This window comes from Thunnus maccoyii, chromosome 19 (genome assembly GCF_910596095.1).
Source record: "Thunnus maccoyii chromosome 19, fThuMac1.1, whole genome shotgun sequence".
Taxonomy (NCBI): Eukaryota; Metazoa; Chordata; class Actinopteri; order Scombriformes; family Scombridae; genus Thunnus; species Thunnus maccoyii.
In genome coordinates this window covers 10,384,545-10,528,723 of record NC_056551.1, presented here as the reverse complement: position 1 = coordinate 10,528,723, position 144,179 = coordinate 10,384,545, and the positions used below count along the sequence as shown (strand labels likewise).

Sequence of the window (144,179 nt, the reverse complement as noted above, 5' to 3'; positions counted from 1 at the left end):
ATTTCCTTTTTCTAACAACCCTGCTTTGAAAATGACCCCACCTGTAGTGTGTTGTTTATTTCTCCCTTTCTTTTGTATCTATTGACGTGTCCTTCCATAAAGCATCAACTGGCAGACAAACTGGAAGTCCTCAACAAGCTCATGTGTAAAAATGTGGTTGCATTTTCATCCTTTCACATCTTAGTTTGAATTGAATGAATTGTTAACGTGATTTTACCTCATGCATTTGTATATTATAACCTCCTACATGCTCTGGTTGCATGTGCGTGACAAAGACTATGAACAGTAATGAATGAAGGATCAGATAATGAACACTTGAGCTTCCGCTTACTTCTAAATGAGCTGCATTTTGTCGTAATCAACGCATATGAAAGAAAAAAATGTACATACACCGCCTCTGCTCATCACATTCTTGAAATTCATTAGAACTGCATTCACAGGAGCAAATTCACTCAGCCATTGTTTGAGGGCACATGATCAGCTGATTTTTAAATTATGTTTTAAAATGTGAAGGGTGGACTATACAACGAAGCACACAGATCCCTGGAATGCAACAACTATGCCACATGAAATGCTGATCTATGTATCAAGTGACTTAAAGGTTTTTGCGTTGAATCTCTGCAACAGGCAATGCGTCTGGATGAAATCCATTTTTTATCTGTCAAATGTGCAGTAATAGAACATCAGTAGTTATAAGACCATGCATGCTTTAAAGGTTTTAAGCTTATGTTCTGCTTTACAGTGCATTCCCTTTGTTTCTGTACAGCTTGAAATTTGCAGAGTTTTGAAAGTGCCTTGAGAAAAGTCATTCATCACAGTGAATATTTAGCTGCCCTTTTTTTGGGTGAATGTACATTTTTGCCTTCTGGTAATGCAGACTTTTTAAATGCTCTCAGTAGGTGTGTTCATATGCACATAGGATATTCTGGAAACTAAGATTTGAGAGTCACCTTGATGACCTTGATCATGTTAAAAGTATCAAATTAATATTCCTTTCAGGTTTATCATGTTTGCTTATTGTCTGTCTTCTGCTTTTCTGCAGTTGACTCTTAAGTTTTACATATAAAAGCTTCCAAAAAGCACCAGATTGCATGCGAGAAGGAAGTTGCACTCAACCACAATATCATGATAATATATCTTTGACAAAAAACAAAACAGTTGATATAATATTCACTCATTCATTACAGATATCAAGACAGTTTCGATTCTCTTGCAAGAACATTTTCCACTCTACAGACTCAAAGCAGCTGCTGCCATAAAGGAATTCAATCTAAAGACTTATACTGTGCTTTGGAAGATAAATTGCATGAAAATATATGTGATTTGCAGATAATGAGCTGAAACAGAGGAAAAAAACAAAGGTAGAAGAGTGTGGTACTTCTAATGTTTAGTCTGTCGGTGTCCTCTAACATGTTTAAACAGGATTAGAAAGGTAAAACAGAATAAAGAGAACAATTAAATAGTTCTAAGAAGAAAATGACATGAAAAAGTGAAAAATAAATTAAACGACGGAGCCGTGTGTCCTTGTGCAAAAGAGGGCTCAGACTATGTCGCTCTGGCCTGTCGTAAATTGTTGTGATTCGGAGCAACAGCTAATGGGTGAAGTAGAGGGGCAGCAGTGAGTCATACCACTCTGTTCACAAGAACCCCATTTTCTGCCAGATCCAGTGTGATGTATGTCTGCAAGTGTGTGTGTGAGAGAGAGAAAAACAGAGAAAGCCAGACGGCTGAGTGAGACAAGTGAGAAATATTCATGTCTGCGGCATAATTCAGTGTGTATAGAAAGGAGTATAGTTGCGTGTGTGTGTGTGCGTGAGCAGAGCAGCGGAGACAACACAGTAGGATTGTTGAGTAGCTCACCGCAGGACAAAAGCATCTTTCTGAGACATGCATATGTAGCTGATTATGTAGACTGCAGACAGCATTAATGGCATAGCTCACATTGCGTACATGTTACACACTTCAGGCTTCATTCACACTGTAGCTGGATGGGTTCCAGTTCAGAATGAATTGATCTCATATAGTCTTGGTAAAAAATGCTGCTGAAATATGTATAAGACTATATAAAATACAGTTATAAGCATGAATAATGCTGCACTTTAAAGGATAGCTTCATAATTTTTCAAGTCTCTTAAAACAGTAGTCAGCTGTCCATATGAATGCTGAAACTGGTTTTGCTCGCTGTAATCATTCCTCCTGTTCGTACTGACCATTAGAAGATCCCCTCCAAATAGGCGACAAAATCCACAGTCCTCACTTTGGGCAAAAATGTATTTAAAAGTTTATATATAGTTTATATATATTACTTTATTGAAGATAATATGAAGCTTCAGCAGTCTGGGTTAGTCAAATAAAGTGGATATTTTACAGTCTTTTTAATAAAAAAAAATCCCCCTTAATGTCTCTACAAACAGTGAAGGATGGTAACAAAAAGAGGGAATTGGGTGCTAAAAAGTCAGTAACTTTGAAAGATTTGATTTGATTAATTTGGATGGCTAAAGTCTCATAATAACTTCAAATGAACTTTTAAATACATTTTTGCATTAAAGGTTGACTGTGGATTTTGTCCCCCATCACTTACATTGAAAACGCATTATGAAGGGATCTCTTACTGGCCAGTATGAACAGGAGGAATGATTACAACAAGAAAAACATGTCAATGTTCATTTGTTTCACCTGATTATTATTTTAGGACAAATTTGAAAAATTGTGAATCTATCCTTTAATTTCATTTGTTGTATTCTTCTTTTGTTATAACTCCATGTTTATTCTACTTAAACTGATTTTATTCTCCTTTTGGTTTTAATTTTAAAATGTTATAACGTAATTGTTTGCATCACGTAAACAGTTTGAAATGCCCTTGTCTGCTTGAAAAACAATACTGTGTTGTTATTTGCTAATAGATTTACAGTGTTTGGCAAGTAGCCATACGCTAAATCTTATAATTGTTTTTGATCTTCTGTTTTATAAACAATGTGCATAAAAGCAATTAGATAACGTGATATTTCAGATCAAAAATCTTAACAAACAACAAACTGAAAACAAGGCCAGAACAACTTTAGAACATACCAGCATTTAAAATGAGAAAATATTTCACCTGTAAATTTGACAAAAGAAAACAATGGAAGCAACAACAGAACATACATAAAACAAAGCACAAAGACTAAAATAACAATGTAATTGTGATAATTGAGAGTAATGTCTTATTGTCTCAAAACATGTATATTTGATTAACATTACATGAAGTTAGACTCTGTCTTGTACATCAAACCATTACGCATAATAAAGATTAATGGAAATATACATAATATGTAATATAATGCAAAGAATTCACCTGAATATGAATAAATAAGTAATTAAAACGTACTGTTTATTCACATTAAGTATCTGACGATTCATCTGAATACTTGGTTGATGATTCATGTGCTAAAAATCATTCAGGTCACTTGGGTTATTTCAAATTTAGCCATGTGCTATGAAGCACCTTCAGGCATCATTTACATGTGATTCAGATGGTGAGTGTATCACTGCCAACCGAACGCTTTCAAAAATAACCAGGTTAGTGTGTGTGTGTGTGTGTATGTGTGTGTGAGACTTGCATACTAAGAGGAAGCAAGTCAGTGTCGGTATGACGAACTGTTGCTAAGCAGTGGTGGTTGCTAGGTGGTGGAGGGGGGGGGAGGGGAAACAGGTTTGCAGTCAGTGATGGAATCTGAGGGCTTACCTCTGTGTTCCTGTGTGCACGTGTGTGCTCCCTTGGATTTAATAGTTTAAATATTGATAGTGAAGCATGAAGAAATTGCTACCTCTACTACATAAAAGCTGCAGTTTGGGGCGGTTATTTGTAGGTAATTAAGGTAAATTTCAATTCTACCTAGAACATCTGATGCATGAGACATTTTACTGTGATTTAAATCAATGAGCGTTTCACGTGGTGTGGTGAATCTTTTTAACCACCGTTTGATAAATGACTCATTTAAAGACGGACAAAAAAAATACTGTCTAGCAGTGTCAGATTCAACAATGGAAGTCTTATCATGAGTCATTCATTTTGTCTTCAATTGCAGATTTTTCAAGGAAAGCTGATGAATATCTGGCAGAAGAACACACAGAGTGAAACCAGCACACTCCTCGGCTTTCCCCACAATGATTACTGTATCATACGCAGCAGGGGAATGCCTCACAGTTTACTGGCTTCCCTCTCTGTGTTTCAGATATTTTACAGCTTTTTCTGCACATTCTAGACATATAAACATACATACATATACATATGTAATCCACAGCTGGTGTTTCTAGTAGGGATGTGCATCTCCATCACTGAGGCCGATGCAATACGCATCTCGATGCATTGCCAACGATCTGATACATTAAAGATACATATGAAGACACTGACAATGAGATTCAACACGATACGGTGCGATTCCATGCAAAGAATGATGCTATATGCAATTCAATATGGTACCGAGAGTTTATTTTATTTATTAAGCATATAGCAAATCATAAATTAACTAAAAAAAGTGCCATTTTTACTTCACATATTTGTTTCTCTAGTACTGCAACTCAGTACGCGTCTCATTTCTGCTGTTTCTTTTTGACCTTTAAAAAAAACACTTGGACGTTTCACAAACAGGCCTTTTCACAAGTCCTTCATAGTGTTGTATTCTCTGTCTCCTGTTTACATGCATATGACCCAAACAATTACTGTCAAAATAGTGTAATGAGCCATTTACTCCATCGTGTGGAACATTAAATCCAGAGCTGTGGCATGCCAGTCTGCTTGAGAAACAGTTTAGAGATGAAGAATCAATCTAAATGTTAAATTATTGGTCACATTTCTAAATAATAAAAGCATGACGCCTCTACACTGTACTAGTGATTATATATATCTATATGTATAAATCGGATTTTACTGATGCAAAGATATTAGAAACAATGCATCGTGACTTAATACCAAATTGTATCAGGTGCAAACTTTTTTAATCAGGGCAATTGCATCGTGAACATTTATGTTGGTGCACCGATGCGAGTCGGTGATTCTTCCCATCCTTAGTTTCTAGTGCTCGTATGGTTTTATAAGAAAATGTTGTACATCACTAAATGTACTGTGCTTTCCTATCTAGAGCTGCTACTGTCAGATCTGGTCGGATCCAGTTGGGTGAAGGAGATGGTGGGGGGGATGGCGGGGCGAGACACAGGCAGCCATTTGTACTCAAGATCCTGCGATGGAGGCTCCAAACACCAGTCGTAGTGCTTTAACAGGTACACGCACGCCTCCTGGCAGCAAAACACAAGAAAAAAAAACTGTTTTCTGGATGTGTTGTAACTTCAGTATCAGACATAAACAGAACTTCATTTCTGCCTGACAGATGATATTTAGAGTTAAGAGCAGCGGGGGCTGAGGTGGCGATTTCCTAAGCAAAAATAAAATGTTACTTGGCAGAGCTACAGCCTCCACCGACGCTGAATAAGCCTCCGACTTGCAAAGATACAGCCTCCTTAACACTTTTTGTTTGTTTGCATGTTATTTTATAGGTTTGGAAATAGCAACGCAACTCCTTCTAGCAGCCAAGCTGAAAGGGAACATTAGGTTCTTCAGACTTGGTTGGCTGCGGTAATGACTCATCAAACACAACTCCTACTTTTAGACAAACACTCTAAAAGTTAATTAATTTTTAACTGAATCATATGAAGCTTACCACTTTTTTTTGAAACTTTCTTTATATCAGTGCTCATTTGACCATCTGGCAAAGACTAGACAAAGACTTCTCTCACTATATACAATTGTCATTTTTCACCAAAATGTCACAATTACACTCATTCCATCTTCAGTCTGCTTTGTGTAAAGGCTGAACTATGGCACCACAAGACAGGGAAAACCTTATTTTCTAATCTGTTCTACATACTTAATGCACTCAGAGCTCCATGGCTGGTGATATCATAGCCAGCTCTCCCCATTGGCTGATACTCAGCCACGGAACCGACCTATCGCATCCTCCAGTAACACGCAGTTGCCCCGCCTCCCTCCACTTTATGAATGAAGATTATTCTGATGGAGGGGGAGGAGTGGGATGAATGAACGAAGAAGGAGGAAGGGAGGAAAGAAGTGAGGGAATGGGGTAAGGATGATGAGGGTGGGGGAGGGAGCAAGGGGTAGGGATGAAGCAAGGAGGCGATGAGTCACATCTCTGACCTAGATCCCTGCGGTCTACTTTTCACTCTGCTCACGCCCTCCTGGGTGTGTGCATGTGTGTGTGTGTGTGCGTGTGTGGTGGCATGTGCAAGTGGTCAGCCTGCTTAGAGCCAATCAGACATACTTTTAACAAGCAAATGGTCTTTTAGCCATAACAGAGCAGGTTACATTAAGAGATGAGGTTCAACGAGTGCATCATTGGTGCAAAATAAACCTGTTGGTATTTCTTGTGCATGATCACAAGCAGTGTTGGGTCAGTCGTTGTGTATGCTGCTCAATGCTGAAAAATAATAATGAACCCTCTATAAAGCACCTATCTAAAAGACAGGATCAACTACTTAAAAAAAATGGAAATTAGATAACAAGATATTATTTTAATACTGGAATAAAAACAAAATACAGTGAAAACATAGTGAAAAGGTGAAAAACCAAAGTCAATGGTAAAATTACAACCCAAACTGTCCATTGTAAACATCTATCAGCTTATGGACTTCCTGGTTCAATACTGACTCAACATGCTTGCCGTAACTGTGCTATTGTGCAATGAGGGATTATTAGCGAAATTACGTGTGCGCTTTTGCCATTTTGGACGTATTTTTACCGTTGGTGCTGCATTCCTACATCTAAGCAATTACTGTTGAGAGTGAAATGTTATAATAACCGATAAGGAGCAATAAAACGTACTGCTCCTTTAATTTTGACTTTCCAGACAGTTCCCTTTGAAATAAAGTATTAATACTTTTGCTCTGTTTTTATGTGTTTATTAATGTATTAATATCAAAGGCACTTAATGTATGGGCACGGATTATTTGGTGCTCTGTTACTGTCTTATGCTACTTTGGAGGGCCATATATCATAGTGCTCACCAGCTGACAAGTATTGTTAAATTGTATTTAAAGGGAGACAATGTAACTTTTGCTCAACAATGGCATCTGTGGTTACAAGTGGAAATGAATGAATAATATGAAGCAATATTTATCAAATATTTGCCAACATTAGTTACCATAATCTACTGGTCATAACAGACCACGTAAGGCTAGGTCAGCAAAATGTAGGATATTGAATTGAGTAAGGGTGTGATGCATTTCTTACGAATTTCAGTTTTCGTTTTGTAACAGGAAGAAGAGGAAAAATATGTAATTCCTTCTTTCAAAAGTTAGATATTCTCATTTTAACCTAAATAGCACAAACCCTTGTCGCTTTGATTTTGTGATAAATTTACATGACAGTTTCCCTGAGATGTTTACATTACTTTTCTTCCTCATCTCCGGTTGTTATTAGTTATGAGGCAGTATTAATACATATTTAAATGAATATGGTAGTGGTGTGGTGGATGCTGCTGGCCTGAGAATCAAATCCACCACATTCTTCTCTCATTTCTACAGTGTAATCCGCAAGAAGATGACTATTCATTATCCATTCAGAGAGTATAGAGCAATGCCCTGCCCACATTATCCCATTCATGCGACTTTCTTAAGCAATAAAAAACAAGCAGCCTCTGGTTATCTAGAATACGTAATCCAATAATTTTAAAAGAGATACGATTGTCCTGCTGAACAATGAGGAGAGCTGAATGAGAAGAGAGCAGATCATTAAGCTGCTGCGAACATTTCACCTGGGCTCCATTTAATCAGGCCCAACATTTACAATGACTCATGAGTGAATGTGTGCGTCTGTGTGTGTATGTGTGTGTACGTGTGTGTATGTGCGTCTGTGTGCGTGTGTAGGACTGAGTCATCCCTAGCTGTTGCATTTTGGATAACTTGCAGTAACACCCCAATCCATATTATGTCTGTACGTATGTGTTGCTGTTTTTGCACAAGGAAGAACGTAGATGATGTCTTAATGACTATTATCTACCAGCGTAGGTTAAATAACATACTCTACGTGTGTTAGTTAACAGTCTGGCTCAACTGATGTGGACTGCTGAGATAAGCCTCTCATTGGCTGACTAGTGCAATCTGCTTCCTTCCTCCTGCTCTCTCGTCTGGCCGTTGTTGCCATATTCATTGAGAAGTGAAAAGCAGTTGATCTGGCAATGAATGAAGTCATGAATACAAGACTGTGGTTCAAAATACAACATAGATATATCTTCTTTTGTACATTTCATGTGTTTGGCTGCTAAAAAGGCATCATGGTTGAATCAGTTAGGTGAATATTATGACATCCAACACATATGTTCTTAAAAATGTCTTAAAATATAGAATTTTTATGGTAAAAATCTGAAATCTGAGGGCTGTTATCATTGTTAACTGCATCTGTGCCTTACGAGAACAGAACAGCTTGACAGATAAGCGTAGCAACAGTAGCTAAGGGTGGCGGGGCTTAGCAAACAATAAATTAAGTTAAAAGATGTCACTTTATTGGTTGTAACATGATAAAGTTGTTGTTTTGAAGTTGGTGTCACCCTCTCACTCCCCAGAGTAAAGACTAACACACACATATACACACACACACACACACACACACACACACACACACAAACACACACCTGTTTCCAGAGGAAACACCCCCACATGGGAAGCAAATCTCTCTCCTTGCTGTTGTCACACCTGTAACACACCTGTCTTGTTCTGGAGCTCTCCATGGGCTATCTATGTGCGTGTGTGTGTGCGTGTGTGTCTATGTGTCTCCCGAGCATATACAGTATGTCCTGGTGGCTATGGTGAGTGCTGCCCTTGGGACTGGCAGGTGGTTTAAACAGGACAGTCTGTACCTGGGATCTCAGGCTCTCAGTCTGATATCACTGATGAACACACACACACACACACACACACACACACACACACACACACACACACACACACACACACACACACACACACACACACACAGCCAAGCATTTCATCATTCCCATGAGCAGTGCTCTATTTACTGAATGGTTGGGGGATGGTTCACCTCCCTCTCTGTCACTGTTGGTTCCTCTCTTGTTCCATTAAGTGGGTGTTAAGCTTCAAAACTTTGAATTAATTACACTAACTTTGTTCTTTGTTTATATGTCAAGTTATGTCAGTTCTTGACAGTACAGTATTGTTGTTCCTTTGTCATGTTGTAGGTCCCAATTTTCACTTCTCTAAAAGTGTCCTCTCAGGTTGAAAGATCCCTTTTTTCTCCCATTAGTAAACACATTCACTCAGACATAATCCAAAACGCACACCAGTGCAATTGTTATCTTTTAGGTCCTCTAAGTGAACCCAGAAGTTGAGGCTGGTCAACACAAATGTGTCAACATTTCAGCATTTTAACTTCTCCTTTGTGTCTGTCTCTCTGCCTAAAAGAACACTGAAATACAACACAAAGTCAAAAAGGAGGTTAAAGTCAAAGAGGACTTCCTTCAGTCATCCTTTCACCTCCTTTACTCATACGGTAAAGAAAATGTTATGGACAGCCTAAGAAATGGAAATAATGAAAGAGCTTTTTTGTGTGAACTTATGTGTTTCATTGATGTGAGTAAATAAAAGCAGTCACCTTGACGAAGACGTCTGTAAGTTTAAGTCCGATGCAGCTCCTGGGCCCACTGCCTAAGGAACAAAGGAAGTGCTCCTGGCCTGCATTCCTGCACATGCAAAAACATAATTGCATGGTTACACAATAATACTAAATGTGTGTTGAGAAAGATGCAAATGCTCAGAGATACAGAAATCAATATACTGAAAAAGCTTTGAAAGTTAAAAGAACACAAAACTTTGGTGAAAAAAACCCCCAAAAACCTCAAACTTTACTAGACATTTATTTGCCGTTTGCCATTTTTAAATGATTTTCTACAAACAACAGCACTCAAGTCAAATTTGAATTCCATTCATAGTTGGTCCTTCAGCAGAATAATGACCACTTCATACTTCATACTACTGTTTTGTGCGTCTAACAAAACCGTCAAAGAAGACGTTGTTATCCACAGGATGATTATCAGATGTGAGGTCATGTGACAGTCAGATGATGAACAGACATCATGTCTCTCAACCAATGATAAGACCCGTAGTCACTGATCATACAAGTAAACCTTGTTCATACAATACATACATTCTTTAGACATTAATGCAGATCAGATCAGCTTAGCTTTGTTTAAATATGTTAATAATCTAACTATAATTTAATATTATCTAGGTCTATTGTATGTCTCTTCATTTCTTGCATGATTTACAGTAGTCCTATATTATCAGTTTCGACATGTTCATATTCAGTCTGTATTGTTATTAGGTCATCATACCATTTAGTAATAGCTTACCTATAATGAGAACCGTTGTATTAACCAGCTCTAAAAAATTTATTTCACCATAGCCACAAAATAGTCTGTTTAGGTTGGTTGGGGTTTTACAGCTACATTGTCATTTTTTCAAATTAGCTGAATATATCAAAAAAATAAATCAAATTGGCTAAAAGTTTGGTAGTTGTGGAGGCGGAAACAATAGAAACTATATAAATGCAGCAGTAGTGGTGGGTTAGTGTGTAGCCTAAGTGAAATTGTGTTCCTTGGTAAGCTATGTTTAGGCAGGTGAAAGACAAATGGACAAACATAGGCATAAATGATTAACTAACAGTGTTAGCATCTACAGATATTTTTGCAAAAAATCTGTTATTAGTATCAAGAATTTTCATATCAGTGCATCCCTCACATTTTTGTCTGTTTGACTGCTGCATGTATGCAAATGATATACAGTAATTCATTGTGCCAACAGCAGTGATATGCAGCTGACGCATCTAGGTCGCCGAAGCCGTACTCAAAAAATTCATCCAGGGTTGGCGGGTCTGCAACTGACATGACTGACTGACTAGAACCACACCACTGGTATGGCTAAAAAAGACCTATACCCTAAATTTATTCTTTGAAAGGTTCTATAAGCAACAGTTCTACGGTTTCACAAAATAATCCTGACTTGATGTCTACTCACTGGCTTTTCTTAAAATAATTTTGTGTTTTATCCTGAACTTCAGTGACAACTCACTGAACTATAGATACATGTGAACATACTTGTTTAATACAACTATATCTGATTATGATCTAGCCAAAGAGTTCAAACTACTTATAAGGCATTTTTGAGGAACAACCAGGTTCCTTGCTGGTTCCATCTCACCCTGACCTCAGAGGTCAAGGTGAGCTCTTTTGGGGATCAAGAGAAATTCACCAGGATTCTGGAAAGGAGTGCACAAGTCTGAAGTTGCACGACAACAGAACATGGGCATGTATTAATCTATGTCACAATTTGACTCATGTTGACGGTCTGACTCTCTCTGCCATAACTGCAATAACTTTTCAATGGAACTTCTCTAAAAATATACTTTTAAATAAACAGATGATGGTTGCTTCCAGCCGGCAGGTTTGTCAACAACCTGCTGATGCAGACCATCTCCCCCCTCTCACCACTAATGCATCCTGCCTTCCTGAAACCTGAGCTCTGATTAAAGGGAAACAGGAAGCATTAGTGGTGTGTGTAGTCTGAGTCTAGTGTGTGTGTGAGTAGATTTGTGTGTGTGACAGTTAGAGACAGAGTGAGAATATTAGTGTTCTCTGCTGCATCTGTCTAATGGTTTAATGTAATGTACTATTAGACCCATCTTGAAACAGTAAGACGTGTAGCGTACAATGCAGTCCTGTAATACTGAGACACAGAGATGTCCAGCATAAGGCTTTAACAAGTATGTTGAGTGGATGGGAAGTGAATCAGAGACAGGCTGAGCTTATATGAGTAACTTGCTGAATGTGGATGCTCTTACATCACCCCGAGTTTTTTTTTTTTTTCAGTGGAGAAACATTTGACCAATGAGAGTGTAGACGGGATTAGGAACGGGGATATCTAAACTAAGAACTCAAATTGATGTCTTTGATGAAAACTGGTCAAAATGGTTTACCCATGTATCAACTATAAGGCCTGATTTTATATAACAGTAGGCCTAATATACAAATATACTTACTTTGAGGGCATATCTTCTCATTTAAAACAATCTTCTTTTGTTGTATTTTTTTCCCCTCCAAGTGCAGAATTGATACACACATGTGTGTGGGTGTAAATGTATGTGTGTGTGTGAGTGTGTATACATATATATGTATATATGTATATATATATAGTTGTTTATGGAACCTCCCCTTGTGTTTATTTTACTTTTTTGTGTTTTATGTCTGGTTATCACATATGTACCATTTTTGTTTAAATGTCTTCTTTAAAAGAAAAGCTTATAAAAATAAATTAAAAAAAAAAGAATGGAGATGTCATCTTTCTACATTAATGAAATGCATTAATACATGCGGACAATCGGATGAAATTAACGCAGCTGTTCAAGTTGTTGTAAGTTGACTTGACATAAATAATAAATCTTAAATCAACATATTTCCATATTTCCTCTGAATAATGTGAAAAACAATTCAATTTAACTGCTTCTCGCAAATGCAGCTTCCGTATCAACTGAAAATGACGTCACTCTCTACTGACTGGTTAGAGCAAAACAAAACAAAATAACCCCACCACCACTGCTAAGAAATAGACTAACATAAACACTATGCCAGGCTGAATGAATGAAGTGAAATGAAATGGGAATTCAATCTGAGACCACAGAGAATCTGAAGTGAAATTCTTCATGAACAGCTAGTTAGTCAGTGTCAGTTGAAAAAAAAAAAACTACAGCCAAACATACAATTCAGCGTATATGAAGAATAAAGTTGTCATTAATATATTAATTATGAATAAATATTTACAAGGGTTTAAATGGAGTCGTTCTTTCAACAAAATTCAATTGGGAATCAATTATAAACTCAACAAAACTGATTAAACTAACTAAAATAACTCTATGTTCCCTGGAATTAGTACTTAATTACATATTTATTTTCTGGAAGCTTCAAGTGAATTATTAGGAAATAACAGACCTGTAATATTAAGTATTACAAACCTATTATCAACACTGAATTTATGTTTAAGTTATCTTTAGGGAGTTGTTGACTTGTGTGATTTCTGAGAAAACGTACAGTGGTGATTTCTTGAAACAGAGAGCAGACTGAGCCAATTTAAAATACACATGCTTAAGACTGGCTAATAATTTCCACTTCAAATGAAAACAGATGTATGTCATTTTTTTTTCTGTAGAACAGGGGGAAAATCCCTGCTCTCAGATTTATCTAAGACTAGCGACACAACCCGCCACAGTAGCTTGGATTTTTATCTGTGTTTGGTAGCGTTTCCGTTTCCGATTCATTTATCTACAGCCAGCAGAGCCTGTGTGGGCGTACGGCTGATAGGATGTTAACTTGCCAGCTCTACTATTTGCTTCCAACTGGAAAAGCACACACACACACACACACACACACACACAAACAAGCTGATGATATATACTGGGACACACACAGCGGACGATATAGGCAACCATCGCACAGAAACACACACAAACGATGATGTGGTTGTGCTGTAGTTATTGTAGGTGGGCTTGTTATGTAACAGGACTGCAGTCATTAAATTAAACAGGCAGGTGGCAAGAGAAGGAGCAGCGAAACTATCAAGGCAGACAGGAAAATAGTCCCCCAGGACGGCTGACAGATGGACAAGTGGAGACAGAAGCAGGTAGGAGGAGAGAGAAATAGACCGGAAGATAAATGGAAGATTGGAAGAATACGTAGACAGATAGACAGATGGCTAACTTTTCAATCATGAGGAAAATTCACTAGTTTTAGTGAGACTTGAAACACATTACTAGTGTGGACATATAACACTGTCAGAATATAAAAACATGAACTTTTGTCACCTAATTATTAACTGGTTAATACACGATAAACCAAATACATATATGACCCATTAGCAACTTAAAACAACCAAAATCAACATCTCTCAATACCCTCCGACATCCTCAGCCTGTCTGTGACATTCTGTTAGTTCCTACTAAACAAATAAATCTTTAAAGCAAGAATAATACGTGTTCATTTTTTAGAAGGCTAAATAACTTCCTAAAACAGCTGGGGACTGTGAGTTTAAGCAAATGTTACTCAAATAGAAGTGAATTGTGTTTTTGTTGGGTACTACTTTCATCTGGCGTGGTTGTGAGTATTTATGGCAGCAGAACAGTTTATGTGGGATCGACTGTGTTGACTGGAACAAAGGAGCATGCCAGAACTGTTGATGTGTTTTTTAATAGCTTTTGAAAAACAATGGAGGTTTATGGCACAGAAGGATAAGCTATTTCCAGGTTTGGTTGCGATGACAACACTTGTTAGTAACATCATTTTGGTTTTGGCCTTTGATGGGATTGATGGACAATAAGAAAAAAAAGGAATATCATCAGACTTTAAGAATCGTCATATGCTTTAAGTCTAGATGTCTTAGCTGAGTTATGACCTGAATATAAAGTATGTACGTATATGCGTTCAACATTTTCTATGATGTTTTTTATATATTTTTATGACACGTTTGCTAGATTTTACATCATAGTGTCTAAAATAAAATCTCCTCTGACTCATTCCTTAACCCCATCCCGTACCGCAGAGCAGGGTGTACACACAACCCGCCCCCCCCATACACACACACACACACACACACACACACACACACACACACACAAACCGCACAGGGAATCCCCATTGGTAAAAACGGGTGTGAGGTGGCCAGTTACCATGGCAGCAGCTACCTATCTATTCATTCATAGATTTTTTTTTTTTTCTTCAGCTGAGGGCTCTGTTGCCTTTACGCACACTTCAGTAAATTCTAAATGTCATCCATTACCAAGTAAAGATTGTGTTCGGCATGAAAAGATCATCAAAAATATATTTGTGAACTGCTATTTTTTAAGTGTAATTTATTTGTTTGAACTCTAAATCACCTGGTGAACACTTATGCTGCAGCAAAAAGGAAATTACAACAAAATTGAAAACTAAAATAATAAATTCTCACACCCAGACAAAATATACTTAAGGCACTGAGTGTCTGTGAGTAAAAATTAAGTATGTCTTAACCTTGAAAAACTGCTTTTCCTGTTAAATTTCTTAAACTGATACTGTCACAGTTCTACTGAAAATGGTTTGATAATGGCGGTTATATTTAACTGATAAAGGGAAACCCTAAACTAAAAGACGACATTTCTTTTCAGAGGAATCACCCTCTTTTGTTCTGAGCCACGCGCACACACAAAAGAAAAAAAAGCAGGATAGGATCTTCTCTGACTCATTTTTCTGTATCCCATCCCATTCCACAGGGCATCATGGGAGAGAAAACAGCTTCTCCCCCACCCCGTGCACACACACACACACACAAAATAGGGGAATCCCTATTGGTAAAGACAGTGTCAGGTGACCAGTTTCCATGGCAGCAGCTACCTACATATATACATTCATAGATTTTTTCCCCCCTCTGCTCTGCTCCCTGAATGAACGAGTATGAATGAGAATAAATAGGTGAATGGAGGAAATGAATGAATAGAATAACGGTTGACTGAGAGGGTGAATTAGTGAAGGAATCAGATCAGGTTTCATTTTGTCGACAGCAGGTACCAGACAGAGAGCGAGAGAGGGATGCAAGTGGGGGATTTCTTTGTGTATCTCTAGTTGTGTTCAGGAGGGAGGAAAATCCCATTTGTTTTCCTCACATCTGATATTTATAGCAGTCTGTCTGCACTGAAAGTGATTGGGTCAAATTTGGGTGCTCAGGCGTTGTTAATCTATCTGCATTGGTTCCTATGGTAACGATGTAGGCGTATGTATGCTCGGTGCTTACCAGCATTTTCCAATACAGAATCATAAAGCAAGCTGCAGTCTAGACCCCAGATATACTGGATTATTATGCTGTGTACAGAAGCATTAATATGACAAAATGAATGAATGAATAAACAATGATATGTGATGATAATCTATCTACTACTATATAATATATATATTCTGATTGGCAAACGAGTGTACATAATGTAAGCAATATTACAAAAATGTCTTAATCTTTGCTTAGTCTGTTATTTTTGTATATCAGAACATCTCAGCATGCACAGTCACCAAAGAGGGAAACAAAGTTGTTTTTAAATCATCATTCATTTTTATAGGTTTGTTTGAGGTCAGTTTTATCCATCACAACAGGAGAAATGGATTGGATTGCACCAGTCGTAGCTACATCCATCTATAGATTTGCTAGTAAGTTCATAGTTCCTCAGTTCATAGTAACTAGCTACTGTGCTGACTAGCTTTCAAATTACTGACTTACTAAATCACGTGGTGCCTTTAAAAGAATTAAATGTGATGTAAATTGGTGGGAAACATCTGTAGCGCTATCCAATGAAAAATGTAAACAGGAAGCCACTGTTTTATGGGGCCAAACTGCATACTAAACCAACTTACAAATGTACATATGACTTTGTTTTATTCATAAGTGCATACATGGATAAATGTGTGTTTCAGAGTCAGTAGTATTCATGCAGCTGAGAATGGTTGGTAATTATCTGAATTCGCTAACCTGACCAATGTTGTTCAGTCGTTAGCATATTAGCATATTGTTTTGTAATTTGAGACTGTGCTTTTTTTCTTGAAGTCTGTTTACATCATTATTAATCAGCTTTTTGATCAAACGTCTGGTCAGAAATGTCAACCCTATTCCATTACACTCATTCCATATTAGCATACTAATGTTAGCTTGGCCACTTGGTCCAGTTAGCTAGGTAACTGTTAGACCTGGCAGTTAGAGTGTGAAAATATTTAGCAACAATTAATCTCTATGTAGGAACTAGTTTATGTGGTGAGTTAGTGATGTGCAAATCTTGATAAACACTTCCGTTTTAAGTGAGCTAAATTTAAACATCAGGACAGCTGAACACTTGCTGAATTATTAAATACAATGCTACGGAGAAAAAACTTATTCTTATGCTTGTAATAAGAAATGAAGAAACAGCACAGTGGCTATTAGGAAAGGCTTTTAGAGGAAACTGTTATAACCAAAACTATTTGGCAAGGTCTAGTAATTTCCTTTCTTCCTCATTTCCTCACCAACTCCTACAGAAATGATCCATCTTACAGAAATCTGTCCGTTACCTGGCTTGCCATCCGTCCATAAGCATCAGTATGAATTAATATTATATATCCATCATCCATTTGTTTATGCTTTTTCTCTGTTCTCTCCTCTCAGGCTTAATTCCACTTCTTTTTAAACATTATGTAGTGCTGTTAAACTAACCCTACACCCTGTAATAGATGCTAGATAGAAATGCTGGATTTTTCTTTGTTTTTTATGAAAATGGCTTTCTGTGACACATTTCCTCAATCCTATATGTGTCACAGCACTGAGAACTTCCTTCCTCTTACTCCTAATGGCCCTTGTGTTTGTGTGCATGTGTGTGTGTCAGTGTGTGATGCCAGTGGCAGGTACGGTGTGTGAACAGATACTGCAGATGTTTCTCTGTCAACTTTAAAGGACAAGCTACTCATAAAAAATGTCACAGGTTCAATTTCCAGAGACAGTAAATGAGAAAAAAAAACACAATTAGATACTCAATCTAATGTCACAGCAATTTTTTCTATTCATTTTAAGCTATGTTGTGATTTTCCTTCTTCTTTAGTTCATGATTCCCTATTTTATGAATGTCCTCCATTCAACTGTGGGTTTGATGTGTGGGTGAAGACAGCAAAGTCGAGAGTAAGAAAGCGAAACTTTTTTCCAAGTTTTAAGAAGTGAAAGTTTAATCACTTGCTCAAAAATCATCATTTCTTGAAACGCATTCTAGTCCATTTTCTGCTCCTTTGGGTGCAAAAATATATCCGTCTGCCTCTTTGTCTGATGAATTTCCCTCTGTGTGAGTGTTGATTATCTATGCAAAATGGCGGCTTTAGAAAGAAGCCATTGCTTGTTTATTTTGAAGGACTGATACAAAAACTTGATTGTTTTGCTGCAAAGTTTTTGAAAAGTTGTGTCTCCACTGAATGACCAGACAAATAAAAACCCCTGTACATAGTGACTGAGTCCAATACAGTCCTTTATTGTGAAACCCCCCATTTCCCCATTTAAGACATACTGACCACAGGTTGAAAAAATGTTAACCCACACACAGAGCCTGGATTCATGTTTTTTTCTGTCTGGGTCAGAGGGTTTATTCACTGTTAGAAATAGTGTTTATATGCAAAAGCCTTCCTCAAAGCCTTTGCATGAGTACATGAACACAGAGATAAAGAACATGCATATACTGTACATATATATGTAAGTACACCTTCACTATTTTTCTAAGTCGTTTGCTAAACTGAGCTTTTTTGGATTTTATTCTATACTTTGCTCAGTGCTTTAGAATGACTCCCTTTTTATGTGTTTTGTTCCAGTAGTCTTAAACCTCACCTTTTGTTGACAACTTGTGCATTTCCTGCTTTATGTTCATTTTATTTTATATAATATAACCCTAAATCCAAAACCTCTACACAGAACGTTTTTAAAACAAATTTAAGAACCTCACCTTCCGCTCCATCTCTCCGGCAGGAAGCTGTCCGGCTGCTGGAACACGTCCGGGTCACGGTGGACGGAGTGGCTGATATACATTGCACCATGACCCTTTGGGACATGAAACCCTGCGAGGGTGGAGTCCTACACACACACACACACACGCAGAATGGGAACATCACATTATAATATTTATTTAAATTCACTGACATTAAGTTATCTTTATCTGTATTTCCTCTCAATCGTTCAGAACTGTACATGACAAGAAAGTAACAGCCATTAGCCCTGATGGTCAAGATCATTTTTGTAATGATCTCTATTAATTCTTCTGTTGTCAACTCTCTGTTTTTTCATGCAGTTACTGAATCTAAAAGGCTTGCAAAACACAGAATACAGTAAAATTCAATTACTGTAGATGTTAAAATTGAAAATCTATAAATTTTCACACATTAAAATTTCACTAAAGTTACATAAAAACCTAAATGTTAGAAATTAGGTTGTATCCTTCTCAGAAACATCAATTTAACTATGCAAACATCTCCTGCACCTGATTGGATGAACATACTGCTCATTGGGCTGAACTTGCCAATAACACATTTGTATCAAGAATAAAAAAAACTGTTGATCTGGAGGTTCAGGATTTTAAAGCAGATTTTTAAGTAACACTACACAGCACCTACACAGAGAGTGAACCGGCAGTGAAAGAGCCTGCTATTAATACCCCATTAAACCAAAATGAACGGGAGACTTTTTAACACTCATGTTTGGCTCAGATGAAAATTGTATTTCCATTCTCAACAAAATTTCCTGAGCTGGTTTTTCACTCCGGTGAAAAGAGCCACCTTGGGGCAAAAAGACCACTTACCCAATTGTTGCCCTTTTAATTCACCTTTTCACTACATCCATTAGTAGCTGCACTAATGGACTGCCAGAGAACATAATCGCTGTTTCATTTTCTTCTACCCTCTTTCTCATTTTTCTCTCTGCCTCTCTCTGCTGGAGTGGAAAATCTTTTACAAATCTCTTTCTTTCTCCTTGTTCCCGCTGAGAGATGTCTCTGCCCTTGCTGAGCTCACTCACTCCCATGCTCTCAGACACACACACACACACACACACACCCTCAAACACATTCAAGTTGTAAAAACTACTGCATATCTTAGTTCCACCTGATGGAGCGTCTACTTTTTCCACCTCATAGTGAATACTAATAATCTCTCTCGCTCTTACACAACTACCTGCACACATAAACATCTCATCAACTCTTTTCACTTCAGACTCAGCCCTCCCCTGCTGCTTTTCTATTTATTGTTGGTGCGTTCAAGGTTATCCAAAGGTATTGGCAGGGGAAGGACTATCACTATTTCTGACTGTGTTGATTTCTTGTTAGATCACTCACTCACAAATCTAACTTTTTTTTCTTTTTTTTTGCATGAACTTTGAAGTGTTATGGAGGGGTTAATTATTAACTATGTATACCAGTATATACCCGCATTTGATTTAATATAACATCACTGTGGTGACATTTACAGTGGCAATACAATATGTAATTAATCACCTGTAAGTAATCATTAACAGCTACTTTTTAAACTTTTGCTTGAGTACTTTTCAACACAAATAATATCATGTCTACTTTAGTCACTGTAGATAATCTAGTACTCTTTCCATCCCCAATAATAACACATACTTCTTGTATTTTTGTTATAAATCATGACCTTAATAAACTTTATGGCTTTAAAAAGACTTTTATTCTATGGGTTCCAATATCTTTCTTCTCTACAATTCTCTAAATCTCCACACGTCATGAACCTGTGTCCCACAGAGGCCGCCAGGAATCAAAGTGTACTGGTGCATTTCCTAGAAGTGACAAATGACTTTCCACTCGGCTTCACAGCGTCACCAGCACACATCACCCCTACCGCCCAAACACCGACCCCCCTCTCCCCCCTCCCAAGCTCCCTTCCTTCCGGGGGGAGCTGAGCCAATCAATCACAGAGACGGATCAATGCCTCTGATTGGGTTGTTGCGTAAGCCTGCTTGATGAGGTCACAAAGATCAGTGACAGCCGGTGCGGGTGGAGGAGGAGCCACTGTGGAAAAACCCGTCCGTAAAGTAAGCAGCTGACCAATAGACGAGACGGGACGTCATGTAAAGGTTGGATTCTAGTGGTGCTGATGTAAAATCCTCACATAGAAAAGTAATTATTTTAATGATAGAAATCCATGTTGTAAGGTATACAGGACTTAAAGTAAGATGCTTACTGTATGTTTATGCACAGCGTAGAGATTAACGCAACAATATAGGTTACATGTGACAATCTATAATAAATAAGAGGTGTAGAAAATACCAAAAATACTTTCTAATAAAATAAAATAGCCCTGCAGTAAATACCAAAGCAGTGAGGCCTGGTACTGTCTGGCCTTTAGTGATGTGTCATGTCTCATGTTGATGAGAATAACAAAACAAATACAAATGCTTATAGAGTTGACACACAATGATAATGATAAAAAAAGTGTTCCTGTTATTTTGTCCAGCCCTTGCGACTCTTGATAATGTTGAGTACACACTAGAAAGAGCTCCTGACAGTGGAGGAGGCTTTCATCTATATATGTCGCCATCTAGAGGAAAGGAGTGCAACACACAACGCAAAGGCCTGTCTCACTTTATGAAGACCACAATAACTAAAAGTACGATATTAACCATCACAAGTCTTTCAAAAATATATCACTCACAATATTTACAAATGAGAGGCGTTCCATACAACAGCAGTAACACAAGGTCTGCACACTAATTATTGTGTGTTGCCCTACAAACGTTAACACCTGGTTAAAATTCTTTGTAGTTACAGTTTAATAAAAGTGACCATACTTACAGTAAGTATTTACAGTAAGTAGTTCAAACATACAAATAAAATAAACTAAATCCTCAGCTAAGTAACAGATAGGATGTCTTATTCATATTTCTTATTGTAATAGTTAACATATGGCAATATAAAATGGGTCATACTTACCTCAATTTGCTATTATCTTGCTCTTATGTTAATAATCCAGGGATTGGTATATAATAAATTCAACATTTACACTGATTGTTAAGATGCTCTGGAGAACTGAATCTACTATGTGTCAAATATGTGAAGCATAAAATGGATGGAGTCCAATTTTATTTGGGTTCGTACACAGACAAGCTCAGTGTTTTTCATGTGCTAGAAACACTTAAACATTTAACAAATCCTGCACTCAGCATCACACATTTAATGTCTTTTGCAGATCAGATTTGGCTAACCGTTCAAACTACAGGATAAGATTCATATTTGTCCAGATTCAAGTAGCAAAAATCACCATAAAAATCCAGAATCACTAAAGAGAGCAAAATCTGAATCCTTGACTCCCCCACACTTCATGGTAACGTTTGCTGACAGTGGTCAGCAGACGAAGGTGTCTCTATTCTCTACAGACCAGTGCAGGCTTCAAATGATCTTCAAAATCAGTCATCATGACCAAATCTGTGTTGCTTTAGACTGGATCTCTCAAATTCAGAACCAAAGATGAAAAATAAATCTTAATTCTTGCAATAGTCAGTGCAGCAGGGAAATCAGCAGGATGCCACGTGAGCAGTCCTACCTGATCAGCTATTCTGCGTCCACCAATGAAAGGAGGCCAGAGTCTCTGAACTTCCAGCAGCACTCCATGCAGGTAACCAGCGTCCGTCAAAGCTCGCCGACGGGTCTCCTCCTGAACACGGAGACAGAGAGAATTTTTGTTTGACCATTCTATTTGAGGCAGAAAGAGCTAGACATGTAAACAAGTTATCACATATGGTCATGGTTATCACATGGGCCTATTTCTTTTACTCAGTAAGAAAAGAAAACTTCATGTGGTACTGTATTTACACAGATTTTAATCTCTGTTTATCAGGACATTAAATGTAAGAGGAGAATGCAAAAAGTTGAGGCATAATAATGGATAAATAGTATATTTTTATTGAAGGGCATGACTTGATTTTTCTTTAGGTACTCTAGCTTCTCAACTTCTCACAATCTGAGAGGAACACTGAAACACCCAATATTTGGCAACATTTTACCATTTACAGGATCTCTGTGTATTTTCAGCCCCCTCTTGTTGTCATTTTGTCTCGTCGACATGCACAGTTTTGTCTGCGTTCGTGTACCTGTTCGTTTCCACTGAGTGCCAGTGTGAACGAGGTGAGCAGAGATGCCAGAGCTTTGGGGATCAGGGCTGAGATGAACAGCAGGAGATGCTGAGAGGCAGCACTGGAGTCGGGCAGTGGCAAAGACCCGAGAGAGCCGACAAAACTAGTGAGACAGCAACAGTGAGATTAAGATGCTACGTTCAACAGATCATTTGCTAATTAATAGTTTGGTTATTATAAACAAATCGGCATCACCAGAGATCAGCAGCCTTTACCAGCCTTCACTTTACAGCACAAAGGAAGAGAGCTAAAATGGTACTTCAATAAGCAAGAGCAATTGAGCAATGTTGTGGTGTTTTTGTCATGCTTGAGAAAACCCTGATGTGTTCCTGCTGGCTACTTCTTCTAGGAAAGTCTTTGAAAATAATGGCAAAATGAAAACTGAATGTGTGTCTGCATACCAGAGAAAGACGTAACAATGAAGACTGAGAGGGGAAAAGGAGAAGCAATGGTGCAGTTACTTCTGTTTTTTTCCTATGTGTGTGTGTGTGTGTGTGTGTGTGTGTGTGGCACTGTGTGTATGAGACAGAGCAAGACAGATGCAGACAAACTGAGAGACACATCAAGCCTTACCCCTGTGTGTCATTTTTAAGTTTGTCTTTGATGATTTCCATCAGTTTGTCTCTGGCCTCCAGAGCGGTGGAGAAACCTGACGACCACAGTGGAACCTTCACATTCACCGGAGCAGAGATCAGACCTGCGGGAGGTGTTTAAGTGGTCAAAGACACACAGAAAGAAATATTTATTACACTGAAATGAAAGAGGAAGTGGAAGATTTCGTAATTCTGTATTGCCAAACAATGAAACTGACGAAACATGTCAGCGGAAAAAAGAAAATTACAATACTACGGCTGCATAGGAAAGAAAAGCCCTGTACAAACACACACACACCCACACACATGCCCATACTTGCTTGTGTATTTGTAAAAAATAGGCACAAGTTGTTTGCATGTGTGTGTGTGTGTGTGTGTGTGTGTGTGTGCTAAACATCTGTGTGTTCCTACCATGCCAGTGCTGGGTGCAAAGTTGTGTGATTTCCTGGAAAAGCTCAGGCTGCTCTTCCGCTCGTACATTCAGAAAAAGGCCCAACACCAACTCCGTCCCCAGCCGCTTAAACACAGTGTACACACACTCTGGCTGGCCACTATACACACACACACAAGCACATAGGTCACGCATTGATTAGTGTCATATATTACCCCAAAACACTGAGTCAGTCATGAAAATATGAAGTGACTTGAATTGAATATTGCTGAAATTAAAAAAAAATACATGAGTGCCTGTTTCTAAGGTCAACAACTATGTATGTTTGACCTGCTGTGTAATAATTTATCATTTACTGATGTCGTAAGCAGGGTAAACTAGCAAGCAAAGGTTATATGGAAGCCATATGTCATTGTTTCATCTCCCCATTTGCAAATATACAAAAACAAAAAAAATTGTGCACACACACACAAACAGTGAAACACACCCTCTCCATGTCTCCAACCTTGTTTTCATGTCAAGTTATATCACTACTTTTTCTGTTGATCCAAAAGTTTGAGTTTTACCTCCTGTGAAACAATTTGTAATTCTGATTTGTATATCGCTTTGGACAAAAGTATCTGTTGGATGAATAAATGTAAAATATAAATTAACTGGAGGTTTGTGTTGAATGTTACCTGAGAGAGAGGTCCTTCAGACAGCGCTCACATACACTGTAGATAAAAAGAGGTAGAGAAACACACACACACACACACACACACGTAAATCTCCAACGAGATGCTGCCCTACAAAAACTATTTATATTTGCATTTTCCCGGCAATTACTTATCAGCTTCTCATTTCACAGTAACTGCCAAAGAAGTATTGTCTAAATTGTGTCCTGGCAGCACATTTTAATACATTTTGTACATAATATAATGACAATTACACTAGTAACAGTCACTTGTTATTACAGCACCCAAATGACCATATTACTGTCCAGATTCTTGCTTGAGAAACCTTTGACATGCATGGACACATTACAAACTGTTGCAGCAATAAAAGGCTTTGCAGTTGTGTCGTCAATGTTGTTGCAAGCATGTCTGGTCATCATGTCTGGTGCCACCCAGACATGATGACCAGACGTGCTTGCAACGCTTGCCTTCAAAATATGATTGTAATAATTTTACTTTCCCTACCTGGTGATATATTCACTTGATGATTGTAAACAACTTCCTGTAAACAGGCTGGTGAGAGACAGACGGAGAAGACATGCCTCCTCACCTGAAAGACACATATATTTATATTTGCAGAGCTGAATTAAACACATTTTAACAGTTACAATGTGTGTGTGTGTGTGTGTGTGCACTTGCATATGTTTACCATTAGTGGTTACAACAGTATCACCGTACATGTTGGTCATCAAATCAGTCGGATCTTTCAGAAACAAGTTGGACTTCTCTGAAACACAACACATATTATTACATGCACACACAAATATATATATATACACATACTGTTCACACACTCATTATACAATCAAACAGACAATATCAAAATATGGGTTTGATTCTGCCTGCAGGTGTGTGTGTGTGTGTATTTGTGCATGTGTGCTTAAAAGAAAGGAGGCTGACAGAAAGTAGCAGGATATTGAGGATGCTTCCCCAGAAGTGTGACAGTTATCCAGTTCCAACGAAAAAAGACAAAAGCAGGATTCAATAACATCTCTTATCCTCTTATCAAATCCACAGAAGGGTTAAACTTTACTTCAAAGTGACACAGAGAAAACAAATATTAACTCAGGTTGAAAATATTTGCAGTGTATGTAAGTGGACTGTAGACTGGTCTAGGAGCATATATTTCTCAATGTTTCATCATCTCTACTAGTTTATTATATTTTGTGACAATATCTTGTGTATGTGTAATTATTTAATCTTAATATTTATTTGTTATATATGCAGATCTTAACCTTAAACATGACATTTTCCTGTTCACTAATATTATAATATAAAATGAATTAACCTGGAGATGTTTCTTAATAGGTTTTAGACTATATTGTATTTAGGAAAAGTTGACAACGCACTGAGGAGTTTGTCCTATTTTGTCAAGTGAAAAAAAGGATAGAACATGTTTATATGCCTCATATGTATTTTTGCAGTTTTGGTACCAGAAGTCAGATACTGTATTAGCTTATAAGAACTTAAAATAAGTTACATTGTACTCTAAGAGCACTTTATATCAAATTTATAGCAACTTTTTAAAAATTTCGTTACATGCGTCACCTCATTGATCCCCTATTTTCCCTTTAAAACTCCTACATCCTCTTTTAAGTTTTGCCAGTTAACATATTTTTTTTCTATAGTTCTTCTGTAGCCTCTCTTAAAAACTTTTATTACTTGTGTTGACATTATAATTAGGAAAAGATTTAATTTGGCTTATATTTATTACATTTCGTAGTTATTAGTTCTATGTTATGTTGTATTTGATAATAGTGCATTATTTTGAAGTATAATAAGATAAAACGATAAAAAATTTCAGTTAAGCTTCATCCCCTTCCCCCTCTCCTGCAGCATCACGAGTCTCTCTCATGACCGATCAGACTAATCTCGGGGTGAATTTCACTCCATATGGAGAAAAAAAAACCCTTTGCTCTTTGGCCTTGAAACAAAATCTGATTCACTATGTTGACGAACGAGAAAGGTCACTATAACTCACTACAAACTACAGATACACTAATCTCCCAATAAATTAAAAAGGTGGCATAACATCCAATAAAGTAAAAAAAAAAACTACTAAATTTTCCCATATTTCTGAAAAATTGTACAATGCATTGAATGAAATATAATATGAATTTAAAACTGCTCTATGCCTGAAAGCAGACACGGTGCCTGAAAACTTTAACCCCTGTTTTCATCTTAAATAATATGCAGGTGCTCACCTGTGGCGTTGCACGCGCACACGCACGCACCCACATACACACAGCTGCGCAAAAGACAACGTACCACACAGCAGCTCTCTCATGCCCTGCACGGAGCAGATGAAGGCGGTCGGTCTGTTGAGCAGACGGCTCTGAAACACTCTGCTCCGGTGTTTCTCGATCCTCTGCCGGCAGAAGCTCACCGGGTCCTGGTAGAATTCCAGCGATTTGTCCCCAAGCAGCGACACACCTGCATTTCCCAGTAGTTTAGACATTGAGGTCAGAGACTCAATTTTTCGTCCAAAATTAGCGTATGGTGACACGGCTCCTTGCTCAAACAGCGGCAACTAAACGCAATTAAGACTCGGTTCAGCTTCACAGTAAATCCAGCTGTCATCGCCTGTTAATCCCTTTTAACACGATTGGCTTTGCAGAGGCGACCTGTGTATCAAATTACTGCTATCTCATTGTTGTCACGGTTTTCTCTGAGGTAACCGAAAGTACCCAGCTGCACCGGAGACTGATGCGTTCAGGTGCTGTCAGTAATTCAGGATTACCTGTTACTTATGCGTTACTGCTCGTCTGCTCTTTGTAATTACCACTGCAGTATTACTACTGCTGCTACTTCTGATACTGCACTACAACAGCTATATGCTATCACTATCATGACTGGATCGCCTACTTAATTGACCCTTGGATGTTTAGTTTGGCTTTTATTAGTTGGTTCGGTTCATTGGTTCAGCCAATAATAGAGAACATTAGGAGGATTTAAAATGCCTATATTAAAAAAAATCGAACAAAAAAATACAATACATATTGTGGTATGTACAGAATTACCTTTATATCCATTTGTTGTGTCAGAATTAAATTTAAAACATGTTTAAAGAGAATTTTTAGCTTTTTGTCTTTAACATCTGAATGAATAGTTTTTCATTGTGACATCAAATCACAGCACAAAGACAGTGAAGAGGTGTATTGCATCTCAGTGTATTGACATAGACCTCCATGCCAAACTGAAAAGCAATCAACTGTCCAATCACAGCTTGGGGGTTGAACCAAGAGCCATGACAGACAGCTTTTAACATTAAAACAGTATTATGTGGGCCAGCCGGCTGCAGGGACACTACCACTGACTGTTGATTTAGTTACATTTGTGATTGACTGTATACAGTTTTAAAGGATGGATTGTGCAGCAGGCTGTATAAAGAATAGGTACCTTGGAACAGCTTTGGTTTTCCAATTATGACACAGTAAATGCCTTCATAAAAAGTATAGGGGCATAGCAGCAGCAGGAACAGCTGGAACAGCCTGTCAGGGAGATGATGATGGTATCTGCTTGATGGTTAAATAATATAAAATAATAATTCATTACAATTAGCACACAGTTCCACTATACTTGAATGTATTGTCAGTACCTTTACAGACTGAAATCCACAGACACAACTGTGTGTTCCTCTAAACAGACATATCTGCCCTCCGTGACAAAGTAGACACTTCTCAGTCTGCAAGATATCAAACCTAACTAACAAACAGACCTAAATAACAAATTCATCTGAACTTGTCTGAAAGGGTATGCTACAACTGGACTTAAAGATAAATATTTTGCTTTTTCTTTTGATAAAGATCATGACATTTCTTCTGTCTTGGAGCTGGTCTGTTGCCATGTTCAGAGGACCAAATTCCTGTGATGGTAAACCTCCCTAGCTGGGCCATCCACTCATCAGCACCTATGGTGTAGTGCTGAATTGATGACAAGATTTCAAAAGTTTAGTGGCTAAGCTATCAAACTGGACCAGCAGTAAATGAACGGCATGAGTTTGTTCCTTACTGGAACACACTAGCCTGAAGCAGGTGACGGTTCACGGTGGTGGGTTGCGGAGCGGAGGATGTGATGGATTATCTTTATCTTGCAGCCACGTTGGCTGTTGTGTCTCCATACATATTAGAGCACATTATATGAGTGCTCCAGTGTCATATTTCAGGTATTATTTGACTTGCTACTTTGTGTTTAAATGCTGACATGATATGTTTTAATATCGTATTTAACATGCTGTTTATGATTTTAGTTGCAGATGCTAAGAAACTCTGGAAGAACCTCAGGGACACATATGTCAGGAAGAAAAGGGAGGAGAAAGAGACAAAGAGTAGCCAGGCAGGGAAACAAAAGAAGAGGTGGAAATACATGGATGCCATGTCCTTGAGATGTCAACAGCTTTCAGGAGGTAGCTATAGTCTTAGGTTTTCCAAGTTTATAAAGCTGTGGTCTACAGTTAAGGGAAAAGGATGATAATTTAGTGGATAACAAGTTAACAAATAAAACTGTTTCATCATTTTACTATAGCACATAACACCCCATAAGGGTGACATTGGTGTAGAGGGGGTCCATTAATTTGACATGGGATGACTTATCAGATATTTTTGGACAGGGTGTACAGCAATCTAGAGCATCCAGAGCAGGAGGAGAGTGAAGGAGAGACGACTGCAACTGCAACAGTCTACTGCACAAACAGCTGGTTGTGTCTTCTGAAACTTGCTGTCCTGTCCACATAACGCTCGCACAGGGCAAAAAGTATTCATCCTGCATTCCTCCACTGTTGCAAACGGTGGAGGGTGAAAAGCCCCAAGCTCGACTGTGGGGCACCTAAACACAGACTCCACCACCTTAGGTACAAAAGCCGGGTTAGGCCGTAAACATACTATAGAGAGCCCAGGAGCAAACTGCGTACAGGCCAGATGCGTTTACAGTGACTGTAAGTCACTCACTCACTTAGCCATAGTCAGAGCTAAGAGTAATGCAGTTTTGAGTGAGAGAAACTTTAATCCCATTCCCTCCAAAGGTTCAAACAGATGTTATGAGAGAGCATCTAACACAACTGACAAATCCCATATTGGTAACAGGGGCCTAGAAACTGGGAGTTTACGGCGCACCCCATTCATAAAGCAGCACACCAAAGGATGTTGGCTAGCTGGTTTTCCACCCGAGCCTATGTGGCGAACTGAAATAGCAGCCAGGTAAACCTTAATTGTGGAAAATGCTTTCCCTCTGTCCAACAGGGTTAAAAAAAGAACCCCTAATTTTCCTCTTCCTTATCAGAGCTGGAACACTACTGATTGGCATTTTCAAATCTTAGGATATCTTTTTATATCCTTTTCCTGATTTATAAAGTTCAACTATGTTTTCTCGCAGGTCCTTTGGCAGTTCTTTTGCTTTCCCCATGGCTTGGTATCCAGTAAAGTCAGAGCAGCCCTGGATGAATGTGCAGGGGTCTCTCAAGAGCTAAGAAACTCATTGACTGTTTATATACAAACACTAATTACAATCAAACAAGTCACAGGTGTGGAAACTTTTGATCAAGGCCATTTGGATGATTTCAGTTATCATTATGATTTAAAAAGGGCACACACAATTATGTGAAAATAAACGGCTTCACCTGTCCACTATCCCTAAATAAACGGAACGTTTTAAGCATAATCAGTCATATTTTCCAAAAAATAGCCAATATTTCTCAAATTCTGCCAGGGTATGTAAACTTATGAGCACAACCATATATTTGAGAAAATAGAATCACTACATTTACTTTAGCAACATGTCATTTTTGCAGTTGAAAGGCAACTTAGAAACTAGGTTTTAAATAAACACTTTAACAAACAAAGAAGAAAGCATTAGCCTTAATGTTATTTAACAATATGCATCTTCAAATACAATGTAAGGAACAGGTGCCTTAAAATGCCTTATATTGTATTTGAGGATGCATATTATTTACCTGTGCAGTTTGAGGTAACTCCTTTTATAATTTTTGCCAGCTGAGCTTACATTTTCCATACTGAACCCTAGATATTTAATCAATATCATGAACAAGACATTGGGTATATATATTGTATTTATTTGAAGCACTAAGAGTTAAATTTAATCTTGAATAATTTATTACAAATTATATACATGTACAACTTAAACATTAAAGACTATAGCTAAATCAATATTTACAAGTTTAGTTCATAACTTCATAAAGGATTGAAGGAGAAATCTACACAGTGGAGCAGTTAAGGGAGACTACAGTGCATATGGTCATATTGCCATGGGACTTGGCCAGCAGGAGAGGTGAAATACTGGTGGAACACATCCCAAACCCAGAGTGAATCAGCTGATTCTCTATTCCCCCAAATACTCCTAATGGCAACCCAACACGCTGCCGTCCACATCATCAGCACCGTCATCCTAAACATCAGCGCTGTGGTTCCCATCTGTACCACGGGGGTAGTTTGTCAGGATGCAGGCGGCTTTGATGATGCTGTCAGCTGTGTCAGCAGACACTTGCAGCCGGCGTTGATACACTCTCCACACACTGAGGTGGAAAATCAGTGGAGTTCACCTTTAATCAGTGGTAGAAGTATTGAGATATTTAACCTAAGTAAAAGTAGCAATAGCGAATGTGAAGGTACGTCACACCATGTTGCATGTTGGGACAGGGGCGCCATCATGGGAGGAACACGCTCTGTTACCTGCCTGTGCCTGCTATGGTGCTATGGTAGTTGTGTGCTGACCTTTTGTTTTGTATAGCTAGAAAGTTGGTTAAATCATTAAATAATTTAAAAGTTACAAATTCCTAGAAGCTCATGAACAGTTTTGCAGTGGCTGGGTGCAGCTGAGTGATCTGCTAATTCACAAGCAAGCAAACTGCAAGAGCACAGTTATACATGCAAAGGTAAGGTGGCACTCCTCTTTCTGGCTCAATTATTAAACCAAACAAAATACAAAACTTACTAGACAGTCAAAGAACAGACAGCAATGAAGTGTCTGTTCAGCGTGAAGAACAATAATTATCTTAACTTCAGCAAAGTTAATTTTGAAGTGACAATAATAATCATACTGAACGAAGGAGGAAAGTTAGTTATCATTTGTATTTCAGTGGTCACATAAACTTACCTTGAGCTCAAACTGATCTACAATTAATTTACCTGTGATTGTATTTACAAAAGCAGCCTGTGCCACAGCCTCTGTACAGTGCAGAAGATGAAGACACCTCCAGCCTTGACAGCAGACCCTCTGCTGTTCATGTGCACTCTGCTACAATCTTTGTAAGAAATGTAGAGATGGACAAAAGTTTGAACATTCACAGAAATCATAAACATTTATATTTTATTAATGTTCTTGTTACCTGAGCAGACCTGGCTGTGATTCCTCTCTTCTTTTTCTCAGTATTAATGTTAAAAGTTAACCCCATATTACACATCTGTAATGTAATACAAGGCCAGTAGAATTGTCATCATGGTTTATTATTACATTTTTGGTTGATGTGGACTGGACTGATGTGGACAAGACTGGACTGTCTCTACTGGCCGGGGAGACTGAAAGGATGATATTCATCTAAGGAACGGTTGGTGGATGTCCTGCAGCTTCTGCTTCAGTCCTGCATCAAGCTTTACTCTCTTCAGGCATCCCATGTTGCTGCTCTGATCTTCATCACTCACTGTAATGCTCTGCCCCTCCCTGCTGGCTGTATAAAACAAAATGTTCCGAAGTTTAAATGTTACATATTTGACACTTCTTCTTTTTTAGGAAGCTATAGTAATCTGATGGATTGTATAAAATTGATGGATGTGAATTGAGAGTAAACTGCTGGCCATAAAAAATGTAATGTTACTGTGAGACAAAAAGGCAGAAGTGTATGAGTTAATAACAAGCAGTTACTAACTATCAAACTTATAGCTGATCACTAACAGGGGATTAACTAACACTAAATCTTAGCCAGTTAGTTTGACATTCTCTATACCACAGCATAAAAATGCTCCAATTTACATATAAAAGTCCTGCATTAAAAATATTAAGTAAACATATAAAAGTATTAGTTGCAAAATTTACCTAACGTATTAAGTAAAAGTACTCATTATGCAAAATGGCCATACTCAGTGGCATATTTATTATATTGTATATACTGTTTACTGTGCTCATGTAAAGAGCAGTGTTGAAGGTACTCGGATCCTTTACTTGAGTAAAAGTACCAATACAGCAATGTAAAAAAAAAAACATTACAAATAATGGATGGATGAATGAAAAATCCTACATAAGTAAAAGTACAAAAGCAGCAAAACAAAGTTAAAGAATTAAAGTAAAAGCAGTGGTTTGGTCCCTCTGAGTGATATATTATATATGACATCATTAGATTATTAATACTGAATCATCAGTGTGTAAGTGAGAAGGGTCTAGCTGCAGTCTTGCAGACTCACCCTAAACCTACACAACTCACCCACTTTACTATATGACCCATTATTGATTTTCATTTCAATAATGAAACCATGTGAGAAGTTTAGTGGGAAAAATCATGATTTGGTGGAGCTGCTAACAACTCATAGACATCTGAAATGTGACCCTAACTACACACTGCTTTTTGTAAGATGACAAAAGCCAAAAGGGCTTGAAACCACTGGTTTCATCCTTAACAATGTGTTGTGTTTTAAAAGCATTGTGTCAAATCTTAATATGAAAAATAACTAACTAACTAACTGTCAAATAAATGTAGTGGAGTAGAAAGGACAATATTTCCTTCTGAAATGTATAAAGTATCATCAAATGGAAATACTCAAGTAAAGTACATGTACATCAAAATTGTACTTAAGTACAGTACATGAGTAAATGTAATTTGTTATTTTCCAGAGTAAAGTCTAATATTTGAGGAAGGGAGCTTTTGAAGGTAGATAAAAATGAATTGTGTGATAAAACTGAATATTTGAAACATACCTTAGCTTAAAGCCCCTAACCCTAACTTGTCTACCACCTATTTTGATGTGACACAAATGCAAAAGAACACAGAGTTTCCTAAGTATTTTCTACACAAGTTTGGCCTTAGTGAAACTGAATCAAATGATCAAATGCAAATGATAAGACAAGAGTGATTTCAAAGCAGATATTAGAATTTAGACATTTTTCAATCAATCAATCAATCAATTTTTATTTATATAGCGCCATATCACAACAGAAGTCATCTCAAGGCACTTTTCACATAGAGCAGGTCAAGACCGTACTCTTTAATATACAGAGACCCAACAATTCCCCCATGAGCAAGCACTTGGCGACAGCGGTAAGGAAAAACTCCCCTTTAACGGGTAGAAACCTCAAACAGACCCCGGCTCTTGGTGGGCGGCCATCTGCTTTGACCGGTTGGGTTGAGAGAGAGAAAGAGAGAGGGAAAGGGGGAGGGGGGACAGAAGAAAAAAAATCACAACAACAACAACAACAAGCACGAGCAGCAACAGCCAGGGAAGGATGCCATCAGGACTGTGAAGGGCCGCGAAGGTTCGGCCCGGGACTCAGCTTTTCCTGTGAGATGAGAAAGCACAAAAAACTCCGGGGAAGAAGCAAAGTTAGTGACATGCATTGATGTTACAGGAATGCATACAGATGGAGAGGAGGAGAGAGGAGCTCAGTGCATCATGGGAAGTCCCCCAGCAGTCTAGGCCTATAGCAGCATAACTAAGGGCTGATCCAAGGCGAGCCTGGTCGGCCCTAACTATAAGCTTTATCAAAAAGGAAAGTTTTAAGCCTACTCTTAAACATAGAGAGGGTGTCTGCACCCCGGACTGAATCCGGTAGATGGTTCCATAGAAGAGGAGCCTGATAGCTGAAGGCTCTGCCTCCCATTCTACTTTTAGAGACTGTAGGGACCACAAGTAAGCCTGCATACTGGGAGCGCAGTGTTCTAGTGGGATGATACGGTATTATGAGCTCTTCAAGATATGATGGTGCCTGACCATTAAGGGCTTTGTAAGTTAGGAGAAGGATTTTAAATTCTATTCTAAATTTAACAGGAAGCCAATGTAGTGAAGCTAAAATGGGAGAAATGTGGTCTCTTTTTCTAGTTTTAGTCAGAACACGTGCAGCTGCATTCTGGACCAGTTGGAGAGTCTTTAGAGACTTGTTAGGGCAGCCTGATAATAAGGAATTGCAATAATCCAGCCTAGAAGTAACAAATGCGTGAACTAGTTTTTCTGCATCTTTTAGGGACAGGATGTGCCTGATTTTTGTGATATTACGTAAGTGAAAAAAGGCAGTCCTTGAGATTTGATTTATGTGGGAGTTAAAGGACATATCCTGATCAAAGATAACTCCCAGATTCCTTACGGTGGTGCTGGAGGCCAGGGTAATGCCATCCAGAGTAGCTTTATCATTAGATAATGTGTTTCTAAGGTGTTTAGGGCCAAGCACAATAACTTCAGTTTTATCTGAATTTAGTAGTAGAAAATTGCAGGTCATCCAGGTCTTTATGTCGTTAAGGCATGTTTGGAGTTTGTTTAACTGATTGGGTTCATCTGGCTTCACTGATAAATATAATTGGGTGTCATCTGCGTAACAATGAAAATTTATGGAGTGTTTCCTAATAATATTACCTAAAGGAAGCATATACAAGGTGAATAGAATTGGTCCAAGTACAGAACCTTGTGGAACTCCGTGTCTAACTTTTGCCTTCACGGAGGATTCATCATTCACATGTACAAACTGAAATTGGTCTGATAAATAGGACTTAAACCAGCTTAATGCAGTTCCTTTAATGCCAATTAAATGTTCCAGTCTCTGCAAAAGGATTTGATGGTCAATTGTGTCGAATGCAGCACTAAGATCTAACAGGACAAGTATAGAGACAAATCCTTTGTCCGATGCAGTTAGGAGGTCATTTGTGACTTTCACCAGTGCTGTCTCTGTGCTATGATGCGCTCTAAATCCTGACTGAAAATCCTCAAATAAACTATTGTTATGTAGAAAGTCACATAACTGATTAGAGACTGCTTTCTCAAGGATCTTAGATAGGAATGGAAGGTTAGATATAGATCTATAATTGGCTAAAACACCTGAATCAAGAGTAGGCTTCTTAAGAAGAGGTTTAATTACAGCTACTTTAAAAGACTGTGGTACATAGCCTGTTACTAAAGACAGATTGATCATATCTAGTAAAGAAGTGCTCACTAAGGGTAAGGCTTCCTTAAGCAGCCTAGTTGGGATGGGATCTAAGAGACAGGTTGATGGTTTAGCTGAACAGATCATTGAAGTTAGTTCAGACAAGTCTACTGGAGAAAAACAGTCCAAATATATGTCAGGATTTACTGCCGTTACCAAGGTTCCTGTGTTTGGGGAGAGAACGGTGCCTGTTGAGGGCAGGAGGTGGTTAATTTTGTCTCTAATAGTTAGAATTTTATCATTAAAGAAGCTCATAAAGTCATTACTACTGAGAGCTATAGGAATACATTGATCAGTAGAGTTATGACTCTTTGTCAGCCTGGCCAAAGTGCTGAAAAGGAACCTAGGGCAGTTTTTATTCTCTTCTATTAATGCTGAGTAATAGGCGGCTCTGGCATTACAGAGGGCCTTCCTATATGTTTTAAGACTATCTTGCCAGACTAAGCGAGATTCTTCTACTTTGGTGGAACGCCAAATCCTTTCCAATTTTCGCGATGTTTGCTTTAATTTGCGGGTTTGGGAGTTATACCATGGAGCTAACCTCTTATGTTTTATTATCTTCTTTTTTAAGGGGGCGATGGAGTCGAGTGTTTGTCTTAGTGAGCCTGCAGCACTATCAATAAGATTATCAATTTGGGAGGGACTGAAGTTAACATAAGAGTCCTCTGTAGTATTGAGACATGGCAGTGAATTCAGTACTGACGGAATTGCTTCCTTAAATTTATCTACAACACTATCAGAGAGACATCTAGTGAGGACATTTTTGTCTAGTGGTGTATAATCCAGTAATAGGAATTCAAAAGTTATTAAAAAATGATCTGGTAAAATAGGATTTTGTGGAAAAATTATTAAATGTTCAATTTCAATCCCATAAGCCAGAACAAGGTCTAGGGTGTGGTTAAGACAGTGAGTGGGATTATTTACACACTGAGAGAAGCCAATTGAGTCTAATAATGAGATAAATGCAGTGCTGAGACTGTCATTATCAACGTCCACATGAATATTAAAATCACCTACTATAATTACTTTATCTGTACTAAGGACTAAATACGACAAAAACTCTGAGAATTCAGATAGGAATTCAGAGTACGGGCCAGGAGGACGATACACTATAACAAATAGAACTGGCTGTAAAGTTTTCCAGGTTGGCTGAGAGTGACTAAGAACAAGGCTTTCGAATGAGTTATAATTAAATTTAGATCTAGGGTTGACGACCAGGCTTGAGCTGAAAATGGCCGCAACTCCTCCTCCTCGGCCAGTGCCCCGAGGAATATGAGTATTAATATGACTGGGGGGAGTGGATTCATTTAGGCTGACATATTCTTCATGACACAGCCAGGTTTCAGTGAGACAAAATAAATCAATATGATGAACTGAAATTAAATCGTTTACTAAAACGGCTTTAGATGAAAGAGATCTAATGTTCAAGAGTCCACATTTAATTATCTTATTTTGTTGTACTATTGCAGTAGTGGTTTTAATTTTTACTAGATTTTCATGAATGACTCTTCTTTTGTTTACTTTGGATTTAATTGATTTATGTGGTCGGGGGACAGACACAGTCTCTATGTGGTTTTGGGTGGGTAACTGCTCTAATGGAAGCGCAGAGAAGCGTGTAGGACTGCAGCTCTGCCTCCTGGTCTCAACTCTGGGTTGTCATGGTTTTGGTTTACTAATAAACTGGGCCATATTTCTGGATATGAGAGCAGCTCCATCCAAAGTGGGATGTATGCCGTCTCTCCTAATCAGACCAGGTCTTCCCCAGAAAGTCTGCCAATTATCTATGAAGCCCACATCGTTTGCTGGACACCACCTCGACAACCAGCGGTTGAATTGTGACATGCGGCTATACATGTCATCACTGGTCAGATTAGGCAGCGGTCCAGAGAAAATTACGGAGTCCGACATAGTTTTTGCAAATGTACACACCGACTCAACATTAATCTTGGTGATCTCCGATTGGCGTAATCGGGAGTCATTACCGCCGACATGGATGACAATCGTACCATATTTACGTTTATTCTTAGCCAGCAGTTTTAAATTTGACTCAATGTCGCCCGCTCTGGCCCCAGGAATACATTTAACTATAGCTGCTGGTGTCGCTAACTTCACGTTTCTGACTATGGAGCTGCCAATAATCAGAGTTTGTTTCTCAGCGGGTGTGTTGCTGAGTGGGGAGAACCTGTTAGAAACATGAACTGGTTGGTGGTGAACCGTGGGCTTCTGCTTAGGGCTATGCTTCCTTCGGACAGTCACCCAGCCGCCCTGGCTTCCCGGCTGCTCGGGAGCTGCCGGGGGAGTGGGAGCTACGCCAGGTCGGCCCGCACCGGATACTAGGGGCTGGCTAACTATATTAGCAGCTGATTGTTTTTCCATGGTGCGGAGCCGCGCTTCCAATTCACTAAGCCTTGCCTCCAGTGCTGCAAATAAACTACACTTATTACACTTACCACTATCACTAAAGGAGGCAGAGGAATAACTAAACATTTGACACACCGAGCAAGAGAGGGCAGGAGAACGAGAGGGAGAGAGAGAAGCCATCGCTAACTACTTAGTTTAAGTTAGCTGCTAGTGCTAGCTGCAGAGCTAAAGTGACTAACAACTTGTGCGATTAGCGAGAAAAGTCGCTAAGAGAAAAGCGCTGAGAGTGCTTGTGTAAAACTAGCGAAAGTTTAAATATACAGCAGATATTAATCCACAATTAATCCACAGTAATGTGATATATATAGGAAAATCAACTGAGATGAGAGCAGCAACAACGCTATCAGTAGACACAGTCGGCCTTGAATGACTTTTTCCATTTTTATACTCATGAAACTAATTAGCTTTTTGGGGGCTATTTAGAGTGTCCAAATGATGAATTGTTTTGAAGAAAAGTGGGAGGAAACCGGAGCACCCGGGGTAGTTGTACATCTGAAGGAGAGTCCCTCAGATGTAGAACCAGTTAACCCCTGAGATGACCCTGAGAGCTCCAGTCCTACCTCACATGGAGGTAAGGCAGGACTGAAGCTCTTTACTGCATTCATGTTGAAGGAAAAAAGTAACCCCCAGCTCACTTTTTCCCTTCAACATGAAGGCTTAAATAACCCCCTAAACCCCCTAAAATAACCCTCCCTATATAAACCCGACCTTCACCCGTCTGAAGGGCTTGGAGAGGGCTTTTCCCAACGATGAGAAGAACTTAGAGATGGCACTCTGTTTCTTCTCAATAAAGCGGCGGCAGAAACAGTCGGTGATGAATTTTTCGATCACTGGCTCCTCTAAGTTGATCAAAGTCAGCACATTCGTTGGACAGCCGCACATCTTCACCAGGTCTTTGAACACTGCCTTGTCAAGGTCTTTCAAAGTTTCTGGGGTTATTCTTAATTTTGCTCTCTCGACTTTGGCCCATATCCTCTGGAAGAGACGCTGAATGATGACCCCTGGCTGTTTTGTAGTGTGCCTCAGCTTGGCCTTGTTGTACAGCCGATAAACCAGCTTGTCCACGAGGAACCTGACTGACAACTTGATGCTGTCCTGCTCTGCTGCAACTTCCTGTGCATTCTCCTCTGCATTGACCTCTGGTAAGGTACTCTGTGCCACCAACTCAGTGTCTTGTAAAGCCAGTGTGAGTTTGTCGGAGTGGCTGGCAGCCTGGGTTTTCTGCCACCAGTTGATCAGAGCCAGGAAGCAGCGCACTTTCTTCCGTATGTCATCATACATGGCAGCATCAACCCGAGGAACAGCCGCTGCCTTCCTCCTGATTGCTTCTGGGATGATCTCTGGCATCATGGCCCCATATGTGATGTAGCAGTACACCATTTCAGTGAGTTTTTTGGTGACCACCACAATGTTATTCCCAGAAAGATTTTTGTATCTGGGAAATACGCAAAGCTCATTCCCGCCTTTGTCTTTCTGCTTGCCCCCATCTTCCACCTTAAGCAGCGCGTCGAAACCATCCATGAGAGACTGCATCGACTGGCTGCTTTCAGCTTTGGACTTGTGGTGGAATTTGCTCTTTATTTGTGTCACAATGCGATGTAAAGACATTTTAGTGAGGAGCTTCACAAAGAAGGCCTTTATAATGCTGCCTACCCTTTTAAGAGACCATCTGGGCTTCTCTTTGGATCCTGGAGTTGAAGTCCTCTCCTCGCTGGTGATGAGTTCAGTGATGTCTTTTGACACAACCTCAATGTCAAAAGAGGATTCAGACTGCAGGAGCTCGTACTCTGAATCTGTTACATCCTGCAAAAGAGGCTCTGTGATCTCACGAACAGCTTTCTTAATTATTCCCTCGACTACTCTAGCTGTTTCAGCCACAAATGAGTCTTCCTTTGGGTCTTGTGGCTCATCCTCCATGGTTTGTGGTTCCTCCTCCATACTTTGTGGCTCTTCCCCGTGTAACTGACAGATGCTTTTGTAGTCTATGTCCTCCAGATCCTCTATTACCAGCTCTGAGCTGGTCGTCTTTTGGGAGGCAGTCTGGCTTGCTGTCTGCCGGTGTGCACAGGGTGTGCAAATTTCAATCTTAGCGGCAAACTTTTTAAGCATTTTGGAGGCATGTTTGAGCATGTTGTTCAGTCTGTGGGGGGTAGTGATGTGCTGGTTTATTCCAGGCTTAACGGTCTTCTGAGCAGAAAGGGCAGAGCTGACACTCTCTGCAACCTCTTTAGCCAGCAGGTTTGTCAGGTTTTGGGGGCTGACACACTCTTCTTGGTCCGCTATGTCCAGAGCATCAGCAAAGCTCTGAGCCAGTGTGTCACCCAGTTTGACCTGAACTTGCTCCTTGGAAATTGCCACAGATGTGTTCTTGAATTTGGCCAAAAAGGTGTTTGTCACTGCTTGTATAATTTCCAACAGCAGCTCAGCTAAGACGATTTTGGTGGCACTGTCAGGAGAACCAGATTTCAGCAGTGTCCACTGGTTCTCTGTAATCCTTTCAACAAAGTTTTGGATCAGCGGGCGAAAAGTGTCGACTGTGACCTCTGGCATCTCCGAGCACAAGCTTCCTGTTGTATTCATGGTGATTGTTATGATGTGGTCTTCTATGCTTGATACTTGATCTGTTGTTTGAACTGCACTGGGCTCCGTTTTCACGCACTAATGTCTGAGTTAAACACGAGTAGAAATGCAGGCAGTGATTGAGAGGTACTTACTTGTAATTATTAATTTAAGCGTCTTACAACATCAGCGCATCATAGGATTCAAGTATGTCACAGCAATCAAAGGAATCCCAAAATGTGATGTCAAAAGAACTGCCTTTTCCATAAATCCAAGCAATGACCATTGCTCAGCAACTGTTGCTCAGCAACCGTTGCTAGGCACAGGCAGCACCCTTTGACTGGTTGTATTCTAGTATTTAGCATTTTTTAAAATGTCAATGTGATTGTTTTACACTCAGAAATAACTGCAGACATTTTGGGAAGTAAATATTTTTCCTATTTAATCTTCATATTACGACATAAACCTGATTCTGGCAATGATCCACAAATAAATGAGGGTTTTTTGAATCACACGGTGATGAAAGAAGTACTCAGATTCTTTACTCAAGTAAAAGTACCAATAAAGTGATGTAAAAACACTCCATTACAAGTAAAGGCCCTTCATGAAAAATCTTGCTTAAGTAAAAGTATATAAGTAGGAAAAGGGAAGCAGGAAAATGTAGTTACAGTATGAAAATAAAAGTAGCGCTCTGGTCCCTCTGACCCCACTGACCTCTGATATATTATTATATATGACAGACTTGTTAGATTATTAATACTGAAGAATCAGTTTGTAAGCAGCATGTTACTGTTGTAGCTGCTGGAGATGGAGCTAGTCTGACCTACGTTATATACAGTTGTCTAGTTTAGTCCAGTGGTTCCCAACCTAGGGGTCGGCTCCCTCCAAAGGGTCACCATATAAATCTGTGGGGTTGTGAGATGATTAATGGGAGAGGAAAGAAGAAAAAACAAATTTCTGATACACAAATTTGTTTTCAGTTTTTGGACTTTTACTCTAATCTTTGATTTTTGGTGAAATATTGGATCATTATACATTTATTGAAATTAAACCATGTGAAAAGTTTAGAGGGAACAATCATGATTTGGTGGAGCTGTTAACAAATCATAAACATCTGAAATGTGTCTCCAACTACACACTGTTATTTGTAAGTCATCAAAGGCCAAAAATGTTGAAAACCACAGGTTGAATCTTTATCAGTGTTGCATTTTAAGAGGTTGTTATATTAAGCATTGTGTCAAATCTTCATCTGAAAAGTAACTAAACCTGTCAAATAAATGTAGCGAAGTAGAAAACACAATATTTCCCTCTGAAATGTAGGGGAGTGGAAGCATGAAGTATCATGAAATGGAAATGCTCAAGTAAAGTACAAGTACCTAAAAATTGTACTGAAGCACAGTATGTGAGTAAATTCCATTTCCACCACCACTGAAATCACAGACTTTTGTATGAAATGTAACGGGAACTTGTGATGGCTGCATTAATATGGAAACTGTGGATCACGTCTTTTTTCATCTTCTCAAATATACAACACAAAGACAGCTGTTAAATAATGAATTGGAACATAAAAGGGTTGAAGGTATGGACTTGAAAACACTCTTTACAAATGATTCTGGAAATTCTATCTTAAAACATGTCTTCACTTATCTACAAAGCACTGGTTTAATAACAAGGACTTAAGAGCTATGTAATTCAACAGTTGGTGGCGATAGTGCTCCGAAAGGTGGCAATTCGTCATTAAACGGGAAGAAGAAGAAGAAGAAGGAGAGCCCAACACTTCCGGGCAAAAACACAAACACATCGCACAAGGTAACATTTTAAATACCGTTTACTTTATTTCATATGAGGAAAGTCTATAAATCAATAACGTGCCGACCGGATTAATATTTTTTTCTAATCGGCTTTCTATTCACTAACATTCACTGCTATACAATCGTAAAAACTAAAGTAACGTGGTGTGATTTAACGTTAGCTCGCAGCTACTGAACCAAGCTGTGCCACATGTTAATGTAACATATAATAACAATATATAAAATACGTCAGTTAAGTTAGTTTGTTATGTGTGTATTATAATTTCTACGCACAATGTTGAAATTATAAACTAACCGGATTAAACACGAGAGGAATTTTCGTTTAACATAAGACTTTATTTCGATAAATTTAACATCCACAGTTATAAAAAAAAAAGCAAGTTTATTTATTGTTGTTCCTGAAATAACTGGACAATGAAATGGTAGACACTATAAACATCTGTAATACGAATATACTTTGATAGGAGACCTCTAACACTTGCTCTGTGTATCGGGGGATTGTATTAACCTCACAGTTATAATGCCCCCGTAAAGTTTCTTTTATATTGCAGATAATAGTGACAGCCTACACTCTGTGTTGTGTTGTAATGATGATAGAGGACTAACGACTCCAACGAAGACACACAGATGCTCCGATGTCGATTCAATGATGCCTGTTTATTGCTTTCAAGCACTTCGGGATCTGTGGGATTCAAGCCCGGTCTCAGTTAAACTATTTAATAAAGATAAAACCATAATTAAAGGAAACTTACGATACTGATAAATGATTTCTGTGACGAAGCTTAATAACCGTTAAATAACAAATTACAGGGCCAACGGCTTAACCTTGACCAAGATCAAAGACTTACTAGGCTATATTACAAATTGACTACTACTGATACCGATGAATCAGTACACGTAGATAATCACGCTGAATGTCAATATAGTTATAATTAGTAATTAATTTTCTCTCAGATCAGCTATACATTTATATTTACAGGTTTCCATTTAACAGTCACACACTCACCTGGGGGATACAAGCCTGGTCTGACTTGTTCCCCGGTGATGGGCTTTATAGCTGCATCGTTACCTTGGATACTGTGTAGCCAAGTATTAAATATGAAATATAAGATAACAGCATACAAATATGAAAATAACACAAATATGTACACCTTACAACTATTAAATAAAGGTAAAATTACTGACAAAATTATATTCTATATTATAAGATTTTGCTATTAGACATAGTGACCATTTAAAGCTCAAATGATGTATTTAATGTAACATGCAAGAGGCATATGTCACATCTGCAGTGATGGAAAGTCAGTAAAGCACTTTCAAGTTCAGTTTTAAAGTACTTTTACCTTACTGGTGTGGTTGAATGCTACTTTATGCTGCTGCTCCACTATATGTTATAGGGAAACTTTGTACTTTTTACCTCACTACATTTGTCTGACAACTTTAGTTTACTGTACAGGTTAACATTGTAAAGCTGCCTAGATTCATAAATCAATAATAACAGTCCAATAATAAGCTATGTTTTAATAATATAACACTCTGAACGGGGCCATTCTGCTGTAATACTTTACATCTAATACATTTTTCTGATTGTACCTGCAGTGTATTTTAACTAGAGTACAATTTAAATGTAGGACTTTTATTTTAACAGAGTATTTTCAGAGTGTGGTAGTTCTACTTTTATACAAGTAAAAGATCCAAAACCATTTTTTCCACCACTGTTGGTTTTACTCAGGTAAAGTTTTTGTTTTTTCCATCCTCACAGTGGAGCTCTTATTAATTATTTCTACTGAAAAAATAAACTTTATTAATTATGAAAGAGTGATATTTATTTAGGCTACCATATTCAGTAGTTAAGAACACATTTAGGTATTTGTTTGCTAAAACGGGAAATTGAGAGGAAAATATGGCTCAATTTAACATCTCTTTCAACAATCAAAATAAGTAATATTACAGATTGAATCACAGTTTTACTCTCAATATCCCATCAGTCAGATCTTTATCTTCATTTAATTGATTTTATCTTCATTTTGTCCTGTTCCGAGTTGACTGAAGACAAAGTGGTTGAATGAGGAGGACCGCATACAGACTTGCTCATTTCATCTACTTCTGTTTTAAACAGCATCATGCTGAATCAAAGCCCAACGTTTCAGCTTGCACCTTCATCATGGGCCAAACAGGAATAGTTGAAAACCAAATTTTATACATTTATACATCACACAAGTCATCCCATAGGATAATTACATTATTCAGTAATAAAGCCATTATCTGTGTCACCTGTATTGTCCTGTACCCAACACTTGAGTCTTTGTCTTCACTGGACACGTTTGGTTGATTACATCGCTTTGAACCGCAGGTGGACAGCCTGTGTGAAGGAATGAATTTATCAAACATATTGATATAACTAAATTTAGGTCAGTTAGAGTCATAATGTCGGTTTCGGTTACTCTAACTTAAATTTGAAGTGTTATGTTTTGCAGCCAGACTGTGCAGTCATGACGAGGTGGGCGAGAGCCAATAACGTCCACAAACACAAACCAGCAGAGGCCACTCCATGGAATAAGTTGAAAGGGGGAGGAGGAGGAGGGAGAGGAGGTCACCCGGGAGGCTCAGGTATTAAACACGGAGCTCAGAGGGATCATCTGAGAGGGACTCAGCCCGGCGGCTCCGCTGTGCATAAACCCAACCGTAAGAAAAAGGACTACGAGAATGAGGACGTGAACGGGTTCTTGGAGTATCTGCAGCAGAGCGGACAGTCGCTGCCTAGAACTGATAAAGGAGGGAGGGAGGGAGAGCAGCAGCTTAAGCAGGAGGTGCACATCGCTCTGAAGAAAGACCAGAGGAGAGAGGACAGACGGATAAAGAGGCAGAATGACAAGAAGAGCAACATGGTGAGTGATTTCACACCACGTTTACAGATATTCATGTTTGGTCATACTTTTAGTATGAGGAGTAAAAGATATTATTATTTTACCTTGTTATATGACACCTATCTGTGCTGATATTTAGGGGCGCTCCAGAGGAGTCCTGACCTTCTTGTTCTCTTCTCCCTAGCTGTGTTTTAACTGCAGGAAGCCGGGTCACGGTTTGGCCGACTGTCCAGAGGCGGAAAGAGACGAGGAGATGGGCCGAGGCATCTGCTACCGCTGCGGCTCCACCGAACATGAAATCCAGAAATGCAGAGCTAAAGTCGACCCTGCTCTTGGTGAGGACAACGTGGAGACATTTGTCAGAGATTTGAGTTTAATCCTGATGTAATCATGTTTAATGTTCTCTCCATCAGGTGAATACCCATATGCTAAATGCTTCATCTGTGGTCAGACCGGACACTTGTCACGCTCCTGCCCTGATAATCCTAAAGGAATGTATGCACAAGGTACACTCAGGCAGAAACTCACCACACTGTTTGCATAATAATTCACTTCGTAGCAGTTTGACTGAATATTTGTGTCTGCAGGAGGCTGCTGTCGTGTTTGTGGCTCAGTGGAACATTTTCAGAAGGATTGTCCAGAGCACCAGGCCTCAAGTGAGTCTCCTTTTCCTCTTTGGTCCTCAAACTATCGTATTAACCCGAAAATAAGACAAATGGAGCTGAAACAATTACGTGATTCATTGAAAGAAAATTTATCTGCAACTATTTTGGTAATAGATTAATAGTTTAAGGCGCTTTTTAAGCGTATATTTGCTGGTTCAAACTTCTCAAATGTAAGAATTTTCGTCTTTTCTTGGTCTTACACATTATAGAAGTAAGACGTATGTTTTTATAAGTCAGAGGTTCACTACAGTCAGTAAGATTCATCCTCTGGGGACCATGAATATCTGTGTAAAATTTCCTAGTAATTAGAACAGCAACTAATGATTATTTTCATTATCAATTAATCTATCGATTATTTTTTCGATTAATTGATTAGTCATTTGGTCAAAAATGGTGAAAAATGGCTGTCGCTGTTTCCCAAAGCCCAAGATGTCTTCAAATGTCTCGTTTTGTCCTGACCAACATTCCACAACCCAAAGATATTCAGTTTACTGTCACAGAGGACTAAAGAAACCAGAAAATATTCACATTTAAGAAGCTGGAATCAGATAATTTGGACCTTTTTTTCTTAATGAAAAAGATGCATTTTCTGTCAACTGACTAATCATTGCATCTCTAATAGTAATCCATCCAGTAGTTCTAGTAGGTCAGATGTTTTACCTCCTCAGGAGGATGCAGAGGGAGAGAAAACTTGTCAAAACTCATACTCCCTCTTTAAGTCTTAACTCAGTCAAATCTGAACAGATTCAGTGTGACTTACACTTCCTGAGGATATCATCATCTCTGATGCCCATTGCCAATAAACCTCCATAAATTCATCAAAAAGGGGTCTTCAAAATTTGCCTGAGAATCAACACATTTTTAAGTTTTCTTCCATATCAAAGTAATCCAGTGATAGTTGTCTGTACATCCATGGCTACACTGCAAACAGGGGCTGCTAATAGCTGATTCAGCAGACTTTTAATTAACGCTATTTGACTAAATGTGAACAAATGTAGACTAAAGAAACGGGACTTAAGTTTGTAGCCCACAGCAACATCCACCAAAGCATTTTGGGAGCTGCAGTTCCAAAACTGAGAGCATCCAAATCAAACTCAGACTAAGATCAAAGAATAATTGATGAATATGAGCTTTTTTCAATATTTTTATGACATCACTAATGACACTCTTGAAGCTCTCCCTTATCCTTCATATACCCACATTTGTCCTATATTGAAAACCAGCGGACATACAGACAAAACTCAATCATCACAACTTAAAATTGGTTCGGGAGACGGTAGATCGGAGGCATTGTCTCCATTTTTTCTGAGGAGGAGCCACAGAGTCAAGACTTTGAAAATTCATGGGTTATTTGGGCCAACAGACAGACATTGGCATCCTAAAAATACCATCTTATATTCAGTTTAATACCTGTGTGGCTGCTGTTGTGTCTGAGCTTTAACATTTCCCTCACGGTGTCCTTCCAGCAAACTCTGTGACTGTGGGCTGGTTGTCCAACAATATGAGTGCAGACCATGAGGAGGTGCATGTTCCAGTGAAGAAAGCCAAACCCAAGCAGACTAAAGTGGTGACATTCTGAGATCGTCTGCAACACTGTGACTCTGTTTTCTCTGACCAATGTCACCGTCTGGACTCTGATAAACGGATTATTTACTGTTCACATGTAGTGAACTGGACTTCGGATTTCTATTTCCCGTTTTGTATAACGGACATCCTTTCAATAAAGCATTGCTTCTGTGTATTTACAGCTTTCCTTTATTCTGGTGCTGGAACAATAATTGTGATTGATTATTAGTTTTATGGTTTTATGGCGGCACTTCACTATCAAGCTACTATGGGGTGCAGTAGAATATTGTGCAAACTGTGCCTGTTGAAAGCATGTGAATGAGTGAACCCTTTTGGAAGAAGCCACTATATGTATCAACCTAATCTTATTGAATAGAAAGTAGTAGCCAATATGTTAGCCAATAGGAAAAGGAAATGCAAATGGGAAAGGGAGCTGCCCTTTTAAATGCCCAATTAAAAGCTGTAATTCAGTTTGCAAATTCAGTTATTTATCTTTTTATCATGCAGTAACTGCATGTATCTAGGAGTTCATTCATGTATTTTTAAATGATGTGCTTATTGACTTTTTGTTTTTGTAAATCCCTTTTTAATTTGGACAATTTGTTGATGAATAATTATTTCATTTGTAAATTCTTTTTATAATTCTTTTTAATGCCCATTAAACTATCAAATAATGTGTAATTTAAAGTGTTATTTAAGAAAAACACTTAACTTTGTAATTTAGTGTGTTTCTTTATTAATTAATTAATTAATTTGTAAACCAATTGATTAATTCCTGTTTTTATTATACAATTACTTATTAATTAATGAAACACTTTATTACTATTTCTGTGACACTTGTGGTCCTCCATAATTTACTTACAAAATCTTGCTTCAGATATTAAAAGAGAATAACAAACGAATATCACCTGGCATCAGCAGCTGAATATGTTACTATACACGTAGCATCTAACTTTCCGTAAGAAAGCTTAAAATGATAAGAATTATTTTAAAATAATTGAAAAATAATAATTTCCCAAAGTGTATAACTATTCCTTTAATGTCAGTGCCGGTACTGTTTGATAGTTTTACATGTCTACTGGGCCCCTGCTTTGAATTGTTTCAGTTATCAGCGGTGTCTCGTCTCATCGCATTATAAGGCCACAAGATGGCAGCATCGATTACGTCTCTCTCTCTCTCTCTCTCTCTCTCTCTCTCTCCCTCTGTCTGTCTGTCTCTCTCTCTCTCTCTCTTTCATTGAATTGAGGCTTTATTGGCATGACTATATTGAGGTACTGTATTGCCAAAGCACATTGTACAAGGTAATAAGGTAGTACAAACAGGGAAAAGTTCAGTTTTTAACATACAAACAATAAAACATTATGTTAAGATCTATTAATCTCTCTCTCTCTCTCTCTCTCTCTCTCTCTCTCTCTCTCTCTCTCTCTCTCTCTCTCTCTCTCTCTCTCTCTCTCTCTCAGTTCAATTCAATTTAGTGAGGCTTTATTGGCATGACCATATTGAAGTACAGTATTGCCAAAGCACATTGTACAAAGTAGTACAAACTCTCTCTCTCTCTCTCTCTCTCTCTCTCTCTCTCTCTCTCTCTCTCTCCAACTCTCCATCTGTCTCTCTCAGAGAAGTGTAAACACTCCAGTCTGTGATTTATTATGAGACCTGTATGTTTTATTACTGTTTGATTGAAACCAAAAACCCTCCAGCTGCTCCTCTCTGCATCGCGTGCTCTCTCTCTTTCTTTCTCTCTCCCTCTGTCTAAGATTGTATCCTTTCTTTCTTTATTTTTTTTGTTGAAAATGTGTCTTATTGCTATAAGTAGTTACACCTCTTTCTCTCACCATCTCTAACCTGCTACTTGCATCTCTCTCTCTCTCTCTCCCTCTCTCTCTCCCTCTCTCTCTCTCTCTCTCTGTCTCATGCCAATGCTTTATTGGCATGAAAGTTACAAGAACTATTTTATTTTCCCAAAGCATCAAAGTACAAATTGACCAAATATTTGGATAATACACAAAAACAGTAATATTAGCAACAACGCAATATTAGATAAAGTACAGTATATCCATATCAATAATCAGTATTAAATTAAATCAATACAGTATTAACTGCTCTGCTCTGCTCTCTCTCTCTCTCTCTCTCTCTCTCTCTCTCTCTCTCTCTCTCTCTCTCTCTCTCTTTCTGCCTCTCCTCTCGATGGCACGAGGCAGACTGTCGCTCAGTGTCACTCATCTGCAGCTCGCGCTCTGTGGGCACGCGGCAGGTTTTCTTCCCCCATTTAAACCGGAATATGAGATCCTTTAACACCCACCGCAGCGTCTGGGTCGGAGGAACGGAGGCGAACAGCCCGGCACAGGTAAACGGGTTATGTTTTTTAAAAGTTCAACAGAGGTGAAAGGAAGGAAAAAGACATGTTTGCAAAGGATTTTCCGATTTGTAGGCTTTTACAGTTAAAGTTTCTTCTGTTAAGAGACATGTTTTGTTCATTGAGTGAAACTTAAAACACTTCAGTCCAGATGATAACGACAGTGCTGCCTAAGTCAAATAAAATGTAATGAATCGAAAAGTCGAATTAGAGTAGGTTATTTTATACTCTTTGCCTGCATGAGACAGTGATTTGTTCTACATTTTTTTAATCGCCACCAATTCATTGATTGACACAGACATCATCTCTCCATCAAGCTCCTTTATTAATCAGGCTGCAATCACCAGATATAACGCACATCATTTTAGGTGTTTATAATTTAATGTTACCCTTCACTATTTGACTCATTCACATGCTTAACTACAACTATTTACTTGGCATGTAGTTTCAAAAACACGTGTTATATTTATGATTTTTACAAATTATGTATTTATTGGACGAATTCTCTCTACTATATATGTTGCTCACTTTCAAACCAGAAATGATGATCTTTGAACTACATTCATGGTCACTTTAAGGTACTATATATATATATATCTTTTAACTTACTGCACATCAGTTTGGTACTATTCTACTCTATAAACTGTGTATTTACTTTTTAAAGGTTCATGATAACACATTGATCTGATTATCTGCCCCTTGCTCATGATTTAACCGGCTGTAGTGTGACTATTTGTTGTTTTCTTTCAATCACGAAAAGTCTCAGTGTAAAGGTACAAAGACTTGTTATTGACAGAAATATAGTGTGCAGGTATACTGTAGATATTTTATACAGGTAGACACATTAAGGTTAGCTTTTGAGAGGAAAACGTCAATTGGGGCACAGGAGAGTAAGTTAATGGGGCTTCAAGCAGAGAAAGTTTTTGTTTTATATTTAGTACACATTCAGAGAAACTTGTCCCCAGAATAAGTGCTTAAACTTTAGTTGAACCTCCTTTGGCTCAGCAAGTCTTATCACTTGTTTTATTATATGACTTCTATCATATGAGTCAGAGGTGTGCCCATCTGAGAGTATGGATGGATAAACATACAGTAGTTGTGCGTGATATGTGGAAAAAACTGGCATTTGTGAGGGGAAAAGAAGATAAGCGCGTCCTCTGGGTCTTTATTTTGGCTTGCTGAAAAATTTACAAAAAACATTCGTAGTTTTTTTCATGTCAGTATCTCAAAAAGCATTTGCTGGCTGTCAGGACACATGAAAAGGTTTGTTCTTGTTCAATTTCCGCCGAACACAGTTACCTGATCGCTGACATTTCATCACAGACATGCTGCAATTTCTCCTTCCTTATTACTTTATTATGGTTTGCCTATTAGAAACATGAACCACACACACACACACACATTATTGTATGCACACAGATGCTCATGTACACACACAAACACAGTTTATTGATATAGGTGATGCACTTCAGTAGGCAAGGCAGATACTGCTGCTGTGTATTTGGCTGCTTTCCAGTTGATTAAGCTTTTAATTGATTGTAAACAGTGAATACCGGGCAACAGTGAGATAACTGCTCTGATACACCGTAGATTGTAATGTTTACACTATGTGAGCACGTGCATGTGTTTGTGTGTGTTCAAGATAAAGAGAGGGATGAAAAAAAGGGAAGGACAGAGATGTTTTTTGTTGTGGAAAAGATTTGAAAAGCAAGTTTCTAATTTCATGAAGGGTTGTGAAAAGAGCTTAATGTTCAAGAAGGCACAGAAGGTGGACGGGGTATAAATAGTGACAGGGATCATAAGGAAAGGACTGCTTGGAGTCACAACCAGAAACAGGAGGTTGACATTTGAATAGTATTCTGGAAAGTAAGGAAGTGATGTGTGTTTGAACTTTTTTTTTTTTTAATTCTAACTTAAACCTATGGTAACTTTCTCTAAACCAGCCTAACACCAACTTGTGTGACCAAAGAGTGCAGCTGCATAAAGTTATCCTAACCTTTCCAGGTGACACTGGTTCCACTTCACACATTTACATGTCACATGATCCTGTACTAGTGAGCAGAGACATGCAGACAGACAAGCTGATGCACCGACACAGATTCACAAAGCAAAAAAACAAATACAAGTACATCATGTCATTTGTTATTGCCCTCCAGAACATCATATATAAGCATCTTCTGATCTTACATTTAAATGTAAACGTGTCATTTTTGGGTTAGCTGAAACAACTGCCATTTTTCTTGGGAGGACAGCATAACCTGTGTGTTTTTACTAGACATAATATTCTCACCCATTCATGTGAAAAAAATAGGTAACTGTTAAGGTTAGACTAAGGGACATTTTTTACATTTATTTCCTCTGTTTTCTCACGTTATGTTTTCCATTCTGTAAATCACAAACTGTTGCTTATTTGCTGCAATAGTTTAATGTCAAGCTAGTTCTAACATACTCTATTTTTATGTACCTTCTCACAGTAGGAAATGTATTTCTGCTTGTCAACAGAGTGTATTAATTGCATGTGAGTAATATTTTGTGAGATTTCATGAGACCAGCATATTGTTTTCATGAAGCTTGAGGCAAATTTAAAAAACGTGGACAGCAGATTTTAAGACTCATTCAATCACTTGAAATGTTTCCCATTTCAGTGATGTAATCAAACATAATAAAAAAAAATTAAATGGCAGCTTAACAAGACGACCATGAAAACCCACAGCCCACTCCTTCTGTTCTGATTGTTTCCTTGCAGTCTTTGCTAAAGTATTAAGTAAAGGGATGACTTATATTTAGTTGGACTGATGCAAGCCTAAACTATTACATGAGATGTAGAATTTTAAAAGAAAGGAAACAGTGGTGTCATTTAAAAGGTCATTGTTTAAATCCCCTCTCTGATTATAAATCACTTTAATTGCATTCCTGTGACGAGGCTCCTATTTTCAGGATATCTTGTCCAAACCAGCATTAGCTTGCCAACATCTTTTGGCACATCTACAAAACATATTACATGGAATTCACACTGTGTAATCACTTAAACACACAACATTTGCCCCAATAGAATAACCAACAACCAACCTCATCACTTATCTTCCCTTAGATTGTTTCCCAGGAATAAGTGGTCCCAGTTGTGTAACCTCTGGCAGCATCTGGGAAGAAGACAAAATAAATAAAAGGTAATTTGTGAAAGCAAGCAGTGATGGTGATTTACCGTTATTAAACAATTTATTGCTACAGAATTTGAATCTGGATCAAATGATTTGATTTCTATCATTTTAGAAGAAATAAGCACTCCTGCCTCATCCAAGTACAATTCCAACACTGGCCAGTAGCCATATGCAGGCTGATAGCCCTGGCCAGTTCCCAGATATGAGTATCTGTAAATGAATCAGGCAGGTGAAAGAAACTGGTGCTGAGAGACAGTGAGTGTACTCAAGTAACCTGTCACTGGCAAATGAAGGTAGTACAGTATTTTAGTCACAGAGAAAAGTGATTTTGTGGATCAGCCCTGCTCTCTGTCTTTACTAGAAACAGTTAATGTCTTGTCCTTGCTATCGCCTACTGCGCTGTCCTTATTAGCCTCTCTCTGTAGACTTGTAGGAGAAAGCCACCACCTTCAGGCTAATTTTAGGTTGTCTGTACCAACACCGACTTATTAGCCTGGTTCCTATAGCTAACCAGGCTTTATTCATTATCATTGTCACCCAACCTCATGCGTGGCACCACATCCGTTTTGACTCTTGGTTATCAACAGAGATAAGTTGTCAAATAGGCAATAGTGTAAATTCAACTCAGTGCTGTCAACACTGATATGAGCACTTTGACTTGGTCCTATTGCCTACTTAATGTTCCTTGTGGTTTGTCTGCACACAGTGAGCCTAGTTGTTATTCTTTTTTCACACAATAAGCCATTTACAGCTGCACAGAAGGAGATCAGTGCCATATGTTAACTAACACGGGACTGGTTCTGACCCCACCCACTGAGATACATGTAACTACACCTACACCTGAACAAGCATCTCAGAGAGCTCAGCAAGTTTCCGCAGGTCTAGGTGTAGAAAGAAGGAATGTGAGATTTCTGTTGGTATCAAGAGACAGTGATGGCAATACTTTTGCAACTTTATCAATTAATCATTCAAGTCATATATAAAGCAGACATGCCAAACATTCACCAGCTTCACAAAGATTTGCCATTTTTTCTGTTTTATATTCTTGTGGGTATTTTCTTGGACAGTTGGTAGAACAAAAGAAGCTATTTCAAGACACTGCCTTAGGGTCTGGGAAACTGTGATGGGCATTTTTCCCAAGATGTTATGGATACTAAACAAATAGATGAATATGAAAACTGCTCCACAAATCAATCAATAATGTGTAATAACCATTAGTTGCAGACCAAGTGCAAGGAAAACTTAAAAAGCACAGGTTTCCAAGCAAACTGATAATAAACAGTGCATTTTTGTGATTGATTTTGCAGGCAACCAATAATGTTTGAATATGCTCAAATTGCAGACTCTCTGAAGCTGAAACTGTGGTAGCATTTACTTAACCCATACAGTCAATAAAATCACTGAGTAACATCCTTGTCTGTTGATGTTCAGCCATCAGTCTCCAATTATTTGATGCTTTTTTGACATTTTCTGACATCCCTGTGTGGGAGCGCATGCAGGGTTTCCCTTAAACTGGGATCTGTGGTTTCAGTCATCTATTAATGCCTAAATGTATTTAAGCAGTGAACGTGGCAAAATTCAAGTACACACATAAAAAAGAACAAATACAAAACTCAGTTCCTCCTTAGCATCTGAAATAGATAATAATCAGCTGTTCTTCTTGTGCTGAAGTGAAACCTTAACTATCCCACCACAGTGATTTAGCTGTTCATACTATATGTTTATCTCTTAATGGAGTTAGGATTATATTTCAGGTTTACAGGTTAACAGGATGATAAAAGTTCTGATTGAGCTATTCCCGGACAACAAGTTGCATTTTGAAAGAAGCAGGTAATATTAGTACAGTAGAGGGTTTCTTTTTTAGTGCAACAAGTACAGCAAAATTTTTTGTCAAGTGCATGAGTTGAATGTGAGTGCATGAGTTTGTTCTGTGAGTTACGGTGAAGTTACTCATACACAGCATGTTGTACGTTCACTGGTGTGGGGAAAACTTTAAGATTACAATTTTTAGTTGAATATTATCACAGTAAAATAAGAATGTCATGTGGCCCTACACTGTAGAAACAAGTTTTATTTAAATAAATAGACTTACTGTATGCAGTATGAAAAGAGGGCCATGCAAAGCATCAAGTTAAACATCTTAAACATCATACATCTGTCAAATGAATTAATAAAGAGTGACTGACAGAATTATAAAGAGGTTTTTTTAATTATATTGTTTAATTTGGTGTAAAATCTTTATGAGAAGAAGCTTTTTGTTGTTATTTTTTTCCCTTCTTTATTGGTTGCCATGTAATTGTTTTCTTGTGCGTATTTTAAGCACAATTTCCCGGCAGAGCATGTGGATAAGGAGATATTGATGTGGACAGTGGTGCTATGAGAAAGTGGAAAACTGATCAGTCCTAACTAAACCCATGGGGAGGCACAGACTGGGTGATGACTGTGTAGATGCTTTTATTTCCACAGTCTGCTCACATTTGTGCATGTATGGCTTTGTGTGTGTGTGTGTGTGCTTGAGTGCACATGTTTGTGTGTTATTCTCTATATTCTGCAGTCATTCTCCTTTTACCCCCTCCATCCAGTGAGCTGGCACCCTCATTGTGATGAGCCTAGCACGCTCAATTACCCACTCACAACCCATTACCCTCACCCACACAGCTTTATTCAGAAGACATGCTCCATCCGCTGAGAGTTGCATCTTGCTCCAGTCACGCTAGCAGGCTAGTGTGTGATTTAGTGCATCCCTGTGAGCGCATGGAAAAGTCAGCGCCTCTACACTGAGGGAGAAAATGAGGGCCTTTTGATAGTAATTGTCCGTGACAGTGTTGATTTGAGGATATGTTTAAGGTTTTGTCTAACCTTGTTGAAGCAGCAGATTCATATTGCTACACAGTGGGTGTACAGATGATTTTTAGATATAATATTTAACTCATGGCTTTTTGAGAATATTGTTTATTCTTTATTTGGATCCCATTCAGTTGTTCCCTTGGCAACAACTACTCTTCCTGGGGTCCATATTAAGAAAATACAGTATAATGACATATTCATGTTCACATACAGAAGATGACTGTAGATGATTGAAAATACTTTTATCATTTTCTTTACATCATTCCCTCCAATGCTTAAAGCTATTAACAATTAGTAAGATTATCTTCAATCATATCAGTGGTATCAGAAAAAGTAAGATAGTGTCCTTCCTCAAATTAAATAATTTAATACAAGCAAGAGTGGAGGGTTTTCTCACAAATGGCACTTTTCAACTTCGGAGCTGAAACTCAAGAAAACTAAATCTGTTCTCCAGCCACACTGGTTTCCAAAATTTCACCAATCTCTTTATTTATTTTAGCTGCCAAATATGGTCTTTAAACTTGGCTAAGTGTCTCCAGATGCTGCCTGGTTGTTCAGCTATTTTTTACACAGGCTGGTAGTTTATAAAAACCCACCAGATTAACCGTCCTGTTTGCACATCACATCATATGCCACATCTACAGAGATTATGTGCAGAATCAAAAAGATACAATGCCAGCTAGTGGGGTGTGTATTTGATTTTTAATCTATTTTCTACCTAACATTAGACCCAGGTTTGAGATAATGACTTAATTCCCAGCAGACTTATCCAACAGGATCTGTCATAACTATTCTAGGCTAGTGGCCCACTTGTCAACAGAAGGTTGTGAGTTTGAGGTGCTGTCACTGCAGAACCAGGTATTCCATCTTTTTCCTCATCTGACAAATGTGCAGTTTTACTTACTGATATAACCCTTACCCTACTGTATAACAGTAAAGCTCTTTAATGTGCTTTACATTGAAGATCTGGGCATTAACGCATTACTTAATAGCATATTACAGTAATGTTATTATTTTTCTACAACATGAAGAGAGAGGATTACAATTTGAATTTCAGTAGTGTTCAGTTACTTCGAAAGTATGGGGGTCAGCTTGTTCATAGTCCTCCTGGGAGTTTGATGGATTGATATCAATTTTGGTCTTTATCCATCCAGACTAATGTGGAGGTGTGGGGAAGTAGTTAACCTCTACCAAATGTAATGTAACAGGTAGCCTAATGTACCTAATTACTTTTGCTGTTGAGCAATTGATAAAGTAATGCAAGTACTTTTCCAAGAGTATGTAATGAGTTGATCCACTTTCTAGTAACATACCAAACACTGGACCGGGGCTGCTGGCAGTGTTTGCCATCAGGGCTGTACTGACATAGAAAAGAGTGTTATCTATAAGTGTTACAAAGATTGCTGCTATGCAATTTCAAAAAAAAAAAAAAAAAAGAGACCTAAGAGTGACCAGGTAAGAAACCACTACACCAACTCTGAAGGCAGGTCTGAACATCAATTTTCTTTTGGGGACACAGTTATCGTCCGAGAATGTGGGTTGAAGTTCAGGCTTGCACACAAGGGCCCAGGGACACTGCAGGCTGGATTGGACTGGCCCTAGACACAGAGAGGTGGGTTAATCAAAGGAACAGGCCAAAGGTGCCTTTGACTGGACGTCATAGTCTGTATTTCTGAAAAGAAAAAAAAAAAATCCACCCACCCAGACGGGCCTTGGGTTATGGGGAAGCACTTCCACTTTAGCTCCTGGGAGTTCAAATCCTGGTGTTCTTTCTCTCCAGCTGTTCGCTGCTCCAGCCAGGTTTGCCACCTCCTGACTTGGCACAGTTGGGCTTCCTTCCTTGGGCTTCCCCTTACAGTGTTGGTCTCTCAGAAATAATTAGTCTATTGCACATTCCCATTGTATTCATGCACAAGTGAATCCCACTTGGTTAATTTTCTATTAAAAAATGTCCATCCTTCCATTAAAATTCTAATTACTTAAAAACATGCCAGGCCAGGCTCAAACTCTACCACCAGGGCTTACTTTCTTTTGCATGTGCGGTGCTCTTGATTCAGACCAGCTCCCTCAGCAATGCCCCTCTGCTTCCCTCTGCTTCATGTTGATCAGGGGTTTTTTTGCCTGTTGTTCTGGGCTGCCTTTATAGGGAAGGACACCAAGCAACACACCAATGAGATAATTTCAGTAATTGACTCCATATAGCTGGCAGCTGGGCAGGAAGGGTGATCTCCACTTCCATATCTCGTATGGGTGTGGTTTGTGTCACACACACACACAACTGTTCTCCTAATCAGGAAGCAAAAAAAGAAAAAAGAAAGAAAAACATGCACTTTCAAATACAGAGAAAAAAATAAAGCCAAACCTAGTGTGTGGTGTGGCAGTTCCTTCACTTGATCCTCTGTGTGTCACATTTCATGACACACTCCCCAACTTTTTAATGCCTGTACTGGGCAACTTTATGGGTAAAACCACAGCAACTATTCATATGGTGCCGTTGCTGCATCCCGGGTGGCTGTGGTATCTGCTTCCAGTGCACTACTTGTGTGTGAGCAGGTATCAGGATGAAAAAGGACATACTTGCAGCCTATTACGATGAACCGCTCGGACAGGACTGTGTTTACCCTTCAGCTGGATTTTACATGTCGGGTTAGTAGGGTCAGGCTAGCCAACTACAATCTGGATATGTTCTTCCCAGTGTACTGCCAATTTACCTTGCCCATTTTGTCACGTGGACTAGAATCCTCTCTCCTAGGAGCAATGGGGTAGCTTTGGCTGTAGCATCATACCTCTCCTTCATCTGGGTTGTGACTTTCTGGGTGGGTTCTTCTACCATATGGAAGGCCAGCATCAGCTGCTCATGATGCCTTCTGACCCACTCCTGGGTAGTTGTGCTCTCCGTAGCTCTTGCTGTACCCATGGACAGCTCGATTGGCAGGTGGGCATTCCATCCAAACATCAGATAGTGGGGGATGTATCCAGTGGATGCATGAACAGAGTTGTTATAGGCCTGAAGCAGTTCTGGTATGTATTGCACCTACCTGGTGTGTTTCTCTTCATCCAATGTTGCCAACATGTTCAATAATGTCCGACTGAAACTCTGACCGTGTTTTCTGACAGTGGCACCTTGATCTGAGTGTAGCTATTCTGGGCATCCCATTGGTTGAATAATATGTTTTAACACCTTCTTTGCTGTGGTTGAAGCTGTCTGGTCTCTGGTAGGTATTGCTCAAGCATATTTAGTGAACACATCAGTTGCAGCTAGGATATACTGGTAGAAGTCTGCTGGTCTACCTTGTGTCAGAAAGTCAACAGCAACAATTTGCAATGGTGCATGTGCATGGAAAGGGACAAGATGGACCTTACCATCACAGTGACCTTTATGGCGCACACATCGTTCACTGGAGTCTATCCAAACTGACACATCCTTGTAAAAACTCTGATGTAAAGTCAAAGGGGTCTTTGCTACACCCTGATGCCCATGGAAAGCCTTCCAGTGGTTGCTCCTATAGGGGAACAAGGATTTGGTGATATACCTCGTGAGCTAGGGTGTAGCATTTTTCTCACTGATACACCCTCCAGCAGCTGAAACCGGAGATTGTTGTATATAGCGCAGGACTGTGGTGGCTTCTTGATGCCTTCCCTCCTGAGATGGCCTACTTCCTCAAGCTAGCTTTTGAAGGGTGGAGTGCTCCTGTTGTTTCCAGTATCCTGAATCCCAGTCAACCTTCACAACCCTCAAATGTGCTGGTTCCAGTGTAGTCTGCAGGGGTGTTAGGTCTTGAGGTTGCACCTTTTCAGTCACTGGCCATTTCAAAGCCAGCAGTTCCAATTTGAAGGAGCTATAGTCAGAGTTATTCCACTCTGTGGGTGATAAACTTCTACTGGCATAGGCTATCACTCGTTCCTTCCTCTACTGTACTTGAGATAGCACTGCCCAGAGGCCCACAGTACTGGCATTGGTGTACAGCCGGAAGGGTAGTTTACAATCTGCAAGAGCTAGGATGGGTGCTTCTAACAGTTTCTGTTTCAGCAAGTTAAACAATTGTTGGCAGTTCTCATCCGATTTTATGGGGATATTCTGTTTTTTGTTCTTAGGTACTCCAATCAGTGGAGAGTAAATTGGCCTAGCAACACTTGCAAATCCAGCAATGAACCGGTGATAATATCCTGTAAAGCCAAGAAAAGGAGTGCACCTGATGGATTGTCTGTGGGGCTGGCCAATTCTGTTCACTGACAATCTTGTCTGGGACAGGGCCACACCATCACTGCTCACAAGGTGATGCAAGAACTTGACCTGTTTCTGAAATAAAACTCATTTGTCTGGGCGTTATTTCAATCAGTAGCTTTTCAGTCATTCAAACACTGATTCAAGGTGATGTAAATGGGTGTCAAAATCTGGTGAGTATACTATCACATCATCTAGATATATCAGGGCAGACTGTGATTTGACTCCCTAGGCAGCTTTGCATCAATCTTTGGATTGTTGCAGGAGCATTACAGAGGCCAAATGGCATCCTTTCAAATTTATACAGCCCAAAAGGGGTACAAAAAGCAGTTCTCTCTATCAACTTCAGAAACTCACTTGCCAATAGTCACTTGCCAATTCAAGTGTAGAGTAGTACTTAGCTTTTGTCAATGTTGTCAAAGTGTCTTCAGTTCTAGGAAGGTGGTGAGCATCTTCATGTATAACTGCATTTAGCTTCCAATAGACCACAAAATCTTAGTTCATCATTCTTTTTGCATACCAGGACAATTGGTGGCCCAGGTGCCTTAGGACTGGTGCTCTCCCTAACCAACCCAGATTGAATCATTTTATTCAATAGCTCTCGCACTTCCTGGTACATAGTAGAGGGGATAGGCCAGTAATGCTGTAATTGGGGGTGCCATACCTGTGGGGATGGAGGCCTTGATTACATCCGTCTGGCCATAGCCCTCTTCATGCACAACAAAAGCCATGTCCACACTTTGAGCAGGCTTCTCAATTTCTCCTGTTTGTCTGTGGACAGATCTTGGTTTCTGTATATCATGGCCTCTATATTTGCAAAGATTCTGGTTAGCTCCTGGCTCACCTTGTACACGCCAACTTCTACAATGCCTGGCCTGGTTTGTTCAAGGGTAATTTCAAGGAGTTTTTGGATTTGGATGCTTTCCATGGAAAAAATGCTGATAACGTAAGGTGACAGGAAAAGGGTTAAGGTTCCTCACCTTGATGGGGACTCTGCTCCTCCAGACCATTCCCAGTGATTGGGCAACTGCAACTGTACTAGGGCCCTCAAGTGGTTCCACCAAAATACGATGTTTTTTCTTCAATGTGGATGGAGCCCTGGCCCAAATTACTGGCTCAATCTGTCTAAAGATCCTCACTGGGTGGCAATAAGCTGTACAAAGAGTCCTGTCTGTCTGTTGTGCAGGAGTAGCAGCCTGAATTCTCTGGCAGTCTTCAAAAGCTGTTGCCCACACATGTTGAGTGTTAGCAGTAGCTTCAGGGGGCCATGCCTGCATCTGTACCTGTGGCTTAGAGAATATCCCAACATGGAACAATGACATTCATGCCCAGGATAGGTAATGCATTTGGGTTGTTTGGATCACTCTCCAAAATCACAATCCCCATGTCCGTCAAAACAATGTCCCCCACCTGTACTTCAGTTACTGCATAGCCCACATAAGGGATTGCCAACCCATTTGCTTACCGCAGCTTCAGCCAATCGAGGTTGCTTTCATCCCCCAGCTTCTGCTCTTCAAACAGTCTCTTAAAACAGGCTTCAGACATTAATATCACATTAGACCAAGTGTCCAGCAAAAATGTGATTTTTTTGCCCTTAGTTAACACCTTTACCTGATGACATGTCCCTATGAATCGTGAACGGTTTGTCTGGGTTGGACCATTGCCATCATTTCCAGCCACCAGGTCTGTAGTGGCTGGAATTACTTGTTGGGTGTTGTCACCCTACACTCCCTCGCCATATGTCTGCTAATGTCACACTTACTGAAGATAGGTCGCTCTTGTTGGTCCCTCTGGTGCCCTGGCCGGTTTTAGGTCCCCAAGGCCGTGTTCTAAGCCTGGTCTCCGGGGGCAGCTTGAAGTCTTCTGTGTGTCTTCTATGATGGTGGGACCTAGAGGGATGGGGCCTCTAGCCTCTGAAAAAAAAGAGTCCTAAGAGCGACCAGGTAAGAAACCACTACACCAACTCTGAAGGCAGGTCTGAACATCAGTTTATTTTCTTTTGGGGATACAGTTATAGTCAGAAAATGAGGGTTGAAGTTGTTCAGGCTTGCACTCAAGGGCCCAGGGACACTGCAGGCTGGACTGGACTGGCTCTAGACACAGAGAGGTGGGTTAATCAAAGGAACAGGCCACAGGTGCGTTTTTGTGCAGTCATGGTCTGTATTTCTGAAAAAAAAATCCACCCACCTAGACAGGCCTTGATTTATGGGTGAGGCACTTCCACTCAAGCTTCTGGGAGTTCAAATCCTGATGTCCTTTCTCTCCAGCTGTTGGCTGCTCCAGCCAGGTTTGCCACCTCCTGACTTGACACAGTTGGGCTTCCTTCCTTTGGCTTCCCCCTATAATGTTGGTCCCTCAAAAATAATTAGTCTATTGCACATTCCCAGTGTTTTCATCCAGAGGTTAATTCCTCTTGGTTAGTTTTCTATTAAAAAATGTTCATCCTTCCATTAAAAGACAAATTACTTAAAAACATGCCAGGCCAGGCTAAAACTCTCTACCACCAGGGCTCACCTTGCTTTGCACATGCTTTGCTCTTGATCCAGACCAGCTCCCTCAACAATAGCCCTCTGCTCCTCTCTGCTTCATGTTGATGAGGTTTTTTTCGCCTGTTCTTATGGGCTGCCGTTATAGTGAGGGACACCAAGTTACAAACCATTGAGATAATTTCAGTAATTGAGTCCAAATAGTTGGCAGCTGGGCAGGAAGGGTGATCTTCATTCCCATATCTCACATGGGTGTGGTTTGTGTTACACACACAATTGGTCTCCTAATCAGGAAGCAACAAAAAAATGCATTTTCAAATATAGAGAAAAAAATAAAACCAAACCCAGTGTGTGGTGTGGAGGTCACACTTCACCCTCTGTGGGTCACATTTCATAAAATAAGCTAAAACTTAATCAATAGAAATTGCAAAGGTAGAGGTCATTTATCTGATCGACAGGTGATCCCTGGGCATTACATTGAAGAATACAGCAACAAGTGCTGAGCAACAAAGATGGAGACAAAACATGGATCTGAGAGATCACCACTTAAATATGTTTTTCCACAAGGGTTTTAGTGACATCCAGTGCGCTCTTAATGTTCTTTCCACCGCAGATTTAAGAATTTAATGTGTACTGGTTACAGTCGAGAGTTTAGTGTTACATCCTTCTACTGTAGAAGCTTTTCCAACCCATAGAAAGTATGTGTGTGTGCTGTGTGTTGGTGTGCCGCCTGCTGCTGCTGCTTGTGAGTTATTTCATGGTTTTGATTGGCATCCCAAACCAATTTGTTCTTGAGCAAACAAAAATTGTCATTTCTCCAATTCCTCTGTTTCCTGCTGCTGCGGTCAGTTGTGTGTGTTTGTGTGTGTGCGAGACTGGATAGTGTTTTTTGCTGTTGGCTGATTATTGCTGAGTTAAACTGACAGGAGTTCTGCTTTCTGTTTTGTACTCTTTGAATTCTGCTGCAGTCAGAGACAGTGGCAAAAACATTAGTCATCTTCCCAGTGGTTCCATGTCAATTGAGCAGAAAGGGCTCTAGACTTGTGAAACTGTGTGTGATGTTGTAGCCTTCATTTATAGAGGGATATGACTTTAATACAGAGTGATTGGTCAGGTGTGAGGAAGTGAGAAAATAAGCAGGGTTTGAAGTTCTTTCTCAAGCTCTCTTTTTTCATTCTTAGTAGAACTATTGCTGTCACTTTTCATGTGTTCAAATGAGTGCAACACAATGAATGCCTTGATAGAGAGGCTGTCTAAAGATGTGTATCGTTGTCCCCATATTTAAACAATTATCGTAGCTTACCCCTCTCTGTGATGGCCAGATTTTCACCCTGCCTTTGAGTGTGGAACAGCCATAAACACTTTTTATCTTTTCATGTGGTGGAAGCATACCCCTGCCCTTAGGTACCTAAGGTACGACCCACTGTAACACCCATAAACACATTTTGGCTTCTGTATGAGGCTCAAAGTGCATTTATTTCAAAAAAGAAATTCAGCAAATGTTGTTTGCAGGTCTTAACATATGAGTAAATAACACCTCCACCACCTCCACCACTACTGAGTCCTCATCACCATACCAATCAGTAACATTTGGCAACTGTTTAAAGATACACTCCAAAAATATTGTCACAGTCACAGGTTTTGACTTTCTATGATGGGAAAGGTTTGATGTTAGTCCTAAAAGAAATGCCTCTTTTTAGGGCCGCCGTTTGCACTGATGCTTAGCAATTGTACAGCAAAAGAGTCATTGCAGAGGAGGCAGAAAGACCCATTTCTGTACTCAAAATAGCAGAAAAAATAAATATGCAAAGCAGCTACTCAGAGCAGTTTGAGGAGTGCTTATTTACTTGACTGGAAAACTCTTGCTCTTCCTGTGCTGTTGCTATCACTTTCTTCACCTACACAAACTATCTGCATGCAATACAAGATACGAATCATAAAATTAAGGTTCAGGGAAAGTGAAATAATAATAATAATAATAATAATAATAATAATAATAATAATAATAGTAATTTGGATTGAATGATACATGTAGTACTGTTTATATTTTCTCCTCAAGGATAAGACTGATGATATTCCTTACTTTTCTAATATTCAACAAATTACATTAAAAAAAAAACAAAATCAACATTGCTTATTCCTTCTCTCAATACTTACTTACTACCAACCTTGTCTTTGGCTCTCATCGAAAAGCCTATTGGATCCTAGTGAAGACTAAATATTAAAAAGAAGTCACAAATGTAGTTTTTTTAAAGGCTAAATCATTTCCTAAAACAGGTTGGGACTGTAGTTTTTAGCCAACATTACTCAAACCAGAGTAAATAGTGGATTTGTTGGGGATTATTTTCAGCTGCAGATTTGTTGAGCTATTGAGTATTTAAGTACAGCTTATGTGGGTTTTACTACAGTGCTCGTGTCACCCAGTACAACAGTGTGGCTCATTGATGTGTTTTTAATAGTTTTTGAACAATAGAGGAAGTCTATGGCATGGAAGAATATATCAGGCTTTAGCTAGAGAGACAATACTTGTTAGTAGGATTGATTAATTGTTGCATATGGTCTTTCATTCAATTTGTTGGTAATAAGAAGAATATAGAATATCAACAGTTTTATCCTATAACCCCGCCTTCCAAGGCTGAATGAGTAATTAGCAATGTTAAAGATTGAGAATTGAGAGAGTGCAATTTTCTCATTGCAAGAGCTTCGATTTTAATTATGATTTAATTAACAGTGTCTTGTTATCTGTGGACAGCTATAGAGCAGAGCTGTCCACAGCATTCGGTGTCGCCAGTCAGATATCAGAAATATCAACAGTTTGCATTTTTACCATAACTGGCTACTGGCATAACTACTATATGTAGCTGTTATCACTAAATTTAGCACCATTTGTGATGGCACAATTAAAATTGAAAATTATTTAGTAATGGCAAGTACATGCAAAATACAAAAAACAACTGCTTTATTTGATCTGACTCAAGATACTGTAAGTCTCAACATGACACTTTTGTGATAATGCTTGGAATCTTGCTTGAAAATCATATCTTGTTTAAAACTATGTAGACCACAACTACAAAACAATTGTAATATCAGTCAAAAATTGCAATTTGATATTTTCCACAACATTTTCAGCCCTACTGCCCTTTAATGTGTATCAACACTGATCAACAGCTACCTCACAGCTTCAGGTGAGAGCATCTGTTCTGGCAGTAGTTGGTTTAAAAGTCAGCCTTTCTTACTCAAACATTTAAAATTGCAGGAGGATAGACTGGAGAGCATGATACCTCTCAGTCTCCTGGCAACAGGACCAGAGTCTCCTCCACATACAAATCGACAAATGTGCGCACACACAAACATACACACGGTTCAGTCCTCTCACAGTCTGAGGTGTGAAATTATGTGAGAAGTATTTACTTCCCACCTGAAAAGAAAACAAGTGAGTGGAGAGTTAAAGTGCATTTAATTTGCTGCATTTGTTGTGTTCACAGCAATGCATTTGTCACAACACACTACTGTTTAATCAAATTAATATGATTTTCAACTTTTTGACCTTTGTTACAGTACAAATAATTTCAGCATCACTCCCGGGAACATTGTCAAGAAGAGCACATTGCAAATTATACTTGTTTAGATTTCAGTATAACACATGCTGGAAAATCTTTGTTTATATAGTGGAATATCTGTGTGTGTGTGCAAGTGTGTGTTTGTGTGGAGACATGATAAGGAAAAAAAGACACAGAGAGTGTTGGACACATCTCTTTTAACAAGACTTAAAGTAACTTTTCAAAGATTTGACATTTTGCTTGGGAGTGTGTAGGTTTGTGTGTGGCATAAAGTGCAATAACTGTTTTTTTGTAAAAACACATTTCTTATTGAATGCCAAAGGCAGTGCCAGACAGTTATTACAAATGTTGTTACAGAAAAAAAGAATAAAATTACACCACTTTACACCTTTTAACAACACCTGTTGTCACTGACTGTCAACAGAGAGTGAGTGCCATTGTAGCTGTTGAAGGGAAGGCAGATCTGATCCCAGCAGCTGCATCTTCCAATGTAAGACAGGATGAGATAGCATCAAGAGAAAACTACATCTTTCTAGGGATGTCTTGAATCAGTCAGGTTTTCAGACGTCTTTCAGCTACGCAGGTTGTGCAGCCCATGACTCAGTCCTACATCTGCTGTCTTGTTGTTTTTGTTTATCAATCAGTCCATATCTATCTGTCTGTCTATCTATCTATCTATCTATCTATCTATCTATCTATCTATCTATCTATCTATCTATCTGTCTGTCTGTCTGTCTGTCTGTCTGTCTGTCTGTCTGTCTGTCTGTCTGTCTGTCTGTCCATCTATCTATCTATCTATCTGTGAAATATAATAGATAATATATTCTGTTTAGGATTATTCTACAAGAAGTTATCGATATTGCATGTGATGAAATGTCTTGACTTGAACTGATCTCTTCTGTTAGCCTTTGCATGACTTACAGCATGCTTACAGTGAAAATGCTAGCAGGCAGTAGACATAATTGTTACCATGTTTACCATCTTAGTTCAATGTGTTAGCATGCTAGACCATTTAGCACTTAACACAAACTACAGCTGAGTCTGATGGGAATGCCATTAGTTCTGCAGGTATTTGTCATAAAACAAACTATTGGACAAATTTCAATTCTGATCTGGTGATATGATGACATGATGATGTGACATGAATATCTGCAACATATTTAACAGCAAGTAGTTGTTGAGACAATTCACTTAAAACCACAACCTCATGATGTAAGAGGAAAGGTAATCAGGATTCTTCCTCTTGACACCACAGATGTGTGTACCAAATTTGAATCCCTCCAATAGTTGACTCTAATTGATTTCCAGCCTCAGTAGGATTCATCTTCTGAGGACCATGAATGTCTCTACAAAATACATTGATATATTTCAGTCTGGACCAAAGTGGTGGACCGACTGACAGACAACTTTGGTATCTCTAGAGCTATGATGCTACAGTGTGGCAAAAAATTAAGGCAGCTGAGAAAAACTTAACGTAATGAATATAACGATGCGGTCAGAAAGTTGACTGCAGCACAGTTTTTGCACTTCCGTGTTCCTCTGACATAAAACAAAAGTGACTTTTTGCACATCAAATTGGTTTTTGGTTTACAAACCCAGTGAGGTTACTTCTACTTTCAGAGCTGTATTACCTATGAGAAACTCAACCTGCATGTCTGACTGTCTCTCTTTGACTTTTTTAATTTAGGGTAATGCATTTCGATTTAGTGTGGTATTTATTGCCAGAGTGTTGATCATAATCAATAACAACGACTAAGGATTATGATAAAAAAATAAAATAAAATCACTAGACACAGTTTGATCAGTAGTATAAACAATAACTAATAACAACTGTACTTCAGGCTGTGCAGGAAATATAAAAAACTGCCAAAATAGCAATCTATTCTCTCCTTTCCCTCTGCTCTCCAGAGTTCTTTCTGTACAGCTCAGCTCCGTGTCAGTCTCATGTGAAATGGACACAGTGAGCTGTGAAAACACGCCTCCCTGGACGCACATCACACAGGAGACCCCGCAGCAACTTGTCAGAAATAGGGCTCCTCTCTCCTCTCACTCCTTCTTTCTTTCCCTGTTCTTTTTTCTGATCGTTGAAATTCAGATTGAGCAAATATTTTCTCATTCCTTAGAGTCCGATGTGTGAGTAACTGAGTGAGCAACGAGTAGAGGAGTGGGTAGTGTTAGTTTTGTTGTCCAACGATGATTTCTGTGTGCTTGTGAGTGTGTGTGTGTGTGTGTGTGTGTGTGTGTGTGTGTGTGTGTGCACGCGTATGTGTTAGAGAGAGAGAGTGAGAGTATCATGCTGATTACAGTTTCCTCTATGCACCATTTAAGATGCAAACAGCAATCAGTAATTTTTTGTGTTATTGAAAATTGGGTGTTGTAACGGGAACGGAAATCTGAACACCGTCCAATCTGTGCACCATTGTTGAGCTGAATTATTTCATCAGTAACTTGACATTTGATTTTATTTACTGTCTATGCATAATTAGTGTTCTTGTATTCTGATCATGGATGGATTACAGAGCAGGTCTAGCAGGGACCAGCCCAGGGGCACAAGGGGTCAGAGCCCCCATAAAAAAGTCAGTATGCTTCAAATCAGTATGCTTATTGGAAAGTAGGCAGCGTTTGAACATAGACTGTATAAAAATATGGACGTAGTTACTGTGACGTCACTCGTTGGTTTCTGAAGAGCAGTTTTGAAGCTCAAAGTGAGCCGCTCCGGCCCTCGCCATCTTGGCAGTACGTGACTCTGCCTAATTCCCAGCCAATCAAAAATGGGCAAAGAGGCGGGCCGAATGGCTGATACAAACCACCGAGCGGCTGGTTGACCTGTCACTCAAAGCAGCCATGTCCTTCATTATGCATAACTTTACGGCTTAATAAAATTTAAACGGGTGAGTTATAAAAAAATTCACCCCCCGTACAGTTGTCATGAAAATAGCTATAGAGACCAAAACCATTTTTTGTACCAGGCTGTAAACATGTTTATTTCTACTGTAAAGTTGGGCATTTTACATCGCTTTTGGAGCCAGCCTCAAGTGGCCATTCAAGGAACTGCAGTTTTTGGCACTTCTGCATTGGCTTCATTTTTCAGTCCCGGAGGTTGCCGCTTGGATTTGAACTACTTACTCAAGATCTCTTTTTTCATACTTGATAAAAACTACTTCTGTCACTTTTCATGTATACCATTGAGTGTGACACCGTGAATGCCCTAAATAGACTGATCAAAATTGTGCACCATTATTCCTATTTGTACCATTCATCATATAACATGTGGCCATTCAGACCAAGTATTAACACTTGTATTTTGTCTTTAGATTTGGTCGGATGACACTTCATATAGACCAAATTTGATTAAAGTAGATTGAACCCTTAAGTCAGATTAAGACAGTGGTTCTAAACCTTCTTTGTCTGACAAACCCCCACAGTCCTGTCAGATGAGCTGAAATATCCCTTCGTCAACAAAATGTTAGGAAATTTTTACAGATCATGGTGTTGTTTATGTTTAGGCCTGGTCTCTTTTTTGTGTATATTTGGTCAAGTTTGAATTGGCATTGCTACCTCTTAGAGTTGCTGAAGCAGGTTTGAACAACCATTTATCATGATTTTTAACTTTCTGTTTCAACTTCTCTGCTTTCTTGCTAATTGGTTTTCACTCACTGTCAACAGCAGAGGGTGGTGTCAGGGTGTTACATATGGCTCAGGCTGGTGGTGGTGGTGGTGGTGGTGGGGTGTCCCATGCAGTCAGTTTGTCTACACAGAAAACATTTCAGCCACATTTTTCAGTGCTTCTATTCTAATCTTGTATTAGAATCAACACAGTTGTCTACACAGGCCTCGTGTAGGCTCACGTTTCACAACCCAAAGTGTTTTTTTAGTCTTCAAGTCTATTTTAACCATAGTAACAACAGTGATTGTTTATTGGGCTCTGAGCTCTGCCAAAGTATTGATGAGCTACACTCAACACTGTTCCTGAACGCATTCTGTGTTGGTAGACATGGACTGAGGACTGAGGCTGCCGCTCTTAAACATGAGTATGTTGGGATTTTTTGTTTTTTTTTAACTACAGTAGTACCCCTTGGGACACACATACCACTGTTTAGGAATCAAACTATAGGGATACTTGACCACCAAAGATGGTGGTGGCAGGGGAGCTTTACTGCAATTATGCCCAGGGGCCACATCATTTTGTAATCTGTCTTCATGGTCTTCACGTGTTCAGAAACAAGAACATAGTGTATTATTGGCCCTTGTAAGTACAGATGGCATGTATGCTCTTCAACAATGAGGCTTTGGTGTAATCTCTCTGGGTTGTGTTATCTCACTTCTCTCCTCAAGGAAGTGGAGCTATTGATAGAAAAGCAAACACACTCTGTCACACTCTTGTCACCCCTGCTCTCAATTATAATTTTCAGTGCTACTTTCAGTACACCCCTTGCAGATTCAAGGGGTGCAAAGTAAGGTCAAATGTAAGAAAATATATATATATCCACAATCCCATGAATTTTATTATGTATGTGTCTAAAACACAAACTCTGCACAAGTCAGAGCTGGAAAAGCTGTTGAATAGATCAGGGAATCTCAGCCCTTTTGGCTGGTTGGGACCAGCAAAAAAATCAAGACCAGTTTCACAGACCAATGCTGTAATTGTCTTCTGAACTGAGTCAGTCTTAAGTTCTCTGATTTCATGACAAGATTCAGTCTAGTAAACTATGCTTACATAAGAAACATGGACAGAATAAAAAAGTATAAATAGCCAATATTGCACTGATGGTACCAGGTCATAGAACTGAGAGTTATCAGATCACATATAGTAAATGATGTTCTGTCTACAGGAAGTAAGTGTTGTTGACAGGATTGCCGGCTGTCACAGTTTGCCAGGGATAATATTGACCCTCGATTGCGATAAGACAAGACAGTGGTCATAAAAAAGCAGAGACGCAGCAGATGTTGTAATAGGTGCTTAAAACTGATAAGGCATCTACAGCTATACTGATAAAAGGCCCTCTCCTGTTACTCAAGAACATAAATTAACCATAAAATGACTGAAACCTCAAACCTTTTTTGTCATATCCCTTAAAACTGATTTTGACCTGTCAACTACACCATGTTACCAGTGCCAGATAGATGCACAGAAATAGTAAAGCAAAATACATTTTAGTAGTAACAGGATAACAAAGGAAAATAAAAAACATGAATGTTACATGAGACGGACATTACAATTACTGACATTTTGAAGCCTGGAAGTAACTTCTTGTTATTTGGGCCCAGAACGACAGAAGTGATGGAGTCAAGGGAAGAAGAAGTGGGATGAGGCTGAACCATTGAACAATTACACCCCTAAGCAGTAACATTTTCTTAATAAAATAATTATTTTCAAAATTGCCACCAAGACATGCAATAGAAGATACTGACAACTTAGCTTCTTGTGGATACAGTGTGTTTGTTTTCTGCATTTTGTAGAATGATGTTTCATTTCCAGTCTTGGAATTCTTTGTTCTTTTAGGATTGATTTCCAGAGCATCCACTGATGCTCATGGACTTCATTAGAGAGCTGCAATTAGCCAAGCAGAAGAAAAAAGGCTCTATTGTGATCAGAATCAGAATTTATTGATTTGACTGAAAAAAGACAGTAAAGTAGAGTCCATGTGGAGAGTGAGATAGTGCTTTAACCCCCCTCATCTGTTTGTAAACTAATTGTCTTCTCATTACCTCAGGCTGTTGTTGGTAAAATCTATATGTTTATCTTATTTACCAGATTAAATAAGGGCCGTGGGGTCAGGCAGACTGTCTTTTCACAGGGAAAACCAGAATATGCTGAATCTCTACTAGTCCCAGAGGTACTGTTCAGGCAGTGATATTTGACCTTTAACCTCCCTTGACAGGGGAATAAGAAAGGAGAATTTCCCTTGTGGTACTCACTAAAGCATGGTATTAGTATTGCATTACAAAGACAAACTAACATCCTGATGGAATCTGGCAGAGACAGCTGCTGCCTGTTGCAGTCTATTTGCCTTATAAATATTACTCACTTTCAAGCTGTGATCCAGTTACTTATTTTAGGAGCAAATATCACATTTTTGGTGACTTAACGCAGCGGCAAGATCGACAAATAACTAGAAATCCAGCCTGTTTGTTCACACAAGCTAGCTACCATTTCCAGAAAAATGCAGACTTACTGCAAGAGACAGGACAATTACGTAGCGTGTGTGTGCATGTGTGTGTCAACAGGGCAAGAACATGGGGTGATGAGGACTCTCCTCTGCTGACCTCAATGCAGATTACCAGTGATGGCCACAGCATCACCTCGACTGTAAGTCATAAATACATTAAAGCTCATCCTAAATGATCAACTAAACATGTTTTTTCCAAACCCTGCTCTTTAAAACTGGGTTAATTTAAGCATCTTTAAACAGTAAATATGAATTTACTATAATCTCAGCCTAAATGTACAATGAACTTTGTAATTGGTCTCGTTTCATTTGAATTAATAATTGCTACTAATTGCTTATTAAGGTTTAAGGGTAATTTTGCAAACAAATTCAAACCTACAATCAGATTAAGTAGCAAAGTCTTAAGCCAACCACATGTGACAAGCGGTCATGGCTGAGCTCACCACACAGCATTGTGCAGACTCTGTGCCAACAGCTTAGCTCAACACTGATGTATCATTGTATGATTTATGAGAAAGTACAGTTAAATTCTTGCTGAAATAAAGCACACCTAATTTTAAGACTGTGATCGAATTTTCAGAAACCCAGAGACACAAGCTACCTAGCTTCTTAGTCAGCTGTAATCTCATTGGACATGCTGTGAATGGTCAGCAGAAATATGGTTAAATTGACATTTATTTGAACACAGGGCACAGGTAGTGTAATGGGTTGTTTTTTTTAAATTTAACATTTAGGTATGAGAGGACGATGAATATATGAAAGTTTCAGAATGCTAACTGACAAAGTTGTGGGTTTCTTTTTTTATTATTCTGCAGTTTGTTGGATGACATATTAACCACAGGTGATAAACAACAGGAGCAGCAGCAGGAATTCCTGAGTTTGCTAGAGACGATTGTTCTCAGCATCTTCCTCTCCATCATCATCATCATGACAGTGTTTGGAAACCTGCTGGTTATGGTGGCGCTCTGCAAGGATCGACACCTACGGTGAGCCTGTTGCCTTTTTCACCATTGGAAGCAGTAACAGTAGTCCAGTGTGGCTTAAACACTTCATGAAATAAGAAGAGTCAATCTGTAGTCGTCAGAATTCATACAAAACACACCCACCGTAAACTCAAATCGAGCCATGACCATTAATCACCTTTTAAAGGTTCCCACTCACAGCTGCACGATGATAACAATATTAATGTAACTTTGATTTTTTTTTTTTTTTAAATAAAGGCACCTACATGTTAACTGCCATGGATTACCTATCTCAATCAAACTTCTAGTCTGTCAGACTGATTATTATAGTGGACTAAAATAAATGGAAACCATTAACTGCCAGGTTAGAAACTGATCTAAAAAGGTAAGGAAAATGGTTGGCATTAAAGTCAAATGTGACTTTAATGAGACAAGCGCACCAAACACAAAGGGACAAAGCCAGAGTTAAAGCATTTCTTTCCTGTTATTTGTACTGAAAACAACATATTCATGTAAGGCATTCTGGGAAACAGCACACAGAAAATGCCACAGGCGGCAATATAAAATCAGCAAAGATGTCTGTCACACATAGTACTGGCAAATCTGGTTTGGCCTGATATTCAGTCAAACATTGGTAATACTTGTGCATGTTAAAATAGGGCTGGGTTACAACCCACACATAACAGCACAAACAGCTTTCTTCAGAGTGTAGCTCTCAGCACACAATTTCCCCTTTTGTAGATGCAAGATAATTGCAAACACCTGAACAGAAAGCCAATGAACTCACAGGTGACATATGCAAAGTGTGACCACTAGATGGCTCTATAAAATGTATAGAGCACAGACTGTAACAAACATGGACGTAGTCACGGTGACATTTTTGCGATTTGACCATCGCCATCTTGGATTATGGACATGTTTGATTTTTGGAGCCAAAAGTGACCGTATTTGGACGAGAGGGTTGAGCTGACCATAGCACTAATTGCTAGCTTGGTTAGCACGGTGCATTTACAATTTATGGTTAACAGTGATAATGCTAATGCTTACGCAAATTTTTCGCTAGCGAAAAACAGGCCTAAAACCGTTAAAACAAAATGTACTCACCAGAAAAACTGATCATCCGACTCATTGATGGGTCTTTTATTACAACTAAACGCTTAACAAGACTTTTTTTAGGTGACCACAATGTTACATTTAACTTCAGTGAACTGAAAACACAATATGAAATAGCAGCAGCTACGCCTGTACGCAATGGTTACATTACATAAGCAACGTTGTATGGTAGTGACTTGTCAATCACAACGTAGCCATGCCCTAAAGCATGCACTGCTTTATTGTCTATTTTACTCTAAATGGGGCCATAATTTACAAAATGAACATTATGCTGTATTGAAGAAGACTTGAAATTAGCGATTGAGGCCATAAACTCATTAGGAAACAGTTTACTGAGGTAATAAATCAAGAGAGAAGTAGGGTCATTTTCTCATAGACTTCTGTACAATCAGACTTTTTTTTTGCAGCCGGTGGAGTCGCCCCCTGATGGCCATTAGAAAGAATGCAGGTTTTTGGCACTTCCGCATTGGCTTCATTTTTCAGCCCCGGAGGTTGCCGCTTGGTATAGAAGGAAGAAAAGGATAATAAGAAAAAATAAAGAGAGCAAAATAGGAAAAAACAGATGTACAGACAAAAACAATAAGAATAATACCCATCTACAACGGCACAGGCACCAGACTACATGCATCAGAACAACTACGAGAAAGAAAATCAATTTCTTCATTTAGTCCTGGGTATGCTGTTTTTTGTAAGCATCCTCGAAAGTTTTTGTTCTATATTTCTGGCTTTGTTCACTTTAATACATCTCTTTCTTTTTTTCTTTCTTTTCGTATTCTGAATTTTAAATTTTTATCCTACCTCTGGTGTTTCCTAATTGCAAATTCAAGAGAATTGGGGGGTGGGGGGTATTGATTGTATTGTTTTTATTGTGTTAAGCTCTTTGTGTTACATTGTATTTGTATGAAAAGTGCTATACAAATAAAGTCTGATTGATTGATTGATTGATTGACTGATATAGCCTCTCAGTGCAAAACAGTCTGACAAGATTATAGCCTGCTTTTCAAACTCGGTTCGTGTCACAAATACGTCAAAGACATTGGAATTAGCCCAAAGGTACAGGTCCTTTTCCCATAAACCTAAAAAAGGGTTAGTATAATTAGGAACAAAACAAGCCCCCATAGCAGTACCCTGATCCTGAGTATACAGTTGGTCTTGGAAAAGAAATACATTATTTTAAGAGTCCATTCTGTAAGCCGAAGAATTAACTCAGAAGGAGGCAAAACATCTGTGGGCCTGCTCCGTAGGGAGGGTTGCAGAGCTTTCAATCCATTGTTATGGTCAATATTAGTGTATAAGGACTCCACATCCAAAGTTACCAAGAGACAATTAACAGGAATTCTAATTTCATGTAAGATCTTCGGAACATGAGTAGTGCACTATATGTATGAAGGCAGTTGTTGAGCCAAAGGTTTAAAAGCCCACAAATGGAGAGGCAGGCTCTGTAAGGGATCCATTAAATGATATAATAGGCCTCCACGGGGATTCAAGATTCTTATGAACGTTGGGAAGCTTGTAAAAAGTGGGTTTCCTAGGATGTGCACACCACAAGAAGTCATGCTCTTGTGTAGTTTATGATAATATTCTGGGCTATCCAATTGCTGTAAGGCTTCTTCAACATATTTGTCCTTATCCATTACCATCACTGCTCCTCCTTTGTCAGCTGGTTTTATGATAATTGACTCAGTCTTGGCTAAACAATCCAAGGCAATTTTTGGGAGATTTTCTTCAAATTCTCTCTAACAGTCTTATCAGGTGTAACAAATTCTCAATGTCAAAGTCAATCCATTTTGTGAAGGCAGTCAGAGTGGCATTTGATACTGGAGGAATAAAATGAGACTTAGGTCTGAAAAGAGAACTTGGGGCTGTGATGACATTTCTTTGGCGTGTTTTGGTGGTACTACACCTTCAGATGGAGGCTGTGTTAGATTCAAATAGATCCACCTTGGTATTAAACTCATTAGTGTGGTAGGTGGGGGAAAAAGAGAGTCCTTTTGACAACACACTGATACAATCTGGGGGAAGGGGTGTCTCCGATATATTAATTACCTTATTTTCTTGCTCTGATTCCTGAGGCTCCTCCGCTGCTTGTACATCTCCTGCCCCTCCTTGTTTTGTTCTTTTTATGATAGATCTTGTGGGTTTGGGCCACTCGTCCAAAAAATCAGATGTAGATGAGGCAGCTGGGGAGGATGCAGTGAGATTAGAGGTGGATTCTTCATCACTGCTGGTGAAGTTGAAAGACACAGATCTCCGCTGTTGTGTGTTCTGGTAAGTTGGTCTGGTCCACCTGTAAATCTTGCCCTCTTTGTAGTCATTTCCATCTCTCTTTGACTCAATTTGTAAGTTTCTCAATATCCTGTTTGAGTTTGTTTTCTAACGGCAATTTCTTCTGGTCATCATACATTTCAGAGAGTTGTGATTTTATCTCAGAAATTGATTTCAGTCTTTTCTTATAGTTGTTCTGATGCATGTAGTCTGGTGCCTATGATGCTGTAGATGGGTATATATTCTCATTGTTTTTTATCTACTTTTTTCTTATTTTGTTCTCATTATTTTTTCTTATTATCCTTTTCTTCCTTCTATACATTTTGTAGAGCCATCTAGTGGTCACATTTTGCACTTGTCACCTGTGAGTTCATTGGCTTTCTGTTCAGGTGTTTGCAATTATCTTGCATCAACAAAAGAGGAAACTGTGTGCTGAGAGCTACACCCTGAAGAAAGCTGTTTGTGCCGCTACATGTGGGTTGTAACCCAGCTCCATTTTAACATGTACAAGTATTGCCGATGTTTTTAAGAATTTCACCGTGAAATATCCATCTGAATAAAGGCTTTAAAATGTTTTGCCAGAAGAGTGCCTTGGACTTTTCTTCTTTTTTGACTTTTGTGTTCCCTACCAAAGAGCACCTTCATCACACTTGTTTGAACTTCTGAGCACTCCAGACCTTTTCTTTCTGAGGTATGCATTTATCTGGAAAACCAGTTTTCAAGGTATTTTTCACTCTCTTGTTAGTTTTATAAATTCAAAACTAGATAATGATAGAGAGATGATTTTAGGGATAATTTCTTGATTCTAACTTATTTCCTCTCCTCTCCCAGGAAGAAGAAGACTAACTACTTCATTGTATCACTGGCGTTTGCTGACTTGTTAGTTGCACTGGTGGTGATGCCCTTCGCTGCAATCGAGCTGACCACCGGCCAGTGGCGATACGGAGAGATCTTTTGCCTAGTTCGAACGTCTCTGGATGTCCTGTTGACTACAGCATCCATCCTGCACCTCTGTTGCATTGCACTGGACAGGTTTGTGTAGTTATGTGTATGTGTTAAGATGTGAGAGATGTGTATATCTAACTCTGAGACGTAGACCTGAAGCCTAAAAAGATGCAGTTTCATTCAGAGCACAAAAGACAAGTAATTATAAATGATTGCAATTAACACACAATCCTTGCAATCCTGGTGCAAACAACAATGAGGATCACTAGTGAAAAAACAATCACAATAAGAGTTTCAAGTCAAGTTTACTTGTGTACAGTGTCCTAGGCAGCATAGGGAAACTTATCAAAAAAAAAGATTTTATATAATGATAAAATAATGACAAAAAGTGGGGGTGCATTAGGGCCTGTGAGTGGGGAAAAAGGCAATAACAAAAGGGAAAAGAAAAATCAAAATATTTATGTACAGCAACTATTCCAACAACAAGACTATAGACTTAGAAAAACATTACTGTCCTCCAGGAAGTGATTTGTGGTACAGCACAAAACATATAGACACATTAAAAGCACATCAGATAAACAAAGACAACAATAGTCCGAGAAATTTTATAGCTGCCATCATAAATATTATCACAGTCTAGGCAGGCATTTAAAGTGCATGTCAATAACTATATACAAATAATTGTAATAGAAATAAATAGATAAAATTTGTTTTTATTTTTTATAAAATAAAATAATAGTATAATGCACATCCCCTATCTCTCTAGGGGATGTGCACTCCCCTAGTCCATGTATTTCCCCAGACTACAGCATCTTGTTTAATTGAGTTATTGCCATGGGAATAGTTTTTTTGCTCAGTTTGTTCAGATTTTGGAATATCTATACCTCTGACCAGACGGGAGTGGCTGGAACTCCACTGAAAGTGGATGGGATGTAACCATGCAGACCTTGTCTGCCTTCTCAGTCAACTTGGTCAGGTACAGGTGGTACAGGTCAGCCTGCTGCTCCCCCATGATTTTCCTACAGGACTATACAATTTTTCCTAATTTGGTAAGTGTTTTTAATAGAGGCAAATACTGTATTTTGGAAGGCCATCCAAATCAAATGAAGCCTATACAGTATAGGGGATAACTAAAATGACAAATAGAGATTGAAATGTAATTAATAAAACAGGATGCCAGATCTTTTATCATCTTGAATTAACAGTTAGGACAGCATTGCATTTCTTTATTTACAGTTTTTAGAAAAATGAGTATTACTCCTAATGTGTGTGAGTGTGTTATTTCAGGTATTACGCTATCTGCTGCCAGCCACTGGTCTACAGACACAAGATGACCCCGGCCCGAGTGGCAGTGATGCTCAGCGGCTGCTGGCTCATCCCTACGTTCATCTCCTTCCTACCCATCATGCAAAGCTGGAACGCCATCGGCATCGAGGACATAGTGAGTCCTCAGCAATGAAGATCAGAAACCAAGGATACAATAATGAACTCAGAGACAAATTATTATTAAAAAATGTATTACAATCCTGCATCAACCCAAATATAGCCAACATTATATTTTAACAAAGTATCACACTGAAGAGTTCATATACCTCCCTCAAAGGCTTAAAGAGAGAGATGTTCTTTCTGTGAGGGCAAATGCAGCATAAACCTTTCCAATATTCTCTGTTCTAATAACATTTCCAATCCCTTGAACAATGACACGGTAATGCAGTGATCACAAAACAATTTCAGTCCCTGTGGAGGCTCTTTTGCTGCAAGCAACGACATCACTTTAACAAGCATTTTCTGCTGGTTTAGATATGTTTTGGCGTGAGGTTATTTCAGAGCTGCCTTGAAATGAGCTGCAGGACTCCCAGAGGCAGACAGGGATAGATGAATTTATTCAGCCAGACTTAATGAAATACACGGCTCTTTTCTCTTTCTCTCAGTCAGGAGAGCATCCAAACAACAGTCCTTGTTTTTAAAAGCTGGCTGAATGTCCTGTGGTCAAATTTGTCTCAGAAATATTGCGAAGGATTTGACATGACTTATGTCTGCACATTCAGTCAGATTAATACATTTTCCTTAATTAAACACACAATTTTAGTTTGTCATTTTTCATGTTGTGTATATGTCTGCCTCTTTTTGGTCACTTGTCTCTCTCCAATAGGGGAAAAAATTCCAAAAATTTCCATTGCGCTCCTGTTCTGCCTCAAAAGGAATTGTTTGAAACTTCTTACTCGAGCTGTCACAAAGCCGCAAAAACTGATTTAATTATTGTGACACAAGTTAAACGATACAGTACATTATGTCTGTTTGGTATGAACTGGTGTCTGCTCAAGTTTTACAAAACAAAGAGAAAGACTTTACACTCCTGGTGGCATAGTGATTTAAAATACTGTGCACTCATACCCTTGAAATGTACTTAAAAACACAATATGTACTGTAGATTAGGATTCTACTACCACATCACACAAAATTACCAGTGTATTTTATCAGCACCAAAGTCCAACTACTTCACCAAGGGCTGCAATTTATGGGCATCAAAATTAGAGGTGCTTCTCTTTCTCTGATTTTCTCTGATTTTCAACCCCCATATTTTCAATTGAGAATAGAGATATGGGTAACTGGCCACTTAGGCTAAATATCTTTTTAGCAAAAAATAAAAATATACTTATTTCACAATGCAACAAAGTTGTATAGAAATCTTTGCTTAAAGGAATAGTTCAACATTTTGGGAAATATGCTTATTTGCTTTCTTAGTTAAATGAGAGGATTGATATCAGTCTGGTGTCTGTTCATAAAATAGGAAGCTGGAGCCAGGAGGTAATTAGCTTAGCTCAGCATAAATACTGGAAGCAAGGGAAACAGCTAGCTTGGCTAAGTTTCAAAAATAAGCATATTAACACCTCTGTAGCACACATTGTATCTCTTTTGGTTTTTCTGTACACAAACAGCTATGTAAAAACAACTTTTAAAGTTGGAAAGAGCCAGGCAGCTGTCTTGCCTTGCTTCCAGTCTTTATGCTAAGCAAGGTGAATCACCTCCTGACTAGCTCCAAACTTAATGCAGGTACATGACTCTAACTCTGGGAATTCAAGCAAAAAAGAGTATTTCCCAAAATGCTATTAACTTCTCTAACTCACTTCAGAATGTGATTCACAGTGATCAAATTCAGTTGCATACAGGTTGCTAATGCTGACCACTGTGTATTGTTTGAAACCTATTGAAGTTATTGCAATTCCTACTGGTCACCAGCAGAGGTCAATTAAAGTCACTGATTATTTACTGCTTATTCAGCATGTCACATCTTCGTTATTTTTGTGTCTGGGTCTTTTTCAGATAGAGGAGAGGCGAGCCTTGACTGGAGGTTCCAACGACACAAGCTGTGTGTTTCTGGTCAACCGACCCTACGCCCTGATCTGCTCTGCAGTGGCCTTCTATGTCCCGTTGGCCCTCATGGTCCTGGCTTACCAACGAATCTACGTCACCGCCATGACCCACGTACGGCAGATAGAGACGCTACAACGTGCTGGCTCAGCTCCCATGACCGGGACAGCTCCGATCATGACTGTGAGGTCCTCCACTTCCTCAGATCCGTCAGAGCACTACCGCTTTAGAACAACAATGGGCTCCTCCTCTTCAGAGAAGGCTCCCATGACAAATAGCCGCTTGCGTGTTGAGACAAAGGCGGCAAAGACACTGGCAGTTATAATGGGGTGTTTTTGCCTATGCTGGGCACCGTTCTTCATCACCAACGTGGTGGACCCCTTCATCCACTACTCAGTGCCCTGGCAGCTGTGGACAGCCTGGTTATGGCTCGGGTATATTAACTCAGGACTGAACCCTTTCCTGTACGCCTTCCTGAACCGGGCGTTTCGGAGGGCGTTTCTGGTGATTCTCTGCTGTGGGGATGAGCGGTACGTACGGCAGGGGAGCTACTCCTACGGACACACCCACAGAGTGTGCTCAGCTGCGTCAGTCAACGGGACATCTATGGCACTGAGGTAAACAAAAAGTAAAGAAACAGTCACATTCGCACCAGTTTCTGCTAACATTTCCTCCATATTTTATTCAATACATTTAGGCCAATGAGGCTGATGAATTCAACATTTACTTTCCTGTCCCGGTTCAAGTTCCAAAGGTTAACTTTGACAGCTCCTCTTGACAACAAGTGAATTTGCATGGTTGGCCAGTTGAAACGGTGCTGTGCAATATTATATATATTAATAACACTACAAAATATGTATTAACCTACGACGAATACAACCTTTAACATCTCATTTTCACATCACATCCTTTTTTCCCAGACTGCATGGCAATTTTGTTTCGAGAGTTAGTGAATGTTTGAGTGTGAGTAAATGGGTGATGGATCTGAGAGCGTGCTTGTGTGTTTATTGTCTTGCTGTCCTCACTGGTAAAAGTCATTTAAAGAAGAAATCAAGGCTTCAAGCAGGAACTAGGTTCATTTTTCTCTTGCTGCAAAGAGTGTCCTTGGACTATGGGAAAGTCTGTTTTATTTGCATTTGTGTATCTTTGTTGTGCTGTACAATTTAGCAGACGGTGCTAGATTGGACTCCTTTTTGTCCCTCTGTTCTTCTGTTTGACAACCAGATTTTAGCAACATTTTGTTTGCACCCTTTTGTTGCAGCAATTTCAAACGTTAGCCCAAAGATGCAGCACTGTTCCTTTCACATTATTTTCATTTAGGCCACGTGTCTTACACGAATGTGTAAATGATAGATGTTTAGCAACTGTAATGACCTGCAGATGGGACATTTAACCAGAAAAAGAAAATTATCTTAGACTGAGACATTTTGCCACATGAATTTAATAGTTGAATCAGTCCCTGACTTTAAATTTAATTTCCTTTTTATTTATTGCCTTTGTAAAGCCATCAGTTAAAAAAAAAACAACTGACAACTTGCTCTTACTAAATGCATGTTGGCTTTAAAGTAAACCTCATGTTTCCGTTAAAGATATGCATCATCTGAAGTTGTTTGTACATGGACCAGTACATTTTTGTAAGCCTTGACTCATCTGAGGTGTTGAGATAATGATCAACTTCAATTTTTCCAAATGTGTTTTTTTTTCTTTAGAATCTACAATTGAATGATCATGTATAATACCACAATGACAGCCTAACAGTGCTTTTTTTACAGCGGGGTTTCTGTTGACGTTAATGGTGGTGATTTAGTTGCATTGGTGCTCTCAGTTCCTTCGAGTGGAGAGAATGATGGAGGAGGTGACCTGCTTGTGTCTGCACTGTTTAACTTAAACACAAGCACTTCACCACTGCAGAGAAACAAAGACATACGCACTTAAACACACACATTCACAGATAGATACACCACACAGCTGATATATTAATTCATACAAAACATGTAAGAGCACAGACATGTGAGTGAAACCCTCCGATATTGACTAAAAGTCTTGTGAACATATGCAGACACACAGTGCACGTAAGTACACACTTTTATGCTAAATAAGTGTCATTTTGTTTGTCATTCTATGTGTGTGTGTGTTTCAATGTGTGTCTCCCCTATGCACACATGCATAGGGGGGAGACACATACTGACCTGATATCTCTGTTCCAGTCGTACAGTAGTGGTTTTAGTTGTAATGTGTGTACAGTGTGTGTGTATGTTTGGTGTCTGTGTGAATTTTTGTGCTTTCTGTCTGTGTGTGTAGGAAACAGTAAGGCAAACAGTGTTAACTCCAATCTCATGTCCTCTCTTAAAATGTGTCTTGGACAGAAAACAGACTCAGATAATCAGATTACCGCCGGCAGGATACTGGAAACTTACTGCTGAAATGACCGGAGGAGAAATCCTGTCGAATAATTTTGTCAGTGAGGTCTGGGCGTTAAGAAACAATCTGTGGGTGGATGGCTATGATGTGTGTGGCTGCTTCTCTTTTAGATTACAAAAAAGTGTCTTCATCTTTTCTTTGTCTCTGTGTGTACTGTATGTGTTTCTGTGCGCACATGCCAAAAAACGGTCGGTATGTTGGACTCTGAGTAAAAAAGAGGCCAGTTTGTTCTTTCGAGGATCACAATTGTGTTTTTTTGAATGTTTAAGGCATTAACTAAATTGCACACACTTTACATTGCTGTGGACCATCTTTGAAAGTATAGTATATGCTTATTATAATGATTTGCCCACTTTCAGTCAGCCATTGATTGTTTTCTTCGCTGCCCTTGAAATCGGTGGTGGATGGAGGCACGAATAGATTTTTTTGTCTTCTAAACACTGTAAACAGCCTTCAGCTTGCTGCAGCTTATAAAACAGTTGTCTACTTTATTTTGTGGTCAGAAATTCGTTTTCTAGTCTCAGTCTACTGAAGTCTTAGATTATAGAGTATAGTGACAAAGGAGGAAAATTGAATTAAAATACTGATATTATATTATATATAAAACAATTGCAAAACTGAAGTTAAAAACCTACATTGTTTACATCCAGGTTTACTCTCTTGCAATCTTCTTCCATGCCTTTTTTTTGGCGCATTACCACCACATATAGATCAGTGAAATAGTGAGAAATCATTTTTTGGAATGTGCATCCTTGTGTAGCAGCATGAGAACAAACAAAATGAGGATCCACTTGCAAAACGATTGCTCCATAGCGTTACTAGTGGTCACAAACTCCACCTCGATATGATCTTTTTCCACAATGAAAATCCTGAGGCCATTTTCCTGCGTGGTCCTATAACAAACAGACAAACGCACACACACTGCTGATAGTGGACACTTGTGTGTGATTAGAGTCATAACAAAGATCTTGTGTTGTGCCCACTAGTAGAGAGAGTGTAAAAGACATCTAGACCACCTGAAACAGGTTAAAGCTGTTGAGTAAATACAGTCTCACAGCCCCTCGTGTCCTTGTGTCACTCCAGTAAATACAGTATTTTAGCCTCTTCTTTTAACTGTTGTTTCTATAGTAGAGTAATTCGCATTGTCCTTAAGTTTTTTTGTCACATTTGATGAGTGTTCAAGCATTGTTTGTTCACTGTATGACACTGGAAGGTCAGACAATTTTGCTTTTATAAACCTTGGATGTGCAGGATGATGGAGGATGTGCAAATAACAGTAAATACCAGTTTACTGGAGCATTTTTACTGTAATGTTCAGTTGTAGTTGATTCAAATGGACGGATTTTTTTTAGGTAAAACACACCTGACTGTAAAGATGAGATACTCATCGCTGTGTAAAAGCCAGAACTCTTAATTGCACCTTTAATTACCTAATTAAGGGCAGTTGCATATTTGCCACAAATATATATATAAATGCAACACATTATGTAGTAATTTGTTATAGTCATGTGATTTCTGATATTTTTTTAAAGTAAAGAGTAGATTTGAAACTAATCCCTAATACCTTTAACTGCTTATTTTTCTACCATTGATTTGCAAGTAAATGCCATGTTCTTAATGTGATTTGCTTTTAAGATGAAACATCTTTTAACTTTGTCAAAATGGTGCTATATAAAGTTAATGATAAATATTGCAGCTGTGCTTTAAGCTGATAGTGACTCAAAACAAAAAAAATTGTATTAGAGACTAACACAGCTGCAAAATGATTGATTCTGTTAGTTAAAAATCTGGGCTGTAAACGCTGCATGTTTGCTTTTTCTACAGAAGTAACCCAATCAGTTTAATCTCATCTCTCCTCTGGCCCTATGTAGTTTCTCTATGCTCTGTCATTTTACCTCCCTCAAAGCAGCTGACATTAATACCTATAACAGTGTGGGCTGAATGTGCCAGCTTGAACTCAAGTATGGGAGTGAATGAAACAAGAATGAAAGCTGCAATATAAGAGAGTGATACAATTCAGACCCAGATTATAAACTACCTGTCAACCTTTTACAGTTAAAGCTGTGCAGGTAAGCTGAAAGAACTATATCATTAAACGTTTTTGGTAAGCCTAAGTACTATTATGAAAGCTTGTTTCCCGTAAATGTCAAGTGTCTGGTTGGAAAAATAACAAACTACAACTCAGAGTGTCAAACTCTTCCTGTAACAGTTACTCAAGTTCAGTGTGATCCGTCCTGAATTCGCCTCAAGCTCCACATGGAGACCACAAGTCCTGTTGACTTCTACAAACACAGCCGAGCAGCGGCCACCACTATCAGCTCTGTGTAATCACTTTTATATGATTGTTATATGATTCAACTATCTGGCAGCCAATGCCAAAGCAAAGCACAGCTGTTGAGTGATTTGAAAACAGTAGAATTTCAAATCTCTCTGGAATGAAGGTCATCTGGGTGATGAGTAAGATGACTCTTGGCTCAAGGCTGTGCTGTCACGCTCAATCAGTGTATGAATCTTTTCTGTTTTTCCTTCCTGAATGTGTCTGTGTTTTGATTATTAAGATAGGATGAAACATTCGGCTCCATGTAGGGAAATTAGGTCTATGCAGAGGAATTCAGCAGGGAGGAAGACAAATGAGCTATGAGGACAAAAATGCAGTGTAAAATAGTTATAAAAACTGTTGACATAATAAAATAAGGAAACCAGAAAGCTGTTAAACCAACAAATGATTGTTGGGTTATATTGAAAAAGGCAGTCAATCGATTTTGCACATCAAGGTTGATTTATTAGTCAGAAGGAGAACTACAAAACATATGTAGAATGTTTTCTGCAGCTCTGGAGGAGCTTGTCAAGTCGGATAAAATAGCTCTAGTGATGATGTCATAGTAATTTCATTGGCGGTTATGTTGAGACTACAAAATTGAAGTTACTGTACAAACTGGGGGTGTGGAGTTTGGAAAATGTGGGTATTCTCCAGGCAGACAGGGTCTAACTAGAAGATGCTATCAGTCTCTTGCAGGTAGCTCAACTTATTGTAAATACAACATACAAATCAGTGGATTACGCCTTTAATACACTGGTAACAACTGTACTGTAGCTCATGTGAGCTGTCAAAATCCAAATCAAGTCACAAGTCCTCATAAGCAAATTGCAAGTCAAGTGTGAGTATTTTAGGTCTCCAAGTATTGCTTTCTTGCTCATTTCTGTATTTGTTCTGTGATTTTACCAGCTCAAAACTTGAGACTTCACTGAACAGTCTTCAACACCCACTGCATGTGTGAAGGTGTGTAACTGTATGAGTGAGAAGCAGGTCACTGGTGAAAAGGAGCATGTTTTGTCGACTACAGTCTTGGTTTAGACAGACACGCCGGAGAAATGTAAACACTCCAGTCTGTGATTTATTATGCAACCTGTAGGATTTATTATTGTTTGATTGAAACCAAAAATCCTCCAGCTGCTCTTCTCTGCATCGCGTGCTCTTGCTCTCTCTGTCAAAGATTTTATCTTTTCTTTCTTTCCTTTTTTTGTTGAAAATGTGCGTCTGATGCTATAATTAGTTAAAATTCTTTCTCTCATCATTTCTAACCTGTCTCTCTCTCTCTCCACCAAGTTGATCTTTTTTTGATTATTTCAAAAAATTATGATCAAAAGATGAATTGAATCAATTTAAGATTTGTACATTTTGCCTTAAATTGAGAGTAGAGTGAAAGAATAAAGAGACCTTTCTCTTTAATATGCTGATTTTTGTTTTTTAAAAAAACAGAATTCATGTTGCTTATCTTTTTTACTTTACAATTCTAATAAAAGAGAGAAATGGGAGAGTAAAACATTAAAAACTGACGCATCTAAATTATCAAAAAATACACAGACCCAGTCTATCTTGAATGCTGCCCTTTCTGTTCCACTTTGTGCTGCTGTTGAGTCTCTTCTTCCCTGGTTTTGGACAGTTTTGATGCTCTGAACTCATTTGTGATTGTAAATGAAACTTATCTCTCCCTCAGTCTCTCCATTTGTCTCTGGCTGTGCTTTGTCCTCTGTGATAGAAACATAGTTTCCTTGGTGACAAATTTGACCATAGAATGGACCCACCTGGGCAAATCAGCTCTTTGAAATTCTATTAAGGCAGTCTATTTTCTGAGAGGAACAAAAGGGTTACTTTGTTTTTGTTTTTGAATATGATTTTGGGCTCCAACGACTTTTGTTTGGATGTTATTTCACTGACTGGAAACTCAGACTACATGTTTGCCAGCTATGAATGTCAGTTCAAAAATAAAAAACAATATTTGTACAACTACTATCTGTTCATGCCAGCAGATATAGTGAAGCTTAGTATGGTAAAATAAGGACATCAGTTTGGTTTCAGATTATTAGCAAATTATGATTGAATTGATTATCATGGTTTCCAAAATAATGGTAATGTACAAAAAAAGCCACATTAATCACTGTATTATAATGCGCTTACCCTAAAATCACCTATAATGTCTTAGATGAAGCCTTGATACTTAATGATAAATAATGTTATGATGTTATGTAATTCAAATTACTATCTCAAATGTCAACACTGAATCTTTAAACTCCATAAATAATGTTTTATTTCAATCTTTACTACAAAGAATCTTGTCTTTTACTGCATTATCTTTGATTAATGAGCCCCAACTACGTCTACCAAGAGGATAAGGCAGTGTGTATGTTGCGTGAGGTGAAACCCAAGCAAGAGAAGTCTGTAAATCACTGGCTACTGCTCTAAAAACTACTTTGATGCTGAGCAGGTAGAATGCAGTCAGTTTAACAGAGCTTTTTCACTGAAAACAGCTGCCTGCTACACCTGGAGACAAGGCTGATGAGAGCAGTGAGAGTGAACCAAAACAGTTCAGGTTCTTGAAAAGCAAAACAATGAGCTGAAAGAAGCTAAAACGCTCCATAGAGCTGAGGGGAACTGCATAGTGGTGTGATACCTCTCTGTTGACTCATCGCAATGAGCAACCCCTTTCACATACAAGTAGTCATGTGATCAGTTGTGATCAAATATTGATTATAGACACTTTAAAGTACAACAAATAAAAACAATATCGTCATATCATATCACTTAATTTTAAAGTGATAAAATCATAACTACATGACAGTGTTTCACCCACAATTGTTCCTATCATGCACATCTTAACTAAGCATATTCAAGCTTCCTGTAATCACAGTGTATTTCTTTTCAATTCTTTAAGCTAAAATTTTCATTTGGTTACAAAAATGCAAAATTTCTAACTGTCAGAATGTCAGTTGTGCACTTGCGAAAAACAAATAAGAAAAATGAAAGTAAGTAAGTTGATGAGAAAACCAACAGGGAGATGTGAAACACCCTGTCATGAGCACGCTACTTATAACTCAGTCAAAAGACACTGATCCGCGGCCAACATCTCCCAAAGGACTTCACTTCAGCTGACTGTCGGCCTGATAGAGATATACTGTGCTACAAACAACACTGAACAGGAAAATAAATCTTACTTTAACTTTATTTCAGGACGTTGAAAAGTTATGATTGAACTTTGCATCAGATCTCTTGCCAGACTTCTAATGGGGCTTCTGAGGACTTAGACTATCACAGTTTCCCATCGTTCTGTGAGCACGCTGAATTACTAAAGCTGGCATCTTTTCCAGCTGATGTCACCAACAACACAAGCAAGAAAAATATGTGAGGATGAGTAAGGATGTGATTACGCTTGCAAAAAGTCACTTTGCTGAGTTTTGGTGTCCTTAGGTGCCTTCGGCCTGAATTTGGGAAAAAATCACGACTCACAAGGGCTTTATTTACCGGACAGAGTTTGAACCTGTCGTCCTGCCAGGTCAGACACAAGTGAGTCTGATGATTCGCCTGCTGCCAATCACATGTCAGTCTGCTGCTATCCATAATCCCTTGTGTTTTTGGGGTTATTTCCTGTAATGGATGTGAGTTTTAGTTTTTGTTTACCTCGCGGTCATATATCTGCTAGGAACAAAATGACTCTTCAAAGAATCGCAGAGATAAACTGTGTGTTTTAGGGCTGCAAATAATGATTATTTTCGTTAATGTGTTGATTATTTTCTCAAATAACTAATTAGTTGTTTGGTCCGTAAAATGGTGAAAAATGTTGATCACTGTTTCCAAAAGCCCATGGTGACATCCTCAATTGTCTTGTTTTGTCCACAACCCAAAGATGTTCAGTTTACTGTCATAGAAGACTAACAAAACCAGAAAAAAACACATTTAAGAAGCTAGAAACAAGCAAGAAGAATTTGGACATTTTTTTCTTGAAAAATGAATCAAAACGATGAATCGATTATCAAAATAGTTGGTGCTTAATTTAATAGTTGGCAACTCATTGATTAATTGATTGATTATTGCAGCTCTAGTGTGTTTGTGTGTGTGTGTGTGTGTTCATATTTCAAGAGAAACAGTCTGGACTTGCATCAGACTCCCATTTTCAACTTCACAACAGTACAATTGAGCTTCAGTGATGTTGTGAGTGCCAGAAGTCTCTAGTCAATATTTAACTGCTGATCTTGTTTTGGCTTCAGGTGAATCACATACTTGACATCTCTCCGTCTGCTCAAAAGAGAGAAAAATAATGGCTTCGTGTCTGGTGCGGACGATATAAAGGCTCAGTTTAAATCTGAGTGAGCATGTGCGTTTTGCGTAAGTGAGTTCATATTAAATTTGGGGATTGTCAGGATTTGTTTGTTCATTTGTTTTCATTGTTCTGATCACGTGTTTTTACTTTAAAGTCCGTCTGCAGAGCAAATTTGCCTCAAAGGGGCAATGAAGATATAACTCAGTTCAATTCTGTCCAATTCAGTTTAGTTCAGTTTTCTAGGAAACAGTTTGGACGTTGTGTTCTCAGTCAGAGCTTTCCCTGCATGCCAAACCATAAATTGTTGCTTGATGAACCATAAACTGTTTCTATGTGTGTGTGTGTGTGTAAGGAACATCTGATAGCTGGTTAGCAGGTTGGTGCAAGTGTTTTATAGGTTGTAAAATGTACAGTTAGATGTATTTCATGAGTGTGGGAGTGATAGAAACTCAATTTAATGGGCACACAGCAGTACAACAAAAACCTATAAATAATGACACATAACAAAAAAAAGATAATAAATGATCTCTGTCAACCAAAGATGGCAGTTGTAACTGACTGCTGTTTACACGTCCAGTTCCCATTTTTGTGTGAAGAAGGGTTGAATGATCTCCTATTACATATGACACTTTTCCCGGGATTTCTTGCCATAAATGAAGTTTTTCTGAGTGGTTAATGAATGAACAATATGACTATCTGCACAGTGCTCACTTGAGGTTATCAGGGCAATGAGGGAATATCTGTTGCAGACTCCACCTGTTGAATGCTGCTCTGCACTGTGATTTGAGACCTTGAAGACGTTTGTTCAAGACATTTGTTGAACCACATACCTTTTTTTTTTTTTTTTAGATTTTGCACTGTGCTTTTTTCACATTTATTCTATGAAAATATTTTGCATCACAGAGGAACAGTAGACTAAGCAGATAAGTTGATCCAGTTATAGTACTTTAATCATGGTATTTCATGATCAAACTGCACTGTAGTGTTAATGAGGTTTCTGAGAATGCGTCTTTCTTTCTTTCTTTTACATACAATATACTGTAGGAGACAGTTTATTGACACACAAGCACACACTTGACAATATATGATAATCCTGGGTTCTCTGGAGTTAATTTGGTCAAGAATTAACAGTATGTACAGGGGTCTCCTGAGGACTGGAGATGCAGGTTGTGAAATGGATCAGAATTTATTCACTGTCAGAGAATTATAAACTTCTCTGTTTTTTTCTCCCGTATTTCATATTAACTTTAATTTGATTTTGGTAAAAGCCGCAGCTTATTACTGTATTTTGAGACTGACAGTGGCCAAAACATAAGGCAATAAAAGCATGGATGTCTTGGTCGAGGCCAAACAGGGTCACTTCTGTCCACAAATCTGATTAGCAGGTGTCATACTTCCTTCATTATGCTACCTCAGTGTCGGCACACACCGTAACTGATGTTCTCTAGGTTTTCTGTTTATCAGTTCAGAGAGGTTTGATGGTCTATTTTCTCAGTCACACACATTCACATAGTTCAGTTTAGCCCTTTGCTATTAGCCACTGAGCTTCTTCACACACTGTGCTAAAATGCATATCAGATTTCAGATTATCTCCCACTTTACTATGATTTACTGTGTGATGTAAGCCCTCCAATGAAATATACGTTTAAAGAGTTTTTCAAAAAACTTTTCCCCTGAGTGTTGAAAAAGATAAACAGTTTTTCTTAACTCACACATTAGTCATCCAAATGGGTCACAGCCTGATTTCACTCGGAATTTCATCCGTTGGTTTTGAATTCCAATAAAGCTACATGTTTTGGGGTAAAAGTTTCCATAAGCATTAAGCAAAAACAAAAACTGAGACTATCACAACATCTGAAATGTAAAGAGTTCTTTTTTCCAGACTAGATGATGGTGTTTTCAGATGATGGTTAACTTAATGTGTAATACAACCTAATTCAAGCAGTTATGGCTTGAGGAAGTTTTCAGTTTCAAAAACAACTCACTGCTCTCTGAATTGACACTTTGCAGGTTGCAGTCTCATATACAATATCTGTATTTATTTACTTTTTTCATTTTGCTTTTCCTTTCAGGTAATAGAAGGCGTACTGTATTATCTGGCATTTTGCAAAACTTTCCACATGACATTTTTCTGACTTTTTCTCCCATAGATAGAAGTCTTGGGAAATTGTGGGGTGAGAAAATTGCAGAAAATTGAAATCAGTAAGAGTGCGGTCCATCTGGTTAAGTTCTGGTGCATGGCCAGAAAATTTGACAGGACAAAGATTTTCTTTTTCCCTCACAATGACAGTGCTCTCCATTGGCATTTCATTTTGAACAATTTGTACTTAATGTGGCTGCAGCATTCTGAAGCAGATGCTCCAAGAAACCACGGGGTGTTCTGAAACACTGACCGTGATAAACTTGAATATATTTAGAAATTAGTGGCATGCTGTTGATGCATCCTAATTTGGGACAATGGAAGATGACGGACATCTTGAAACGAGGCGTCTCTTCCGCTGTCAGATCTGACATAATCCATCAGCGCTGATGTTCTTCTGCTGCTTTTAAGATACTGAAGGATTTTGCCTACAGACAGTTTCTGACTGCTTCGGCTTTTGCCAAAAGATTGAATCTGGACAGTCTTATTTTTCATACTTAATTTATGGTGACTGACAAGTCTGCGTGTGTTTGACTGACAGAAACATATTTAGACATGCATGTTTTTCGTCTGAGGTGTGCAGTAGTTATCAGCCAGGAGTTCTGCAGTCCTTGGAGCTCGGTCCCACGTTTCTGGTACAGCCAGATAAAACTCTGTGTTAGGCTACAAGTCGATCACTTAATTTTCCTTTAATTGGGTTTTATTAAATAAAAACAGTCTTCATTCTCGGGTATAGATAGATACAGTGACTGGCTATCAGAATGGGAAAAGCGGACTGAATTGCAGTTGGAGACGCATCATGGTTTAAACATCCAAAAAAGACAATTCAGTTGTTTTTGCATGTTTTGCCCATTAACTACAATTGCTGACCATTACCTAAGGCTTTTAGATCGTTTTCCTTTCTTCAAATTAGCCAATGGTTTCTGTTCATATCACTATTAAATGAACAAAAACTAGGACAAAAACATTTGCAGGGAACATTTATAGAAATATTTTGTTATTGCCGTTTGGTAAAGTAAACAGGCTCTAACACATTGGTCCAAATTTTCCTGCAGGCGTTCGTAGTGACCTGTCCTACCCTGTACAGGAACATCTGCATTTGGTATGTTTCTCCATTCAATGTATCAGGTTTTCTCCTTTAATTTGCCACTTGTCTGAATTAGCAATCCAACTTTTTTCTCCCAATTCTGATACCTAAGGTATCTGCCGATACTGAGTCCGATCCAATACAAGCGTTCTCTTTTCCCCAAATATAAAATTTGTAGTGTTTCCTCACTGCATGGAACTCACTGGGATCATTCTTATATAAGTTAACATGAGGCGCATCATGGTTTATACTGTAGGATTGCTTGCTAACAGCGCTGAGCTGCTGTGAGTCAACTGTGATCAGAGCCAATGCTGCAGTCACTCCAGTTTGTCCACAGAACAGCTGAGAGAAAAGGTGTCATACAGCTTCATTACATGCGACTGCTGATCTTTGTCTAACCAATTCAAATGTGCATGGCTTGGCTCAGTCTTTTTTTTAATCTTTTTCCTCTCAAACCAAACTGCCGAACTAATGCTACACAGCTCCTCTATGGTGGTTATGGACCATATTCACACCGTGGTCCCAAAAAGAAGTAAAACTACAACTGTTGGTCAGTGTAACGCTTATGCTAAACTGCTAAACTTCTGTTGTTAGTAAGATGTCACATCAATCCTCATTTTCTGACTGTTACTTTGTGCAGAAAATATACTTTTAGAAAAACTAAATAAATGAATGTATTGTTAATATTGTCAACACTTCCAGTTTTACAGTAAAGGACTATCTCTGTCTTCACATTACTGTGAAGCACATGCAGGAAGTGATGAAAAATTGGTTGTCCCTGAATGCACTAATCGTCCTGACAAGCAGATAAAGCCACATAATTTTCACTGTGATGGTTTGCCTAAATCAAGCAAGTTTTAAGTATCTGCAAATCTGCTTTTTAAGGTGATTTTATATTAGAAAAAAAACAGTCTATCCATTGATAGTAGACCTTTGAAAATAGTTCAAAGTGGAGTAAAATGTGGTATAAGTATCCAAAAGTGAGTGTCAGAAAAGGTTGAGAAATGCTGCTGTGTTATAATCACTGCATCATATTCATCAATGTTTTGCTATGAGTCACAAGAGATAAAGTTAGGTTTTAATGACTGGACAAGGTTTCAAACAGGACAAGTGAATATGTGAATAAAAATGCAAATGAGCGACAAATTAGATCATCTTCCATTTTGCTGCCCTCACACACACACACACACACACACACACACACACACACACACACATATGCAAATGCACACATATACAGTACAGGATTTAAAATTGAAGCAGCATCTCACTATCAGGTGGTTCATCTCTGAGCAGGAAGTGAGCTGGTTTTACTTCAATGGGACAAGGGGATCAGGTCCAAAACTTGGTCAGATGAAATCATTCTCATTCTTCTAACAAAACAAGCTCTGTTTTTAGAAAGGAGGGGATTGTCTTTGTTTTCTTATAGCTAGTGCTTGGTATATGACACGAGTCTGTACAGTTAATACGAGGACCATAGAAGGAAATTTAATTTTAAGCATCAGTATGCATGACTACTTTAAAGCAGATGTGTATTGCAGTTGTTGGCATCAAACTGTGGAAATTTCTACAGAATGAATTAAAGAGTTGTATAAATATCTTTCAGCTCAAGAAAATGTATAAAGAAAGAATAATCAGACTATATGAAGTTGTCAGGTAATGGGTTTCCTTAGTTGATGGTGAATTATTGTGTTTGGCTTTTGATTGTTGTTTTTCTCATGTTACTGTAAGTGTTGGTTGTTAAGTAACTGTAATTGACAGACCATCTACGTCTATTGTTTATTTATGTTTTGAGTAAAGAGCAGGCAAAATAAGATTTTCTTGTTTTCCTTTTCCGTCATGTATAAATTGAGTTGTGTTTTGCTCATGAATCTCTTATCATGCATTACCATGAGTGGAACAAATACATAATGAAAAGAAGTGAAATGAATGATCACATCCGTTGTAAGAAATTCAATATAGACATTTAACCAGAGTGATCAAATCAGAACACCCGCCAGTGTGAAAATAAAAATGACGTTATATATGTAATCAGGACTGCATTGCATTCATTTAGTAAAAGAGAGCCTGTTCTTTATAGGATCTGTTGAAAGATGTGGTGATGAAGTGTCAAGTCCTTGTAAGAGGAGGATTTTCTGTCCTAGAAACCCAGATCATGCTTATAAAAGGGCTGCAGGACACCAGTGTTGCTTAGTGCCAAAGCAGTTTGTGGTGCAGTCCATGTTGTTTTGGTCCACAACTTTATTTTTTTTAAAAAACATTTCTTTGCCCTTTAAATCTAGTTGTAGTGAGTAGTGTCTGATCAGTGTTTTTAATGTTTTTGAGAAACCTAGACACTCCAGTTGAGCGTCCCAGGTCTCCCAGAACATGTTTTGATGTTGGAATGTTGGAGGAATCAAATTTGACTCGGACCTTCATCAATCGTCTGTCACTTTCTCTCTCTCTTGAAATTTCTATTTAATTAGCCTCTGGAGAGGTTGACATGGTTGACCTTTTATTATTGTATGTTTATTTTAGGATTTTGTCGTGTGCGCTTGAAGATGCGTTTGGGTACTGTGTGAATGCTCAGTCTATTGGTCATGTATCTGTTTTAATTATCATGCTCTCTGTTTAAAGGTGATGTTCTGTTGTGCCCCTCGATGTTTCACTCTGTGGTGTTTTCAATCTGTTTGGTCTCAAGAAGAGAGACAAGACTCTTATTACTTGAGGTTTTTGAAAGAAACCAATGCCTCTGACGTTAGATGGACCTGGACGAGGTCAGCAGATACATGTATATCTTATGCATTTATCACCAGGTCAAAACAAATATCAAGGAGGAGGGAGTTATTTGTCTCTAAAAGCATGTAATGTGTTATTAATATGGTTGACTGTCCTGTATTACATCCATAATCTTACATGTCAAAACAAAAACAAATCCAACTAATACATGGCAGCGTGATACCTGGTAAAAAGCTCATATATCATAGCACAGAGGTTACACTTCAGCTTCCTGTTTCTGTGTTTCAGCCTTTGTTTTGTTTTTAGGATCACATCTCTTGTGAAATCAAAGCACAGTATAAAACCATTTTGTTCATGCATGTCAGTTCAGGTGCCAATCACAAACACTCACTGACCGAGGAATCTGAAGCGAGCAGCTGAAGTCCTACTTGGATTTCGGGTCCCAAGTTGCACCTTTCAATCACCCGTTCATCTGTCCAACATTTTTGTTGTACTGGAAATACTAAAACCATACTGGCCCAGATTCCAGGGTATCAGAGTGAATTCACACTGACAATTAGCCAGCGAAATCCTCCCGAGTGTTGGAGCTGTCCAAGCTATGCTTCAGTCTGTACTTGTTGTTCTATTTCTGCTCTCGTGTGGTACGACAGAAATAAGGACAGAGAAGTAAAAGTCTTAATTTATTATTTAAAGTTTCAACTATTTTGACTTTTTTTTCAATTAGTGTTTTAGTCATACATTTACATTTAGATAACAGTTGCATTATTACAATCACATGAACATACATACAGACATATAATATGTCTTTATTCAGGGTCTGTCCAGTCTTTTTGTTAACAACTATAAGAAAAAAAATCTGCAGTCCAGTGATAACATTCAAATCTAGCCAGACCACAAAACACAGAACACAAAAATGTACTCCATTAAATAAATCTTCTCCAGCCGCCCTGTAAGTATCCCACTCATAAGTTACCATAGTTCTTAATACCTCTATCCATTCTTTAAAAGTGGATAAGGTAGATGATTTCCGGTGGCACAGAGTTATCCTACACTCTGTTATCATAGCTAAACTGCACCATGATTTCTGGTTTGACATGGACATCGTCTGGTGTCTCAAAAGAGACATATTGTGCTTTTGATCAAGTGTATTCAAAGTTCTTATTCAAGAAAGAAATTATTTCATCTTACATGTTTGTCTGTTTTATCACAATCGTATAACATTTGCACCAGAGTTCCCAACTTTATATTATATCTCCAACATCTATCATTGTTTCTAAGTTTGCTATTTTGGCAGGAATCCAGTATGATCTATTTAACATCTTATAAAAATAAGTTGTGACGTGAGTAACAATACCATTTTGCAAAAGGTTTTTTCCAGTTATCTTCTGAAATCTCCTGATCTTGGTCCCTTACCCAGCATATTTTAGTTCATGTAATTTTCACAGTTGTGTACTTCTAATATATTCATAGAATTTTGATGCTTTTCTATTTATGTCCTATCTTAAGTGAAAATTTAATTCGCTTAACTGAATTCCAGTTGTACCGTGCAGAATGTGTTCTTTATTTGAGAGAATGCAATGTCTAATTTGTAGAAATCTCCAAAATTCGGAGTTATGAAAATTATATTACTTTTAATTTCGTCAGAGGATCTGAATCCATTTTCTCCCATCACATCATCAAGAGTATGAATACCAGACTTAATCCATTTATCACCAAAAAGACTCTTATCTGTAAACAGTTTCTTAGGTTCATGGCTTTTCTTCCTGCACAAATAAACTTCTCTATCGTCACATTACATGTTTTGAGTAATTAGTAATTATTTTTACCAAATTAAATCTACCAATCAAGGAAATATTCAATTCATTATCCTATTTTTTTTTAATAAAATTTGGGTTTTTGGAATGACTGATAATATGTTGGCTTCCATTATTTTTTTCAGACTTGGTGTTAATTTGATGCATCGATATTTTAAGCCTTCTGGCATCCCTTTAAAAGTTCCATTTTTTTCTGATATATGGAGGGCACATCTTTGATAGTGGCATGGCTTCTGATTTAAACCAGTTAACTGTATATCCAGATATCTCAGAAAATGAGTTTATAACTGAACACATTTCTGGTACTGCAGCTTCAAGGTCTCTAGATATCAATAAAACATCATCTGCATAAAGAAAAAGCTTGTGTTCTTCCTACCTTCTGTCAGGCTAAAGCTAAGGGTTCAAGAAATATGGCAAAAATGTAAGGTGACAAAGGCAATCTTTGACAAACACTACAGTTTAACTTGATTTGAGATGACATAATCCCATTGGTTAATACTGTGGCTGGATTATCATACATTAATTCCACCCACTTCCTAAATAATGGTCCAAATCCAAATTTTTCTAAATTATAAAACAAAAAAGGGATCTCCACTCTATCAAATGCTTTCTCAGCACCTCATGAGAAGGGAACTATTGGCATGTCATAATTTCTTGTCTTCCACATAATATGCAACAGTCTACAAAGATTTTCGGCAGAGCTCCTGCCTCACATAAACCTTACCTGATCCTGATGGATATGTAGCAGGATCTCTTCCAATCTAGTTGCTGAGACTTTGGTGACACATTAATTAGAGATATAGGGCGGTAATTAGCACATTGCTGTGGATCTCTTTCCTTTTTATGCAGTAGTGTAATAATCGCTGACCTCATGCTCTCAGGTAGCCTGACTCTTTGTAGAGCATCTCGATAAGCGACCAATAGCTTGGGGCAAGATCATCCATGAATTTCCAACTGAAATCTACTGAAAACCCATCATTCCCTGGGGCCTTTCCTATCCTGAGACTACCAACTGTTTTTTTGATTCCTTCTATGGAGATATCTTCCTCCAAAAGTGCTTTCTCATCCTGTCTGAGGTAGACAGTTCTTGGTAAAATGACCTCAGTGTGGTTATTTTGACATTTCTATATTAATGAGCAAATTGGAAATAATAACACTGTTATCAATAATAACTCTATTTGTCTGTCTGACTCCATGTGTTCAGGCTGAAATTCTCACAGTAGGCCTTTATGCTTCAGTAAATGGTCATACAGTAGTAAGTTAAAGTGGTCTGAGGTCAGAAACCTCAGATTTAAAGCAGTAAAACCTCCTCCAGTAACGTCTGCTCAACTGGTCAAGGGATTTAAAACTGCAACCTGACGGTCACAGGCTCACTTGTAACACCGATGCCATGATCCTCTGTGTTCCTGTGGAAAAACACACCTTATCTTCCTTCCTCATCAGCGCTCCAACCTCACTACTTAAGCTCCGAAAGTGAGGAGATAAGAGTGAAATTTGATTATTTAATGTCCCCGAAAGATATTAGCACAAAATCAAAGGAACACAAACCTCTCCTCTATCTCATGTTGATCTCACTTGAGGTGACGTCACACATCAGATGATGTTTTCATGCAAGTGACTCGGTGCCTGCTGTACGAGATTGTGGTTTTGTGTTGTGACTGAGAAGGAGACAGGGAATTTGGCAATTGGAGTGGTGTACAAAGTGGAAATGTATCCTATTTCACATGTGCTTCCAGTTGTAAAACTGTTAAGAGGGTTTTTTTTTTTATTATTTCTTGCAGACAGGAAGAAACTGCAGGAAACCCGTCTTTTTATAGCTTTTAAAAGCAACAAGAGGATTGTACCTGAGATTTTTACTCTCACAAAAGACATGGAAGCACAAAAGGCCAAGATTGATAAAGTTGTACAATATGTTCACATGTATTGTGTCTTTGCATGAAATGCTTGTTTTGCAGTGTTTAAATATATTTGAACCGCATCTTAATCAGATGACAGGTATTGAATGTGGCTTTGAAACTTTATTTTTTTAGATCAGAAATCAATTCAAATTAAAAACTGTGCATATATTATCATTGTGATGATAACACTGTCTACCTGGAAATGGTCATATAGTGACATTTCAGGGTCAGGATTTCACAATGCCTTGGGGAAAAGCATCCTTAAAGGTTTATAAAGTTGAAAGTGAACTTGCCTCTGTTAATTAGTAGCTTGTATTTTTTTTTTCTGTGATTTTCTTTTTTTCTATTTTATAAAAGCCAAAAGCCTTTTTTGTCTAATATCCAAATGTCATAGCAAGACCAGTAAGTGGGCCACCATGGGAAGTTTACTGGGAAGAAATGACACAGAACACAATCAACAGCCTGAAGCAGTAGAAACTGTTGACACCACACAGCTAGGAGTAGAGGAAACAGCCAACATAAACAAAATAAATAAATAAATATAGTTTTAAAAAGTCTCATCTGCAATGCTTGCTGTCAGTAAACCCCACCAACCACCACAAATGAATTAAATTCCTTTAAATCAGATCAAGGAAGTCAAATTTCCTGCTTTCTCAGGATCTTTTCCTAAGCATGTAGCCTTTTGAAGCGTGTTTTGATCCACAGCTTCAATTTGTCAGACTGGAATTCAGCCACAGATCAAACTAACTAACAGATAACAGCAAAGCTGGCAGCCTGCAGATGCCAGATGCAGTAATGAATAGTACTATAAGTTGAATATGACCTGCACTGAGCTGTTTATAACTTGCCTTTTTTTTCTGAGAGCTGCTACTAAGCAACAGATTCCCTCAGCTTAAAGATCTTCAGTTTGTGGATTAAAAAAATATACGCCTTATATGTATTTAAAACTTATTGGATGACATTTAAATTACAGCTTATTTTAAAGGCTTAGCTCTCTGTTTTTGGACCAGAGGAAAAACCTGAGGAAAAACCCTGTGATTGAGGTTTGTGTCGATACAGTTGCAGTTTTTTTCTCATAGGATTCAAATAAAAATCAGCTCAGAAACCCTTACCCAAGCTTCCAAAGATGCCAAATTAAAGAATTTGTGACTTAAGAGTTATTTGATTTCTTTGATTCTTTTGTGCAATCAGGATGAAAAAAATGTATTTAAATCCATGGACTACAGCTTGAAATGATTAAATCATTTTTAGCTCAGATGAATGTGGCAAACATGTTAGAAACAAGACAAAGAGACAACAGCCATGCTAGCGGCTCTGTGAGGCTGTACTTAAAGGTGCAGTGTGTAGAGTTTAGTGTCATCTAGCAGAACAGACTTGGCAGAAATGGAATATAATATTCATAAGTATGTTTTAATTAGTTATAATCACCTGAAAATAAGAAACATATTTTTCGTTAAGTTAGACTGAGCCCTTTGTATCTACATAGGTAGCGGGTCCTCTTCCACTGAGCCCTCCATGTTGCACCGCCATGTTTCTACTGTAGGCCAGAATGGACAAACCAAACACCGGCTCTAGAGATGGCCTTTTAGTTTTTTTAGTTAGATACCACTAAATTCTACTCATTGGTCCATTAAATAACATCAGCATGCTAACAAGGTCACAGTGACAATGCTAACACGCTGATATTAAACAGGTATAATGTTTACCATGTTTGCCATCTTCCTATTTGGTCAAAAACCAAAGTATTGGACACATTTAAATTTTGACCTGATAGTGACAGTAGATGAAAAGTTAAGGAATCACCAAAGTTTTTACAGTTCATCATGTGGGGAACATGAACGTGTGTACCAAATTTCATGGAAATTCATCCAATAGTTTCACTAAAACCCACAAATGTTAACGGTGGTGCTACAGAGGAAAAGTCAGGGGATCACCAGAGTCAGAAGGATTTATTGTTTGGGAGCCAGTCATGTCTGTGTGCCAAAACCTCTAGTAGATGTTGTTAAAAATGCTGACCTGTCGGTGGGTCCAGATGATAAATCAGGGGGATTTCATGGCAATTTCTCCAATAGTCGTTGAGATATTTCAGTCTAGACCAAAGTGGTAGACAGACTGACATGACCATTCCTAGAGCAATCCTGCCAGCATGACATGGCTAAAAAGGGAGCTAAACATTGTGCTGTATATCCACCAACAAACAGAGTTTGCTTCAGTGTATGTTAGTCCTGCTGTCCTCACCCCTGCAGTTCACTTCAGGTTCAGTTTATACTGCAGTAACAGAACAGAAACACACATTAGATATTTGAAGATTCCCATGAGAAAAATTAGTAAAACACCACATGACGTTTCTCTTCTCTGTCCTTGTGACCATGCAGGATGCTTTGGTGTTCCCTAAAAGTTTTTATTGTATCATACTTGACAGCTGACAGCTTCATAAAATGTTTCACTGCCCTCAAACTATACAAATCGACGGAAAATCACCAAAATGCACATGTATAGCAAGAGAAATCTTATTTATTTCCCTGTCACCTTTTTTTATCCTCTTTTTTCTCAAGCCGGTTAGTGAAAAAGCAGAAAGCGAGACAGATTAGTGGAAATCTCTGGAGGGACTGAACCACTAAACAGTGTTAGCCCTGTGGTTTCTTCATGAAACTGATGTTATAAGATTTGATTTAACTTGTGGGAAAGTTCCAACACTCCATTTCCCCATTTTTTTAAGTCTAGGAATGTTCAGTTATGAGGGGAAAAATAACTGTTTCAGGGGTTTTTTTAATGCTACAGATGAGACTCAACAAATTGAAGCCACACTGCCTCCAGTTAAAAGCTGCTACACTTAATGTCAGAGGCAAGATATATGCAGTATAGTGAACTAATATATTTAATGTGTATGTGTTTAAGTGTCATACATCATCTGATATGTAGTCAAAACATCTGCTTTGGCCTCACAGATAAGATTTAAGGATAACATGGCTGTGTTTTGCCTACAGTATGAACAATACCATATATGTAAGTACAGCAAAGTGACCTGTATCTCAACTGAATTAGTGAAGTGAATTAATTTGTGGTGATGAGAAGTATAAACAACATCTTTGCTGTACTATATCAGCGGTATATTAGTGCTTTTGGTCAAACTGTACATGATGAATTTGCAAATGTAAATCATTCTTAAGCTGCAGGATGAAGCCTAATCCAAAGCAGTATAAATTTAATGCTGCTACAGTTACAAAGGATGTGGTTTTGATCTTCATCCCCACAAAGATGTTGCATGTAGTTTTCACATAATGCCGATCTCAGGGTCAGATCTTACAGATAAGCAGGGTTTTCTTTTAACTCATAAAGAGCAATAGATGAAAAAAATTCAGCTGCAAGAGGGGCTATTTAAGGATTTCTGCATGACAATTCAATTAAAATAAACTCAATAAACTCCTCAAGGCAGTGGGGACAGCTGTTGTTGGCAGAGGTTTGTTGTTGACTTGGGACTTGTGGCTCCAAAGGGAAGCTGTTGGCTATCGATCAAGTTTTTCAGACTACTATGTTACTAAAGTTGAAGAATGCTTCAGCAGAGAATATGCTATAAATACTTTTGTTCTGCATGCTAATATTCTCATATTTTAGCCGCTGTTTTAATTTAACAGTCTTTTTCAGCATGACTATGTAATATCTGTCCAGGGACTGCAAATGAAAAACAGTCTTTTGGCTAACTGTGGCACAATTACAGCAATGTTTATTAATGTGCTCTGCTCCAGTTAAATAACCCATTAAATCAATAATAAATAACCCAACCACTGTATCAAATTTGTTTATCTGAAAAGCAGGATATGTGCATTTTAGTCTCAGATAAACTTTACTCTTCACCAGTGAGTGGTGTTAAATCAAAAGCAAAGACTGAACTCCAAACTGTCTTAAACATAAGTTACTGAGTTAAACTTTTGAAGAAAAATGTTTGGTGACGTTACATGCTTTTAATAAACGTAAACTCCTGGCGACTCAAGCTTGATTAATGTTTCTTTGATTATGTTTAGGGAACTAAAAGCACTTGGTTAGAGATAAGGAAAGACTGAGGTCTTGGTCCAGTAGCAGGCAGTAGAAGGCAACTTAAGTCGAGTCCAACTTGAAGCAAGAGATAGATCTTTTCCCATCAGTCTCTGATTTTTACACCCAACCATCCACCCCGAGCTCCTCCTCAGGACTTTTCACTAGGTATAAGAGGGTCACACTTCCCGCTTTGGAACAAAATGTTGCCAGTGAACCCTATCCAGGCCACAATTACATTACCTTCAAAATGTATTGCAAATACACATTAGTGATACGTAAATGTAATTGCGACAGCATTGGAGTTTTGAGGAGAAGTTTCTGACCTCAGACTCTCATTCCAAGTTTATTTGTAATCTGGCCTGTTTCCCTGAATTTCCTCCTCAGTATTTCAGGGTGGTGTCGTCTATTACTAATCCCTACCCCGGTGGCTGTTGGGGAAACTCGTCCACAACTATGTGAATGACTGACTGACTGACTGACTGACTGACTGACTGGCAGGCAGGCAAGAGAGAGACAGAGAGACAGAGCTGTTTGGACAGTAAACAGACTCCCAGTACAGAAAACACATAAAACAGAGGAGCAGAAGTTACAGAACATTTGTGTTTATCTTTCCCTCGTCGCCTCCTCACCCACCTTGGAGATGCCTCCACATAGAACTCTGTGTGTGTGTGGTGAATTATCTGATAACAACTCACTAAACATGAGGTCTTACCAGAAGGATTCAACCCGGACGTTTTCCAGTAGGTCCTTGCTCGTGAGGTCCTACAGTCTTCACACAGAAGGAAAAGTTTCCTCCAGAGCCACTTCAGGCTAGTGCAGGGTTTCTGAATTTTACTGAGATGTAAATTTAAATAAAGAGTAATTTATAGTTTAACCAAAGGCACACTGGTGGAAACACTCATTACTCTCCATTCTTTCAGTGGGACATTCAAATGTTTAGCATGTTCTAAACCACCAGCAAAATGGTCATCCCTGCAACTATGAGGAATTTGAGTCACAATATTTTGAGAGTTTTGTAAAGCTTCCATGCAACTTCGTAAAATGCATAATTGACTCTTGTCACTCTGATACTAATTTTTCTTCCTAATATATTACATTACTATCACTGAATATGAGTTTGGAAGAGGAAGTAATTATCAGTTCAAAAGTGAACATCTTCCCTCTATCCATAATAACCATGCAGTGCATTGTAGATTGCTTGTTTTCACTCATATAGGTTGGTCAAAATTGAAACATTATTTCACCTGTAGAGGGCAGAATAGTATGATTTGTGGTCAAGAAGATTTGCACAAAATTAGTGTTAATGAAATTTTAAAGTTAGTGAATATATATATATATATATATATATATATATATATATATATATATATATATATATATATATATATATATATATATATATATATATATATATATATATTTCAAATTATTCCAATGGCATGAATCTTTGTTTTTGGAAAAAAAGAGAGCAAGGTGGGAACTTCAGCCACTGAAGGTCAGCAAATACAAGATGTTCAACTAGTGTTAAGTTGCTCTTTAAGTAGACCAATAGAGGCTATAGAGGGTATTTACAGTGATATAAGACACCACAGAGTGTGTCTGCTAAACTAACTGATATGATTTTGTAGCTGTAAGGCACAGCTTTCAGGATTTTCATGTTTTTTCAAACTTCATTTTCAGTCTCACATTAGTGGTTTTAGATAACTGGGTTATACTGGACTTGTTTACAGTCAGCGTGACCACTGGTGGAAGAAAATCTAATTTTACCACTCCAATTGGAATACAAAACTAACAGGCCAATATCTGATCTTTAGTAAAAGGTCAGTATTAGCTCAATGTATTTCAAAATGTCAATATAATCAATATGTACTTACTGCTTTTTTGTCACAATTCCCATGTTTGTGTGTTTTCTTCCAGAACATCATGGATAAACATGTATTCAGATTATAAACAAATGCATTTTGCTTTTGTTTTCTTGAGCTCAATCCAGCTGCTTGTAAATAGACCAGTGAAAATATACAGTACACTGACTAAATCACCAATTATTATTCATTTTTGCCATGTTATGTATTTTTATATTGCTACTTTAAATAAACTGCTGCACTGCAAAAACAAATTCCATACCCTCTTTTTACCATTTTAAACTATTATTATCTGCTTGTATCCTATTTCTCATGTCTCCCTCCTCTTGCTCCCCCATGCAGAGGACTCTGGCACCTACTTTGAGAAGAATGTTGACAACGGTTCCCAGTCGCTCTTGTCTTATTTCCCATGCCTCTTAATCTTCTGTTCCCACTGACTCTGCCACAGAAACTTATTTCTGCCAGCAGACCTGTGTTGCAACTTTGACTGCCTTGACTGAAACCTTCCCTCCAAACCTTTTCTTACATTCAGACTATTTAATTTATTTTTTAATTTGATTGTTAAAGCAGAATTTTTGTTCAGGAATTGCCTGGTTTAACACTTAACTAAAATTCACTAAAGACATCTTTGTCTCTCTTTCAGATTGTCCTTCCTGCCAAACCGGAGCTACAGCGACAACGGACGCACGATACTGGCCAACGAGCAGGAGTCCCAGGACTCTCTAGGGACACTATGAGGATGACTTTGCAGTAGGAGGCCTGCGATGATGTCATCTAAGCAATGACAGAGGCAGGATGATGTCACCTTACTGATGACGGAGCTGTGATATATTCAGATGTGGAGGACCTTTGAGACTTCTCTGTGAACAGTCTGCTGTGATCAGACCTGACTCTTCCAATTATGAGGATGTTGTCTTACCAGGATATCCACTCTATGATTCAGCTTCATCATTACTTTTTTATATATGTTGATGCTGCGGGGTAATCCAGAGGTTAGTGGGACTATTGCTGGGTGCAGAAAGTCAAATCTGACTCTAAATTAGCAAAATTAAGCATATAGACTACGTGTGTCCATGGACAGACACACCACCAAGATGTTTCCAGGTGCACCCTCATTTTAAAATCCAAAGAACTGTTCTGGTCAGTCAAACATCTGGATCATGGGATGTAAAGATCAAGTCAGCAGTTTCAAATCAGAAAAAGGAGCTGACTACTAACCGAACTCTGGCTATCACAATGGGAGATGTCTCCTCTGCTTTTAAACCTCTTTGATGACATTCCATAACATCTTAAAGCTGGCATCTTTTTGTGCCATGTTTGTAAAGGAGAAACAAGTTAGAGCTTACTGCCAGCCGGTCTTACAGGTGACTGCAGGTCCTACTAGATTACAGTTCACTTTGTTGTAAAACTATTTGTATGCTTACATTTTATCAGCATCAATGATATTTAAAGGGGACCTATTATGCTCATTTCCAGCTCTATATTTTTGTTTTTGGACTCCACTAGAGTAACTTTGCATGATTCACAGTTCAAAAAACTCCTTATTTATCTTAAACTGGCCCTTTATGCAGCCCCTCAGTTTAGCCTCTGAGCCCTCTCTATTTTGCTTTCCAGAGGCTGCCGAGAGGCAGCCATATCAGAGTTGTGTTGAGTTACTGCCGATGAAAACTCAACATTTCCTGCTTTACTGCTTCATATTAAAAGCGTTTAAATGACTAAATAACAGGAAACTTTTATTGTGAAGAATTTGCAGGAAATTAAACGTGTTCATCACAGGTTGACACAACAAGATACAGAGATATTTGGAGCTATTTGTTCAGCAGATGAGAAATAATGCAGAGAGGAATAGTACAAGCAGAAACAGGTACAGTGATGATGATGTTTGATGATGAGCTGCAGAAGACCAGCATACCTCCAAGAGGGTAACAACTTATTTTACTTTGCTGTGCTGTGTAATGGAAAAACACTCACAGTATGCCAGCTCAACTCAAGTCATCACCCAGCGTGACTACCCCCAAAACAATGGAAAAATGCCATGTTAGTGGAGCGGAGCAGTGAACTTGTGTGCTGTGCGTCAATCAAATGACCATTTAAAGAAATCTGTCACAAGGTGACATCCACTAAGGCTGAAAATAGAAAAAAACGTTCAGCAGTCTGAAGCCTGTGCTTTTTGCTCACAGGGTTTACTTCTACATAAGTTTACCTCGTTATTTGACACTTTGACCATGTTTAATATGAACATCCGACATTGTAACATTATATATGCAGTGTTTCCCCTAGTTTGACTGCTTTGGGGGTTGGGGGGGTGCTGACCAAAACTCAGGAGAGACCCAGCAGCCAGACATTTTGTCCGTTTAGGAGTGGCTGAGACTGACACTAAAATGAGAATAGCTGGTCTGCCTAAAAGGTCAGTCCATATCAAGTGAACCTGGTCGGTTACACTAACCCATTGTCGCTAACTTCTGGGCTAACCTCCTTGACTTTTTCAGCAGTTGGGGAAACAACAGACGAGACTTTTCTTGGTCTGTTGAAGCTGCAGGGCTTAACTGACACACTGTAGCCTGTACTGTACATTTACTGCCAGATTGACAATTTACTGCTAATCTTTTCTTCTGCTCCACCCACATTCGACATCACTTTTCTGACGCTCGCTCTACTTGCTCAACCACACACTCGCTACGCACATACATTATGCACTGCCCTATTCCTTAACAGAGCTACAATACTCTTATAGCAGTACCTTTCACATAGATGTCCTTTAAAGAATGAGGAGAGGGAGGATTCTGGAATTTGATGCACTCGTGTATGACTCAAAGCAATCCCACGATAACATAGGGTGTTATCATGCTCGCACAGTGTGCGAGTGAAAATCATTAGTAGCCCATTGATATTAATGATCATGTGAAATTTTAGCAGCGGCGCTCAGAATGAATATAGGGGAAACACTAATATAAGACAAAAAATAAGGAAAAGCATAATAGGTCCCCTTAAATATGACTCGAAGACAGCACTCTGAAACTGCTGGATGCAACTTCACAAGTGGACGTTTTTATTCTTATCCACCATTTTATATTGTTTGGAAAAGCTGTAAACAAAATTCATGTACTGAGCAGAATTAGAAATGGACATCATGGTTTGTGATGAAATACAGCATCATAAAAACGTGGTAATGAAATACTTCCCTAAAACTTTCATGGTAAATAAGTTGAGTTTGAGTTCCAATCAGTGGCACCTGATTATGATGTCATGTTGGTTTTGTAAAAAACTAACTAACTTAAAGCTTGTGGCATGAATGTGTACTGTCCATGACAGAACTGTTCCCACCAGGAAAGGATCATACTATATGAAGGACACACAGCTTGAAACAGGAAGTAGTATTACACATAGTGAATAAACAAACATTTTTGCACACAGCCACAACATGACCACATGAAAACCTCAGAAGTAGTTTGGATTCCACCGACTAATAGCTACATGTGGCCTCTCATCAAATGTCAAATGTTTCTTGTTTTTCTTGGTCCCACACTGTGGAAACTGAACCTGCAGCTGGATGGAAGCAGCTGGAAATCACCATGACACGGTTGAATGAAATGGAAATGATCCTGTCACAGATTCATTTACCCAATTTGGCTTTAATCCTGAGACTAAACTTGTTAAAACCAATATGTTGTGCTGTAGAACATGTGATAACAGATCCACTGAAGGAAGAGTAAATTAATTTCACAACCTGTCTCGTCTGCTCTGAGAATGACTGAGCTATTTATTTTTCATTGTATCACCCTGTGACATGATTATAAATATTCAGCAACATTACAATTTATACATTTTGTTTTTTGTTCATTTTGTTCTTAAATGGGCAATTGTGTTTTTAAAGACTGAATTGTTTTTTTTAATCCTGATAAACTCATCACATCTTTGCAGATTTCTTTCATAAATACCTAAATGTCAGTTTACAATCACAATTTCACTCACTGTACATGGTAATAAATCAAAAAGGCACAATTTCTCAACTTTTTTTACATTGAAATTAATAAAGATAAAAAACAAATTAGAAATGAACATATAAAGCACCAATTAATGAAATAAATAACTTGATATCAGTTGTGGTCCTCAAATCCAATATTGTTTTTCCTGCTACATTATTAAATGTTCAGTTGAAACCATTGTTACAAATCCCTTCAGTAAAGGAATCTGCATTTCAGTTCATGCGCATTTCCCTATTATTTTAAAGGCTACAAAAAATAATTAAAACTGGTTAATTTTGCACTGACACACACGTTATGCAGCACTTTCTGTTGGTGTCTCCACAGTGAACTTTCCTCTACATGAGGAGAGTTACACTAAAGCAATGGCTGTATGTTTTCCTAAATAGAGATGATAAGCTCATTTACAACAAGGTGAATGTTGAGATCTAATGTCACTAAAAACAAAGAATAAAAACTTTGTCTGGGTGTTAAAGTTGATTGAGGGATAGGATGTGTTTTAAAGCTGCATTAAGTGATTTCGACCACTAGAGGGCAGAAAGACTCCAAAACAAATTTACAGAAGCACAGCCCAGATGTTGAATTGGAGTTATGTTTCTGGTCGATATTCAATCTTATTTTAGCTTTTATTTGGTCTCTACCTACTCCTAAGAAAATATCTGAGTGTTTTGATTGGCTACCTGCTCCATTTTCTTCACTAACCACACAGTTACAGTCATTTGCTCCAAAGGTAAATCAAAAATGCCTTTACAACACAGGCTTAACTCCCATTCAATGTTTGATACTCACACTCTTTGTGTATCGCAACATATTTTGGAGATCAACATACAGAGGTGTTAAATCAACTCGACCGTCTGCTTTTTTTTGTCACTGATACCTGCATTTTAATTTCTCAAAAAACAGCAGTTAACTCATCATCTTTCCATTTATTTTATTTTCAAAGCACAACTGCAATGTCCAGCTTCAAAGATAAAATGATGTCTTGCTACTATGTGACAACATTTGATAGTCCACTGTGCCCTGTATTTCATGTTTATTGTGTGAGATGGAGGTTACAAATAAACAGAGAATATGACAATGTTTTGATTCATTTCTCAGCAAATAGTGGCTTTTTCACACATTCAGCAGACATAGAGCAGCATTAGCATTCATTTGGCGTTCTGTTTCTGGCCACCTGAAATGCAAGTCCAATACTGACTCTTCTTTTTTCTCTGTTTTGCTCCACACCAATTCCCAAAAGGAAGTATCTGGCTTTTTAAATGCAGCACTATGTTCATCAGCTAGTTGCTAACTTTGTCCATCTGTTTTTTTTTTTTTGTGGCATGTACAGTGGGTTTATCAGAACTTTTTCGCTGAAAACAGCTGCCCGCTTCTGCTGGAAATATTGTTGATTCAAGCAGTGGCGGTGAACCAAAATAGTAAAGTTGTGGCCCCTAAAAGTAAAACAATAAACTGAAAGAAATACTCCGTATAGCTGAGAGTGATAATTCCCTGTGGGCTTGTACTACGAGCAACACCTCTCACATGTAACATAGTAATTTTGATCCATTGTTAGTATAAAATATGGAGTAGTGCAGCTTCAAGGTTTCTCTTCATTTTAAAGTTCATCCAGTTCAACCAAAAACACAATGAAACTTGAGCTTGAATTTTCATTCGATCTTGGAAAAAGCAGACAGAGATAAAAAATTTTATCACAAGGCCCACTTGTTTTTTCCAGAGCTTTCAGCACATCGCGTTGCCTTCATCAGCACATAACGTGATGGTTAAAACCATTTCATACATCAAACCATCATGACTGCTAAAACCAAGCTATAACTAAAGTCTAAAACCAAATAAGTGGACTTTTCTTTCAGTCAAACAACACTTGTTTCAGTGTATTTTGCTTTGTTTTATGGAGCCAAAAGTGCCCAAAAACCTTATATTTCAAATATGTATGTATACAAATGTAATGACAGACTATAATTCAAAGAATTCTGTATGAACAGTGTCTTTTTTTCTACATGGAGATAGTTACTGAACTACTGAGACCTAGAGTGGTCATAGAGAAAAAAAAATATTTATCGAGAACATGTTTTTCTACACTCCAGGGATCCATAGTGGACATACTTTGGTATGGTAGGTTTTTTTAGCTGTTCACACTTACAGTAGATCTGTGGATTAGTATATATTCTGAAAAATAAGAGAAAAGTGACTAATCATAACAGTCCAGTCCTGCAGGTTACATTTAAAATGCTAAAAATCGTAAAAGCAACACACACATCAATACATTTGCACAGTAATAACACTGTGTCCTTTCGTGCTTATCATATCCTCCAAAATTCATTTTGTGATCACCTGGAGGGGCCCAACTTCCATTTTGAGAATGACTTCACCCATCAAATATGGTGAATACTCACATTTCTTTATTTACGCAGATACATTTTCCCCATTTTAGGAAGGTGGAAGACTATTTTAGTCTTTGTACAGTTCTGTTGATGATTATCACATCATAACTTGAGCTGCGTGAAGTGCTCCTGTCTTCAAAAGAAAACAAAAGTATCTCTAATATTGCTCTGTGTGGGCCTGAAACATATTTTTAACAAGACTTTATTATTGTTGGTGGTGGCGGGCGGTGATTATACACAAAGCCCCCCATTAGTAACGGCAAACACGATTATCCCAAATCATTCCCTCCGCCGCCGAGAACAATCTTTGAGCTGATTTGCTGGGTTGATTGGCGCTGACCCCAAATCTGCTGGCCATTAACCAATTAGGGAAAATCCAGAGGAGGAATTCATTATTCTGTGAGCCCTCTCAAAAGTCCTGGCTTACATGGATTCACCGTTAGAAGCATGAAGATCTCAAGGCTTTGTCTCATCGCACAGCAGTGCCAAAACTGGACTTGGGTTTTCTAAAAGCATCTTGACTAAGACTAAGATCAACACAAAATTATTTTGAACCCCATGCGCAACAGATCCAATATTTTATCCTTCTATGGGCCGCAAGAAATTATTCATCTGAGTTGCAACAAGAGATGTTTTTTGTTCCTGTGTGACGCCAGCCTAATCTGCCTCTCCATCTGAGGTGTCCATTGAAAAAACAATTTGCTCAAGGATTTAAAATGTGATTTTTTTTAAAAAAAAATAAAGCCTTCCAGGGGTTTTATTGCTTATCTTCTGCCATGTGGAGGTAAGAGGTCAGCCTGAAGACCAAAGCAGAAACCCTGAGGCTGGTTAAGTTCCTAGCTCTAGGACAGTTTAGAAGAGCAGACACAATACTGATTTTATTTTTGTGAAATTGACATGCAAGGGTGTTTGATGACCTGGTGAAAAGCGTGAAAACACAGTCCTTCTTTGAAGGCCATACAGACAAAAAGCCCAACAAAATGGGCTGTTATCACACCATCTACAGGTCAGTATTTTATCCAGACTATACCTACCTAAAGCTACAACTGAGTAGCATGTGAAGGACCATACCATACCTTACGATTGAGACTGTTCATCGATCCTATGCCTACTTGGATAAGTGAAAAAAAGTCCCCCTGCACTCAAAAATGTTCCTACAGTTGGATGTTTGAGCTTCACGGTGCAGAATAATCTATGTGCTAAAGTTTGACGTTAGAAGACTGTTTTCACATTCATCTGCTGAAAGTGGAAAGTTTCTCTGTGCTCATCTTAAATCTGATTTTCAGGCATGTACTTAATGAGAATCACAACTAGTTTGAGCCAATCGTGGTCCAGTATTCAACTTACACAAGTGCACATACACTGAGAATGGACTCAACAGTGAAGTGGGAGACATCTTGTGTCCAGCAGTTAAATTTTTGAAACTAAAAATATTTGCATATTCATAGAGTCTTGATTTTTCAGTGAGGGAGAAGGAGTACGTCACTTTAAGAATTTTTAGTTGACTAAACTTTTTTTGTGGGAAACCCCTATCAGGCACAATTATTCATAAATTATTTAAGTTTTTTTATATGTCTTAAAACATGTATGGAGGGGCTCTTTAAATAAAAATCCCACCTATATCCATTAGAGCATCAACATGTTGACAAGGTACATCACAGCTGTGACCCACATCCTGCTTGCAAATACTGTGGAACCACCTTGACAGTGAATAATGCAATAACACACAGCATAGATACTGACTGTGTGTGTGTGTATGTGCGTGTTCAGTTATTAGATTGCAGAAAGAAAGCAGCATCAGTTGCTGTAATAGCAGTTCCAACATTATCATCTCTTTACTATACCACCACTAGATGTAGCTGCAACACTAGAAACTCAAATTGGCTTTTGTTGTTGAAAGTGTTCAGGTTGACAGTGACTTCATATTGTGGAGACAAAGTTGCAGCAGAAGGTCTTTTTCACAGAAGTCAGTTTCAGGGTCCTGGTATTGTACATACTAGCTCACTGTCACACTGTCCTGACTAACTCGGACACCTAAATAAAAGAGAGCCATCGTTATCAGTAACAACTTTGCTTTTCTTACTATGACAAGTCCAAATGTCTGCTGTGAAAATGTTACATTTATATTCCCCCTACATTGGACTATACCATAATCTTACTGCACATCTGCGGAAATGACCCGAGTCACTATGAGTCAGTCACCCAGAGCCTGCTGAATCCGCCAGGGGTGAACCATTGATGGTATATAAATATTTTTGTACACTCAATGGGGTGAACGAACACTCGTCTACTGATTACAGCCTAATCAGTAAACACCCTGACTAGTACAAATAAATTCATCTGATATTTCTCTTGGAGAATGTTGGTGATTTGAATATGTGTTTGATGGCTCAATACTTGAATTAATAGGCTGATTTGATGCTCATGTTCGGACATTAATTTAAGCATCCTTACTAATTAGCTAGCTAGCTAGCTGATTAACAATGTTTTATGTAAACAAGTGAAGCAAACTAGCTGATGTGGTGTTGTCAGGTTTGATGGAAGTTGATGCAGTGGGATACAGCGTGCATGTGATTTTTGGCTTAAGAAACTAAAACGTTGCATGTTCATCTCGTTATAAAGACCTGACACACGACTCTTTTGTTTAACACACACTAGCTGCATTGACTGCCAACAGACTGATAAAAAAAAGAGGAAGCGGGAAGAAAGCAGAAAGTTTTTAGCAAAATTGCCAAAGGTAACAACCTTTTCCTACTGAGGATACTAACATCACTAAAGTGCTGTGTTCATTCTCCATGATAACTATGACTATGATGAAGATGGCGATACGGATAATCAAAAACTACTGAGTAGCAATCACCCTAAGATTCCCTCCATATATTCCCCACCCACTAAAGCTGAGTTGATTATTGGAGAGAAAGCAAGAACTCAACCAATGTAAATGAAAAAATACATTCAAGGTAGGGTAAGAGAAAGACAAAGAGAAAATTTCAAACAATATTATGTTTATTATTTTTGTGTCTCCATAATTGACCTCTTATTGTCTTGTGTGTTTTTTTCTCAATTTAATAGCACAAGATAGAAGACAGAAGGCCATAAACAATTCAATTTGGGGAACAGCAATCAGGTCCAGTAAGGAGATTCTATCAGAAAACCAAGGTAAATGATGACAACCAATACAGGTCTCCCATATGAATGAACAATAAAGTACAATATTATCGTACAGAGATCATACTGTTTATGAAAATAAGATTTTACAGTGGGTGCATTTGTCAAACTGAATATGTTTGTTGTGGGGTTTTTTTTACAGATGCAATTCCCGATGTCTGGACATTATTATCGTGTGAAGACTGGTAAAGAGAAGAAGTTATAAATAGGTCTTACTGAAGGATTGATAAAGGGGGAGAACAAGGGATGTGGAGGGCCCCATGCCTGTGTTTGCCTTAGGCCCCAAAATGACTAAATCCACCCCTGAACCATAACTGTCCTTTATTTTTTTGGATTTATGTTGCTTTGTTTTATGATTTCTACACATTTTATACTTATTGTGCTCTATACTGCCCTCTTCACCACTGAATCATTTTATTGTTAAAACTTAAATGGTTTATCTGCACAAAAACAGCCTAAAAAATAGTAAAAATATTTTTCCTTACAACTTCTCTGCATAGCACAAAAAGTGCAAATCAATCAACAGTAAACGCTTCAGTCCTTCAGACTTTCAATAGTTCTTACAGATTCCTGGTTTCGGCTCAGTTAAATATCCAGGCACAGGTGCCATCAATGACCCATCAGGTCAGTTGGAGTGTACATGGAGAAACTGGAAAGAAAGAAAGAAAAAAACTATTTCCAACACTTTCTTTTAGTGTGTTATATAAATGATCTTTTTCCTTACTCCAATGATTGTTCATTGCGGATAAGCTGTTAAAATATTTGTTAAAAGCATGCTACATCCTGCACATCCTGCAATATATAGCATGAGAAGAGCAACCAACTTAAAGTTAATGATTAAAGATTTTTTGTCTGTGAAACCAACCTTGTATTTTTTTGTTTTTTGTACGCAGTTGTTACATATGGATATTTTTTCTGCTTAACTAACAAACCGCAGTAGTTACTATTTTTTTCTTTTTGCTGGTGACATTTTAACTAAAACATAATTATTTTGTTAGTCTATTAAGTCTACAAGGGAGATGTTCTGTAATAATTACACTCCAGATAGGAACACCTCAAAAAACAGGCTGCATTGACACTCCTGCAAACCCACATGTGGGTGATGTTCCCTGAATGAAAAAAACAAACAAGACTTCAGTCAACACTTTCACAATCTCCCATAGAATCAATTGGACAAAATGTGTCTGAATAAAGATGCTGTGTGTGTATTTGATACCATTCGCAATTTCACAGTTCAAGTTAGGTTTGGGTTGCAATTAAGATATTATAACATGATCAATAAAGGTCACAGGTTGTGTCTGAAAATGAAAATGTGTGATTTCCTGTAGTAGATTTTTTTTCCCCTCGCTGTTTTGGTTCTATTATTTAACCATCATGAAGCACAATGGAAAGACAGAGGTTTATGGCACCGGTGAGTATGACTCATGTGTGAAGTGTGCTCTACTGAGTCAACAGAATGCCTTTTTAACCTTCTTCTAAGACTCAAACTGAGTCTTTAACTTTCAGTGAGCAAAGACTCAACAGCAGGTATTTCATGTGCGTGACTTTTCCTTTGTTACAGCTAATCCTCCTTAAACATTTACATTCCTGACAGGTAAGCCATTGACTCTCAACTCAAGGAGTTAATAAGTAGAAGAGGGGCCCCTTGAATAAACTCTTGTGCACTGTGTTCTTGTAATCCTTGAGGAGGATGATGTCACGGTGTTATATTAGGACACAACTTTGGATTTCAAAGTTCCTATCTGTGCTCAGAGAAGGTCAGACACATTAGTTTTCCCAACATACGAAGCCAAGACCTGAAGGATAATTTTCTTTAATAGCTCAACACCTGTGAAACACACAGACAGGCCTACTTGAAATGTGAAATGTCACTATGCAAGGTGCAAGGTGTTGCCTCACCAGCTGCATCTGTGAACCCTTTTCTCTTATATCTGATAACAACATTTTTCTACAGTCACATGAGAAGGATGTTTTTTGTTTCTTGGTTGGAATCCATTGCAGAAAAATGACTTTTTTGTGCAAGACACACATTTTAAAACCAAAGCACCGAAGAAGCATTATCAAATGGCCTTGCTCCAAATTACATCAAGGACTTATTGACCCCCTATGTGCCTGGCTGTTCACTTAGATTGGTGGATGGGGCTCTGCTGGTTATTCCTAGGTCTCAGCTAGTGACCAAAGGTGACTGGGCCTTTGCTGTTAGAACACGCAAACTGTGGAACAGTCTGCCTATAGAGATCAGACAGCCAACATATTTAGTGTCTCTTAAATCTCTTCTTAAAACAGCAATACAACAATATGTTGCTGTTTTATTATCTGGAAAGCTTTTATGAATGTTTGATATGTCGCTGTTTGTAATCCCACTTCTGAGAGTCTATATCTTTGTGTAAATTCATTTTATTCTCCTCTGTTATATGATGAGTGTTTTTCTTTTGTTTTTAAATTGCTGTTTTTTAATTTTGTTTATTATATTAAGTTTATTATTATAATATTATTGTGTAGTATTATTGTATAATTTGTTGTTGCTGTACCTTTGAAATACTGTATCATATCCTATTATCTTATAAAGTAAGATTTATGATGTCGTTATCACGCTTGATTGAAAGCATTGCACCAGTCACTTTAAACCCTTGACCTTTCTCTTTGACTCCATCATATTCACACCCTATTGATCAATTCTGGCTGTGAATTTGCTAAATTGCTTCACACTAGATTTGTTTGAATTCTGCCTGCCTGAGTTCAGCTCTTTAGGAAAATCAACACTCTGAATATCAACTTAAAATGTGCCCAAAGTTTACTAGACACAGACCAAAAATAAAGATATGCACAATATTACAGAGACAGTGTCAGCATGTTAAAAAAGACAGTTATAAGGAGAGTTTAAGTGCTTTTGTGTACTATGTAAACTTAATGTATTTAAATAAACCAGTAAAGCCTGTTCTATGTAACAGTAATGGTTACCTGTGCATGTGCAAAATAAATAGATAAATTAACAGATAAATAAATCTGTTTACAAAAATAAACAGACATCAGGCTACAGTTAAACTGATAAAACGATATATATACAGTTAACGTTATTCGGTGTTATTGTTGGGGGGGGGGGGGGTCTGGAGCTTTATGCATTACAGTTATGCATTACGTTGATGAAAACAAGTCACACAAGTTCTAGATGAGAGCCAATCAGCTTCTTATATGTTAATATTTGAATTGCAGTGTTTGCTTAATACACAAACCAGTAGCATTGTTCAGAGCTGTTTTACCTGCCAAAAAGTTGTGTTTGTTTAAGCCGGAGTTGGAAGTGCTCCATGTTTACCACTCATCAAGTCCTCTAAAGGTAAAACAGTGTCACTCTTTTAAGTGATAAGCTTAAGTCCATCAAAACTGAACATGTAAACAAAACACCACGTTTAATTTTGATGGACTTGCGTAGGTGGAGCTCTTCTCTATCTTTGTTGATATGAATATTCAAACCCTCTCCTGTCAACCACTCCAACATCAGGAGGGAGAAAGCATCTTTGAGTACTATTAATGTGTCGCTTTTTGTGTTTTATGATACACCACTATGTAAACAGATATAACAATATATTACTGAGACATTATGGATACCTCTAAATGCATCAATTCCTGTGCACAAGTAGATTTTCAAGGGAAGGGTCTGAACACACTCCTGATCAAAGCTTTTATTAAACAGATATGTGCAGTTTTTTGTTAAGAAACATCCTTTTGACCCACTATTACCATCAATTAATCATGAAACATATACATATTCATCTCTTTTTGTACATATTAATCTTTTTTTCTTTTTTTTTACTTAAACTGAGCGGATGTCATCTATACACACACGCATCAGCAGGGGCTTAATCACCATGGTAACCATCATCCACAGCCCTCCCTCCTGCATCTCGCTCCCCTCCCCCTGCACTCGGCTCCAGTCAGCGTGCAGGGAGAGGGGGGGGGGGAGTGCCACTCCCATCATGCTTTGCAAAAGGAAGCAGGAAGAAGCCTGAAGCAGTCACTGAGCAGCAGAGTAGACGTTGGTATACAGGAAAACAGACTGATGTTGGATGAGGAGGCACCAGTCAGGGAGGTATGGCCAATGTTGCCTCCAGGACTCATTCAAGCGGCTCCTTCTCTCTGGGTGAGTCTTCTCTTATCTGACTTGTTTCTTACAATAGAAAAGAAAAGCAGAAATGACATCCTGATATCATAATAGACGGGTGATGCAGCTCGTAGACGGTGGAGCAGACATGCAGACAGATGGATGCTGCCGGTGGATTTAAAGGGGCAGTGCAGTAATCCCCTCAGACGGGATGGGATGAGAGGTTTTTGCAGTATGGTGAGGGGTCAACAAAGATGACAAGACAGGCAGAAACTCCTAACATCTTGTGATTGTTGCTTGCAAGCTTTTTGTCAGCAAGAGGTCTTGTTGTGGTCTTGTTTCAGGCTTGTTGCGCAGGGATGTGGTCATGTTACAGAACCAAACACACACACAAACACACACACATACACACACACACACACACACATACCAAAAACAGACACACAAACCTCTACATTGATGTTTCTGTGGTGTGCTACAAATTTGACTCCAGTCCTCATTGTGACGGAAGTAAACGTCTTTACGCCAACACTGACAATGATGCCATTCAGTCGTGGATATAATGCAGACAGGAATACACCCACCCATGCATACACACAGACCTACTTTTGTCTCAGACACTAAATTCGAGCCCCATTATCACTGTTTGAGAGATGTTTTATGACCAATTTTATTTAATTCTGAAACTCTTATTTTGTTATTAGAGATAAACAAATTATTAGTTTTGTTGATGTCATGTTCACATTTACTTTATCCCCACACACATTACAAGTGTTTATCTTTTAAATGTTACATATAAACCCTGAATTACAACAGCGGCAGATACAAAAATATACCATAGAATAACAAAATATAACAGATGACATTTTTGGTTTCCTGCCCGGTCATAAGTGACCGTACACACCATGTCCCCAACAAGGCCTAAAACCAAAGTGTGTCAAAAAGATTCCACACACCCCCATATGCTGAAAGGACGGGACAAACAGTACCAGTGTTCATGTACATTTATCCCACTTACTACAAACTGTGCAAAACTTGTATTGCTGCCAAGTTTAGACTGTAGATTGTTTTCCTACACCAAGCAGTCATTGCAGTTCTTTATTTTTTATGAAGCACAAAAATAAACATGCTGAGACTTGTTTGAAGCTACCTTGAAGCAGATAATCCCCAGTGGACATCACTGATGCCTTTATTTTTGTCAGTGTTGTGCAATTCTTGTGTGGTAATATTAGATTAGGCAGACTTTTTAAATCAGTCTGAACTTGCAACTGTATTATTTTGCAATGATAACTTCACTGTGACCATGAGAACTGCACAAGTTTTGACTCGATTGATTTTGATTGATTTTCATACAAGAGAAAAATTATTAGTCAGGAAAACTTGCAAAACCCAAATTCCTACGTATGTAATGCTCTGCAAAATGGTTAGCAGTTATATAAAACAGAAAGTAAGATTTAGCTAGGTTATCATTATAATCATCAACAAATTGTGCTAGTATGAGAATACAACAAAAAGTAATTGAATTACTTTTATTTATGTTAAAACTTACTGTGCAGGTCACATTTTAATACATGCATGCTTAACCTACATGATAAATAAGATATAATCTAACATATAGATGTAGAACAGGATCATAACATTAAAGAAAACAACAATTTTGCTTATGTGTTATTTTTAACCTGCATGTGTGTTAGGTTTCATTGAACCCGGCAGGTACACAACATTGTTTGTTCCACTTTTTAAACACACACAACGCTTAACCCATTTGACATGAGTGTACTTAAGAGAAAATACAGTTATAGGTTGTTTCCCACGCAGGTCATACTGTTGCACCTCAGGTGAGCCTTATCTCATGTTTGCTGTGTAATTCATGCTGTCTGTAGGATGTATTTAAACAGTATGCTGACATACGAGTCTGTGCTCATTTTCACTTTGCAAACACAGCAGGACAGATAAACACTGTGATCCAGTAAAAAATTGACTTGATTTAACCTGTTGCCCAGAACTGCCCTCTTCACACCCACAAATTTACTTTTCAGTTAATGCAAATGATGACAAGACCCACCCACTCTCAGTGATCAAGCCAATAGGGAACAGTTTGAGGGTGAGCAAAGGGCTGCTCTTATCTCACTATTTATCCAGCAGAGATCACACTCACATCTCCTGCTGTGGGACATCAGAGAGAGAGAGAGAGAGAGAGAGAGAGAGAGAGAGAGAGAGAGAGAGACATAGAGAGCAGAAAAGAGAGAGAGCGACACAGGCAGAAAGTGAGAAGAAGTTTAGACAGTCAGCAGACAGCTGGTTTAAATACGACACATCAGACCTCTGGTCTTGTTTGGCAGTGACTCTGCAGGTGAGTACATAATCATAACTTTACTAACTGGAACAGCATGTTCTTAAAATTTGGATTTTGGAAGCAGAGGAGCTTTAGATGTGCAAAAAATGATGCTTTCAATATTTGTTTTTTTTTCCTATTCTATCCGGAAATTTAGGAAAGCATCTGGATAATAGCTCTGTAATATCGCCAGAGGTGGGAAATAATTAGTGATGCTATGTTGCTTCTGAGTCAGCACAGTTTTAATTATCTGATAACCTGCAAGTGAAATGATGTGCACATACAGTATACACATTGTTTCAAAAGTAATTTAAAGAATATATTTGAATGTCAGGTAAGTCTTTTAATGAAATATTTGGAGCGTATCTACAATACTGATTCTCCTTTGCATGAGTATTATATTAACAATTTCTGGACAGGAATTCCCTCTTACAATTCGAAAGAGGTGTTGCCTGGTCCACATGAGACCTTTCACAATTAAGAACATGGAACTAAGTAACTATTTCTCATAGTATGGTCTTCCAAAGAGCAACTTCTGTCTATGTAAATCATTTTCAACGTTTTCAAATTGGTCACTTGACTAGCTCTGCAAGTCCAGTTAAACTTGGAGATTCTGATAATGATTTGCATCTTCTCAAAACCAACCTGTTATCTAAATCATTGTCACCTGCAAAGCAAAGTTGATGTTGGAAGAATCAGGCTCTTGTTGACTGCTGTACAAATTTAGTAGCCTTTTCTTTCATCATGGAGTGGTGAAACTATTACTGTTCACAGTTACATCATGTTGTGTCTTTATTAGTGTCTTTTACAACTGAAACTCTACTGGGGACAATAGACTGTTTCAGTAGTGTAGCATTTATTGAACACTCTGCATGTGAATGAGTCACAAATTTAGTCATAAAATCATCAAGGCACTTAAATACTGTATGTTTCAGGATTAAAAAAATTTAATTATATATATTTTGATAGTTTTGATTTTTACATATCTGCGAATCCCTATAAAACACAATAATTTTCCTGTTAATTGTCCTTTATAGACATTGTCACCGCAGGGATAAATTTGACAAAATCAAGGAAAATTACTGATTCTGATGCAGTGATCTAGGGAAAAAAAGATTCTGTTGATGTGACATTGAAGACCTTAAATTACTTGATGTAAATTGGTGAAAAAAATACATGAAATATCAGCTAGATGTTGTCTCAAAAGCTCAGTATCAGTCACTCATCTACCTTCTGTCATTTTGCTGTGATGTCAGTATCCTAATAAGTTATTTCCACCTCTTCTAGACTTTTAACGACTAGTTGGAAAAGACTTCAATATACATGAAAGGCGAGCTCCACCCTCAAAGGAAGCTTTCAGGTCATTTCTAAGCACTGGCGGGGCGCTTTTATACCACATGATTAAAGGCGGAGCGGATTGATTTGAAACAGTCACAGCAACAGATTTAATCAATTGTTTTCAGCGCTGATGAAGGTTGACACTGAAGTAAATTTAATCTTTTGCTTCCAAGAGGTCCTCAGTGTGACTCCTCTCATGCTCAGCAATTTATCAGGTGTCTGTGTTTCTCCACTCGAAAGAAAACCTTGTTTCATTGGACAGTTTTTATCTGTTGGCGGGACTGTTGAACACAAATGCGAGATAGTTCTTGCTCTCTTTTTGTAAGATGTTTTTCCTTTTTATGTGTTGAGCCTCAAAGCTATATAGGCTCATAATTTGTCTCCTTCATCTTCTATCTGTTAAAGACATCAGGAGACATTCATGTAAACACAAACCAGGCTCTGTATTAGTTTGTTTTAAAGGGACATTTTCATGCAAAAGTAACATTTATTGTTCTGCAAAGTTATGCTACTAAGAAGCATCGTCAGTGCATAACTAGTTATATTTCTGTCTCAAGAAGTGTAAATAAACTTAAATATGGTTGTTATGTTCATGTAAATAATCATATAATCATAATAATAATATTTATCTGCTCATTATCCCTCTGCCATATCAGTCTGTGAGAGTTGCCAGCGCTGCCACAGGAAGTCTAAATCACAGCACATACCAGTGTTGTGGTGATGGCAGATGCAGATTACACGTCATTTGTGTTTTAGGGTTTCTTTGACAGGGTTATCTCAGCTGAAAACAACTACTGTAACCTTGTGAGAAAGGCTTTCTGTGAACCCTGTGATAACATGCGTCATTCATGAGTGTCATAAATATGTTTCATGAAGTGTAATCTAAACAGGTAGTGTCAGTTATGGCTTTTAAAGCCCAATTGCTGTAATTTCCTGTGGAAACCCATTAAAACATAATTTAGACCATCATGTAATGCTACAAACGTAGGATACATCACAGCCCTATAATTTAATCTACAGAAAAAAAAATCTTGGCTACTTTAAAGCAGCTGTAATTTATGTTTTTTTATATTAACAATGTATCAAATATCAATGTGTAATGTCAGAGGTGTCATTTGTAGTGATGAATCTACAGAGAAGTATCACCCGACTCTGCAGTTCCCTTCGGCTTTGCGGAGCTTTAATGAGTTTCAGTTCATCATTTCGCTGCAACTTTACTGTTCTAGTTCACTATCACCGCTCTCATAGTATTCAGCCACAGTGGGCAGCTGTGTTCAGGGAAAAAAAACCCTCTAAAAACAACCATTGTACACTACCTTCTCAGCACCAAACGGCAAACAGACACAATTAGCTGTAGACTAGCTGGTAGTGAAGCATTTAGCAGCTAAAGAGCCAGATATTTCCCACAGGAGTTGATAGTATTGAGATTTTATGTCAATTAATTTTGACAATTTCAGTATGCAAAGATAAGTAATTAATAGCAGAGCACATTTTGAGAGAAGTTGCAATGGCCACTTACTGTACTTGCAAGGTAACAATGCCAGGAGTCCTATGCCATGCTAGTGGCTCTGTGAGGCTGTATTTAGGCACCGCAATGCTTTGAGCTAAATGTGGTTTATGACCAAATTTCTGTAAAACTAACGACATTCCCATCAGCCTCAGCTGTACTTTGTTTTGTGTTAATAAGAAAATGTTAGCATGCTAACATGTTAAACTAAAATGGTAAAAATGATATCTGCTATATATTAGCATGTTAGCACACTGTCAGGGTGGTGTGAGAGGAAAAGTCAGGGGAACACCAAAGTCATTAGGACTTATCATCTGGGAACCATGAATATTTGTGTAAAATGTTGTTCTTATCTATTAAGTAGGTTTTTATATAATTCTTAACATAAATGAAAACTTTGACCTGCTGGTGGCACTAGATGGAAATCTATTCTCTGGGAATTATGAATTTTTATACAAAATTTCATGGTAATCAATCCAATAGTTGTTAAGTGGTGGAGTAGCGTTGCCATTCCTACAGCCCCGCTGCTAGTGTGGCTAAAATGTTGCAAAGTCAGCATGCTTTTCCATTTTTAGAGATTTCTCTTTCCTGTAAGCAGCACTAATATTACTAAGGTCTATACATGGACATTTTCTTAGCTCTCCAATCGCTCTGGCATACCTTTATAATGACCTTGTCCTTTCTCAACCTCAGCCCACATATCAGACCACTACATAAACACATTGGTATAGATAACTAACAAGAGGTGCTGCACACAGTCAATATTATGAATGGTGCAAATATCAATACATGAAATATCAGTTCAGGTGAAGGACTGGCTTGAGAACTTAAAAGACAAAAGAATCTGAGGCATTCATCTTTTAAACCAGAGCTAACTGAATTTTTAAGGACATGGCTGATAAACCTTTTAGCGCACTAACTTTATAGTCTGTATCTCTTATCTATACTGTATTCAAATCTGCGTATATGATGAAATTTGTATGAGACAGGCCATAATCATGAGCCAAGCCCAAATGGCCTAACAATTATAAAAAATGTACATTTACAGCATAGATGATTGCAGTGGATTACATTCCTACGAGTAGCAGGATCTGTTCCAAATTGTCTTAGTCACTGACTAACCGGTGTTCTGTGAAAAGGAGCTAATTAACCCCAGGCCAACTCTTAGTCCTTTACCAAGAAAGACTGCACATCCTTCATTGTTGCATAACCGTTCATTGAAGTTTAACACAATGGTTGTGTTGTGTTTTATTTGTACATTGGGTTAGATAGCCATTCACCGTACCACTCCTTTATTCTGTAATCCTTATCATTCACTGATTCAAGAATGAGTTACTAAGCAACCAATGGTCTGTGTAAAGGAGATCACAATATCTCATCATAAAGCAAAGAGTCCGTTAATGTCAGCAAAATTTATTTTTCACTAGATCTGTGAGGAATCCATAAAAGATTGAACTGTAAATTTTGACCCTGTATTTTCAGTGGGAAGGTTGACCTTTTTTCACTTTTTGTGCTAGAATTTTTAACAGAATTCAGTCAACCTGTAGACCTGCCAGGTTAGACAGAATTAGAATTAGTTAAATTCAAATTAAAGTAATTTTAGTTAGGCAGAAAAATAGTTTAACGGTCCACTGTGGAGTTTTTGAAAACTAGTAGCACTATGAAGCAATATTTGTAGGAGTGGGTCTCCATTTTGTTTGTATTGCACGAGGATGCACATTCTCATGCAAGCACATGGGTGACTCGATACACATTGCTGCCCACGGTTTCGCACTATTTCATTGATCCAACAGTTGGTGGTGGTAACACGCAAAGAAGCATCGCAATACACACTTGCAAAGGCAGGGAAGAAGACTGCAAGCTAGTGAACATGGATGTAAACAATGTAGAATTGAAAATATTTATTGATTTTCAAAGTGATATTCAAAGTTTAAGGAAGGAAATACATTCAACACATTTGTTAGATCTAAAGGATGCACACAATGCCTTTTGATAAGAAACACTGAATGTAAACATAACTTTTGTTTGTTTACAAAAAACACTTTACGGTACCTGTAATGTGGACAGTCAAGACTTAATTTATTCTGCTATTTTACACTTTCACGTTAGCATCAGTCTCTTCATAGCCATACAGTAGCCAGTTTCCATAGCCGATTTCAAATAGACCACAGTTAACATAAGTGTCAAAGTGACTTTACTATACAGTATCTCATCTATTGACTGAAATCATCTCCACTGATATTCACTGTATGCATCTGTCTGTCACTGTGTGTCTCCCTCTCCCCTTTCCCACTTTATTTCCCCTTTATGATGACCAAGGAGCACAGCTGACCATCTTATCCTCCACCCCTCCCTCTTCATATCACCGTGCTGCTTCCTCCACCTTCCTGAGACCATGGAGGAGGTTACCAAGGTCACAGAAACCACCCCACAACCTCTCCTGGAACGGCGGGTTCGCCAGCGACAGCCCACAGTATCAGTCCTCAAATCCAAGCTGAAGCAGAGTGTGACTTGCTCTGTGCCCAGAGTCCGATCCACCCTGTCTGGGTTCTTCCCTGTGGTGCGCTGGCTACCTAAATACAAGCTCAGAGAGTATGTCTGGGGTGATGTGATGTCCGGAGTCATTGTGGGTATCATCTTGGTACCGCAGGCCATAGCCTACTGCCTGCTGGCTGGAGTTGAGCCCATCTATGGCTTATACACCTCATTTTACGCCAACATCATCTACTTCATCATGGGGACGTCCAGGCATGTTTCTGTGGGGATCTTTAGCCTCATGAGCCTCATGGTTGGACAGGTAATGAATGAATCATAAGTTGGAAATGAAATACTCAAGTCCAAGCAGATCAGTGTCTTTTATTCTGGTAAATAAAAAATAACAGTTTAAATAAAAAAAATATTTTATTCATAATTTATAAAGATTTATTAAATGTATCATTAATGATTATTATAAAATGAGAATTACGCATTATTAACCATGCATAAGACAAGAGGATAAACAAAGAAAAAGTATATTTTTAAAACAGTTTTAACCAGTAATACTTTATAACAACCTGGAGCTCTGTAATTCTTAGGTTTTACTATTTCTGCGTACCTGCAGGTGGTGGATAGGGAGGTGTTCCTGGCTGGTTTTGACCTCAGTGAAGATGTGTCAGCTTCTGGTCCTGATGTGTTAAATGGTTCATTGGGCATCAACCTCACAGAAGGTAAACTGCATAGTGTGGAGCTAATGGGCCTGCAGTGCGGGAAGGAGTGTTACGCCATCAGCATCGCTGCTGCCATTACATTCTTGGCTGGTATCTATCAGGTAAAGGAACAGTTGCTACTGGACAACTTTATATTTGAATGAATGTGGTGCTGTTAAATTGATAGACGAATTTCATAGTTATTGATGGTTCAATTATTATTCGGTCAAGTTCTCAGATTTCTGGCTACCTAAACTCACTTTCCAGTTGCCACCAATGCACCTGAAACCAGACTCAGCCAGTATCAGCCAACTGCAGTGAAAGAAAAGTCAGCCAAAGCAGTTTATGATGAAGCCTTACCGCTACAGTTTCTGTGGTACAGCAGGATGAAGATGATGATGATGATTGCATGATAAAGTCATGAAAACATGTCTCCCCAGAGTTACATATGTAACACAAGTGGCTCTATGAGGTTGCACATACAGCAGGCACAGTAATTCAGTGAGCTAAATGCTAATGTCAGCATGCTAACATGCTCATAATGACAATACTAGCAGATAATTACCATGATCACTATCTTAGTATAGTGTGTTAGCACGCTGACATTTGCTAAATTAGCACTTAACAAAAGGTAAAGGTTGTGCTGATGGGTAGGCTATTACTTATTGGACAAAGTGAAATTTTTAACTGATGATGGCACTAGATGAAAATTCATTGTATGGGAACATGAATATCTGTACCAAATGTCATGGCAATCCATCCAATAATTATTGAGACATTTCATTCTGAATCAAAAATGTCGATTAGCTGGTGGCAGTAGAAGAAAAGAATGTCTGTACAAAACTTTATGCCAATCTGTTAGATGTTGAGATTATTTAATTTGATAAGTGACTCACTTTTTCATCCATCTTCTCCCTCCCTTCTTCACCCTCTTCCTCTCCCTGCCCTCCTCTGCCTCCCAATTACCTCACCAGGTCATGATGGCCCTGTTTCAGCTAGGCTTCGTCTCTGTGTACCTTTCATCTCCCATGCTGGATGGTTTTGCCACGGGAGCCTCTTTCACCATCCTGACCGTGCAGGCTAAATACTTGCTGGGTCTAAAGATTCCTCGTCACCAGGGCTATGGCACAGTTGTCGTCACCTGGTTCAACATCTTCGCCAACATTCAAAATACCAACCTTTGTGACCTCATCACTAGCACTATCTGTATCTCTGTTTTAGGTAAATAAGATAAGATAATAAGATAAGACATACTTTATTGTACCTGAGGGGAAATTTGACTTGGGCAATAGTGCTACATACAGCTGCAATCAACCCTTAATACAATATGTAACCAACAAACAGTACAGTGGTACATCAAAGACACAATAATAATTTACATACAACAAAAGAGAAAAGATATGTAAAATATTGCACATGGCCAGAGAGGTAAAAGATATAAATACCTAAACATTATGAAATGAAATGAGGAATGAAATCATGGAAACCATAAAACCATAAATGCATTAATAAAGGCATTTCTACTTTGGATTCCAAAATGTATTCAATTAACCATATTTATGATTCTGCATTCCATAAATACAAGACATTTGCTGTGTTTAATGATTCCCTTGAGTATGATGTACAGTACTCTGAGACAACTCTTACTTTAATATGGAATAACACTCATTTTGAATTATAGTGGCAGGGAAAGAGATCCAAGAGCGCTACAAGGATCGTCTAAAGATTCCTCTGCCAACTGAGCTGATCGTAGTGGCCGGATCTACACTGGCCAGCCATTATGGGATGCTGAACAGCCGTTACAGCTCCAGTGTTTCCGGTCATATCCCCACAGGATTCATCCCTCCCCAGGTGCCAAACTTTAGTCTGATGTCACGAGTGGCACTGGATGCCATCCCTCTAGCTGTCATTAGGTAATGTACAACCAATTTCACACTCAATTTGCTTGCTTACACATGTCTCTTATCTGGGATGTTACAGATGCAATTTAGTCGCTGGATTACTGGGCGGCAGGAATAAATGCCCTCGTTGTCCAGACAGATCTGATCATCTTGCCAAAATACACAAAACTTCGGACACTGTCCTCCTTATTGTTTTCTTGCAAATAAAAGCAAAGTGGATCATTTGATTGATGGTAACCACTCTTCAAATTTCACCATATATAGCTTTGTTGAAACACGTGAATTTGTCCATGCAAGAGAACAATTGAGTCTGATCACCCAAAATGCACATTCACATCAGCTCTGAAAAGGTCTGCACATGTTTTTATGAGGGCAAAGGTTAATTCACAATCTCAACTGATCAACAAAATGTCATCTTATCTTTATCTATCTAGTTTTGCCTTCACGGTGTCGCTATCTGAGATGTTTGCTAAGAAAAATGGCTACACAGTTCGTCCCAACCAGGAGATGCTAGCCATCGGCTTCTGTAACATCATCCCCTCCTTCTTCCACTGTTTCACCACCAGTGCAGCTCTGGCAAAAACCATGGTGAAGGACTCAACTGGTTGCCAGACACAGGTGAATTTCTAACTTTAGAAAATGGTCAAAACCATTTTTTAACTATTGGTCCAATAATTTTCTTGGTTTTGACTATTTAGACAGATGGTGCTTTTGAAGCATCAATGTGACCTTTTTGTTGAAACCACCTACCATTTCCTATGAAGTTATGTAATTTACTATAGATCTTTGTTACTCCCAGTTTGCAATAGACTTATGAGTTGACAACACTGTCTCATGCTTACAAAGATCTGGAGAAATGCTCTTACTACCTTCATTTGCTGAATGATTAATCATATGGTTAATATGCCAATGACAACAAATGGGAAGCGCCACGCATTGTGCTTCTACGAAGTTTGTCCTGTCAAAAGCAGGTGGAAAAGGTTCTGAATGAGGCAAATACTGATTTCATATTCTTGAAGTTGCAAGTTATAACTTCCTTTGTGCAAAAACAGTTTCTAGAAACAGCACTTAAGTCTGTCTTGAGGTCACATGCAAGGCCTCAGCATTCAGAGCAATGAAACAAAGTATTTTATCAATTCATGTTAACTTTGTAGACAGTGTTCACTAAAGTCTCTCTCTTTCATCCTGTGTTTCTGTTTTTCTTCATTTCTCTGCTCCTCCATCAGGTATCGAGTCTGATCAGCGCCCTGGTTGTCCTTCTCGTCCTCCTCTTCTTCGCACCTTTCTTCCACGCTCTCCAGAAGTGTGTTCTTGCTTGTATCATCATTGTCAGCCTTCGCGGGGCACTGAGGAAGTTCATGGACATCCCGGCTAAGTGGCGCGCCAGCCGGAATGACGCTATTGTTTGGCTGGTGGCCATGTCAGCCACAGCTCTGATCAGTGTGGAGCTGGGCCTCCTGGTCGGAATCGTCTTCTCCATGATCTGCATTATCTTCAAGACCCAGAACCCTAAGGTGAGTGACTTGATGCTGATAATGGAATGAAAGCTGATACAAATGACAATATTTTGAAATTTAAAAAAAGGACATTTTGTGCTAATCCCATTTTTAAATGTGACCAAATTTTCTGAATGCCCACCATTTCATTGCTGTTAGGGTAGAAAATCATGAAAATTTGCAGATTTTGCAAACCAGAACCTCCACCATATCAACCATACTGACTTGCTGATATCTAATATGTCATGAAAGGCTAACACGTTCTACTTTAGTGACCTCATCATCTCATCTAATCTGATGTCAGGTTTCTCTCCTCGGCCGGGCCAGTGACACTGATCTTTATGAGGACATGGAGGAGTACAAGAACCTCATGCCACCACCTAGGGTTCAGGTTTTCCGCTTCCAGGCTCCTCTCTACTACGCCAACAAGGAGTCCTTCCTCAAATCCCTCTACAAAACTGTGGGAGTTGAACCTTTCTTGGAGATGACTAAGAGGAGAAAGGCAGAGAAGAAGGCCAAAGAGATGTCCGCACAGCAGGCCAAGGCAAACGGGGATAAAACCAACGGAGAGGTTGTTGTAGGACTCGTTCCAAGAGAACTTGATTTCCACACGATTGTTTTAGACTGCTCTGCCATCCCTTTCATAGACTCTACAGGCATGGCCACGTTTAAGGGGCTGGTCAATGAATATAAAGAGATCGGGGTAAGCGTGCTCTTCGCCAGCTGTAACACCTCAGTTATTGATACCCTGCAGAAGGGACAGTTCTTTGGGAAGAACGACAAAGACATGAGCAGCCTACTGTTTCATACAGTTCATGCTGCAGTTCTTCATGCAAACAGTATGCCTTCAGCAGCAGAGAGCAAGTCAGAAGACTCCATGGTGTAGAGCAGCTGGAAGAAGGGAATAGAGAAAATATTGTGATGTGTTCCATTTCTTCTTGTCCTTTCTTATGTAATCCTAAAGGAAATTTGGGTACAGTATGCTATCTTGCCAGCTGTAACAATGCTGCATCAGGTAGCATTGAGGTTGCCTTTTAGGAAGCTTTGTTCAAGAAAATACAGGGTACCAAAAGTGTCCCATTAGGAAGAGTATCTTGAGAATTTTTGTAATGTTTTGTATTAAATACCCAAACCAGAAAAAAACCTGATCTACCCAAAAAGCCTTCTTGAAAGCTGTTTAAAATTTAAAGAGCAATTCCACTACTGCAAAGAGTGTCATTTCATAAGACTGTGCTATCTATGTAGTAGAAAGCTGCATTTATTTTTATAATTTGTGCCCTACCGGAGAATAAAAGGCTGTGGCGTTCCCTATTGCTCTCAAGGGGGAAATCCTACAACAAACAGGATCTATTGCATGCAACGCCTTCCAAGGCTTCTCTCAGGCCAATCATTTTATCTGTACATAAACTGCAGCTGCCCTTTCCTCCTCCATACGTCCTCAAACTCCAACTAGATTCATTTAAGCTGCTCAGATTATCTGATTTCATAATAATATAACTAGTTTTTTAGTACTCATATCAGTTTTTCACTCATCACTAGCGTGAAAACACTATTGCGGACTGCTTTTTTCAAGACACCCTTCTACCCTTCCTCAGAGGTAGGCCTATAAAAAAATAAGGAAGCACAATACCCATAAAAGTCAAACATTTTAATTTATGGCCTATATATACCTATATACCCCATATTTCTTGGTCGACTCAGTTTTCATATTTGTTACACCTTTTGTTGCTATGTAGTTCAGTTTCAATGTCAGATAATAATAAAGGAAAGGAGAGATGATTGTTTTAAGTTGGTTGCATTATAAACTTGTTTGCTTAGCAGTTGGACTGAAGTTTATATTAGGGCTGCTCCATCTCTAATTGACCGTGCCAGTTGTGGTCACTTCTCCCACCTCCTCTCAACATCTTTCCTCTCTTCCTTTCCTCATTTCCTCTAACTAACATCCTGGCTGAACACAAGTCCTAGTGAGGAAGGAAAGGGATTTAGCAGGAGGAAAGACTAAAGGAACGCACACATAACTCTATACCCCGGAGAGCTATTGTGGCTTATTTTTAATCACTAAATCTGAAGGTTTCACAGAGTCTGATATTAAGTGACCCTGAAGACTTTTCAGGGGGAACTGCCCATGATCTTTAGCATGAGTAACATCAGTAAATGAGGTCCAATAAATGTAAATACAGGAGGCATTTTCATATGCATTTAATCTGTACATGCTTGCTAATTTAGTGCTTTATTGCACAGTTGTTTTGTATGAATGTTATTAGTCACAAATGTGTTTTCTTTCATTTCCAAATTAGTTTGTGTTCAGACAATTAAAGCTGTTTATATCTGGGTTTCTCATATAACACAATATCAAAAGCAGAGCGTAATGTGATGAAAGTTGTTTCAACATCAATCCTTTAGACAAAATCCAGAATGGCTCTACTCCAGGAGTCCAGAGTCCAGACATCGAGACTATTACCTTGGACCTGAAAATCATTTCTCAAAGGAAAGTTAAACGTTTCCTGACTTACAGAGAAAGTGCTTGTGCGTGGCGGGGAGAAACACTTTATGTGTCCTCACGAGAACAGTGTGCTTTTTCAGTCTCAATCTGAAAGCAGGGTTCATTACAACATACTTGTACTCTTGCCCTGTACTCTAGTCACCTAACAGGAACAGATTTATGATCTGTTCTCATAAAAATAAAGGATTTACACATCTGAAATCTCTTCTCGGGTGCAGGATGAAAGCAAGACATCATTTGGTGCTTCTGAAATTTATATTTTTATTGAAAAAACTGAAGGCAGCAGGTGATGCCACATATTCGATTAAATGCATCACTGCCATTGGTTTTTTAAATCAAATATTTTGTGACTGGCAAGAATAAGAGCAGACGTAGCCTCTTTGTTAAATCACGCTTTTCTTTATGTATTGTGCAAAATGTGAAATCTAGACTGAAATAATTTAACTTTTGTTACTAATATATGTAATCTTTCAAAAAGGATGTATTTTTACTTCCATGTGAACATGTTCATGTCAAGACATGTCTCATTTGTCAATTTAAAAAATGGCCATTTTGTATTTTCATATACTTGTCATTTTTCCATGCATTAATTTAACTGGAATTGTGATAGTCATTACTGAGCATTAACTTTTTTAGAGGAAGTCTGTCTGACATTCATTTTTGACATAGTGTTGACATTCAACATCCATATATATACACTGCCTTAATGCCAACTACTTGAATTAAATTAAAGTTTTTAGTGAAAAGATCGTGTCTGTGACTGTATTATTGCCTTTAGAAAGAGACATTTATCATGGGAACACCCATTAATGACAACTCTTACTTATTTTGCTAAAAGTATATTAAAGCTGCACTAATCAATATTTTTATAATAACAAAATATCAAATAACTATCTGTGATATGAAAAGGGTCGCTCATAGTGACCAACTATAAATTAATTATCACCTGACTCTGCAATTCCCTTCACCTTTATGGTGCATTTTAGTGTCTTTCAGCTCATTGTTTTGGTTTTATGACCAACAACTTTACTGTTTTAGTTTCAAATGACATGAAAAATACAGCAACAATCTGTTTTTCCAGAAATAATAATAATGAAAATAATTTTAAAAAATGTCTTTATAATTTGTCCATGAGCAGCAAATACAAATTTCCTTTCACCTTCATTGTACTGGAGGGTGCAGCAGAAGTCTCAGAAGCAGATATCTCTGAACATCAGCATATAAAATCAAAATATTTGCATGTTTAGATACCACACAAATGTTTTTGGGGTTTTTTTTTTTGTGATTTGAGTGGACTGACCCTTTAAATTAAAAAAAAAAAGCATTTAAAAATAAAACAATCAATGGCAAAAAGCAAAGACACGGCTACATTCGTATATTAATTTGTAAAAGATAAGCAGGATATTGAACAGTTTTCCAGTCAACTACATTTTAAAAATGAAGTCCTCAAAATGAAAAGTTGATTGTTTCCCAAAATGATGATTAAACAGCTTTACCAGGTACCACTGTGCTGCTGTGTCAGACATTATGCTGTACACAAATATCCATTATTCCACAAGGTAATATACTCATGGCTATTATTTTCTAAGATAATAATTATACTTACTGACACTTACAGTATGTCTTGTTCTATGCTCAGTCATTCTGAATGACAGCACTGCAACAGGATTTAATGTGACATCCTCTCCCAAAAACAGGCAGACACATGCTTACACTGACTTCATGTAATTATTCATAGAACAGTTAGACATTCAAGTATATTTTAGGGGCCTTTCTTTTACTTATTAACTGTAAACATGCTAAGAGTAAGCGGTTTGTCTGGACAAAGATTGTCAATGATTAAATGTGTTTACATGTATGAGCCATGCACGTGTCACAGCTACCATTTGATCTACAGTATATACACATATTCTTACTGCAACAAAACTAGCAACAGTGAAAAACAAATAGTGGTTTACAAAATTACAATCATGTACAATGAATTCGGTTAAAACGTGGGCTCACATTTATTTTAACTATGTACACGTGTATCTATCCCAAACCTGATTAAAAGCTTACTAAGCTCATAAAGTTTCATACCACAAGTACAAACTGACCTTTGTGACACCACCCTAAGTTTCAAAATGTTCAAATGGTATCTTTGCAACAGGTATTGCAAAATTTAACAACAATAATCATGTTGATCATATATAAACCCTTAAAGGATTTATTTTATGATGACAGTTCGTGTTTCAGAAGGCTCATCTCTTTATCTTTATGGTTCTTGAAACAGAATACCTCAGAACTTGGCATCGGTTCCACATGTAGAAATTTCCAGTTATGCTATCGTAGTTAAAACAGTCATACAGCATTTCAGCTCCAACAGTCCAGTTCTTAGTTACTTTTTCAAATGTTTACATGCTTAAACCTGCAATAGCTGATTTTTTGGCCACATGGAGGCAGTAAAAGCAGTCTGTAAACACAACACTGATGATACCAACTTTTAATTGAAAAAAATAGAAAAGCTGTGGGACGTAAAACAAAAACAATGAATTAAAAGATGCTATAAAGCTCATCAGAGCTGCAGGGGGACTGCAGAGTCAGTTGATAAACTCTTTACAGATTCATCACTACCCAAGACACCTTGTCATGTGATCCATTCTTAATATTCAAATATTGATTATAGCCACTTTAAATTTCCTTGTAAACCCAATTCTAAGCCAACTGCAAATTCCTTTGTCAGACATCTTTTGCACAAATATTAATTACTGCACAGGGTGATGCAGTGATTGAATATATGTTTCAAACACAATTATATTTATAAAGCCACAGGGCAAAATCCAGTCATTTTGGATGACAGCACTGCCATCAGAAAGGACTGAAATCACAAGATGAGGAACATTTTGGGCACTTTTTTCTACATAAATATGAAGAAACTGAAGAAACTGAGATGTGCAGACTGGCACTTCAGGCCCCTGAGACTGACAGCGTGAACACACAATATGACCTGTGACCCACTGAGTCATCAGAGGGCCTTTGTATTTAACAAGCATGTAATTTTCAAACAGCTAATTGAAGTGATCCACTTGAGTGAACAGAAAAACCCCACTCTTTCTTGTAAATGGGCAACTTCTGAAGCAACGCTGCCCTCTATCATTCACTAATGTGAATAGCAGAAAATAAGACACCTGCCAGGCACATAATGCTCCCCCTCAGTAACCAACATGAGATTATGGTAATTAGGTAACCCAACCGTAATCAATTCCCCTCCAAGTGGTCAGACTTGTCCTCTGAATGAGCATGAAAACACGAAATTGTCAGATGTTAATGTGATCCTGCTATTAAAAGTAAAATACAAACAAAAACAGGAGTTATTCTGAGCTACTGAAACACAAAGACTCAATTTATTTTACAGCATTCTTTATTCATTCAAAATGTTTAAAAATATATTTGCAGAGGCACTGAAATAAATATACATCTCATAAGTCAGCGCCAGTGCTTTATCATACAAATGATATTCAAGGGAAAAAAAGCAAACACACAGGATAAAATAATCATGAGATCATTCAAAAAAAGGATCAAGCAGTTTATAATAATCTGAGGGTTCATGTTCAAAAACAAACTCAAAAAGGCAACAGAAAGTCACTTCTTCTAGCACCTGTACAGTGCATTCTCCAGCTCTGCAGCCTGCAGCAGTAAGTGCTCAACATTAATGTGTAACTTGTTCTGAACATCAAACTGTACTATAAAAAAGAATAAACATACTGGCCTTGTGGTGCAACAGAAAAGATAATACCAAGATGATAACTGTCTGAATTTAACCCTTTTGTTCTGGTTTATGTTCACCTCTTGACCAAAAATAGATTGTAACAGTAGGTGTATATACAGTACAAATACTCAAAGATAATAAGGCAAATGAAGTACAAACACAATTTATGTAAAACACACCAAAAATTAAAATGTGCAATTGTCCCAATGTGTACTGAGGAACTAGACTGTTAAAAAGGTACCTGAAGCACTTTACACTGGCCTGATTTAAGCAATATTTTTATAAACCCAGTCTTTATTTGCCATGTATGAGAGGAGTGAGAAAAGGGCCACAGGGGTGACAACTGATAACCTCTTCTGCTGATAACTGATGACCCCTGGGGCTGGTATGGCAGGTGGTTGACCCATCAGTGCGACCTAACAAGGGTCAGTTCACCCAACTTTCCAGAAAAAAACAAATATTCACATATCTGGTGATATTTAACCATGCACACCGTGTGTTCTGTAGATTATTCCACAATAAAGAGGACATCGTTTCTGGAAAAAAAAAGTGTTGCGGTTGACTTTTTAAAATGTCATTTTTTCATTCTCCACAAACTCAAATCACCTCCACTGTATTGGAGTAGTGGCATACATCTCAGAGCTCATGAAAGTGCTGTGTGGCAAGTGAAAAAATATGTTTTGTTGCTAACCCTAAAAAAAACACAGCATTATTGGTATTGTTGTAAACCTCAGGCAATTTAGTACTTGCCTACTGGCCAAGATTGCATTCTGATTAGTCATATTTAAGTAAATATCCCCTTAATATTGTTGTGTTTTCACAGTACTTTTCTATATGTTAAAGCTGCAATAGGCAAGTCAGTAAAGTCTTAGCAGTGAACCCTAACTGGACCCCAAAACCAATCAACAGTATGTCAGGAGACAGATGATCAAAGATTATGGTGATTGTACAACATTTTGATTGTTTCTGTTGCTCTGGGATTTGGGCTGATGTGACATCTTGCCCAGTGCAGCTTTAACATAATGGCTTTGGCCATTGCAAAGAGTTATCAAAGTATTTTTCAAAAACCGACTCCCTATTTGTTCCAAAGACAAAACATGACGGACAAGACGAAAATAAAACAACAAAAATCAAGTAATACTAACAAACCAATGCACTGTAGAATAAATATGGTTCCTACATTGTTTCCTTGTTCAGTTCCCGACCTCATTAGATATTTCAGATTGCTCATTGATTGACTCTGACTACTTTTTTGTTCGAAAGCTTTGAATATTTGAGGCAGCGACACATAGTTTTCCCCAGAGACTAGCAATTCACAGTGTCCAAATGTTGAATTTCCAGTTGTTTCTTTGACGTCATCATTATTTTTTTCTGTGCTTTCCGACATCAAGATATTTTCATACAATTGAGTCTTGTAGAAACCAACAGTAGAGGCAAAAAAAAGGCATTGTTCACACTGGCTACTATGTTTGATTCAAAAGAATCGTGGCTATTTTTTTCAAAACCTCTGTACAAACAAAAAGAAGAAGATCAAACTCTAAACCAACCATGAGAAGATGTGATTATCATTTAAAAACACCAAAGCTTAGTCTGTTTCTACAAATAAACTAAAATTCCTGTTTCATGCATTGATCTAATGGTTATGATGCAAGGCCACATGCCTTATTTTTTTGACATCAGATCACAGTCTCTGAAGACTGACCTTACTATCTGGTAGATTTTCTGACTCCTAGCCAGCAGTCCCAAAGTACTAACTAATACAGGCTCTGGTCTACTGCCCTTTTGTTCAGAGAATTAAAAATTCACAGTAGTTCCAAGCCACTGTTAGCTGCTGTCTACTGTTGAATAAAGTAGACTTTAAGAAAGGATACTGGCCTTTAATAGCTGGCCTGGGCACAAGCAGCTAATCAGTTAATAGTCAGGTGCTTCTGTTAGTGAGTGGTTGACCAACCTTTAGGTAGCAGCTTCTAACCAGCAGCTAACTGGTGAGAAGGTTTTGAGTGTTAATGTAATGAGTTTAGTTGGTTATTACAATCTACAATCAATTGCCTTTTAAATGATTTGATCTGTTTCACTTAGCTGCTGCTGGTCCGGGTCGGGCAGGACTGGCTGTGCCTGAAGTGCATGATGTGTACAGCAGTCTGGTGCCACCAGTAAAACATCACAACCACCAGTATGTGCCACAGCTGGTGACTGGCGCCCAGGTAGTTCATCTGGCCTAGGAGAGGAGAGGAAAATATTAGCTCTAGATACTGTATGTATTGTTTATAGTAATTCTTGTGCTTTTTTCAGGAGTCACAGAAATACAAATACATTTCAGGAGGAAATGGTGCTCTGAAGAAAATGGAAATCTCAACAATTCCATGACAACTGGCAAACTCAGCTTGTAATGGGAAGGAACTCCTGGCACATATGAATGGGATTAGATGATTATGATGTCAGTGGTGGTCATTTTGCCATCTATGTTCCTCATTTCCTTCTCGTGGGTATTTGCATGAGGAAAGGTCAAGTCCTTTGTCAAAATGTCACAGATAAAATTAAAGGGAGCTGTGATTCCAGTGTCCTTGTATTGTAATTGTATTGATTTTTTTTTATCCAGCACCTTTCCCACAGTGGTTTTGTGGATGTGCACACAATACTTATATGGTGGAACTGTTACCAAGAGAATTTTCATACAAAACAAACATTCGTTATTTAAAATTTAAATGCTCAGTATAAGACCTAATTCTTTTATCCCTCTTCTCTCTCATCTCACTCTTTCTGTAAATAAAAACAGACTTGACAGCACTGATATGCCTACAATTAGAAACTAAAGCCCTCGCTGTGTGTCGCTTAGCATCTGACTAGTTTGCTGCTTTTCAACTAAACCGGAACTTGGCAGAGGTTTAAACGCAGCTGTGTGCTAAATTGGACCTGATTGCTGTGTCAAAACAGGCCTTTTTTTCACAGAAGACATTTTAGTAGGTAGGAAAAGCATGTTTGGATAATAAGATTAATGATGGCTGAGTCATGTTTAGCTGCTTCGGTTTAAGGGTCCTGGTATTGTGAATGCTGGCTCACTGATATACTGTCACGGCTTACTGGGACTCTCGAATACAACAGAGCCATTGTTTACGTTATTAGTAACACTTGTGCTTTTCCTACCATGACAAATCAAAAATGTGAAGAAGCGATGTGTGTGTTCTCTCGTTAAGTGGTAATTAAGAGAATCCATTTCAGCTGTCTGATTTCCCAGCTGACCATATCACTCACTACTGAGAAAAGAATTTAGAAATACTACTGGAACAATATACAGTGTGTGTTATTATTTCTAGTCTACTTGCACCACTGATTATCACAAAAACAAAAATTTATCAGTCTAATACAAATGTAAATGATATCATACAACCCAGTACGCAGTGATCTGTAAAATATTTTAGCGAGGGAATCAGTCTTACAGTTCATCTGTGTTTATTTTTCCTGTGACTAAAAGCCTCCGCTGACAATTAATGTGTCTCACCTACCTACATCACTGACAAACTTACTGTATGTCTACCTTACAGATATTGGACCTGTGGTGGTGCAGTTACATTTTTGTCAGACTTATGATATTGCTGCCGTCATAAGCTCATACAAGGTGAAAGATTTAAACTTTTACAATATAGCAAAATGGTTTGAGCTGTAGAAATCTGCCATTATACTGTATTTTATGACCTTAAAATTCTGTTAAACCGTGTCTAAACCTCAGATACAATGACCTCTAGTGGCGTTTAGGTGTAGGACACAGCAACTGGGTTTAGACTAAACGGCTGTAATTTTGTTTTAAATTCATCTAAAAGCTTAAACTCCTTAACTTAATTTTCACTTCACTTTTTAATAATCATACAGTAACTTCAATTAATCAAGTCATCTTGTTCAGTTCAGCGGCTGTCTCAGTGTCACAGCTGGTTGGTTAAATGCTACTGCCCTCCACTTCAGGTTTGTACTCATACAGGGAGACAAAGAAGAAACAAAACAGAGACTCACCAGGGAAATAGCGCTCGGGGATCTTAGTGACGTAGAACAGGAAGGCAGATCCAGCTATCAAGTACATCACCATCACACGGGGCAGGAAGAGCTGCACATACAACAAAAACTAAAGTTTGCATGACTCAACATTTAACAGTCAGAAGAAGAAGAGAGGGCTGAGATTCATGAGTGAATCACTTTGCTTGTTTTCTAACATGTCAGGCTGCTATTGACAACTAAAAATTAAATCATGCAAATAGGATCTGCCAGATGTCACAGCAACAACATAAATGCAACAAAGCAGCAAGACTGAAGCTAAATGAGCAGATAACGTCCTGACCTGAACGACATCAGTGGTGAACCCTCCATTGAGCCAGACCCAGTGGCACGCTGGGATCACACTGATGCCCGCCACACAGCAGAAGATGGCCATCCGCAGCCGCCGCCAGTCGTTGCTGAGGTAACGAGGGTGGACCTGAGCGCAGAACACTGCCAGGATCAGTGACAGCACAGTCAGCAGGTACACCTGCCGCCAAAACTGCAAGACAAGAGAGCGACAAATCAGATTAGATACAGTCCAATCAAAGCTGAAAGACATTTGTTTTTGGAGACATCAGTTTTTTTATTATCGTGATAGTTTGTTAAATTTATTGCACAGATCACACCTGGCCCAGAGGTCATATTGTGATGGTTATCTGGATCTAGAATTACCACCATTATGTAATTTTTCTTTTTATCTGTAACTCTTTTACTGTGTTCTTGAGCTAGAGGTCCCGACATCTCCTCCAAGTCGCATCACAATAACATGTTGTGTATTTATGACAGAGGGTGATGTAGATCTTGCTTCTTTTGCCTCCTTAGATCATATTAAAGATGCAAATGCACTTCTACAATAGCCTTTTTTCAGCCAACAAAATCAAACTGGTTGATCAAACACACATTCTTACTATGTGCTTTGCCTAAACATGTTCAGACAGTGCGCATGCATTGTTAACTGCTCAACAAAAGCCACAGCACTCTTAAGGGCCAACATGCTAACAGCGTCATCCTTGCATCTTCGTTCACACTTACAGCATTACAGTAGAAAGCGTAGAAGATCCCAGGCACATAACAGCCCAAGATGCCAACTGAGATGCCTGCATAGTCCAACGCCAGCCAGCGACGGCAAGTCTTCTCTGATCGGTGGCACGAGAACAGGTGATACCCCACTGAACACAACATGCACACCTGGGATGAACATATATATATACACACACACACAGTACCATTACATGCTGAAAGATGATGTAAAAGTCATCTTTTTCTATTCAGAAACATGGAAGTTATGTCATAATAAAGTAATTATAATACAACAACTTACCTCCAGATATAATGATTTATAATGACATTCCAGATACCCACAACATGAGGATTAGGAGGCACAGAAAGGGGTTTCAAGATGGGGAGTGGGGGTGTAACATATACTACAATAAGTGGGAATCATACTGACTTGTCGTTTATACATCAACAAGTTTCCAATCACATTATCAGCAGTTACACAACCTACAACACAAACACAGCTAACACACCAATAATTGAACAGTTCACCAGCTGCCAGCAGGGACTCTGAACTACACTAACATTCCTATTTTAGCTCTTTATGGTGCAACGATACACTGTGTCCCACCTTTACAACTGTTACACTTATAACACAGCTTACACACCTGAGCAGGTAGAGGTGAACTGAATGAACCTGCAGCAGGAAACGTAAACCTACACAAATCAGTTTGTTAAGCCACACGAATATATGATAATACAAGAAACTGCGTACATTATTATTCAGATAATATATATATAAGATAATTATTCAGAAAAATGAACAAGCCAGCAGGAATTGCTGTTTAAGTAATAAATTACACACACACACAGAGCTATATGATTGAGATCATTCTTTTTCAGAGCATGGATGCTGTGAGGGCTAAGGATGTGTCATTTTATTCAGCCTGGAGCACACTGTTTGACTGTCAAAAACCTTGTAAAACATCTTTGCATCTTGTTTCCTGTCTAACCAAGAAGGATGGGATTTATAAACTTCTCCAGGTTTAAATCCAAGTTTTTGCCATGCAGCGTCCACCAACCTTTGATTTACGCCAGTATGAGCAAACCATGATAGCATGAGGTGTGCAGCTGTAACTTTTACCTGGAAGCAGAACAGTCCTATAGCGTAGATGACATAGTCCTCTCTGTTAGCTCCGGAGGCTGGCAGTACTGTGGAGAGGTCATTGACCCCCAGAGAGAAGAAGAGCAGGAAGCCCAGCAGGTGGCTCCAGATATTCACCGTCTCATTAGATAGAATAAAAATACTGAAAGAGAAAAGAGGAGACAAAATATATGAGCAAAAGCACAAGTGTGTACACACAGCAAAGCAAATCTGACATATTTTTTGAAGAAAAACCATATCAGACACAAATTATTATTCAAAGTAAAGTATTTTATATACATCTTAAAACATGTCTGGAGTGGATCTTTTAAATGCAGCTCAAAACACTCAAAAAGCTCAAACATCCAACTGTTGGAACAAAAGAAAAACATATTTTTGAGTGGAGGGGGACTTTAAATCTGTTTCCAATGTACTCCCACCTCCTCAGGCAGAGTTTGGAGGGCAGGTGAGCCCTGTAGCCATCTGTGATGTAGGGGTTTTCTTTGAGGAAGAGGGGGATTTGTTCATAGGTGTAGAGTCTTATCCTCTGAGGTATCAGCACCGGCCAGTGCTGGTAGCTGCCCAGCTCTATGTAGTGGGCAGTCTTCAGCAGCTTCTGGGGCATCTTCAGCAGCATCTTGATCTCGGCTCCTCGGGTACAAGGCAAACTAGGTAGGTGAAGACTGCGTTAAGAGAGAGGATAGAGGAAAGGAAACACATGTGGTCAGTAAGAAGCGACAGCTCCGTTCAGTTCCGTTTAATTCCATTCATATCTACAGTGCATGTAACTAAATGTTAATAATACGATGAGAAGCACAAACTGGGGCCGGGTAAAACTAACTAGCAGAAATTCAAG

General features: G+C 38.4%; 6 protein-coding genes and 3 long non-coding RNA genes across 17 annotated transcripts in view; 6 read left to right on the top strand and 3 right to left on the bottom strand.

The window, feature by feature from the left end:
- Window positions 1–4,454: 4,454 nt before the first annotated feature.
- Window positions 4,455–27,164, bottom strand: LOC121885723 (cytochrome P450 26B1-like). Its single transcript, XM_042395432.1, has 11 exons — window positions 26,730–27,164; window positions 25,111–25,188; window positions 24,927–25,011; window positions 24,426–24,461; window positions 23,769–23,908; window positions 23,338–23,461; window positions 22,723–22,867; window positions 22,176–22,286; window positions 18,575–18,702; window positions 9,659–9,746; window positions 4,455–5,274 (listed from the first exon to the last, which is right to left on the bottom strand). Exons 1-11 carry the CDS (start codon window positions 26,917–26,919, stop codon window positions 5,113–5,115), a joined length of 1,287 nt encoding a protein of 428 aa, XP_042251366.1. The 5' UTR covers window positions 26,920–27,164; the 3' UTR covers window positions 4,455–5,112.
- On the top strand, window positions 26,854–29,219 carry LOC121885724. Its single transcript, XR_006092605.1, has 3 exons — window positions 26,854–26,923; window positions 28,711–28,866; window positions 29,071–29,219. It is a non-coding gene; the product is annotated as an uncharacterized LOC121885724 (long non-coding RNA).
- Window positions 29,220–42,269: 13,050 nt separating this feature from the next.
- zcchc9 (zinc finger, CCHC domain containing 9) lies at window positions 42,270–47,655 on the top strand. Of its 2 annotated transcripts, none has more exons than XM_042395232.1 (6): window positions 42,270–42,380; window positions 44,860–45,270; window positions 45,434–45,584; window positions 45,663–45,755; window positions 45,837–45,905; window positions 47,381–47,655. In XM_042395232.1, the coding sequence occupies exons 2-6, from the start codon at window positions 44,875–44,877 to the stop codon at window positions 47,491–47,493; spliced, it is 822 nt and encodes a 273-aa protein (XP_042251166.1). In that variant the 5' UTR covers window positions 42,270–42,380; window positions 44,860–44,874; the 3' UTR covers window positions 47,494–47,655. The 2 variants fall into 2 exon arrangements, with proteins under 2 accessions (XP_042251166.1, XP_042251167.1); XM_042395233.1 differs by having other exon boundaries at window positions 42,336–42,380; window positions 44,845–45,270.
- A 2,126-nt stretch (window positions 47,656–49,781) lies between these two features.
- On the top strand, window positions 49,782–107,663 carry si:dkey-247m21.3 (5-hydroxytryptamine receptor 4). 6 transcript variants are annotated; one of them, XM_042395231.1, is made up of 6 exons: window positions 49,782–49,827; window positions 72,341–72,422; window positions 73,098–73,268; window positions 77,454–77,654; window positions 78,855–79,008; window positions 80,892–81,729. In XM_042395231.1, exons 2-6 carry the CDS (start codon window positions 72,400–72,402, stop codon window positions 81,558–81,560), a joined length of 1,218 nt encoding a protein of 405 aa, XP_042251165.1. In that variant the 5' UTR covers window positions 49,782–49,827; window positions 72,341–72,399; the 3' UTR covers window positions 81,561–81,729. The 6 variants fall into 6 exon arrangements, with proteins under 6 accessions (XP_042251165.1, XP_042251160.1, XP_042251159.1 ...); XM_042395226.1 differs by lacking the exons at window positions 49,782–49,827; window positions 72,341–72,422; window positions 73,098–73,268 and adding exons at window positions 77,018–77,345; window positions 83,306–84,064 and having other exon boundaries at window positions 80,892–81,556; XM_042395225.1 differs by lacking the exons at window positions 49,782–49,827; window positions 72,341–72,422; window positions 73,098–73,268 and adding exons at window positions 77,025–77,313; window positions 83,306–84,062 and having other exon boundaries at window positions 80,892–81,556.
- Window positions 57,119–62,816, bottom strand: LOC121885604. Its single transcript, XR_006092586.1, has 5 exons — window positions 62,581–62,816; window positions 62,254–62,405; window positions 61,829–62,157; window positions 57,543–57,979; window positions 57,119–57,439 (listed from the first exon to the last, which is right to left on the bottom strand). It is a non-coding gene; the product is annotated as an uncharacterized LOC121885604 (long non-coding RNA).
- Window positions 107,664–114,910: 7,247 nt separating the features above from the next.
- LOC121886170 lies at window positions 114,911–115,909 on the top strand. Its single transcript, XR_006092681.1, has 2 exons — window positions 114,911–115,036; window positions 115,188–115,909. It is a non-coding gene; the product is annotated as an uncharacterized LOC121886170 (long non-coding RNA).
- A 2,838-nt stretch (window positions 115,910–118,747) lies between these two features.
- Window positions 118,748–134,449, top strand: slc26a1 (solute carrier family 26 member 1). Its single transcript, XM_042396213.1, has 8 exons — window positions 118,748–119,183; window positions 126,644–127,121; window positions 127,425–127,631; window positions 128,484–128,730; window positions 129,191–129,422; window positions 129,845–130,028; window positions 130,637–130,924; window positions 131,211–134,449. The coding sequence occupies exons 1-8, from the start codon at window positions 119,110–119,112 to the stop codon at window positions 131,790–131,792; spliced, it is 2,292 nt and encodes a 763-aa protein (XP_042252147.1). The 5' UTR covers window positions 118,748–119,109; the 3' UTR covers window positions 131,793–134,449.
- Window positions 134,450–136,791: 2,342 nt separating this feature from the next.
- Window positions 136,792–144,179, bottom strand: part of LOC121886252 (progestin and adipoQ receptor family member 3-like) — a 7,906-nt gene continuing 518 nt past the window's right edge. The window contains exons 2-7 of the mRNA XM_042396223.1: window positions 143,764–144,006; window positions 143,324–143,486; window positions 142,216–142,371; window positions 141,485–141,682; window positions 141,163–141,253; window positions 136,792–139,375 (exon numbers count right to left, since the gene is read on the bottom strand). Of these exons, the coding sequence (XP_042252157.1) occupies window positions 139,233–139,375; window positions 141,163–141,253; window positions 141,485–141,682; window positions 142,216–142,371; window positions 143,324–143,486; window positions 143,764–143,960 (948 nt within the window). The 5' untranslated portion in view covers window positions 143,961–144,006 and the 3' untranslated portion in view covers window positions 136,792–139,232. The remainder of the gene's footprint in view (window positions 139,376–141,162; window positions 141,254–141,484; window positions 141,683–142,215; window positions 142,372–143,323; window positions 143,487–143,763; window positions 144,007–144,179) is intronic.
- antxr2b (ANTXR cell adhesion molecule 2b) overlaps window positions 143,958–144,179 on the top strand; it is a 15,732-nt gene continuing 15,510 nt past the window's right edge. For all 3 annotated transcript variants that reach the window (XM_042396218.1, XM_042396219.1, XM_042396221.1), the window contains exon 1: window positions 143,958–144,046. In XM_042396218.1, the coding sequence (XP_042252152.1) occupies window positions 144,042–144,046 (5 nt within the window). In that variant the 5' untranslated portion in view covers window positions 143,958–144,041. The remainder of the gene's footprint in view (window positions 144,047–144,179) is intronic.

Coding starts and splice junctions, on each gene's coding strand:
- LOC121885723 (XM_042395432.1), bottom strand. CDS start 26,919: ATGTCTAAACTACTGGGAAATGCAGGTGTGTCGCTGCTTGGGGACAAA. Junction 25,012..25,110: donor TACTGTTGTAACCACTAATG/GTAAACATATGC, acceptor TGTGTCTTTCAG/GTGAGGAGGCATGTCTTCTC. Junction 24,462..24,926: donor TCAAGTGAATATATCACCAG/GTAGGGAAAGTA, acceptor TTTTATCTACAG/TGTATGTGAGCGCTGTCTGA.
- zcchc9 (XM_042395232.1), top strand. CDS start 44,875: ATGACGAGGTGGGCGAGAGCCAATAACGTCCACAAACACAAACCAGCA. Junction 45,271..45,433: donor ATGACAAGAAGAGCAACATG/GTGAGTGATTTC, acceptor TCTTCTCCCTAG/CTGTGTTTTAACTGCAGGAA. Junction 45,585..45,662: donor TAAAGTCGACCCTGCTCTTG/GTGAGGACAACG, acceptor TCTCTCCATCAG/GTGAATACCCATATGCTAAA.
- si:dkey-247m21.3 (XM_042395226.1), top strand. CDS start 77,521: ATGCCCTTCGCTGCAATCGAGCTGACCACCGGCCAGTGGCGATACGGA. Junction 77,655..78,854: donor TGTTGCATTGCACTGGACAG/GTTTGTGTAGTT, acceptor GTGTTATTTCAG/GTATTACGCTATCTGCTGCC. Junction 81,557..83,305: donor GGGACATCTATGGCACTGAG/GTAAACAAAAAG, acceptor TGTCTTGGACAG/AAAACAGACTCAGATAATCA.
- slc26a1 (XM_042396213.1), top strand. CDS start 119,110: ATGAGGAGGCACCAGTCAGGGAGGTATGGCCAATGTTGCCTCCAGGAC. Junction 127,122..127,424: donor TGAGCCTCATGGTTGGACAG/GTAATGAATGAA, acceptor GCGTACCTGCAG/GTGGTGGATAGGGAGGTGTT. Junction 130,029..130,636: donor CAACTGGTTGCCAGACACAG/GTGAATTTCTAA, acceptor CTCCTCCATCAG/GTATCGAGTCTGATCAGCGC.